This window comes from Hirundo rustica, chromosome 7, assembly GCF_015227805.2.
Source record: "Hirundo rustica isolate bHirRus1 chromosome 7, bHirRus1.pri.v3, whole genome shotgun sequence".
In the NCBI taxonomy this organism is placed as follows: Eukaryota; Metazoa; Chordata; class Aves; order Passeriformes; family Hirundinidae; genus Hirundo; species Hirundo rustica.
In genome coordinates, this window is record NC_053456.1 from 23567633 (window position 1) to 23711811 (window position 144179).

The window sequence follows — 144179 nt, forward strand, 5'->3', positions numbered from 1 at the left end:
ACTCTGACTGGGTTTTAGCACGTTACTAAGAACTGCATCACTGGTTGTCTCTGAGGATCTAACCTGGCTTTTTAGAGACATATTTCTTGACAGCCTGTCAAGAAAGGCTGAAGATGCACATTGAAGAAAGAATACCTTTAGCATCTCATTTTTTTTAGACATGATGAATTCTAATCTGGGCTGAGTCTCAAAAAGATCTGAACAAAAGGATGAATAGGAAGTAGCAAAAGAGGATTTACAATGATGGTTTTATAAAATGAAATCTTAAAGGCAGAATATGCAAAAGGAAATTTTTATGCATCAGTTATAAAATCTGCTAGTCTAGTCAATACTTTAAAATATAAGAAATTAATTTGCTATATTTATACAATTGTTAGATTTTCAAAATGCTCTCAACAGCTTCTTGGGAGACAATGAGCATTGTAGCAGCCAAGCAAACACACACACAAGGTTCACTGAAGTTCATTGACTGAAGAAAATATTTCCTGGTTGATGTTCACAAAACTCCAGGTCTCTGCTTGATCTTTCCAGCAAAGGATTCAGGCTGAAAAGGGGAAATTGGTATGCTTTTGGCATTCTTTTTTTCTACTTGGCATTGAGCAGGTCAGTGGGTCCAGAGGAGAGAGGTGCTGAGCGGTGTGGGGAGCATGTTCACCCTCCCTTCAAGCTTTTGCTCTCCAAAGCCCCACTGTCAATTAGGTTTGATGAAATCAGCAGCTTTGCCCTAGAAATGGGCTGGTTTGGGTGTCTACACAGAGGCAAGGGGAGCTTAAAATAGACCTTGCCCTTGGCATGGCAAGGCCAGGGAGGTTTTCCAAGGCTCTGTACCAGCCAAGTGCTGCGGCACTTGCTGAGTCTGCTCAATGTCTGCAGCTCCCTAGTGGGAAGCTCTGTGGAAAACCTTGTTGTTCCTTTTATTTTAAAGTAACCACAGAAGAAAGCCATGTGGTGGGGGAGTGATGTCAAATGCTAAAGGCAGATGAACAAACCCAGTCTGGTCTATGCTTGACACCACGTCACTTTGAGAGGTTTTTTTTAATTTCAAAAATGAATGATGTAAAACACTGCTTTAATAAGGCTCCTTTGTTTGTCAGAAATAAAACATAAAGCATTCAGAGACACAAGTGGGGAAATTATGAAGGAAGAGGAGTTAAAGTGTACTTAATGCAGTTTTCCTTATAGAAGCCATTCTTGTGAGAGATGGCCCGGTCTCCCTGCCCTCCTAAAAGGAAAGAAATAGTCCTGCAGGTGGACAGTAAACAAAACTTCAACTAGATCGATTGTTTCAGGAGACACACCCCATGCTGAAGTAGCTAACAGCACTGGCTGAATAACCTCAAAGCCGGTTTTTCCTGTGAGGAAAGACCTTTTCCTCTATGCTGCTGCTGGAGAGTATCCTCTGGAGCTAACTGTGCCTGGCAATTAGGAAGCTGACTTTAACATCACAGCATCTAATGTTATATCTAACTTTGCCCTTGCGTCAACTGGTAACATCGAGGACATTACCTATTGGCTAACAAATAACAAAAATGTGGAATGGTTGCAGAAATAATAATACTCATACAATGGCACAAAGACCTATAGGTTCTAAGAAAATTAAGAATACCAGATGTTACTGTTCTTTCCAGTTGCCATGCAACCACAGCCACCCTGCTATGCTTCACCTTCCTAATCTCCTTAACAGCTAACTCTAAAACAAGTACAATTAATTCCCCAATGAACAAGACAGGACATGACCCAGTCCTGTTGTTACAGGAGTACTTTGATTGTTTGTATATAAACACTAAACAGATACAGCACCAGCACACAGCGTGGCACAGAGCTGGTATTTCGTACGACAAACACAAGTCATTGTTGCAAGCTATGAACTTTCCTGTAGCACAGGTTTTTACAACTGCTCCTAACAGATATTCCTTACACTGCTTAGGAAACAGCCTTTGCCAGTTCTCTGGTGATCCAGGCAGCCTCTTAGCCTAGAAACCCAGATAGAAATGAGTGTGCTGCACTCCAGCTGAGCAGCACGTAGAGGCATTAGGGCACATGGAGCCCACTTATGCCCTCTGACAACAGCTTTATGAATAATGATCATATTTTCTCTTTTAAGAGCAATATCTCAGGTGATCTGCTGTGTTGTGGTTTTTAAACAAATAGCTTCTGTACCATATGTATAAAAACATGATTGTTATAGCTGTGCTTAATCAGAACACTTCCATTATCAATAAAATGGATGGTGAACAGTCACTTCTGCTTCCAACAAATATTTATGTGTGTTTATAGATTTAGAGAAAATAATAACTACTCAAAAATCCCTTTGATTCTGATGTGGTTCTCATTTGCACCAGGCATAGACCCATGATACTAATATTTCTACATAGCTTCCTGACACAGTGCAGAGCTGGTGAGCAGCCACAGAAATTATTCAATTAGCACTGAATATGAAGATATCCCAGGGTTTCTGATTCAGCATTTAAGATTGTATTGTAATGACTGCAGACTGTACAAGTGACATGCCAGTTTTGTGCAATGCCTTATTTCACAATACAGAGGGGAAAATACATGAAAGGGGAAAAAAGCTGTTCCATTAAATTTTGTGTGAATTCAAGCTTGGGGGAAAGCATGTATTTGCATATAAACTGTGTAGGAATAATAATGATATTTCCTATTTCCAAAATGATAGCTTTCTGATATTTTTAAAGGTGTTCTTAAGTGATAAATACTCTAGTTAAGCACATGATAGATATGCTCTCAAGCATTTAAGAGTGGTGAAAATTCTCTGTGCATCGTCTGTAGAAAATACTGTATTGGAAAGAGCAACATATTTGGCTGTGCAATAGGGTAGTGTAAAATCCTTTCTTTTTCACACCTCCTGTGAATGTCCCATTCCCTCTCAAAACTTCTCACGATGGATTGCTATTCCTGCTTTCAGCCCACTGCCAGAAGTTACCACATTCTCACAACAATCAGATTTCCCAGGCTGAGCTGTCCACTTTTGATATAGCAACCTTGACAATCCTGCAAAAAACAGGAAAGAATTAAACAGCTGTGTGTGCCAGGGCCTCATCTTCAGAATAACAAAATTATATGCTGGTTAAAGCACCAAGAGAACATCCATGCCTGGAACTCTTCTTCCAAAGATTTCCTCCAAAGGCTTCTGATGCACGGTTGGACATGCAGCACTGTAGCCTGCTGTGTCAGCTGACGAAGAGAAGAGCAGAACTGATTGATTACTCCCAAAAAATATCAGTAAGTGGATGGTTACTTGTCAGTTTGGGGCTTTTAAGATGGAGGCTGATAGGAAGCAAGTTAGCATGGGCAGGGATGTTAGAATTTAGTTGGTCTGACAGGGAGCAGCATCTGAACTATGTTGTGTGTAAGTCAAATAGATCTCACCCTTGGCTTCATGGCACAAGTATGTACTTGTTCAAATCATGCTTTCATGAGTTCATCAGGTTTTAGGGTTTGCCAGTTTTCATGCACTGTTATTCAAAGCAAGGTTCACAGAAAAAAATCACATGCTGTCTGCATAAAAACTCTGCATAGCTGTGTTCTAGAGCCAACTCACACTTCAAAGTCAGAAATAATCATGTTAGGCTATAACTAACTTTTCAAAGCGGCAAGCACTGGTGCCATGATTTCCTATTATTGTTTCTCGAGAACATGGAAATGAACAAAGGAATTCTTCAGTGTCATACAAACTAATACACAAATCAGTTTAAAACAATATTTTAACATTCTGATTGTACACTTAGATTATTAATTGTTAGTCCAGTCCTCCTTATATTTTCCCATCTCCTCATTATCTTGTTATTGCAGTAGATGATAAGGGAGAAAGACAGACAAACCTGAATGGTATTGTAGCCAGAGGGGCATTTAAAATATTGTTCTGCACCTGGGAAACAGGTTTAATTACTGGTGCTGTCAAAATGTTTTAAACAGATTTCCTGATGGATCACATTTTCTTACTGAGAACTATCATGGTCCCAAATACAATCCACTTTATGGTGGGGCTTGAAATGCAGGTATCGTAAATTAGAGCAATGAAGCTTTTATGACTAAAGATGCTTCATCTGCTTTTAATGCCTCAAATTATAGAAACTATAACAAGCCTTCCCATTAAAATTTAAATAGGATTAAGAGTCTAAAATTCTCTATAAAGTAGGTGTCATAAGCCTGATTCTTTCTGAGTTGGTACAGAGTACTGACAAAGGTGGAAGGCAGCTCCTACTTCTTTCTTTTCGGCAGTTTGGGCTGGGTGTGGCTGCTGGGGTGTGTTAGACTGAGTGTCCTAACCCGCACACCAGAGGCAGTCTCTGATGTACCAAGGCAGTGGTCAGCCATGCCTTATCTGTCACTGGTGCTGCTCTCTCTGGAGGCACCACAGAGCCGCTGCCTGCTCCCTGCCCCTGCGCACTGCCCTGCACCTCAGGGGCGTTCAGCACCTTCAGAGTAGGCAGCACAACTCCTCTTTACCTGTTCCAAAAGAGGATTCACCACAAAAATACCTGCACGTGAATTCAGAGATGATTCTGATTACTCTAGTGTATTTGATTTATGTAAGCATCTTATCCTATTCATGTTACTCCTGGTAATAACTTCTGAGAGCAGGTTTCATATTAAGCAGTGTTTGTCGAAAGTAGATTTAAAATCTGTAATTATAACATCTGCTTCCACAACATATTTATATTCTGCTCATCCATTCAAGATACAGAAACATGATCTTATTTGACCAAGAACCATTAGGTAAGGAAGCTCTGCTTTCATATCTGCATATATACTCAGAATTTAAAGGAAAAAAAAGTAAAATAAGTGAAATAATTTCACGTAGGTGGTACATGAAAGAGAAACCTTAATTCATCTTATACATTATTCATGGTGAATTACTCACTTGACTCATATCGAGACAAAGCAGGTGCTTTTTTGTACTATAAAATCTACTCAGACTTAAAACCTGCACTAATATGAAGTAATGTGTGATTAGAGTTGGAGATGTATTTTTAAATAATTTTTGTGAAATCCAACTTTTACTAAGGGCATTTACTAAGTATGTACTCTGTTCCCTGGTAAGAGCAGTCACATGGAAAGCATGCAAGTGAAATGCAGAATTCAAGAACAACTAAATGTCACATAACTTGGTAGACCAAAGTTCTTTCATTCTTTTGAGGGATGAAACAAACAAGAAAAGTCCAAAACACTCTAAGGGCATAACCCAAGATTTTTGATTTCTGTTGTGAGAACACAACCTTTACTGTGTGTACCACAGCAGACTTTCAAAACTGTTTGCATTTTTGGTAACACTTAGTAGTTCAGACTCATAAGATCCTTTTGCTAAATTATGGAAAGTCAAAGCCCTGATCCTTCCAGCCTTTAATCACATTAACAATGGAACAGTGAGCATTCCCACTGATTTATTACCAGATTAATAGTTCAGGTGAGTGAAAATACATACATACCTGCATGTCAGCAGCCTTAGAAAAACAGGATGGAAACTTTTAGTCAAACAAGGCCAGCATTCCAACACTGGAACACTACTGTCAATCAATGCTCTACTGAAAAAAAGTTTCAGTATTCAAAACAATTCAAAACAATCCTTTTCTTAGTATAAATCTCTTCCACAGCTCCACTGCTATAATAGTTCGGAATATTTTCCCCTTATTTCTGTTCTATATTAATTCATGTTTGTACCATTTTGGCCTGTTTCAACATGTTAGGATCAGGACTGAACTTGAAGATGCTCTAGGTTCAATTAATACATCATTTTCATAGCTGAGACGCAGTTACACATCTCACACTTGACTTAACACCCCTGTATCAGCGAAAACTCATCTCCAATAACTAAACCCTTTGCTGATCAAACATAATTCTGCTAAATGAGAGAAACTGAAGCATTCAGCAGCTCCAGAAACCTGTTCACATGGAACAGCACAGACTGGAGAGCTATAATAACAGCTTGCCACCACAGACACCAACTCGTTCCCACAATGATCTCGTATTTTAGGGCTATTATTAACACTAGGAAAACTGGATAGCTGGTGAAACCATCTAGGTGATGGGATGGGATGGGACATAACAACCTTTCTCTAGTGATGACAGCAGCAAAGCCTTCCAAATTTACAGGATCATTGCCATATTTCATCTTTCCCAGGAACTTCTGGCCCACCAACTTCTGGCCCACCAACTCAACAGTCAGAAACCAATGTCATACTTTACCATCCCTCTCTCCAGTGAACAGGATTTCAATGTAATATTGCTGGGCAGGTTATGGGCTCCTCTTGGTCCAGTTTACTAGGTCACCCATAGCTAGCCCTGGCAGCTAACAACAGATTATACCACACTATGCACAGTGTTACCCATGGTCTGCCTTCAGACTTTTATACTAATAGAGTCCGTGTTTCCTGAGGAAATATAAACTAAAATCCGGAATTTTATGAATGAAGGGAAAAAGAGAAGAAAGTGTAGTTTACCATTTAAAATCAAAATTTTACTTGCAATAAACTTATAAGAATGGGGGTTAAAATGCGATGCCAGAGTTGTTCAGAATCACTCAATGATATTCAAAATATTTTTTTTTCCCTGAATGTTAAGATACTTTGTTTTAATCAGAGCCTTTTCCATTGCTTCTGTTAACAAGTGGGATTAAGGCCAGTATGAACTTTAGCTATGTACAGTCACACTTCATTGCAATAGTAAGATTGCCACTAAGAAGACTGATATATTGATGCAAAAGAAACCTGATATGCAAAGTTGTGCCTAGACCTCTTCAACAGGATGTCAGATATTTCATTCAGTTCCATGTATTTTATTTAGAGTGATACAAATTTTGTTCTGAAGATACCTTTCTACTTCAACTTATGAATAACGACAAGATCTAAAATTATCTTTTTTATTATTCATTAATATGTTTGAATTCCATTCAGAGAATTTAGAACACTGGTTATTTTCAAGGAAATTGTATAAATCAGTAAGATAATAATCATTAAGTTGTGATGCTATTGTATTAATTGATTACATCATCCAATACTAGTAGAGACATAGCTCAGAATCAGAAACTCATCAAGGAGTTTTTATTTTGAATCCTAACCAGATGACCTTCTGTCTTTAAACAGTATTTTTTGCTTAAAAGTATGCTTTTTAGAAATGGTATTCCTTAGAATTGGCAATTAGAAGTTTTAATTATAATGCAGAGTCTTAGCATAATTTGTCTCACCTCACCTTCTTTCTGTCAAGAAATCTGCATCTTTTTTCCCTTTCAGATATATTTCTATGAATTACTATTAATTGAAAGTACAAAGTCTTTTGTGCTTTACCTTTATCTTTCAACTTTTAATCCAAAGAACTTGGATTAAAATGCACTTGCAAAGGATTTTTCCTTCAATAGACACATATTAGAGACAGGTTTAAGCTGCTAAGTTTGCATCTGTACCTTCATTTTCTTTATAGACACTAGGAAAACAACCAAAAATCTGCATGATTTTGGGAAACAAACAACTCAATGATAATTACGAAGACAATTTAAATCATTTTAAAAAAAAAATAAATCTTCTATTGAAAGATTATTAAAAGTTTCCACGCTTGAAGATCTAAAATGCAGCTCTGATATCCATAGCCAGCTGATCATCTCCTAATCCAAACAAGGCAAAGCAGAGAGAAGGAAGCTCTGTGCTTCTGCTCCTTTCCTGCAGCTAAGCAGCCACTCTGCTCCTTCTAAAAGTAATCAAAAGGGATTTGGACATTGCTAGCAGACAGACATAGAACTGTCATCACAATATTAAAACACAGAAAATAAATGTAGAACAATCTGAGAAAGTCTAGCCTTGAAAAATCAGCTTTTATCATTCAGTTAATTAATTCTGGAGAAAATTGTTGATCAAATCCCATTTTTAACCTTTCTGTCAGTCGGTGAATCGGCCTGTTTTTCTCAAGTGGCTGTTGGCTGATGGCAATGTCTTATGCCATACATCTTCAAAGATTTCTATTTTTTAAAAGAATTACAGTGGAAAGGACAGAAGGTCTTTTGAAATTACAGTACAATCATATATTTAAGTTTACTTGTAAGATGTTTCAAGTTGTGTGTGCCCCACAGTGTTCCTCTCATGAAAACTTTTTTTGATTTATCACCGAAGCAACAATTTGAATGTCCTTTTCAGAAAGGACAGCTTTTTGTAGAACAAATTGTTTCATAAATACCAAGAAAAGTCATTATTTTTGTGTTCTTAACCCAAAACTTCTATATTTTGGGGAGGAAGGAGGGGAAGGGGAGAGGGTAGGAGAATACTGATCACCTAGTACTTATTACTGAGAAGAATTACTTTTGCCACTGTGAGAGTGACAATAGCAAAACAACTCTTGCAACTACTTTCTAAAATGATTCAGAATTACACTGCAGCACTGCACACTGCATAGCTGTTTCTACACTGAACATCAGCTTGGACATGCTCACATTTTTTGGAGTGAAAACAAGTATGCATTTTTCTCTAGAGGACTGCGTTGTGGGAACATTCGCATAACAACTGTGACGTAGAATTTCATATATTTTGGGGAATTTCATATACTTTGGGTGCTTGCTGGAAACTGACCTTGTACCCTAGGTTTGAAATTTATTATGTATTAATTGCAGCTTTCTGCTTACACACAGCATACCAGGCTATCTAGTACTTACATTTTTGCTAAGAAAAATCTTCTGGGAATGCGAAACACTGACTTTGGCAGTTCCTCTACCAGGAGACAGAGATGCAAAAAAACATCCAAGTCAATCTGCATTTAAGCTGTGTCAGATGTTGCATCGTAAGTGTCCGTGATGCTTATTCAATTACCATTTTGTGTGAGGGAAGAGTAGAACAGTGCTAAAATATTGCTCAACATTCAAAGTTGGCAACTTTTTACAGATTAAAGGGTACCTTTGAAAAACCTTTCTACAAATTTTTATAGAGTACAGACAAATAAAAGCAATGTACAGGCAACTTAAATAATGTGTGGATTATTTATTCTATTATTGAATAAATAGTATTTATTTCTATTATTGCTAAATGAGGACATTTTCTGCATGTTTCTATGAAAACCCCTCATTGAGAACAAACATTTTACAAAAGGCTTACCTATTGACAGTTACTTTTGCAGAACGCAAACTTAGTGAACTCCCATCTTTTCAAAGAAAATTTCAGTCCTGGATGCAGAAATTGTATTAGAAGTTAAGATCCATCTCCTGCAAGCCAGATGCAGGATGTCTGCAAATATCCCCTGAGCCACTGTTCACCTTGGATCCTGCTAAAGAGGAAGAGAAGCTTTAGTTCAAGTTTTATAAATATTGCTCAGGGTACTTCTCTTTTCTGTAATCCTTCTCTGTAATTTCCTCCTGTGTGAAGTTCCAAGAATCAATTTTTTCCCACACAAGGGTCAGGGTGGACACAGAGCAGAGCAGAAATGATGGCTGACCCTGGTAACAAGATGTGGCCCATACTCATGGGTTGAACTCTGGCTGAGGACTAAAAGGACACCCAGCCTTTGAGATGCTGGACCCTACCATTACCTCAGTGTCCCGATGCCTCAGAGCAACTCACTGCTACAAACTGCTCTGGCTGTGACTGCTCAAAAATAGAAACTTAGACCACCACATACAAATTCCAGAATAGATATTTTTATAACCACACTTGGTACAGAAGCCAGATTTCTTGTATTTTAGTGACTGCTAAATATGACTCTCTCTATGGTCCCTGCTGTCAAACAGCAGGACCAGCAGGACCAGAACAGCAGAATGGTTAATATATCATTAAAAAACCCAAATATCCATCTCCATCATATTTGCTGCATTGCTGCTACCTACCCTAACCCTTCCAGTTAAGATAAAGAAGTTGGTTGCAAAATAAACCTATTTTTTAAATTGCCATAAGTTTGTTCTAATAAAAGATTAAAACTTTTTTTTGTAAACACAATACAGCATCCAAAAGGATATTTTTCCGAGTGACAGCTGAAAATCCATTATCTGTAACATGTGCAGTAGAAATTTCACATCCATGCTCATCACAGCATTAAGGGCCTGAGAAAAATCTATCCAGTTCAGTGACCTATTATCCATGCTATCTGATTGGATGCAGCCAGTGCTTTTTCATTTGGATAAAACTCAGCTTTAAACATTTTTAAGATTTTTTTACCCTTTTAAGGGAAACACAAAAGATATGCTGTACTACAGTTGTATATCATGCTAAAATGGTATGGTGTGAATAATTTCATATGTATTGCAAAATTTAAAAAAAAAAAAAATCAAAAAAAATCTGCTCCCTATACATCAAGGGAATCAATACTTAAGAATGGTGAAAAAACGGAACCTGCAAAGTACTTTTGACACCTGAAATGAAAACATTAAGGTGCACAGTTTTGAAACACAGCAGCACTTGTAGATACAGAAAGGAACACTGTGGAATTTCAGAAGTCCCCACACATGTTTTCAACCCACATTTCTGTCTCTGTGAATGTCATGATGGACACGTATGTCTGCACCTTTAAGTTTTGGTCCCTCCCTTCCTTTGTTTGTAACACAATAGCTCTGCACAGAAACAGCCCATATAGGAAACAGAGTAATTTCTCACACCCTCTTATTTCAGGGTTTCTGCTGCCTTTTTCCCTCGAGTCATTGGTGTGCCCGGATCTGAGCAGGCTCAGCTGGGGGCTGCTCCAAAGGAGCAGAGGGCCAGCCCTGCAAAGCACTCTCGCTTTGGCAGCATTATTTGCTCAGTTGTGTACAGCAGCAGCTTGTCCTCTGACATGCAGCAACTCTGCGGGTTTTGTTGACCGTGCCTACAGGGAAAAAATCCCAAATAGTGATGGTTTTGACTGAAGTCATGTGGGAAGGAGCCCGGTTATTCCTGTTCTCTCACCTACTGGCAATGTGCACCTTAGAAAGATGCTGTCCTTGTACAATGGACAGGGTCTTTGTAGTAGTTATCAGGCAGAATACAATTTTGGCAGTGTCCTCTATTGATTACACATGAACTGCAATGGTATCAATGAAGCTGCCTTCACTACTGACTGCTTCCCATTGCATAAGATACATCCATTCACAGTTAAAAGCTGTTTCTTCATCTGTCCTCAGAAACCAGAATATGGAGGCACCCACTAAAATCAAACTGGAATGACATCTAAAAATTTTCTACAGCCATAGGCTGTTAATGGCTGCAGTGCTCACAAGAAGTCTAGTTTTATATTTAATGTTTTATGGCAATATATACCAATAAGATCTGCACCACTCCACTTCGATTTTCAGCTTTTAAGCCACACTTTTCAAACAATAAAACCTATGACTACATTTTTCAGTGGGTGGGAGGGGACTCGAAAAGAGATTAATAGGAGAAAAAAGACAAACAGGTTGCAAAAGGGATTTAAAGGGATGAGAATCTCAACAAGGATACAGAACCATAGAAGTGCCCTTAAAATTTCCATTTAACATGTTAATAAAGGATATTAAGTATGGAAGTGTCCTGAGGGAACAAGACAGATGCAAATATTAAGAACAAAGTAGTAGCTAACCTTCAGGTTTTGGATTAACATGTGCTATAATTCAACAAAGTCCATGAATGCCCATCAACTACAAATTCTACTTCCCTTCCCTTCTCCAGGTCCCCACAGCAAAGAACAATTTAATGCTCAGGCTAAGAGGCTTAAGTATTGGCTTTTACACAGTTTTACTGCTTTTCTGTCACCAGGGCTACAGCTATATGACTATTGCTACTACTGGTAAAGAAATAAAAATTCAGCTTTTGCTGAGTGCTTTGAAGTATTTAGGTAGACAATGCAATTAAACATAAAAATAATAATCGGTTTCTCCCAGGGGGTGTAACAGAAAAATCTAACAAAATTCAACGTCAACATTTAATAAACAGATTATATAATATTTGGTGGATATGACAGAAGAATGGAATGGTAAAGCAGAAAGCCAGAAGTGACTACTATTAGATATCTTTGTTCAGTTAAAAAGCAATTTCTGATTGGAATGTAAGCAATACTGGAATAGAATTATTTTTATTTTCCCCAAAGAGAAGGAAAAAAAAAAAAAAAAGTAAGTCCAGGTAAGAAAACTGCAAAATTAATTTTCTTTACTGATGGTATTTAATGCTTTTTGTAACTAAATTTCAAAGCGCTGGAGAGTTCACAACCACTATCATATTCATTTTATAGACATGGAAATTGAGATACATGATCAGAACAAGTAGGTTACAGGAAAATATGTATCCAAGAAATTGCCAATACTGAAGAACAGATTGTGGAACCAGCAGGCAAAGGGATATAAAGAAGAGAGGGAGTGCACATGTAAGCCATACTAAGCACCCATACGGTTGCTATTTGTCTGTTATCCTCCACACATAATGAACTCTCTTAAAGCAAAAAGGTACCCATACAAATCTCTATCTCTTTCTTATTGCACATAATTGTTTTCCTTCATTCGATGAAACAGACTTAAATAACTGCTGCATTGTCAAATTACATTTCTCTGTCCTATTTTATCAAACACATCAGCTAAATGCGTGTCAGGCGACAATTTTGCCTGATTGGATTTAATGGGACTGTCAGACACATAGGCCATTTCACCAGTGCCCCCATAAGTATGGACCACTATTCCAACTTCCCAAACAGCTGACAAGTGCACAAAAGGTGTGTTTTCAGATAAGCAAACTTGCTATCATCACTTCTGCTTTTTGTTTATTATGCAAACCCGATGGCATTCAGTATTTCCGTACAGTTGATAATTGCTAATTATGGAAGGAAAAGTTATCTGATTGTCAACCATGGAATCAAATGAATTGAAAATATTCCATCAAGCATTTAATGGAAGTGTAGGAAAAATATGAACTAAAAATAAAAATCAATGTGTTCTTTTTATTGAAAGATCATTGGCAGAAGTAAATCACACAAAATTCAGATCCTTATTGCTTAATTATCTCACATTTCATTAATCACAGCTACCAATTGTCTTGTGCAATGTGAATTGCTTTTCCTAATGAAAAAAAAAAAATCATAGGCTGGAAATCAGTTTCACTAAGATGCAGTGTTAGAATGCAAATATTAATTTCTGAATTAATTCATGACAGAGGGCTTGGCCAACCTGAGCTAATCACACCCCTGGGGTCCTCTAATCCTCTAAAGCTGATTATCTCATGATTGTCACACCCACTGGGAGTTGCCTTTGTCATTAGCAAATTCAAACCGTAGTTTGAAAAAAAAAAAAAAAACAACTTGTTTTGATGCTAAGGTTGGGTAGTGAATAGCAGCTCCAGCTCTAATCCTTTGGCTGGCTGACAGGAGGAAATGTACTCTAGTATGTGTCATTGCTCCCTCAGAATTACTAGGACTGGGGAAGAACAAACAGCTACCAAGTCAGGACGCAATATTATATATTGATAAGACAGGTTTATCCCTCCAAACTTAAAGCAGGTACCAGTAATAAATACATGTGATTATTTTCTTTCTTCCCATTCATTATTTTCTGTGTTTGTTTGAAGGCAAATTAGCACCAAGACATGAAGATATTTGTGCAACAAAAAAATTGTGAATATGGTTGTACAACACGTTTCATGACGTCCGAGACAAAACCTGTATTCTTTCAAGACTCTACAAGCTGCAGGTGGAGCAAGCAAATTCATAGGATGCATGTGAAACAACTGGAAGCAAACAGGTGACATCTGTCTCCAGCAGGTACTTCTTAATTCTATTTACTAGATTACATCAGTAGAGAACTAAAGTCATTTACACATACACAGTCAGCTCCATGGTGAAGGAGTTTCTCCATGTGAGATAATTTCAGTTGTGTTCTGTGAAACTCATGTTGTATAAACACTATAAAATTTGAATCTGTGTCAAGCTGCAAAATTGTGCAGGGAAGCTGGCACTGAGGGTATGATTTCAATTATTCATCACAGTTGGTCAATTTGCATTGTTTTTGTGCCCGCATTTCCAAGCTGCTGGAATTTGCTTGATACATTAGCTGTCTAACCACTGTATATAAGTGCAGGATAGTGGCTTTCACTCCCTAATCCAAACACTACTTGTGTCTCATTTGAACTGTTTACATTTCTCATAATGACTCTGTATTTGTGAGATTCTTTTTTCTCACTGTTTGTTTTAAATAAGAAGCCAACAATTGTAGGTAGGCACAGGTGTGCCTTCACTTGCAGGTATGGGATATGGTAGAATGTAAAATCTGTTAACTTTTGCAGCTGGTGTATGAGAACACTGCTGGTATTTTTTGAATTTCTTAGAAATGCTAGTTGACATATTTATTTTGATTATATACATACATTTAAAGTTTCACTCAGCTATAGTGTCCAAACTATATTGCAATATGCAGTAAATCTCTTGAAGTTTGCATTAGGAGATTTAACACTCCTTCTGCATGAAAGCTTGGAAGTTGCAATAAAATGTGCATTTTGTGAAAACATGTAACACGATGTGGAATGTGCATAGCATGGCTCATGACGTTCCAACGATATCAAGAAGCACAAGATCTGCTGTAAAAGTTTGTGTATGGTTTGCAATTAATTTTGCATGCAACCTGAAACTTAGGCTACTAAATTTGTCTTCTTTCTTGAATGAGCTGAAGAAATTTTATCAGGCAAGTTAAAATCTATTCCACTTCAGACCCTGATGATCTGCTCTCTGTCTATTGGTACTGCATGCGTGCTGTATTCAAGTGAACATTTGTACTTCCCTCAGGTGTGCTGTAGGGCCTGTATTCAATGTTCCACATTAGATGTGCATGCCGAGAAATCCAAGATGCACAAAGAGACATTTGCACTGAGTTCCCCATGAAGGCACCACTTACGTCTCCTGCAAGATACTCACATGTATGTTCTTTGACGTTTTCATTGTAAACAGGACATCAAATTTTACCAAAACAAAGGTAGCACTGCAGTAAAATTGTGCTAAGTACACAAAGACACAGACGCACGCACAGACAATAAGGTCTTGCTTGAAGATATCACAGAATTTTACCAAAACTCTGCCTACAGGGGTTGCAAGATTTTTCCTCAGATATTCCTGATTCTGCATGAAATTGGAAATGTTGTTTCACATAAATTATTTTAGGCATATTTTTGTTATAAGCTTTTATTGGGCTTGACAATCATAATGAAAGTTTTATAAATTGAGTTATTCTGGAAAATTTTACTGTTATGATTTCAAAACCAGTGCTGCTAATCTCCCCAAGTCTTTACATACATGCTATTTTCATTCAGCTCCCTCTTGCAAACACACATGGAATCCTTTAAACTTTAAGTAAATTACTCATGTTAAAATTGAAAAGCAAGAACTGAAAATTCAAGGCTTTATGCGCATAGACCAAATAAAAACCAGCCACCACTGACTGCAGAAAACTTATTTCTTTAAATTGTTTTACAGTGACAGAAAATCTTCTACACTGGAAATGATGGAGAAATAATAAATACTAAATTCTCTGAATTAAAAGTCGTATCTCTCAAGCAAGTTATCCATCTGTTCAAAATGATGACTTTAAGAGGCTGCTTTGCCATGGATTTTATAGGGTAAGCTAAAAAAAACCTAAAAAAATTCTCATGTAAGAAAGGATCATGTAAGAAACAGGTATCAGAGTGTATGTGTAATCAGAATTTAAAATAACATATATTTTTCCTTACATAGCACCTTGATGGATTTTTTAGAAGTTACATATCTGAAGCCAATTATTCTTTATTGTATTTTAATACACAGTGAAATTCTCACAGGAAATGAGGACATCTAAATTAGTGTCATATGACAGTGAAAACAATTGAGCTGTAAGAACTGAATTTACAATTGTATTAGTGAACCCAAGTCTTTCCCTGTATTTGCCAGTGATTTAATCCTTCAGCTTTTATTGTAAAAACCATTACTTTTCTGATTGCTCTAGAATCTAAATCTTCAAAGTATTTTGATCATTAAAACTTGTAAATCTGATAGAAATTTTCTGATGCAAGCTTATTCTAGAGAGTGTAGAATGTGTGTGTGCAAGCACACGTGCTTGTGTGTGAACATATTTTCCTCAATGGGTCACCAGCAAAAATGAACTGCCTGTCTTTTGAAGTGTGACTGAGCTTTTTACAATGTGACTATGCAGCAGAAAAGAGAAATGGGATTAAAAAACCCCCTTTCACTTCTTTTGAAAGCTGTGTATAAACCAATAGTTTTAGCATGGAGGGAGGACAGAATTTTGATAGGACGGGTTTGGGCAAAACACTTTTTTACAGATTTTTTTCTTTGAAAACTTTTCTCAACATCATTGCAGCACTCTGCGTCACCTGTTTTGTATCCAAGATGATTGATGTGAAATATCTCTAACAGTTCATGGCTGAGCATGAAGAGATGGATATGATGTTCAGCCGTGATGTCACATTTCCTCCCAACATACCTCATGAAGAGAAGTCTGTAGCAGACTGCATGAGTCAAATGGAAATCAGGCAGTAAAAAGATCTTTCAAACCTGTGAATACACTAGTTTTATTTACTTACATTTATTGTGGCAAAACAGAGGCCTTGCCATAAATCAGGCTCACTCTGTGTAAGAAACACATTTTCTTGGCTCCAAAGGAGCGGGAGAGCTTGATAGTTTATATTGCCTATTCCATAGACAGTTACGTGGACCCCATTGGCTTCTATAGTATTTTGAAAATGCATTCACAATAATATTCTATTTCCATGCTAGTAATGTCAGTGGGAGTCCTGGTAGTATGCTATTTAGGCACACTGAGAAAATAATAGGATTTACAATAGCTGGCAATTTGTTTTCTACTGCCACAATGTCTGCTTTTGTTACACTTTTTGTAGCTCCTAGAAATTTCTTTCTGGCTATTCTGTTCATCTTTTCCACAGAAACATTTCTTCAGTTTGAATCGCTTCAGTATGAACTGGAGTGGTTTTGCTGCCATGAGTTTTTATTACTAGAACTAATACAAATAGTGCAAATGTTTTTTCCAGAAATAGTCATTCACATTTTTAATGTCTGTGGGGCTGACGGATGGTCTTGCCTGCAGTACTAGCATGATGCTTCAGAAGGCAGAGAATATTGCCAAATACTGGTAGCATGCTTATTGGTTGTCCTTTTGTCCTTAATCACTTCCAATTACTGTAGGGAGCCGAGCCTCCATGTCTTCCTTTACCCATTGCCAGGCCATTTTGAGGATTTTTTTTTTTTTTTTAATGTGATAAAATAAGAAGGGGGTGAAGGAAGAAATAATATTTGTTTGCCACATTTTAAATAGAGAACTGTAGTCCTAAACTACTTTTTGAAAGTCCAGTCCAATCCCATGGCAAACTGACCGTTCTGGTCACCTGCCACACAAGGATAACAGTAATTAACTTTTTAATTGCTAACCATTTTCTTCAGGTTAATCAGTCAGAGCTGTCTTTCTGCATAAATGCCCAATAGAACTCAATGCAACACTAGGATCCTCAGACCCGGCTAGTCTCAAACCCAGACCTGCCCAACTCCATCTACTGACCAAAAGGTGCTTGCAGCCAGTGCCTGAATCCTAAAGGTGTGTTTCATTCTGTGGCCTCATCACCTGCCTCAGCAGCCAGGGATGAGTCCAGAAGAACCTGCACAACTGAGTGTAAGGCTAGACTGAGGGCCAGCCTAGTCAGATGGCCTTTGGGAGGCTCCTATCTGAGCCAGCACCATGGGACACAGCCTTTGATCTCAAGGCTGGGCTCCAGACAGGGCCAGTCTCACAAGTGCCCACTGCGCACTAAGGAAAATAATTTAAATATTCTGTCTTTCCATACTCAAGAGGATAGAAAGACATTTAGTAAAAGATGATTATTAGAAGTTAATTTGCTGTATTTTTTTCTGCCAAATTACCAATTAATGTAGCTGGAAAGAAATATTTTACACATGTATAATCAAGCCCTGAAAGGAGCTAGAGCTTCAATTGAAGCCTCTAACTATTAATGTATTAAATTATCATGATGTATCTTCAGCTGATTATATCAAGCACTCTTCTAGAATTTGAGGAAGTAGTAATAAATTAAATTATAAATTACTATTGATTATTTTTAACTTATTATCCTCTAGATTTTGATATGAATATTGCCAACTGATGCTGAGATATGGTGAACATAGGCAATGGTTTCAAACAGATACCTCTCCATAATAATTGTGTATCAGGGTTGCATTTTTCTCTATGCTCCATTGCTGGGTCATGATGATTTATGACAATCCTTTTTAAGTATGAATGTATACATATGTACACGATAGCAAGTTCCCTTCAGATGGAGGAAGAGAGTGAACTACAATGTTTACATTTAACTTTGTTCATCCGAAACTGCCACCAACAGTAGGTTTTATTCAATGCAGAAATTTACTAGAATAGCTAATAGGTTCTATGATACCTAAAAAGTAACATTTGTATTACTACAGTAATTCTAAGAAATATATAATTTCTTATTAATTTTTGGCATAATAAATACAATAATTTTACAGTATACAAGGGTGTTTTATTGGTCATTATAAAAGTCCCTTTCAGATAGCTCCCTGAAGTTTTGTCTCCCAATTACAGAAATATTCCTGAATGCATTTTTAAAATAGTCACAGGTCAAACTATCTAAAAAGACCATTTGAAAACTGACTTTTGAAAGTGGCAAGCAACATGATTCTGTTTTCCTTAGCAAATTCAGCCTGGAAATGTCATCACAAATCTAGGTTTCACAGCCTGGAGAAAAATACCTTTGCATCCTACTTGTTCTAGGCTGTCCATATAAACATCTTTTAGTCGGGAGAGAGAAGCAGATGCAGAAGATTATTCTCTCTTGAGAACATCCATACAAAACTGAGATGAAATAATAAAGAAAAATACACTTTGCATACATATGTCCAGATGAATATTTGTATCTTCTTAAATTTTAGTAAATATTGAGAAACTGCAAATGCAAAGACTAGACAAAATGGTTGAAACAAATGCACTGCAATGTTTGTTGCTTAAGTCAATAATAAAGGCCTGGGTTTTAGCTAAGAATTTCACAGAGAAAAAGTTATGAAGTAATATTAAAATTTCCCAAAAGTAAGGCAAAAATAGCACTGAATATAATTAGTAACCTTAGGATTTTAAAAAATAAATGTCTGAAATCTTACTTAATTTCATGAAGAAAGCAGCATAATTTAAAAAAAAAATCATTAAAAAAAATGAAAATACCCAAGGCAGCAAAATACAACTCTGAAAAACTTTATTGGAATTACTATAATTATCCAGGAATGCTTAATTTGTAGAACACTCTTAAGGAAAATCTAAAGAGTAAGCATCAAAAATCACCAGAAATCCTTCCTTAGTCCACCTGTCAGCCCTTGGTTCCAAAAATACATCATCTTAATGATTTTAATCATCATCATTCAACCTTAATCACCACCTATAATGATTATTTTGAATTTTAACTTGGAAGCCATGAAAATGAAATCAATTATTCTACATACCAGGGCTGGGGTTTTTTTTGGAATGTGTGATTATCACCTTCAGAAGCCATGTGAAAATGTTCTGGCCAGAAAGAGAAAAAGTAAAGCTAAATGACAATTTCTAAAAAAAAAAAAAAAAAGGCTTGAGAAAAGTAGAGGAGTGATTCTACTAAAAAATTAAAAATATGGCAATATTTAACAAGTCTAATGAGTCAGAAGAATATTCCTGAAAAGGTGTTCTATTCTACAGATGAGATTTAAATATCTTCTGGTTAATGCATAAAATCTTGCAAGGCAAAATTAAAGAAATTTATCTTATTCAATACTTATTAACTTTTAAAATAATAAGTAGATTCAATGACTATCATCAACACTACAATTTGATGCTCTGTTTTCAGTACAGAAAGAGAAAAAATTATTTCCCTGTACCAAGGAGCTTTATGAATTTGGGTAAATCAGTGAGTCATGACATCAACAGTTCTTGTCATTTTTCCTACTTTTTCTTGTTTGTTATACTCTCTTACACCTTTCACTAAGTATGAAACAGTGACAGAAATTAAAATCTTGAAAAAGTAGCCTGGCTCACAAAATATTGTAATCTAATGTCCACATCAATAAAAATCAAGACTGCAATAGTTCCTACTAATAAAAACCTTGAGATTTATGGAGTTAACTCTTTCTAAGGGCTTGGGACAAACTGTTTTTCTGGTCCCAGTGGCCTTATTTCCTTCCTGAAGGAAACTACCTGAAAGCAGTGGTAGGCATTCAAAAGGTTTTTGCAAAGAGCATGAAAAATGTATTAACTGCTCATGCAGTGTGACATCTTACCTGCTGTTATTCATTATTGTGTTCAGGAACAGGAAGTGCTGCAATTACAACCCCCAGCCCCCCAAAGACCCTTCACCCAAAGTTAGTGGAATATTGTTGTGTTGGATGGTTTGTTTCTGTTCAGTCCCAGGGGCTTGTATAGCCACTAGCACACTGGGAGGGATAAGAATCAAGAAGAGGAGAAGATCCCTGCAGTTCACGTTCTAACAAGGGGATGACAGCCAGGCATCATTTAAAGCAACAAAACTGTTCAAGAGACACTTCTGTGCACAGCAGAAGAGCTGGGTATCTGCATGTAGTTGGTGCATGCAAATAAGAACTGAAGATAGAACCAGGGTTTTTCATTATCTATGAAACTTAGATAACCATTTCCTTTAAACAATTAGATAAAATCAGGATGCTCCATCCTGGCTTGAAGCATCCAAAACAATGGAGCTAATGTCTTCAGATTCTTTAACTTGTTTCCAGCAGACATTAAAAAAGTATTGCACAAATTTTTACATAGTTTTAAAGGCATATTTAGGTAGTTTTCTATTAGTAAGACATTATTACAACATTGCTATAGCAACCTAAAAGTTATGTCAGAAGAAATTTTCTAAGCCTTTCTACCCAGGTCTTTCTAACTTTCAAAGCTTTTTGAAAATGTTCTAAAATTCTCACCAGTTTAGTTTAAATATTTCAGGTCTGTAGTTAATAGCAAACACTTTAGAAAAGTTTTTTTGAGAGGACTGTCATGCTTGACAAATCAGTGAGTATGAATATCACACCTTGTATTAAGAGGTTTGTTTAGAAGATGAGGCAGTACTCAATGAAAAGTGTGTAAAGGCAGATGTTGAAATGATAAATAAGGCTGTAAGTTTATACAAAAAAGTCAGTAAACTAAAACTTGTTGTATCCTTACCACCTGCAATACTGTCCTAAGCAGAGAGGTTAACATACTACAGAGGGCACTATTAAATGCCACAAGTAGGCAGCATACACAGCAATACAAAACACTATGTGCAAGCACAGGGTTATTTTGGAAAACAATTTCTCCACTAGCGTGTACAAACCCTTTTGCTGACACCGGGCCTGATTTACTGTGGCAGAAGCGCAGCAGAGATGAGAAGAAAGCCCATAAGCCTGTCAGTGGGAAGTTTTCCCTTCAACAAGTAGTTTTCATTCAAAAGTAACAACAGTTTTCACCCACAGACCTGGATGCAGGGCCAAGAGATTAGCTCTGCGGCACTCCTCGGCTACCAGGCTTTGTCTGAAGCCAGATCTGTATGGAGAGTTCTTCTCCTCCATGAAAGGACCCATAGGCAATGTGGAATAATCTGGAAAACCCATTATTTTTGTTATGCCCAAGTGTTGCCTTGAAGACAAATTCGACATTTTCACAGCTAACATTTTCCTTTGTAGCTAAAAGAGAAAAATCTAATTTTCTCATGGATGTCAAATACTTTAATTTTTTCAGTCTTTGAGCTAATGTTGAATTACGTTCTTCTGGCCACAAGGAGACAATCATGACTGAAATCACAGGAGTATATCTTCCTACTCCAGAGCAGAGTTAACCTATTTCTGATGGATGTTTTTCTCTAGCACCTTCTCAGAAATCCTCCATGACTCTCACAGGACAACCTGCTTTATTGTTGCACTGCACTTAGGAAGGTGTGGTAATCCTAGGGCTAGGAAGTTTTTCCTGAGGTCAAGCATAAATCTCTCTTCTTGCAATTATGCTGAATTTATCTCTTGAAGGTAAACTACTGTGTTCAGCAGGAGATGATGTGTGGAGGACGATGTGGTGACTTGTAAAGCAACATCAACGCTCCTCAATGCGCTACTCTTACAAAACAGGTGGTTTATATTTTCACTAGATATCATTTAGTTGAAAAGACATATTCATCTGAAGGGAATAGTCCAGATTTTAAAGAAATATAATCTACTACCACTGATTTTTTTTTTTTTCAGATATACACAGTATGTCATATACAATATTGTATGCAATGCAATACAAATATATGATCTCATAGATAGTTTTTTAGGGAATGTTTTCTGCATGCATAAAATGAAAATTAAATCCCAAAGGAAAACATGTAAGTTTTTATTTCCATGTTTAAAAACTTTTTGCCATATGTGCTGAACAGCCTACAGAAAAAGTCCCTTATAAATAGCAGATACATACTAATAGATCATAAAGACTGGAGTGTTTTCAAACATCTGAAAATTTTGTAGGGCATAAGTTCCTTGATTCTTTCAGAATACACCTAAAAAAGATACTCCTTTCATAGTTGACAAAAAATGATGATTTCCTATTTTAGGTAAATTAAGAATTTTACATTTCCTAGGGTTAAAGGTTTCTAAACACAGCTGTTTCTTGCATAATCAGAGAAGAAATACATATGGAAGAGACACCAACTAACATATTATGTTTCTTGCTGCTAAGTGAGTTGTTTATCAAAACATCTGACTTCTTCAGGAAAAGATGACCACATTTAATTGGTTAAATGTTTTCTGCACAGCTTGTACTTGCTGGATTTTATATCTCTGGATATTGATTAAACACGGCGAACAATGAATGAGAAATGTAGAGAAGAACCATACAGGCTAGCACTGCTCATCTGTGGACTGGAAAAGACTTCAAACTTAGGGGATAGAAGGGGACTCAAGCTTAAGAAAGCTTTTACACCAGAAACATTGAGTTCAATTTGCACATCAGTCCTCAAAGAGAACAGTAACATAGGTTTGGCTGGGATAGAGAGGATGTGATCAAAGACACCAATGTGTGATGAATGTAGACTGTAGCAATGACAATCTCATTTTTAATAAGGATACTGAAGCTGCTGTTGTTGAAGGTCTAAATTCAGTCATTGTCTCAGCAGCCCAAAGGGATGATAGCAGCATGGAACACTGTGAATATAGTTAAGAAAAATAAAGGAGCCATTACATCCCAGAATCAGAGCTACATTTCTGCATTGAGGCAATTTGGCCGTTTAGTGACACCAAAAGCTGACAAAGCAGGAGAGGCAACTGACACACACTGACACAGAGAACCACTGGCAGTACAACTGCTCCTGGCAGGGGATGTACATCCCGATCCAGACCTGCTGCAGTGTAATTGAGACTCCATGGAAATCAAACATTTAAACTGGGCAAATTGGGTCTGAATTAAATCTTTCAGGCTTTATACCAATTTTAAACAAGCCTCCTCAATTTTTTTCCCCAGCATAACAATATTTGGTCTAAGTGCTACCAACAGCATGGAAAGATTACAGTAACAACTTTGGGATTCTTTGTGGTTCTTCTGCGCTGAATTCATAGAATCGTACAATATTTGGGGTTGGAAGGGACCTTAAAGATCATCTAGGTCCAAGTCCACCTGGGGGGTCCACTCAGGGCAGCTCAGGACCCCCTCCAACCTGGCTTTGAACCCTTTCAGGAATGGGGCATCCACAGCTTCTTTGGAAAGCTGTTCTAGTGCCTCACCACCCTCCTAGTGAAAAATGTCTTCCTCATATCTAACCTAAATGTACCCTCTATCAGTCTGAAGCCATTATCCGATATCCTGTCCCTTTATGCTTCTGTACAAAGCTTCACCCCAGCTTTCTTGTAGGCTCCTTTAGGCACTGGAAGGTGCTCTAGGGTCTCCTTGGAGCCTTCTCCTCTCCAGGGTGCAGAACCCCAACTCACTCAGCTTGTCTTTAAAGGACAGGAGCTCCAGCCCCCAGATCATCAACTGATAATTAAACTGGTATACCATTATATTTTTTTTCTGGCTGAAATGAAAAGTCCTAGAGATTCAGCCTTCACAGTGATCTACAAGGAGCTCCATAAAAAAGGAATATGTTGGGGGGGATAATTTTCCACATGGAGTATTTCATACAGCTTTTTACCTAGAGAAAGAATCTTCGAGGGAAAAGCAAACTAATGACTGAATATATTGATTGACAAGGGCAGGCTTGTAAAAACAAACTGGTTTTAATTGAAAAGATTTTTATTAACCATTTAGTAAATACTGACTCAAAATACAATACACAGTTGTCCCCCTCTTAGCATCTAGTCATGCCTTTTTCCCTGCAAAACTGTCCATGGAATTCTGTGGTGTTCAAGAATTTTAGCAAAGTCAGAGGCCAGAGAGCAATTAAAATTATAACTAGTCACTTTCTGTGAAGCAGGTTATATAGAAATATGCTTGCTGTCAAAAGTGTTAATTTATCACTTACATGACACCTAGGGAACACAAGTATGCTGAAGCATGAAAACACTGCACTGGAGTTAAAGCATTTTTTTTTTCCGCCTTTTCTTCACTCCTTCAACTAAGATATATGATGTTGCTACGGAAAACCTATTCATATTTGGAACGAGATCAGGTCTGAATCACGTTTAACATATTCTATCTGAGGAAAACAAATAACTAAATAAGAAAAGCCATTTATTTACCAAACCCCTGCAGCCATGGTATAACTTAACCCAGTGCAAAATGTTATGAAATATGAATTGCGACATTCCACACAGGTGTAAATGACTAATTACACGCTGAACACAGAGTGTACAACAGACTGCACAAGATGCAAAAGATATTTCCATTTTTACTCAGATTGATATTTAACTGTCGCTAAATCCACCTAAGTAAAATTTCCATTTTTTCCATATCCTTGGGTTTAGTTTAGTGTGTGTATGTGTATGAAAATATCTCACATGTACTCACTGCTCCTATATACATCAAAAAAAATAGGGTGACTTACACAGGTGCATCAAGAGCCCTCCAGGGAAATTTGTGAAAAATCATCTTTACAAACCCCAGATTTTCATTTTTAACATATTTTCTGGTGTTGTCCAGTACATATTCCTGGCCAAGAGTGATTCTTTGCTATTTTTGTAGGACCTGAGCTCATTCACAGCAAGATTAGTCCATTCTACTGTAGACCCCAGTCTCTTCTCATCATTACACACTGCACAGCTGCTTTACTGTAATTCATGTCTTTTCAAGTGATTTAGTTATTTTTTGCTTTGATTTCAACTGGTATATTAGTTTCGCTCATTATTTCTTACAACATTTCACACTTGTAAATTCTATATTCCTGGGAAACACCTGCATTAAGAATTTCATAGTACCAAGTTAAGACTGAAATACTCCAAGAACGTATTAAGGAATCTTCATCTTATTACTGTTAAAAGGCAGTGCAACTGAAAGCATGTGTTTTCTTTAATCCTCCTATAACATTTGTAACATATAGAAATGTTTAAAAACTATGGGAACCATTTTTTTAACTATAACCATTGCTTATTATTCCAATACAATATAATGATCAAAAAACCCCAAAGATGATACCTTATCCAAAATATTTATTATCTAAACAATACAATAGATTATGAAACAAGTGCCAGCAATTCTGTAAATATCTGAGTCCATGATATTAGAGTTTCTGATTTGGATACTCAGTAATATTAGTGAGATATTGTAAGTTCACTTTTTATTGGACACCAAAGAACACACACAGCAGAAAACTAATTTCAAGGCTGCACCTGTGGAAAACCCCAAATCAAACCTTGCTTATGGAGAGTCCTCAGAGGAGAGAAACACAGACTAAGAATATAATCTCTGTAATACATTCAGTCCCTCAATTCTCTGTAGGGATTTTCTACTGTCTAGCAAAAATAAGATCAAACTGCATTCTTTTTTTTTCAGATGAATACAAAATAAATTTGGTTTTTTTTTCTGTGTGGCCATCTTCTTTGATAAAACCTAAAAACACTTTAAATCCTTTACTCCTCTTCCAAGTTTTGCCAAAGGTGAAAGATGCATTTGTACAGTATAATCACAGACATTCTGTTTCCTCAAGAAACCAGGCCTAAAACCAGATGACAGAAAAACTAACAAGGAGCAGTTGGGTTATTACGGCAAGCAGTGACAAGGCTGGACAAGCAGGCACTTAAATGAAGAGAGCTGGAATGAAAGGTCAAATGAGGCAGTGAGGTGGGTGGCCAACCTGACACATGAGAATTTAAGAACATGAAAGCAATCAAACACAAAGAAAAAGATGAAAAAAATATCAGAGAAGAGAAAAAGAAATAAATACATAACAGATGAGAATATGGAGATTAAAAACTAGCTTTTTGGAGCGTAAAGAATGACACCTCTTAAGAACTAGACCCTCTGGAGGATATAATCTCAAATTATTTGCTAGAATATTCATTCATCTTCACGCAAATTATCGGAAGAAAAAGAGGAGGGCATCTCAGAGGAGATGTTATCCACTCAGTCCTTCCACTTCTCTGAGGAAACAGCATCTGCTCAGCATTTCCAAGGCAAGAAAGTGAAAACTAGCTTTATATAACAGCTGCAGATGTAGACTGCCAGGAAGTCAAAGTAGTTCATTGCTTCTTCAAGAGTCTAAAAATTCACAGCTCCTGTGATCCACTGGAAACTTGTTGGGGGCTGTAACAAACAGTTTGAAGAACTGTCCTGTGGAGAATATCAACTGCGGGAGCACAGAGGAATGATGCAAGCAATGGAACCTACAAAAGGAAAAAAAAAAATCTATATATTTCAGGTGACATAAGAGATGGCAGTGATCAGAGGCTCTGGATGTCATTGATATCCTCCAAGATGGAGCAGAGAGGGCAAAAAGAAAGAATGTTGCATAGTGAAACTGCAAGAATGAGAAGCTGTTCAGAACAGATATTTGAACAATGCTGGAAAATAATCATCAGTTAAAGAAGGCTCATGCTCCAGGATTGCCTGGGAAAGAGGTCATGGTGAGAGACGTTATGGAGCTCTGCTACAGCTAAGGAGTAACTAATAATCAGTAAATGTATGCAGTCGCTGACACTATAACTGGTTTGGAAATGTTATAAAAATGGGAACAATCATAAAGATTACAACTAACCCGATCTGAAGATGAAAAGGTCTTTGGTTTTATTTAGTAATTTATTGTGAGTTTAATGCTAATTTAAAACCTAAAAATGCAGCTGAATGATTTTAATCCTTTCCTGACATTAGTTTAATGAGGGCCAGAACATCTCATCTGCTCTTGTACTCTCCTAGCTATTAAGAGCATTGTGGTGGGTAGTGCTGAACACAATGTAAAAGCAATCCTCTCCATAACTGCCCATGCCCACCACACTCTTCACAACCACATCACTGGTGCAAGTCCCATCCTGCAAAACTGTGGAGAGGCAGACGTCAAGAGAGGAGCACAAGGGCTGCAGCTCTATTTGCATCACCTACACCTACAGAGCTGAGATCTCTCCATTTCTCTATTGCACCCTTTCCAGAAAAAATGCCACAAGTTGACCTTCCAATAACAGCAACTATTGAACAGTTGTCCCTTTTGGTGGCAAGAAAAGTACATGATATGGAGGGAAGAGGTAAGGTTAGCATCTCAGTTTCAGCTCCTGCAAAGAAATGAACTCTTTCCTTCAAAAGAAAATATATTTTTTTTTTCCAGAGAACAATCCCACAGGGAGCCTGAGTGGTCAAGTCTGAGGCTCAATTATGCTTCATGGAAATGGGGAGGGAGGGTATTAGTAGTGATCCCCTGCCTTAAATTAGATATGTTTCACAACAACTCTTTCTTCTCCTAATTTTTAAAACTGATTATTTTCCAACAAACTCTGAATTGACAGTACCTGTTTTTAAAATTACTTTGGCTAGATTACATAGCCATGCTGAATACAGCCCAGAAGACACAGGTTATTCTGTACTTCCCACTGGTGGTCTCAATACGCCTTAACAATATGCACCGATTAATGGTTCCAAGGACCTTGAAATGTAAATAGGGACAATTCTCATTTTATAGATGAGGGAACTCAGATACAGAGCAGTTCTGTGACTCTGGGGTCAGAGTGTAGCAATGCTATCTGTCTCATCTGTCAATCTCTGCTGCCCTTTCCCACAGTATATGATCTTCTCTCACAAATTAATAACCAATATTACAACAGGCCACAATCCTAAATTCACTATTTCCTTTCCCCTGATAGGGTTCACCTGACTTATTTCCTCTTCTCACTCTCCATTCTGACCTGTTCTGCTCTCTTCTTTTCTTCTTAAGCTGAGTACATTGTGGGGTTAGCAGAGCTAAAATAACACGTTATACTTTACCCTGAAGGCTTTGAATGTTGTGATCATTCCTCTCTGTTTCTGCAAGGGGTTCAGAAGTCTTCTATGTACTCCACTGCCATGAGACTTACCCCTGAGTTTAGGAGAAACACTGTTCATAATGTAAAGTAGATGGCAGGACAGAACATTGTCTGAAAATAAGCTGTTCCAGGCAGTGATTAGAAAACAAAGCTTTTAAATTGAATAATGTTATTCTGAAACTGACCCAAATTCTGTGAAGGACCAGCCTACAGAGGGAAGCAAACCTCTTAGATTCCAGGCAGCAGGGTAACTATTAGTGAACAGGTACACCCGAAGACAGAATAGAAATCTTCCCTTTCTAATATCTGGCAGAAAAGAGCTATTTATTTTTTAGGTGGAAGTTCTGTTGTAAGAGGAAATGTTTCTAACTTGAGCACAGTTCCAAACAAAAATGCAAGTTTTCTTCTTCAGCTATGACCCTGGCAATCCCTCAGCTCCTCTGCAGGTGCTGAAGCATTCTGTAGCAAAGGTAGACAGGCACCACCCCGAACCAGAAGTAGGCATTTTGTAGATTTCGAGGGATTGCCTTTTCCCAGAAATCTGTCAATTTCTTTGAAAGATATTACATCCTGTGACTGCTGCATGGTTACTGCCCACCAAAGAAGGTTGATCCATTCTGGTAAATATGCTCAGGTCTCCCTGCAGTCCTTCCACATTCACTGCAAGTTCTCCCACATGTTTCTCACTTTTTGTTTTTTTTTTTTACAGGGAGCAGAACCAGAGATGGTAGCTTGCCAGCCCTGAGCCTCAGGTACAAAAGCACTTCCTATTCTGCTAGATATTGCTTGTATCAACCATGCTTTTTGATAGCTCAGAATGACCCCATCAATAGCATAGTAACTGCTAAGAAATAATGCACAGGAAAGAAGTTGCACTGCACTTTTAAAACTCTTTTTCCATTTAAATGTTGGGTAGAACTCTGTGAAAGATAAATTTGTGAATGTAAAGACTGACTTGACTGCTTCCTTGGTACAAGAAACCAATGAAAAATAATATATAATTAAAAAGAGCTTTGTTTGTTTCAGGATTTTTTCATTGAAAGAGATATCAAACAAGTGTTTCAGCCAGGGCTATATTAGCAGCATAATACCTCAATGTGAAGACTGAGAAAGATAAGTAAATAGAAAAATATCTATTTTTTCTGGAGACTTAAAATGCACATTGCAAAATTATTAAATGGAGATGCTGATACTTCTGATTAACTGAACCACTTTGGTTCTATTATTTCCTTTATCCTTGATTTAATGCTGAGACAGTAAAGCACCACACCAATACATCAAATAACAATATACTGGATATTAGGAGATATCACATTGATGGGAGTTACTGGCTTTTCTCAAAATGACCTGGCCATCTGTTTATATGTTGACATTTAAACACTAAACTTTAACCTGTGTTCCAGTTCAACACTAAATTAGATTAATTCGATTGACCAAGATGTTTGCTCTTAAAATTTCTACCAGCAGGATTAATACAGTCTACTAGGAAGAACATAACTATTTAAAATCATGATCAGCCTGACAGCAAAGGCCAGAAGTTCATTCTCACACATAGCTGAAAGAGAGCTGAAAGAGAGACAAAAATAAGCAGACCTCAGGAATAATGATCTCCATTTAGCTAATTAATTAAAACAACGTAAGGTAACTTAGGAATAAGAATACCCCTGAGAGATTTTTTGGTGGCTTTCAAGATCATGGATACAGTACAAAGTAAAGTCATCTTTTGATGTTAGATGAGTGGAAGCAGCTTCACTGGCATATTATTTTCTGCTGTTTTGAAGTTAGCACCATTTACTTATTTGTTCTGTCACAGCACAGTTCTCTCTATTTTTATTTAACCCAAAAGCACTCATAAAACAACAGTATATTAATATTCACATTAAATAATTAAATAATAGTAAAAACATAATAAATGCTAGTAAATGATAACTGTAAGAAATTCCAGTATGAAAAGGCAATATTTGTTAGTCTGATCCAAGCAGAGCTGGTATGAATTAAGCTTGCATTTTCTACACTTTCTAACCAGTTCAGCAAATAACACAGGAGCATCACTTCACCTCAACTCCAGTTGGAGACATTAAAACACTTTAAACTTAGGCTTTAACTGACACTTTCATTGTGCTAATTATATTTTAAACTTCCACCTCAAGTTCCTGCCCCACTGTGCCATCTTCATGAATAGCATATTCTGTCATACACAAGTGCAGTCATGTAAGTCTCCTACCTGAAGGGATGGAGTAGGCTAATATACATATTTATTAAACATTGTATGCAAAAGCACAAACCGCAGTGTCACACTGCATTGGGAAGGAGGGCTCCAGTAGCAGTTGGGATTGCTGCACTGGAAAACACACAACAGTCAGTCTGCTGACATATATGTGAACAGAAGTAGGGAAATTACACATAGAAAAAAAAAAAAAAAATCAAGAAATACCTTCATTCAGCAGTGCAGCTGTGCTCCACAGGACACAGAGAACATCCTTGGTCTCTCATTCTCTGCTGGGAGTGCAGGACAAACAGCACAGTGGCTGGCCAGGAAGAACACTCCTCCATCAGCTGCTACCCAGCCAGCCGAGCAGTAGTGAAGGACTCCAGAGAGTGCCTGGTTCAGGTCTCACTCAGAAAGAGGATGCTGCTCCAAACTGTAAAACAGAAATTCTCATTACAAAAAGGAACAAAACTCAAAGACTTTGTTGTTGAAACCATGGGACAAGACAAAAATCCGACTAGTCTCACACCTCCTAATCATAACTTCTTTCCTGTGCAAAGATTTCTGGTGATACTAAATGAGCTACTTGAAGAGAGTCACATCTTGACATCACACAGACAGGGTGATAAAAATGACTGTAACTTTAAAGCAGCTCAATTCTAAGTTTGCACCACTTCACTACTCAAATACTTCAGAGAAATATTTCAACATACTGAATGACAAACAAGGCCTTCACTTGCCCTAAGGATCCAATCCTTTCTTGCTCTTGAGTTTTGCCAGTGTATTTCAGGGCCTGATTTTCCATCTTAGATGGCTTTAGCTGCAGTTATTTGAGACCTCACCACTCAGGCTCTCTGCTTGTATGCGACTGCTCCAGCACAGGAGATAGCAGATCAAATATGTTGGGAGCTCTTTAGCTGAGGATGCCCTCCCCTCTCAGCCCTCACCACCACCGTGGGTGGAGATTCCTTCTCCCTCTGCAACTGGAAATACTGGAGACAAGTCCCAGTTTGGGAACACGTCCCACTGCTCAGGGCACTACAGAAACTGCTGGGAGTTGCAACACCTTCTGCTACTGTAGAGACTGCCCAGCAAGCTGAGTCAGGGCTCTGGAGGACCAGCCCTGCCTGGTTACTTGCAGGAGTGATTTATCACGATAGGACCCTGACTTGACTTCCCTGCCCCTTTGTGGGAGATCAGGGTTTCCTGTACATGAAGGGGGTGCACAAATGCAGCCAGTTTTTTTGTTCCTAGTCAAAAAGCAAGATGCCACAAAGCAGCTCCACAGGAGTCCTTGGTAATCCTGATCTTCATAAGCTAAAAAAGGTATTGCTTTTCTTTATTGCAATACAGCATCAGTCAAGCCGGTCTTTACACAGTGCAGACACAACAATGGGAAATATGTACAGGCCTTACCCTATAATTAGGGTGCTTTCAGAAGTGTCCCTGGCTTTCCAGGCAGGAAAATGTAAAGCACTGTGACTCATCATTAGAAGGTGTGATGGCTCTTAGGAAATTTGTAAGATTTTCTTTAAATGCTGATGGGTTCCTTCTTCAATGGGATGTCAGAATTTGAAGAGCCTGATGGGGACTGAAGTGTCAAAATGTTGATAAACCAGATAAAGCTATTCGAACCAATTGTCACCAGCCCTAAAGGCTATGAAGGAAATCTTTTACTCACCTAACCCCAGGGAAATAAAGAGGTTAGTCAGACTGAGGCAGTAAGGAGCTGTCCAGGATCCTTTTTCTTAATAATATATTCAGGATGGGATGTACTTTTTAATTAGTACTTCTCTATAAAAACATCCATCAGCTTATGAATAATGTCTGCCTCATGTGTACGTTTCTTTCTGACCTCAGCCTGGTCAGGTGAATTTGACTTTATAATTATCTTACCTTCCCCTGGCTGGCACGAATGAGGATATCAGCTCGATTACTACCAGCCTATTCACTTTCTGCTTTCACTCAAACTGTGGTCTTTTGGAGCCAGGGCTTTTATGGAGCCAAAGGTTTCCAACCTAAGCAGTCTGTAGATAGCACTAAGACATATGCTTGTGTGTAGACTTACACGTAATTCAATCTGAGATAGTTTAGGGGTGGAATGTCTCTATTTGTAATGGGGAAATATAATTTTTACTAGGCATTCAACATTATGCAGTATTACAGCTTTCATAGCAGATTATCACACACAGCAAAAATGACAACACTATTTTACACACCCATGAGCAGAGAAGGGGCAGATTTCACGCTGAAAGTTTTCCAGAAATGCTGGTCTGCCAGGGTTGTATCTGTAGAGCCATGCTCTCCCTAACTTATGATTTACACACTATACTGCTGAATATACACGACAAAATCATTTTATGGAATTTATGAAGTCATGTATAGACCTATTTTTCTTACACTTTGGTACAGGCAGAAGTCTGTCAGTATTTACATTTTACTCTACTGTAGTGAAATATTCAAGACACTGCACTAAAAATTAAATGTATTAAAGCAACTGTAACTACACATATCTATACATCAAGAATAAATTTACAATTAAAATTTCAAAGGAAAAAACCCTCTCACTTACAAATGAAATAATGCTTAATTATTGAGGGAAATATCCTTACAAAAGTTGAATTACTTTTGTCTAGTAGCCAAGAACAATTCCACCTGAATTTTCCATAATTTGTCTTGTTTTTCCTAAAGCTTTCCAAGTAAAATGAAAACTGTAGCGATTAAAAGCTGGTCAATACAAGCCACTTTCAACAAAAACTAAAGTATGGAATTTTTTTTAAAGCACTGATACTCATTTGACACGCACAGCACTGAATTCATACAAATGACTATGGAAACTCCAATGGGGCCACTGTGTTTTTTCCTCAATAATCCACACACAAGGAAAGAATTTACACAACAGAACACAAGAACTCCATGGGAACACTGTAATACAAACATATCCACATGACTTTGTGCTTCCAAATCATGCATTTATCTGTTGCGTTTTTAAGCACTTAATGCTAATCTGCCCATTCAAAACCAGTAGCCAACTGACCATTTAGTCTTCTAGTGTGTAAAATACAACAGTTAAATACAATGTATACCGAATATCATTACTGTCTACTTCTTAGGATTATGATGAAGATTAATTAATATCTGTAGCTCTTTAGTGCATGCTAAGTATTTTTCTATGGCTTTAGATACAGCAGAATTCAATGTTATAAAGAATCCTAGCTAAGCAGCTAACTCCTGCGTTAAAAAACAAGTTGGCAAAATTCTCCTCCTGATTCTATTCAAGCACGTAAGGATTCAGAGAAGGAGAGATACTCTGAAAAGTCCTGTAAGAATCCCAAGTTCCAATGAATCCCATGACAAGCTGCATAACAGCAGTCTCAAGATTATTGCTGAGCTACACCAGCCTCCAAAAAGTCATTCTTCAAACAACAGTTGAAGCACAGCAGTGTTCTGGCTCTTGCCTTCTCCTCTTCCGCCCAGCTCCCTTCCAATCCTTCCATCACCATATTACCATGCCAAAGTTTGTAAGGTGGCAACACAAAACCAACAGATGGGTTAAACACCAGCTGACAAAGGGACCAGGAGGTGGTTTCCTAATGGCTGGTTCCTGTCCACTGCCATACTGACTTTATTTCTCAAAAAACTTACCTCCGCTGCTCTTGTAAATTCTTGAGAACACAAATGAAACATATTAGAGCCATTGCTCTTTTAGGGGCTTATCTTCCCTTCATAAACCCCAAAGAATCCACAGCATCACAATGTAAGAATAATACCATTTATGGTGAAAGCACAAGAGGATGAGCTGCAGCTACTGCAGGCTCCCTGTACTCCCTTCTGTAAGTCACTACCTCCCTTCTTTGGCCCAAGATTTTTGCCTAATCTGCTTTCCTAGAACTCTGTTAAAATTGTTAATACCTTGGGAAAAGACACGCTGAATATTTGAACAAGAGCTACCTCACGAGGAGCACTAGTTTCTCCTGTGACACTAACTACTAATAAAACACAATCTAAATTTTACCCCATCCACTTTAAAAAAAAAAAAAAAAAAAAAAAAAAAAAATAAAATAAAATAAAATAAAATAAAATAGTTCATTTTTTGGTTCTGCAGCTTGTGCCCATCTATTTGTACATTGTAGTAGGGTGCTGTAGTAGGGCTCCAGCAGGGGCTTTAACACAACCTGGAATGGGAATACTCTTAGGACAGAGAGATGCATTGCCAGGTGGAGATGAATTTACTGTCAGGAAACAATGACTTTGTGATAAAGAAGATGAAGTATACAACCGTAAACACTGAGTAGTATTTTCAGCTGAGCTGCTCTTAATCATGAAAAATGTATGCTGGCCTTATTTTACCATCTGTACATCCCTAAAATGATTTGGGCCAGGAGATCAAAGTGCTTATCACCTAGTCTTGGTCCATCGTTTGCTGTCGAAGAAATTCATGTCAGAGACAGGAGACTCAACTGTGAATTCCTAAACCTAGAGAAATATTTTCAGATGTCCAAGGCAACTGTTCAACTTCTGTGTGCTAACAGAAACTTCGGACCTGTGTTCTGACAGAACTGGGAGGGAGACAGACCCAAAAAGACACAGAGCTTCTGAAAAAAACATCTGCCAATCTACCACCTTTGCAAACAGGGCTTCTAAAAACGCCCAAAGAACACAAAAGCAACAAAACACCACCAACAAAGGTAACTGATTGGTAAAAAAAAGTAGGCCTCACCCCGAGTGCCCAGTACTTAGAAAGGCTCTGCCATGCCAGCTGCCCTTCCATAATTTGAGCACACAATAAACTGACAGAGAAAACACATTCATGATGGTACATCAGTTAAAATTACACTAAAGTCAAATTACGAGGGATATAAAAAGTCACAGAGATAATTATATGTAGATTTGTAACAATGGCTATTAAAATTGCCATTTCTTCCTCTCCTTCAAACTGTACCTTTCAGCACAGCCTTCTTTCTGTGGATGACAACATAACAAACATACCCAAGGAACATACGACCTCATAAGAAAAAAGTGTCATCCTTTGAGACCTGATGTCAAATGAATGAATATTCAACCAAATAAATCTGTTATGTCCACACATTGCTGTAGTAAATTCATTTTAATAGAGTAAAAAAATGCAGGTAAAAAATTTAAAATCTAGAATAGTTTTTCTACTAGTCTCCATTAAATGGGCTTTCTTAATTTTCACTTTGGATCCTGAAAGCCACAAAAGCTACACATGTAATAGGGGATATGGTGTGGAACTCTTGGCCAATCTACTTACTTTTATTCTGTAGATGTATATTCTTCTACTGCTTATTCGGGATGACTGCAAATTTTCACCTGAAATAATTTTAAAGACTTTATCGTGACTTTCAAAGGTCCAGCAAGTTTCATCTTGAGCATCATCAACAGAATGGGAGGAGGGGAGGGGAAAAGGCTCTCAGTGCTGACTGATAGATTTTTGATATTGCTGCGCTTCCCTTTTACTAATTATGCCCAGATTGCTCATCCTGCCAGATACTGTTTATGCTAGGAATTTTCTACAGCATACCTCAGGGGCAAATTGCCTGTAGTGGTGAGCTGGGAATTCTCTACAGCCTACTTTAACAAACAAACCTACAGTATTCCTCCACATCATATCATTCGACTTTCCTGCCAAATCTTCAGCATACTTTTCAACTGAGCTAACTTCAGCTAACCCCAGAGAAGGGTATTCCTCGACGCACCGACTGCTCATTCCCTCTAGAGCACCCTATATGCTCTCCGACCCCTTGATCTCACGGAAGCTAAGAAAACACAGTAGTTTTAAGTCATTAGGCTGTTGGTAATGAAAGCTATCTAGGCAAAAGCCCTTGTGCTGGACAGCAACTGTTAAGTCTTGAGATTTCATGTAAATTTCACAAACAGTTATAGTAATCGTTAATTTCTTCTCGGCAGAAGGCAGTTATCCACCACCTCAGTCTTGTCTACTTTTCACAGATAGACAAGATCTTTTGTAAAGAAACTGGATTTTAATGCCAGTGTGATCAGGCTCTAAGATTGGAGTATTTAAGTTCTCTAAACTGGTGGATTGCTTTGGGCAGACAGCGTGAGAAGCTCTTTCAGTGCACACCACCACCGTGCATTTGGGACGGGCCAGAAAATAAACTACATCTCCATACCATTCCACCTTTCTGTGACACCACAGCTGCTATCAATTATCGCCCTTCCTCTTTAAAACATTTGTGATTGGGTGCGCTGGCTGCTCGCAGAACAACTAACTCCGGTTTTGACGCTGAATCCTCCTATCCAGAGTGGTGAGGCTGCGGGGTGGCCGGTGTTTCTCCAGCTCCCATGTGTGACAAAGTGCCCAAGGGCAGGCATTTGTTGCGAGAAACCACCGAGGGTCCCGTACCTGTGTCCCTGCCCTCACACGAGGCACGGGCCGAGGCGTGCGAGGCGCGAGGCTGACGGGGCCGAGGGCCGTGCAGACCCCGCGGCCCCCCGGGCACGGCCATTGCCGGGCACCGGCGCGGCGAGTCCCGCGGCGGGCTGGAGGCCGGAGCCCCTCGGGAGCCGGGCTCGGCCGAGGGCCGCGGGCGCCGCCCGGCCGGCTGGAGCGCCCGTCGAGGGGCGATTCCCGCCCCCCCGCCATCCCCGGGCCGCCGCTTTGTCCTTGCCCGGCCCGGAGCACGCGCGCCCCCGGCCGCGGCGGGTGCGCGCCTGCGCGCGCCCCGGCGGCCGCCGGGCGGGAGCGAGCGCCCCCTCTTCCCCTCCCCCGCCCGCCGGGGGCTCCGCCGGCGGCCGCGGGCGGGCGGGGGAAGCCCGGGCGCGGCGGGGGGAGGCCGGGGGCGGCCGAGCCCCCTCCCCGCCTCCGCTCCGCGGCGCGCGCCCCGCCGCCCCCCCGCCCCGGCCCCCCGGCCCGCCGCGGGAGCCCGCGCCGCAGAGCGGGGCCCGCCAGCGCCACCCGCCGGCCGCGGGGCCGCACCGCGCCTCCCCCCGTCCCCCCCTGCTCCGGCTCTCAATGTTCCACACTGCCCGGCCACAGAGCCGCCGCCGCCGCCGTAGAGCCCCCCGGCCGCCTCCGTCCCCTCCTCGGGCGCCGCGGGCCCGGCCCGGCCCCCCGCCATCCCGCCCCTCCGACCCAGCAGCGGGACAGGACGCCGGCGAAGGTAAGGGAGCGGCGGGCGAGGCGGCCGCCGCGGCGGCTGGGCGAGCGCGGTGGGGGGAGGCGGGGAGGAGGCGGGGGGGCTGGTAGAGGAGCTTTGTTCTTGTTTTCGGCGCTCGCTGCCTGGCGGCGGCCGGGGGCGCGGAGCCGGCCCGAGTTCACGCCTCACTTGGTGCACACGCACGGTGCGGAGCGGGGCCGGGCGAGCCGCCGCCGCCCGCCGAGCCGAGCCCGAGCCGAGGCGGGCTGGCGCTCCCCACAAAGCGCGGCCGGGCGGCCGCCCGGATCCAGCCCTGCCGCAGCTCCCGCCGCTCCTCCTCGGGCCCCCCCGGCCGCCGGGGCAGCCCCCTCCTTCTCCCCCCCCCACCCCCCCGCCTTTCCCGATCGGCGGAAAAATGTCGGTCTGCCTGGCGGAGCTGCGCGGGGAGCGGCGGCGGGGAGAGCTGTGCAGAAGGTGCAGTTTGAATTATGCTTCTTCCCCCTCCGGCGGCTCTGTGGTGGCCAAATGCAGTTCTCGCTGCTGGCCATGTAAATAACCGGGGCTGCTGCTACCCCAGTGGCTTTAAATGCATCGCGGGGCTTTTCCCCTTCCTAAAAAAAGCCCTACCGCCAACAAAAATCCAAACCTCCTTCCCCCCTACCCACCCCCCGTGCCAGCCCTTTAAATGCTCAGAGCAAGTGTACATTTCCATCTGAAACCAACCCGAGTGTTACTGGCAGTGTATTTTCTCGGAGAGAGGGGAAGAGGGGGGGATCTGGCGTTTGGACCCAATAAAATGCTCTGCTCCAGTGTAAATATTTACAGGTTATTAGTGACTTTTTAAAAAACATTTTCAGCGAGGTCTGTTATTTACAGTGTGTCATAAGTTATTAATGTTCATTGCCTAAGTACCCTGCTAAATCTGTCTCATGCCTTAGAACAAAGTCGACAATTGGCATATTGTTTAAAGTATGAAAAAAATGCGAGTGGGTTTAAAAATTGGAAATATCTGTATTTTCAGAAGTGTAAATATTGCTTTGTAGCTGTCAAACTCCAGTCCTTGGGTATGAGACAAAGAAATACATTTTGATTAATTTCTCACTGAAACCGACTTGTCACCTATTCAAAGTTTTCTGGAACTTGGGGAATGCTAAGAGAGTCCTGCCTGTTGAAGGAACTCTGCTTCTTTTCTTCCCCCAGAAAAGTTCCATGTGATGTCCAGTGATAGGCAGAGGTCAGTGGAACTTGGGGAACGACAAGAGAGAATCCTTCCTTGTGTATTAATTCTGCCTCTTTTCCTTCCCCAAAAAGTTCCCCACGATGTCCAGTGATAGGCAGAGGTCAGACGATGAAAGTCCAAGTACCAGCAGCGGTAGTTCAGATGCCGATCAGAGGGATCCGCCTGCACCTGAACCTGAAGAGCAAGAAGAACGAAAACCCTCTGCCACCCAGCAGAAGAAGAACACCAAACTATCCAGCAAAACTACTGCTAAGCTATCTACTAGTGCAAAAAGGTAAAGGGGAGAGTGAAACATCCTGCAGTCTTTTTGCACGGTGTTTGGAGTCCCAGTACTGGCACTGCACTTGTCGAGGCAAAGGGATTCTTCTTGTGAAGCTATGTGGAAGGGAGTGAACTATCAACTTGGGCAGTACAGGACCCTGCTAAGCAGTGTTTTAATTAATCCAAGTCTTGTTGGGATAACAATTACGCAGATTTGTCCTACGTCTTTAGAAGAGTTGTAGAGAGCTTGGTGCCTTACCAGGCTGACTGGGAGGGGGGCACCTAGGTACGTTTTGTATTTGCAAAAATGTGTGAGAGAGGTTTGGCACTTTTTTCTGAGTTAGGTTTTCATGCCTGATTGGTGTAGGGTGGAGTCCTCCTGGAGTATTTTATTATGGTCTGTAGACTGATGACAGGTCTGTAGACTGATGAATGCTGTCTAATTAAAGAAGTCATAAAACCCCAGTGGCTTCTCTGGGCCTTATGAGAGCTTTGCATGATGATGCACGGGAGAGCCTTACGCACCTTGAAGGAATGGGTTCATTCTGCCGTTCTCTTGGGAGAAACTTAGGTGAGTTTTCTCTCTTAGGATCTGTGGATTTGAACTGTGACAATCTACAGGTAGCCTCTACCCTTAAGTATGAGAATATTCAGAATATTTTTTTGGTTACATTGGTTTCATTTTCATTTGCATATAAGCTTATTGACAATCTGGCTCTCAAGATGTATACTCTGGTAATTTTCTCAAAGATCAGCTGTGTGAAATACTCAGACTTTAAATTCTTTAATTCCGGTTGTCTTTGGAGATGAAACATAACTTTCCAGTCTTTTCCCAGGAGCTTCTTTTTTTCTGCCAACATTTACAAGTATCCTGTAACAAGAAAAGTTGTAAAATAGCTGTAGTAGCTTCAAATTTTGCTTATTCAGCATCAGTGTTGTAGTATTGACTTTCATAAACACTTTAGCAATTTTGTATTGGACTTAAACTTAGTAAACTCCTTTTGAAATATGTTAAAATTGTTGCAGAGAATGGCTGTGTGGCTTTCACGACTTTCGAGTGTGTTAAAGAAACCCTTTGAAACAGGACTGGCTAAAGAGAATAAAGTTTTGCTACTACTGTGTTGCACTTGTAATTTGTTGTAACTTGTCTTTATTTGACAAGCCTGAGATACAGGTTTTTGACACTGAGTTTTCCCGTCTTGTCTTTATTTTGCTTAATTATTGCACGTCTAATTCCGTGCATCTCAGATAGTTCAGTAGTCTGGCTGAACTTACAGCTGTTAATGCAAGGACATCCAGAGCAGTTTTCTGTTAGCTCATCTTTTAACTCCTGCTATTTGTATGAAATTCACAATATTGCTCATATGGGTCCTTTTGTGAAGAGAAGTCTTTCTTGGTATTTTTAGGAGGAGTTTAGCGTGTATTTTGAAATTGCACCTCTTATGTACCTGAATAAACTTAAATTGACATGAAGTTTTTAGTACTCATTTTTCAGATCTTAACTCCTTGTAAATATTTGTAATAGACTAAAGTTATGCACGGATCATTTCAAGTTATTGTATCACTTTTTATCACATAAATATAGCTACTGCGTAAGGTTGCAGGAGGAAAGGCAGCAGAAGGTATGGAGAGAAGCAAAGTTGATCCAGAGAGATTATTCCAGTAACAGAGACAGCCTGGCAGATCTGCAAATCCATTTTTTAAACACACTGCAAAGTAGTAGGTAAAATATTGTGAAAAGAGTGTGTCTGCTGCCAGCACGGTTCACTTGAGCCTCAGCCACAGGTCCTGTAGCTCTGGTTTAAAGTCATTGTCAAATCTGCCTGTGCAGGCTCCCCCCCCGCCTCATTTGCATATTAGCTTGAAAAGAAAATCTCCCTGGTAAAAAGTGCTCGGATGTGAAAAAGAGTCACTTTTCTGAATAGTTGTGGGAAATTTCTACCCAACTCAGCTGTAAGTGTTCTATTTACGTACAGCGTTTAGCAGGAAAAAAGCTGCAAAGTTTCTCAGCTGTGGGATTTGGGTTATGCCTCTGAGAACAAAGAGGAAGCAGCCATGTTAGCATTACTGAAGGCAAAGCCAATCTTGCATTTAACTGCATGGTGGTAGAGGGCAGTGTAATTCCCTGATTTATTCTATAGACTATCTCAAATGCTTTGTGTCTGTTCTCATTTCACCAACAGAATCCAGAAGGAGCTAGCTGAAATAACCCTTGATCCTCCTCCTAACTGCAGGTATGTAATGGCTTCTTAAATTGTGGTCGGTGGTAGGAAATTAATGTGCTCAGGTTAACAAAAGGCAAACTTAGTGTTTACGACGGGTGACTGTTAGACAGAAATTGCATACAGCAGATTGAACAAACATACAAAACGCTTGGAACTGAAGTTTGATATTTTGTCTGCATGTTGGAGTTGTAGTCATTAGTGATTGATGTACACAGTAAAATCTGTTCAGTTTGTTGTTCATAGCCGGTCACTGCCTTCTCAAAACATTAATTATATGAATGTCAAAATATGCTGAAGTTTTCAACTTAATGTTTGCATGTAGTTTGAACTGGGTTTTTGAGTGCTGAGTTTCTCGAGTGATCTTTTCATTCTGAAGTAAAGAACTGTATGTGATTTTTATATGCTTTCTCTTAGTATGTTGTTTAACAGATAAACTGAAGTATTGCCTCTAAATTTATGTGTCTGTTGGTCAAAGTTGTAGTCTCTTGATAAAGAATATCTTTAAGGAAGTTCCCAACTTGTGAGGCACTTCTGTTAGGTTTTAGAAAATGAAATTTTTTGCATGGAAGACTGAGTGATTTAAAGTGATGGTTTGGAACTGAAGCTCTTGCACTTGATCTGTAGGAAAGTTTGATAGTAGCATAGCTGATTTCTTTAAAGCTTTTGCATGTTTTACTTATTCTCATTAGCTGTGAGCATCCAGTGTTTAGATTTGCAGTAAAGCTAGCCTTAAATAATGTTACTTTCATTTGAGGCATCTCAGTAAGATTTCTGACTGGAAGGTATCTTAATAACTCATGTAAGCGTGAGCCATGTACATGATTAAAAAAAAACTGCTGGAAATGCTTTTGCATTCTGTGTTGGAATTGTTTGGATTTTGAATAGTTGGAAAGGTTTGGTGGGTGTTTTGTGAATTTGATAAAATATGAGCAGTTGTTCAGTCTCACTAATCCATGAGCACAGGGGCTAAACCAGAGCAGTGTTTTATTGAATTTGTGGTGAAGGCATCTTGTCCTGAGGACTCTGCTGTGGATTGCCTGTGGCAGTCTGATGTATTTGCATGCAGGGTCAGTGGCTCTGTTTGTTCAGGATTTGGTGTTTTGTTTTTGTTTTGTTTGGTTGTTTTGTTTGGGTTTTGTTGTTGTTGTTGTTGTTTTGTGGGGGGATGGGTTTGTTTTTAAATAACTGCTTTAGATAACTTCAAATAAATTCCTGGGATCTAGTCCTGCACTTTATATTTGGACCGTCAAAGGAGCATGGTAGAAGAGAAAGCATTTAAATGAAATAGAACCCTGACGCTTTGCTTACAGTTGCCAGAAGGGTAATTGTAGCAGTTTCGGGTACGGCAAGTTACAGCTTTTTGAAGGAGAAGCTTCCCCCTTCACTCTCTGCAGCACTACCTGGTACTTGGCTCCCTGGGAAAGCACACTCCTCTGATATTAGCACAAGAGTATTGCACAGCATTTTGCTTGTGAGCTGGTACAGCCAGATGCCCAGGAATGCTGTTGAGAATGATGAAAACCCCCCAATGTGTCTAAAATTATTCAAGTTTCTTTCCTACAGAGAGTACGAAAACATGTTACTTTTTGCCAATGAGGAAGTCAATGCTTCTGTTCTCATAGGTATTTTTAAGAGGAATTCAGTGGATTTACACAGTAACGACTTTATGAGTGCATTTTTACCTTTTGCAAAATAATAATAAAAAAAATCTACAAGAGAAACAAGCTTCTGTAACAGGAGATCTGGGTTCTCATGATAAACAGTTTGAATAGAGTTTCTGTACCCAAAGTGTTTACTGTTTCATCGAAACTGACTTGTTAGAAGGAGCCTTTCTGGTACCAAGAGGTAAATACAGCTGTGTGTTATGTGCAGAAACAGTTGACACTTTTCTTATAGGGTGTACTAGCACAAATTAGGCTGCAGACACAGCAGGCTGATGACACCTCTGCACTGCTCATCAAGCAGCAGAATGCTACTTATTGTGTTCCTTGTGAAAGAAAAAGAATTTGTAAAAAAAAAAAACCCATAACATTTAAAGCCTGTATAATTTGGGCATATTTTCATGTGCTTGAAAAATAAAAACCTCATGTCTAAGTTCTCCCAAAACCAGTTTTTCATGCACAGTTGTTTCTGTTCCAGTTCTAGAGCACACCCTTATCATTTGCAGTCCACATGTTGCAAGCTTCACAAGAATATAACTGACAACTAATGCTCTTGGATGCTGATAGTCCTTCTGGTTATTCAGTTACATAAGTAATGAAAAATTAGCAAGTTTTAAAATACAGTAATGACACATATAAAACCTTAAATGCTGCTTTAACAGGATACAGTACAAATGATGAAGATTATGTTGCACCTCTCATATCATGTTAAACACTAATATCTGCTGCCACTTCTCACCTGCCAATGCAACTGCCCAGAGTCACCCCATGGGAGTGACCCGAGGCTGATTTAGCTACTTTAAAATGACACCAACTGGCTGCACTGTGATTCTCATGCAAAAGAGGTGTAGATTACCCCAGCAGTTATTTTTCTGCAGTCACATCTATTGCTATATAACATCTGCTTTATAAAAATGCCAGCGCCCCAAGAAAACCTCACTCCTGTATATGCTGAGCAGGTCTTAATGTGTTAATACACATTAACTTCTGGTTTAGGCACTGGGATAGCAGAATGACAGGCACAGTAAAACTGACTAAACAGTAGTTTTTTGCTTGCCTGTCTCAACAGTAAAGATTGATTTCTGATTCTGTTAATTGGACAATGAACTGTTGAAAAAATTATATTGTCATGTATCATGCTGTCATGTTTGTGAGCAGTGAATATGAGCTGCATCTCAGGGGTACCAAATATAAAACTTCTTATATTCATGCTGATAGCTTTACTCTTTAACATGTAGTAGTACTGAATTCCTGTGATTTTGGTGTGATTTTCAAGAAAGATAAGGCATCAAAAGCAATAAAATTAGATTCGGTTTTCAGCCACTACAGATGTTGGAGAAAAATTAAGTGCTGCTTTCTGCTCACGTTTTCTTCCATCCAGCAGAAAAGCCTGAAACAATCCAATTACTGTCCAATGTACACCATAGCACTAGGACACATAGGTAAACTGAGGACAGGTATCTGATTCCATTTTTTCTTTCTTTTGCTGGCTTAACTCAAAGCTGTGCTATTTGATGCAGCGTGCTGTATTTAATTTCTTTTGTGCTTTTAATAGCATAAAGCAAAGCTAAAAAGATCTTGGCCCTATTGCTCCTAGGCAGCTCAGTTTCAAACCGTGGCCAAGCACTTGTACATACTTCAAGGTGTGGAAGTGTGCCAAACCCCACTGTTACAGGCTCTCAGGTAAATACTGCGAAGCTTTTGCACGCAGTGCATGGTAAACCTGGGCTGCAGAGATGCTCTTAAATAGGTTTGGCATATCTGGAATAACTATTTTCAGCTCATAGCATAAAACTGTTTAGATCAGAGGTCACTGTTGTGTAGTTAAGGTTATGTCTGAGGCTGCTGTTGTGACCTGCCCAACTTGGAGGCTGCAGCTCAGGTGGAGCAGGGTACTGCTGTCTCCAGCCTCATTGTATTTCCTGGATTTTAGGGCTGGCACAAGTGGGGCTGTTCCCAGAGGGGCTGTGATTTATAGCAGCTTCCTTTAGCTGTTCCTGGCTGCCCTGCTGATCTACAATAACAAAAATGTATACTTCCAGTTTCCTTTGCTCACTCTTCCTCACTTCCATTCCTAAATCAAATATTGTTCTTCCTTGTGGAAAAGTTTTTGAAGTTCAATTTAATAACATTCATGTCAGCTTAGTTTATAGTTTACAGCCCATTTTGCAACAAACCCTGTTTACACTAAACTTTACAGGAAATAAATGCAAACACAAAATTCAGTGTATCCGCTCAGAGCTTAATTCATGTGGTTTAAAAAGTGGTGAGTTGAAATAGTGTATCTTTCCCAGGCAAGGGAGAAAATGTTAGTTTTTTATATCCTGTACTGTAAGTTTGCTTTAATCTCTTTTCTTTTTTAAATTGAAAATCAGGTATTTGAAAGAAAGTGGTTAAAAAGGAAAGTGGAAAGTACAGGCAAAACACTTGGAGTCCTGGTCAGAGAAACAACTTGCTTTCTTTGTAGCTGCTGGGAAATGGGACTTATTGCTGAGGGAAACCCCAAAGGCTCCCTGCTCTGTCTCATGCTCTAGCCAGTGAGTGCCTGACCTTATAGGTCTGTTGGAAAGATTTTCCTTAATAGGGATAACAATATTGATTCCTATTTATTTTCAGGCATTGTATGCTAATATATACTAATGTGATTTCTTGAGCAGTACTACAAAAGGTCGCAGTTGATGATTTTGCTGTTTGTAGCTTCTCTGAGACTTGTGAACAGGTTGATTTGAAATTATGTATTTTAAAATAACACTCCAAAGTATGTGGACTATGAACAAATGGAAGCAAGACATGTAAGAAGTTCCTTTTAATACAGGATTCTTCTGCTTCCTAAGAACTGCATTTGTCCCTTTCATTAGTGCCACATCTTGGGCCAATTCCACCCCGCAGAGTGTTGCCAGCACCAGGGTCTGGAGTTTGACGCAAAGAGGAATGCCTGCAGAACCCTGGCAGGCGAACGCTATTACTGCTTCAGTTGTGGACCCGTGAATCCAGATGTTTGTAACTGTTGGGCTGTGCTTGTTATTCCATCAGTGTGGGAGCACTACAGTGTGTGTTTAAAGCAATATTGTGAAGGTATTCCTCAGACCAGCAATTTAAGCTCTCTCAGCTGAGCGGTCTGAAACAATGAGGAGCAATGAACAATTGTGCTGGTGCTGCAGGCTCGTCCACGTGCAGAGGCAGCGCTGGATTTGAGCTAAAGCAGCCTTGCGTTTGTGAGGAAGGTGCTGCAGCTAAGCTTGTAGAAGCATTCCTTTTGTAATAGACTATGAACACAAAGAAAAGTTCCAATAGGAATTTATTACATTACAGCAGGCAAAGCAAAGGCAAATACAGCGCTGGACGGCAGGGGAGTCTTGCTCCACCAACTGCCGTGAATTGGTAGATTTTTCAGTCTTGCTTTTATCTTGCTTCTTTCCTCCGATGATGTATGTGTGACGTGTTGCTGGGAGGGTCTCTTTCTGTCCCTCGGTGGTCGCAGAGATGAAGGCTGTATTGTAAGCTGGAATTCCTGAAACTTAAAGCTGATTAAGCAAGTAGAGAAGGAATGAGCAAGGGTCTATTTGCCTATCAGCTTAGATAGTGACATAGTAACTTCTTGTTATCTTGAGTTATTTGATCTTCAGTGAACAAAAAATAGTTAATGTTTATCACAATTCCCCCATTTCTCTTGTTCTTACTTATTTTTGTTCACTGTATCTTTGCAGTTCTTGTCTAGCTAACTCTAAAGTTTTTAAATTTTCTTCTTCAGGTATTTGATCATACTTAGTCTTAAGAAGCATAAGATGTGCCGCTTCCAGCTAGCTTTTCACTATAGTAATCAGTTTATTAAATATACATGGTCTAAAGTCTGCTTGCAAATATTTATCATGCCCTCCCCTGGATGTCCAGTCAGAGGCGATTGTTTTACAGCCCTAATATTTACAAAAATATTCTCCAGGATAATTACAATATCCTTTACTGTGATTTGAGCTTGGGCACATGTAAAATCCCGTTAGGTTTAGTACTTTTCTACAATGATTTATGTTGGTCAGATCACACAATCCTACTCTGAAACTGGGTGCTTCTACAGTAGTTACAGTTTGCAAAATCTTATTGTCATCCCATCGCTATAGTGACCATTTAAAGGGTTGGTGTGGTAGATTGTTTAAGGCATTAATCCCTCTTAAGTATAACATCAGCAAAAGAAAAGTAATCGGCTGGGTCACGTGGTGAGCATCATTGGGGGCATAGGAATGGGAGTATATTTGAGGATTGTTCCATTTCATAGACCGCAACCTGTCTCTCTGCCCAGGGTCCTTGCTCTAATTCTTATTCCTGAGGCAATTCCTCAAATATTGTTTTGTTGTCCCACCCCTGGGGTTTCTTTCCTCCACAGCTTTTTACCCCTCTGCCTTTCCCGTCGACTCGGTTGCTTCGAGCCACGGGGGGTACCATCTTCTCGGCAGCAGGGATATTCTTCAGGAGGTCCCCGGGGGCGACTCTGTTGCCTCTTGACATAGGAATCCCAGTTCCGATACTTAACTGGGGGTGTATCACACCGGATTCCCTTTAGGCGTGTGCGGCAGGTGCAGTCAACAATTTCAGCTATGAACGGGATGGGTTCATTAGGGTGATAACAATAATATTTTGGTTCAATCCCTAATGCAAAAATCCTCTACAACTCTTCTGATTCTTCTACTAATCCCTCATATTTAACTTTATATTCTAGAATCCAATCAGTTATGTTCTGCTGCAATACCCAACAGGGGCTGCAAATTCCTCTAGGAGGGGTTCCTCGCCTACAATGACTCCACCACCTGTCCCCGCAGATTTTACAAATATAACAAACAAAGGGATAACAATTGCACTCTGGGTCTCTATACTTTATCTTAACATCAGAGTTACAAATTAATCTTTCCTCCGTGTAGTGTGGTTCTGGTGCATATTCTACACGGTGTCTATTCATTGATGATCTCTCCTCTGGATCCGTAACTTCAGGTCTCCAGGATTGCTTGTCACTTGCAACTCAGGAGTCGGTTTGCTCACTGGCCCTTTAATTCTGCTAGCATGGGTCCCTTTCTTTTCTGCTGTTCTGACTGCAGTATCTGTAGTAAGCAATACAAGGTAAGGGCCCTCCCATTGTGGGGCCAAGGTTGCTTCTTTCTAGGACTTTATCATTACTCAATCTCCTGGTTGCACCTGGTGCAGTTTCAAATGTAGTGGGGGTCTCTGAGCTAACCTTCTCTTATTCTATAGGTTTTCCCTATATTTCATTAGGCTGGTAATGTATACATTCATATTTTGATCCCTCAACTTTGGATGATCTTGCGGTTCTTCTATATTGTAGGGCATTCCATACAACATTTCAAATGGAGATATTCCCATATCCGATCTAGGTTGTGTCCAGATATTAGCAATGCTAATGGTAGGCATTTTACTCATGACAGTTTGGTCTCAATCACAAGTTTGGTCAATTGTTTTTTAATTTCTCCATTCATTCTTTTTACTCTTCTTGAACTTTGGGGGTGCCAGGGGGTGTGATAATCCTATTGTATTCCCATTATTGCTATGGTTTCCTAATTATTTTGGATGTAAAGTGGGGGCCTCTGTCCGAGTCAATGGTTTCCGTGACCCCATATCTGGGAATAATCTGCTCTAATAGGGTCTTGATCACTGTTTATGCCGTTGCCCTTGCCGTAGGGAATGTTTCTATATAATGGGTTAGGTGATCCACTATTACTAATAGATATTTATACTTCCCAGTCTTTGGTAACTCAGTAAAGTCTAGTTGGATGTTAGCAAGTGGCCGGTATGCTGTAGGTTGTCCCCCCTATTAAGGTTTTTCTTAAATTGGCTTTATTTACTTTTAGGCAGGTAACGCACCCCCTCACTACCTGCTTTGCCAAGTTATCTGCCCCAATACACATATGTTTGGTGGCGAATTGATCTACTAATGCTTGTGCCCCCCAATGTGTTTTGCTATGTATTCTCCTCATAATATCCATAGCTATGGATTTAGGCAGTACAGTTCTATTATCTTCTGGAAGTTGCCATTCTCTTTTTGGGTCTTCTCTCAACCCCATTCCTTTCATCTTTTCTTCTTCCTGCATAGTAAAACTATATATCTTTTGCAAATTCCCTCTGCTAATCTTATGCTCTTTTCTTTTAGCCTTCGGATCTTTCTGGGGGTAGATTGTGACATCTGCAAAGCAGCCCTTCTTGCTTCCTGATCTGCTGCATTATTTCCCCTGCTTTTAAAATCTAATCCCTTTTGATGCCCTTTCAGGTGAATAACAGCAATTTTCCTAGGTCCCCTCAAGGCCTTCAGCAGTTTCCTGATTAGATCCTGGTGAACCAGGTTTTTTTCTCTGGGAGTTTATCAACCCCCGTTCTTCCCATATTTTCCCAAAAGTGTGTATAATCCCATAGGCATATTTTGAGTCAGTATAGATGGTACCTGATTTATCCTTCAACAACTGCAATGCCCGCAGTACAGCATAAAGTTCACAGGCCTGCGCCGACCAAGATCCACTTAGAGGGCCTGATTCGATAACTGCAAGTCCTTCTCCCCCAACTATTGCATAGCCAGAGACCCTTTTTCCATTAATTACTCGCGATGAGCCATCTACAAACAACCTACCCCCCTCTGGGGAGATGGGGTACTGTTTAACCCTTATCGGTGTCTCTGGATCTTTAATGATTACCGAGAAGGGGGGTATATTCAACCTTCCTACACTATCAGGAGTGTACCATACTTCTGAGTTAATTTTTTTCCTCATCCTCTACCCTCAAGGGACAGAGTTTTATTTTGATTTCCTCATTTACTACTTCTATATTAATACCCATTTCTATAATTAAGTCTCTCTCTAACAAATTATAATCTGCTTCTGGTACTAGTAGAAGGTTCCCTATTCTCATTTTGGACCTCAATTCCACCAGTACATTCTTAATAACAGGGACTTTAAAGGGCTCCCCCTTCGCCCCTACCACTTGAGCAGTTTCCTTTGATATTTTACATCCTTCTGGTAGTACCTGGACTGTCGATCGCTCAAACTAAAAACTCGAATTCCTGCTGCTGAGGACCTATTTTTAATTTTATCAAGGGCTCCTGATGTTTCCGTGTCCCCAGCAAATGAAGCCCCTGACTCTTTCAGTCCTCTTTGAAGACTCTCTCATCCCTCAGCCGCTTCCTGCAGATTCTCCGAAAGTGTCCTTCATTCCCACAGTAGAAACATACGCCTCTATCCTTTTCTCTACTCGGAGAACCCCTCCCCCATTTCTCTGGGCCACTTGACTTGTTTTGGGAGGGGCATCAATTCTCTTAGTCTCCCTTACTGCTGCCACCATCATTCTTACTTGTCTCTTGTGACTCTCTTCATCTCTTCTCACACATACCTTCTGTGCTTCTTTCAATAGCTCATCTAGGTCTCTATTTTGCCAATTATCTAATTTTTCTAACTTCTTTCTGATATCTTCCCACGATTTAGCCACAAATTGTGTTTTTAGTAGTGCTTGCTCTAATGGTGTCTCAGGATCTAAGCCCGAGTACATTTGCAGGTTTTTTTTTTTTCTCAAGCGTTCTAGCCAATCCGTAGGTGTCTCCTCCTTTTTCTGTCTCTCATTAAATGCTTTGTTGATGTTCTGCCCCCTAGGCACCGCTTCCCGGATCCCCTGTACTATTATCTTTCTTAGATCCTGCATATTGATTCTGTGATCCTGCTGCTGATGATTCCAATTGGGATCCTGCAAAGGCCACTTGGTGTCTGCTAAAGGTCCTTGTGCATGTTGTGAATCTCGTATCTGCATCCTCGCTCGTCTAATCATATTTCTTTCCTCGGCCGTGAAGAGAATATTTAATATGGCTTGCAACTCGCCCCAAGTATAAATACTGGGTCCCAAAAATTGGTCCAGTCTCTCGGCCACCCCCAAAGGATCTTCTAGGAGGCTCCCCATCTCCCTCTTAAATTCCCGAACATCCCCAGAACTCAAAGGTACTGAAACAAACCCTATCACTGGGTGAGGTCCCTGGCCCCCCCCCACAGGCATTTCTCTTAGGGGATATAGGTTATGCTGTCTAGCCCGACCTCGGGTTATGGGTCCCTGCACTTCCTCGGGGGGCTCGGGATTACTCCCTGCTTCATGAGGCTCCATTGGAGGTGCATCCGGAATCTGGGGGTTCTGAGGGGGTATGTAAGGAGGTGGGATTAGTAAGGCTTCTTCCTCTTTACTCCTATCTTTCTTTTGTCCTCCCTCTTTGAGGGGAAACAGGAGCACTTCACCCCCAGGTCTTGTAACTCATACATTAGCATATTCACTTTCTTCTTGTCTAAAAGGAATTTTAGTGTTTACTCACAAGTTGAGTTTTTGCCTCACCCAATCTTCTGATGATCCAAAAATAGGCTAAAAAATATTCCAGGAAATCTCCTTTCCACCCCATACTACCACACAATAATGGATCATTTTAGCTTTATCTTTACCCCCTGTGTTAGGGTAATGTTTCCAATTGTCTAATATGAACCCCAGTGGGCTATCTGTTTTATGGGACTAGAGGGCCTGCTCTTCCCCTGTCCCATCTTCTGGAGTGCCCTCACACAAGCGTGGTGCGGAAATCACTCGCTTCCCCTTGTTCGTGGCTCACGCCCTCTCGGGCAATGAGAACCGCACTACTGAGGGTCCACAATCACTTGGAAAATCCGAGCTGCCGGTTCTCCTCTCACACACACACACACTCGCAGCACTCCAGGATACCCGACCCAGACCGAACGGAATCTTCCACACAGATACTCACGCGTCTTGCGTCTTCGTCCGGACCTTTGTGCACAAAGTTTATAGGGTCTGCCGGCCTCCTTTGCCTAATGCTTTGAATTTAGGTTTGTCGGTCCAACCGAGACAGGAATTGGGTCTACCAGGGCCACCGACTGATCGGCGGGGCGCCCCCCAGGCAGAACCAAAAGTCCTATCTTGCAGGTGGATCCGAGTCACGGCACCAAATTGTAATAGACTATGAACACAAAGAAAAGTTCCAATAGGAATTTATTACATTACAGCAGGCAAAGCAAAGGCAAATACAGCGCTGGACGGCAGGGGAGTCTTGCTCCACCAACTGCCGTGAATTGGTAGATTTTTCAGTCTTGCTTTTATCTTGCTTCTTTCCTCCGATGATGTATGTGTGACGTGTTGCTGGGAGGGTCTCTTTCTGTCCCTCGGTGGTCGCAGAGATGAAGGCTGTATTGTAAGCTGGAATTCCTGAAACTTAAAGCTGATTAAGCAAGTAGAGAAGGAATGAGCAAGGGTCTATTTGCCTATCAGCTTAGATAGTGACATAGTAACTTCTTGTTATCTTGAGTTATTTGATCTTCAGTGAACAAAAAATAGTTAATGTTTATCACACTTTTGTTAACGTACTCTGTCTGCAGTAAGGTTATAGGCAAATGTTTACTCTGCAAACAGTTGTGCCTGTTGAAGATGTTACTGCATAGCTGTAGTTTGCTCCAGTTCTGCCACGGAGGTGACTACTCCAGTCAGAAAGTGAAGCAGATTCATGTGATTGCTCTGTAATGATCCCCAGGGAGGGAAAAAAAAAAAAAAAAAATCCAAGTTTGCTTAAATGGTTTAAATAGGTGATTCAAATGAACTCTGCTGGGTTTTTCCTCTCTCCTCTCAGAGCAGGCATTGTTCACACAAAGCTTTTTGCCACACACACCAGGATATGAATAAGCCAATCCATTCCTTTGTCTCTCAAATGTAGTAAGTTTCCATCTCCCTTTTGTCAAAACCAGACATTCTGTTGCTTTTATGAAATCAGGAGGAGAAAGAATATATTGCATGCAGTCAAACAGGAGGCCTTTATACTGTAGCACAAGTGCGTGCCCATCTTCATGTGTACATTTTTTTCTTCCACTCAAACTGTTGACTTTTCAGATTGGTTAAGTCCCCCAATTTTGTTTATTCTGTTAATTTCTTGTTGGGCAAATGTATTCATAGTACTAAATACTGAATCCCACTCAGAAAAAAAAAAATTGTCAGTTTTTCTGGTTTCCACCTCTGCAGTGAAAACCCAGTTGTGAACACTAAATGGCTCCCTATAGAAGAGCAGTTGATTAAGTTGTGTAAGAGATAGTTATGTTGAGATTATGTCCACAAATGCTTGTGGTGAAGCTGAACGAGGAAAATTTTTAAAAATCATCCAAACTCTACTTGTTAATGTATCTTGTGATGCATTATGCTTTTTATTCTCTCCCTGCCCAGCACTTGGTCACCACTGAGGGCAATAAATGCTTTCTACATGAAAAGAAAGCTGAAGTTTGCAGAATGGTTTTGAGAATACACCCACATGATTATTTCTAACACTTCCTTCCCTATACAGAAGTTTACAGTTAAAAAAATGCAATGAAGAGAGGGTTCATGGCTCCTCTAAAAGCATGTTTGAAGTTACTCTCAAATGACTATTGAAATTCTACTTGTTAGTATTGCCCATCTCTGATTTATCTAGAATTATTTCTCCAAAGCATTTTCTTCCCTTCTCCTTCCTTTTTTCTAACCAGAAGGTTATAGACCAGGTCAGAGTGGGAAGGAGCAGTGTAGTTTAACACAGAAGTCTGGTATTTTTGTATTTCTGTCCAATTGTAGTAACAACCCTTATGTTAGAAGAGTGGCTTTTACCTTATTTGCTGGTAGCGAGTGAAACTGCTTAAGGAAGAGGGATGATGCAAATCTAGAAAGGCATTTCAGTAAAACATTTAAGTATTAACTAGAGCCAGAGTGCACTGTTATTTAATATACTTTCATTTAAAAAAGGCAATAGTGTAAGATTGTGTAACTCCTGAACATTTTGAATTATGAGAATACTTAAATTACTTTCTTTTCAGTTGAGACTAGATATCAGATCCACTAACTCAAAATGCCTCCAGTTTTGGGGTTTTTTTTTCCCCCTCTGCTAGTGTTGGCCTCCTGCAAGCTATAAACCAAGGTTTTTCATAAACCCCCACACAGCAAATTTCTCATGCAAGTATTCTCAGTGGCATAATTAAGAGGGGGTTATGCAACACAAATCAACATATCTACTCATGGGAGTAAATTTTCATGCCTGAGGATTTGCAGGTTTGACACTTGTGTGAGCAGTGTCCGCAGCACTGTCCTACCTGCTCTGAAATCTGTGCGTTAGCCCAGACATTATATAGATATTTCACTAGTTTTCAATAGAACTACTGTCAAAATGAAAAGAAAAATAAAACTAATGGTTGTCTACCTCCTTTAAAGTTGCAGAAATATTATAAACACTTTTCATTCAGTTATTGGTGTTAAAGAACTGATGCTCATTATGTCTTGTGTTTTATCTGGAAACAATAGGAAAGCCTGACCAATTTTTTAAACAATTCTTTAGGTATTGTTGTGAAAAATTTGTGAAAAATGCCAAGTAATGGGTCTTAGCGATAAGGACAAGTCTGCTTTTTGGATTTGTGTAACTGTACAATGGCCCTTCAGGCTCTGTGATAAAACTAAAATATGCTATGTATATGTATTTTTTTTCTTTTTACTCTCAAACTGTGCATTGCTCACCACTGCCAGCCTGTCATACTTAGTTTGTGATCAACAGTATGTGTGGCAAGGTCCTAGCACTGAATGCTTCCCCCTCAGACTGACTTGTCTCTGTTATCGGTTTTTTTACTATTACAGACTTGCAACACCCACTTCAAATTCAATGTAATAAAATGCAAATACAAGAGAATCAGCTAAATGGCATCAAACCCTTTATGTAAGATTTCTGTATTCCTATAAAACCGATGTGTGGAAGTTTCCGGGAGCTGGTGTAACTTGGGTTTGCGTAGATGTGGAACATTTTGAGACAGGTAATACACAGATCAGGAAAAATACCATGAGCATATTTTCTGAGTTCAGGGCTGGGTAGGCAGGAGCAGGGGTATGCAGCTGCTGTCTCGGGCAGGGGCATGTGGACCACTAAAGCTGTCCAGGAACTGTGCTGTTCCTTTACGTTGATGCCTTACTTTGAGCCAGTAACTGCTGGTGATAAATGAGTCCTACCCTGCTTGCATTAATTTGGATTAATTTTCCCTGTGCAGAGAGTGCACTATACTGTTACCTAGTTCAGAACTGTGGCTGGAGCAGTTGTTAAATTTATAGCACTTACTGTAAAACAGACTGGCTAGACCTTTTAGGAACTCACATACAAGTTGCTGACAATGATTAAACTACCATTGTAAGCATGGCTTTCAGAAACAGAGGAGGGGTAAGATTTTTTTTTTTTTTTTTCATGAAATACCAAAGTGACCTGTAGTTAGCAGTGAGTCACTTTCAGGTTGGAAGAATCTGTAGAGGATCACCTGACAGTCCCTAGTAATTGACGTTTTCCTTATTGACGAGGATACTGGCCTAGAGCATATAAATACTGCATTTGGGGTTAACAGTGAGGACAAAAGTGTTGTAGGCACATTGGAGGACAGGACTAGAAGGCTAACTGATGGGGGCAAATGTAGGAAGCGACCTTAAAAATATTGTGTAATTTAATAATGAGAACTGCAAAGTACAGCGCTTTAGTGGGCATAATCAGCTGCACAAATCCGTGGGGAAAAACGTCTGGATGAGGAGCAGTTCTTTGCAATAGGTGTAGCCACTTTGAGGATCATGTGCTTTGAAGGAAGGAGGAAAGAAAGGAAAAGATCTTTGGACATAGAAGGAAGTTGCAGCACAGGAAATAAGGAAATTGTTGCTAGTCCAGTTGGTAGTTGTGAAAAGCAACTTCATTTGCTGTAATGAAGACCTAATATTGATGTTGGAATACCTGGACATAAAGACAACATGCAACAGGTGATGGGTCTGCATTGCCAGAGGTTTTTAAGAAATAATGGACTGACAGGAGCAGTTTAGATACAGTTGATTCTACTTCAAGGACGAAATTGACTAAGTGACCTCCTAGAGCCCAGTTTGATCAGACTAGCATTTATACTGGATTTAAATTATAAGGCTAAAGGAATACTTGTGGAGAAATGATTTTCGCTTCGTTTAAAAGCTGTATTTTAGTCAATGTTTTGTAGTATAATCACACTGGAAAATATACAGGTGCTATGATTCCAAGCAGCAGCAATTATTCAAAAAGTCACTGGAAGTGCACAGATTTTATCCCTCTGTCAATCAAAAATAGCAAATTTCTTGTGATTTTTCCACTGATTTATTACTGTACTTTGTCCCCCACACCCCCCCCCCCCCCCGATTTTGGCTTTGTTTTAATTTTTCACCTAGTCCTACTTTAATTGCAGAAAGTTGTTGCCTTCTGCTAACTAGAAATAAACTAGGCATGTGTCCTCAGTTCTCCAGAAGTCTGTTACCTTTGTGAGAAACAAATCGCACAGTGGATCTTGATTTTTGATACTTCATACTCTCTGTGCTTGGGTTCTCTGTGTTTGTTCCACAGGCACATAAGTGTCTCTAACACTGAGCTAAACAAAAGCAAGGAGCATTTTGCCCTTACACGGAGGCAGTTTGCAGTAGCTGTGCAAGCACTAATGCATCTTGCCTAGCACCCCGAATGGATTCAGGCGCATCAGAAAGCAGTTGTGAAGTACTGTCTGTGACCATGGATCCTGTCTCGAAGCACCCTCTGGAATCAGAGCTCAGACGATTGTAGTGAAAATAAGCAGCCTGGCAGGTTTCCAGCTGATGAGTTAATGCTGCTATAAACTTGAGTAGTTCCTCTCTGAGGCATGCAGAAGGGTGCAGGCTCTGGGAAGGTAGCCAGCAAAGTCAAAGAACAGACGGCAAAGCTAAAGGCCAGCCTCAGGGATTCACAACGAGTTGTCTTGGAGGTGAGTTCCTCCCTTGCCAGAAGCCCTTCATGTAGCTTCGGTGGCAGGGCTGGACATCAGTAAGCAAATTAGGGTTCTCATTCAGTGCAAAGGCAGCCTGCCTTCTGGGAGCTTGTTTAACACAGCTTGAGCAAAGGTAGCCGTGCCCAGCACTCAGGCCGCTCTGTGACTGGCTTAGCGGTACGGGTGCTGCAGAAAGCCCAGGGTTCTCAATCAGCGCTGGCTCAGTTCATTGAGCTTGAAGCTGCGGTGAGGAGATTTAGGTTTGAACTCAGGTTACCACTTCACTCTGAAGCCTAGACATGGAAGTCACCAAAATGTGACAGTGAATCAGTAGAGCAGCAGCTCTACTGGTCAGATTTCATTGGACAAATGGAAACATGGGTGCTCTCCTTTCTTTAAAGGAAGGCTAGCAGCAAGAAAGCTATTTTTGTTTGCAATTTCTGTGAAGTGTTTATGCTGTAAATACTTTGAGCAGAGTGGGTTTTGAGGGCTTGGGAAAGTGTTTCAGTAGTTAACTGTGCAATAGGAAAGATGTTCAGCTGATGGTGGTTCTTGCTGTGAGGGCTGCTGTTGCAGCAGACAGTGGGCAGATTCCTCCCCAAATACACCTTTTCTGATAAAGGACCTGTCTACTGTGTCCCAATGCCTGGGGTTTGGTAGCACTTTAGTGGTGTTTGTCCTTCCCCCTGGTGTCCCAAGATCCCAGACTTCCTGCAGGCTGGGGGATCTGAGGGACAGGTGAAGTGGTGCAGGAATGTTTAATTGACACAGCGCTCTGTGTTGTCATTGTGCATCAATGCCTGTCCTATCTTGTTCATAGAATACCTAGGGCATATCTGTATCTACTTCATTAATATCAATGGCAAGAGCTGTGGTTGGACATTACAGAATTAGCAATATCTCCCTCTTGAGACACCCTGAGGGCCCAGAGAATCAATACCCTTATGCAAATATCTGGCTTTCTGTTCAGAGCTTTGGACTTAGAAGGAAAATAATGAGTTTTGGGTTGATTTCTATAAAGCTAATGCAAAGAGAGGTCTTAAGAAAAATCAGCTTTCGCTGAACACTCTAAAGCTGTATTCAGATGGGAGCAAATCTAAGTGATCAAAGTTACACAGCACAGCCCACTGCACGTTAAGCATCGCTCAAGTGATAAACATTCTTATGCAAAAGGTAGAAATACTATAGAACCTATAATTCTACAAGCATGATTAAACATTAATCTGAGAGGGTGCTCTTCACACGATGGAATATTTGAAGCACAGTCAGTGGCTGAAAAAGCGTTCTTGTCTGGAGTAGAGATTTTGTACGATACCCATACAAGTTTTATAGAGCCAGGTACAGCTCCACGTTTCCCTTCTTCCACAGAGTCTTGGATTGCTGGGGTAGTGTGAAGAATTGCAGTAGCAACCTGGCTGATGTGTATTTTGAGTTTGGTTTGCTTCTTCCTTTTTTTTTTTCTTTTTTTATAAGCCAGAATTCCAGGTGGTGTACTTAGTTATACCAGAGCAAACACACCACAACTTGTTTTTTTAAAGAAAGAAACAAGTTTCTGAAGTGAAAGGGACATAATCAAAACAAAGCAGTGATTTGTTTGATAATACAGAGTAACAAACCTTAAATAGATCCATATGTGGAGAAGTTGGTTACTTTCAAGGTTCTCTGAAAACAAATGCAGTGAAAGCATTTTACTTTCAAGTGTTTTGTTTGGTTTATTTTTCATGGTAATACTGCAGACTAGTGTTATTTAAAGTCTTTGTTTTCTGTTAAACTTGCTTGAGTTTTTTTTGTTTTAGGAATAGAAGAAGCAAAGTAATTTCTTATCAGTTAGAAGGCAAGCTAACCGTAGCAGCTGTTGATGCTACAACAGCTATTGTAGGCTCAGCACCATGTGATTCTCCCAGATATAAAGGGCATTCTGGCAAAATTCCTGTACAATGACCAGTGTGCCTTATTAGAAATTTGAGCAGGTGGGGTCAGGGATGGAGGAAATGGAGAGCGATCTGTGAGCTGTACTACTCTGATAAATGACTTTTCATCCTTCTGGATGCTCTTTATGCTGTTTGCATTGCCTCTGAATTTCTCTGCAGGCCCTGCTTGATATTTTTGCTGTAGATACCTACTGCCTACTTTTTGTTCAGGCAGGACTGTAACAGTGATTTTGATAACTCTGCTTTTTTTTTTTTCCTGACAAATGCAAGTTGATGTGCTTAATTTTTCTTTACTCCCAGATTTTGACCTTGGGAAAATAAATATAATCTCTTATCTGGATTGTCAAACTCAGCTGTGCTTGCACTCTTTGTTTTCAAACACGCGAGTAAGGAGACAGGAATGACAGTGAACACACCTCTCCCCACACCTGAGATAAGCTGGATACCTCCCTGCTAAAATCATCCATCCAGGCCGGGCAGCTTTCCAGTAAAGATGACACGTGCCCACCAGTGTGATAGCAGCTGGTTTCAGGAGGTGGGAAGATGAGGGGTGTGTGAAAAAAAATGCACCAATAGAAATATCACTTTGGTTTTCTGCTTCTTGAAAGTGTGTGAAGAACAGGTAATTATGAGCGACTGTATTACTAAAGGTCTTAGTCCAAATCCATTTAGCCTAGAAGAGTTCCATGTTTGTTAACTTTGGAAAAGCTGATGGTTTTTGAAGCCTGAATTAAAAAAAATTAAAAAAAAAAAAAAAAAAGGCAACACTAAATTGTGTAGTGAGCAGTCCATGCAGTGCACTGAATGTTATTTCTGGAAGTAATTCCGTTGATCTTTTTCTGAAGTTGGTCGCTGATCACAGACCGAGGGGTCAGTCCTGGCTCACTTTGCAGTCGATCCATAAGCAATGCTTGACGAGTGTCTGAGAGATGCTGTGCTACATCTGCTTGTGCTTTCAGTATGCAACTCTCTGTTCCCTTCAAAGTCATCTGGCAGGGTGCAAAGCACCGTGAGTCATCCTGGCACTGCTGGAGTGTGTAACTACAGTCTCTTAGCTAGGTGCAAGCCAGAGCCTGGCTTTTATCCAGTTTGGATGCGGAGCAGGACACAGAAACACCCATTGCGCTGTTCTGTCTTAGGTGGGTGGATAAACTGCAGTATGAAATCGCACCAGCTGCATGTGTTCCTACGAGGCTGGAAGCTCTGTTAGGAGTGAACATGTTCCTGGGACACCCCAGCTCTGCTCCAGAGCCAGCCGTGCAGCACTAAGCCAGGGCACCTCTTTCTCCTGGTGAGGAGCAGTGCTGTGCCCAGTGTGCTGGTGGTGCAGCCATGCTCTGCTTATAGCGTGGCTCCAGCGCCTGTGCTAATGGGCATTGCGCCTCTCACTCTGCCAGTAGCTTCTCTGAGGTTTTTTCTAGCCTCTGAAGTTTTAATGGTGGAGTCTGGATCACCTCTAAAATAGAAATTTGGACAAAAAGGTTTTCCTGAGGGAAGTTTGAAAGACAGAAGCTTTACTATAAAACCTTTCTATTCTCATTTTTGGAATCTGCAGTAAGCTGTTCCTGATATTATTAATTCTTCTGGCAGGTAGAGTTAATTTATGTATTAGTCTTCATGCTGCTGTATGGATTATAGATTTAATTATGGTCCAGGTGCTCAGAGCTTTGCCGTTCTTCTATATGTTAAATATAAAGAAAAAATAAGTTGAGTAATTTTTTGGCTTACTGAATAAACGTAAACACTTGGAAACTGCCAGTGTATAAATAAATAGAGGATTTACTTTGCAGAGAATGTTATTATATACTCCAGGGTATTCTGCTTTGTGGGGAGGATTAGTGCTTTGCATTATACTGGGACACACCTTTTCATAGCTACTACTCTATGCAGCAGAAGCTTAAAAAGTTTTCGTAGAATTCCTTGTATTTCCAAATTTTCTTTTGCAATTACAGCTCATTACTGGGGGCCAAAGGTTGGTTTGAGTTAACAAGAAAGGCTCTCTGATTGCCTAGTAGGTGTGAATAACCTACTTGTAATATTCCTCTCCTTCTACTTGTAGTATTCTTCTCCTTCTGAGTTATTCAGTCTTTTCTGCCTGACACAGTTTTATTCACAGTTCTTGAACATTCTCGTACTGCAAAGCTCCTTAAGCATGTTTGTTTCTTGTCCTAAACCAGTTTTCCATTTTGCTTGCTCCTAACATATATGAAAATTTAATTTTTGATTGCAATTTAGTTCCATGAAACTCTTTCCATAACTGTTTGTTCACAATCAGGCTGGATACAAGACCTATGAAAAAACCCTTTTTTTACTGAGACTTCATGGGATGTTTGGGCAAGAGGAAAGTACATGAGGTATGTTAAATAACTGGCACTTAATTCTCTTCATTCCTCTTTTGTTTCTACATTTTTAATTGCTGCCTTTCTGCTTTGTGGCCCTGGGTCAGAGAAAGCCCGCCTTTCTCACCTTTTCCACCCGTGTGTGTTTAAATGCTTTTCCGAAGGGAGTGTGAATTGGCCTTGTTTCAGCTGCCACTAAACATCACTCGACAGAGCCTGGGGGATAGTGTGCCTGTGTGACTGCTGCAGAACTGGGGATGAAAAAATACTTAAGACTATACTTCTTAAATATGTTTCACTCTTAGAAGATGCCATTTATGCATGCAGTAGTATGAAATTTTCAGATGAGGGTCAACTAATTTATTCTTGCAGTTGTCGCCTTATGCTTCTTCTAATTTCTGGGTCAGAAAAATGCGTGTCATGATTTCATTTTTCTTTTGGGTGCCCCAGGTACCCTCAAGAGTCTGTTCTCCCTGAGACACAAATAACATATTTGATGCATCTCCTGAGGAAGCAGCCAAAAGTGCATGTTCTGACCTCATCTTTAAGCCTTTCCATTTCCTTTACTCACACTTAATGAAGTAACTATCACGGCCATTAAAGATAATATTGTAAAAGTAGATTATGTAATTATTGTAGTTGTACTGGTTTTAGTATAAAGTCAAGTATTGATTCAGATTCTTTATTTTGGCCCAGTATGGCAATGCCAGTTTGCTGTGATTGTTGGATTTGGAAATCCATGTTGCTTGTTTGAGTTGGCTAGGGAGTTTGTTCTGAGGAAATCAAATGGTTTAGAGCACTTTGATACTTTTGTTTGAGAAAAGAAATTAATTTGCATTGAAAAGACCCTGTTTTAATGTCTCAAAAGTTTTTTCTTTGTTTCTTTGATGCTTAATACAGGGGATCATTTACAAAAGTTTGCCAGTATCCCTCACGTCAGTTGTGGTCCACTGGTATTGATGCTATGGAGAGGTGTGCAGTTGTCTTTTAGATATCACTGGTGTGAATGGATCTGCAAGTGGGGTCTGATACTTTTTGTAAGCTCTCTTGATGCGCTGCGCCGTTTGATCGGGGAAGCTGCACATGCAATTTCTTTATTTGAATACGCCTCTAACGTGGTTAAGTTTAGACTAAGATCTGGAAGTAAACTCTTCCTAGGGATTTTCCTATAACAGAGCCTAAATTTAGCCTTTTTTTATATGAGCATAATTTTAGATAATGAAGTACCTACACTTTGTGGGAGGTTAGTGAATGAATGCCCATTAGTGAATGGGGCTGACAGTGTATAGGCTTTCAAGTCCTTTACTCAAGAAGGAAATGCAATTGATGTCAGCATGTTCATTTGATGGAGTACATTTATAGGAGGCTTTATATAGCTGTTGGGTGTTAACTTAAAACTGTGTCTTCATTTGCTACATTTGTTTGTTTGTTGTGTCCTTAAGTTATTTAATAAAACATGCAGTGAAACACTAGAAAAGCTTCTGGACTTTGTCTTCCAAACAGCTATTGTTGTCAGCATTAAAGTTCTTTATGTCTTAAACAAATCAGTCCTTTTTCCTTATAGCAAAAGTATGATTTTGAAGAGTTATTTACTCTTCATGTGTTACTGTGTATTTTTCTTTTAAAACTGAATTATATTGATTGGGCCTTTTCTGGATGTTGGAAGTCAAATCAAGTCACTGTGACTTCTGGTGATAGAAATTCTACTGTATAAAATCCTTATTAGTATAAAAAACATTCAGAGAAACATTTCAAGTGAGTGCCCACACTCTTCAGATTCCCTTTGACTCTGAAGGCCACTGTGGGTTTGGCTGCTGTATTTCTGTGTCTGTGGTGAGTAAGTGCATCCAGTGGTGCCGTGCATGAGACAAGGTTGGCTTGGCACCGCTGAATTGTCATCAGTCCGGTCTTGCTATTACTCATAAGCTGTGGTTCGCTGTAAACACTCTATAGATGCTCCCTGTTTAGTGCTCAGGAACTCTTTCCTTCAAAATTGTGTGCCTTTTTAATGTGTCATGGCTCAATTATCACATTCATTTTGGCTGCCAAAATAGCCATATATATTGTCTAGCAAGTGACAGCCAGGGCCTTTATCTCTTTCTGGCTGTTTGCCAGCTGTTTAATTGCAGCCCTGTGTTTGCTGTGTGTCACATCTTATGGTGTTCTATTATACCCAGCTAAAACAATATTTTGAAAATGTTTCAAATGTAAACTAATTGTGAGATTTTACGTCCTGTTATTTACATGATCTGCTAGGAATGTAATGTAGGTCGTTTTTCCCCCTACAAATACAAACATTTGTGCCTCCGATCATCTTACGAATTTCCAGGGTAGAGAGAAGACAAGATGGGGATGCAGAAATGCTATCTCGTCCCCTTGAGAGATGTAATTAAAGCTGAACACTTGTCATGCAATTTTTCATTTCTAGTTTCCGAGAGGTTTTTAAAGCCGAATATTCTCTTTGTTCTGCCTTTAGAAAAGAGCAAGCATACAGAAACTGAGCTGAGATCTCAAAAGGGATAGCAATGCCTGTGAGCCGTATTTCTGCTCAAACGGATACTTTGGGAGAAGATGATGTTGGGGTTTGCACGAATGGTGTCTGAGAGAGGCAGAGGATGCTGCAGGTGCTGTACACAGCATGTTTGGTTTGGCAGCCACCCGTTTTCCATTGGGAAAGACCTAAGGCAGGGCTGGCTCTGCGTCCCGCCACCCCACTCTACCTGTGGGATGGAGCCACTCTGTGAAACCGGGATCTTGGAGGGCTAAGCACTCCACAGCACTTAGGTGTGCTGGGAATCCTTGGGCTAAGGAAGAGTTCAGTTTACCTGACTCTCTGTACAGATAGTAATATCTTGCTTATTTTTTCTCTGAAGAGCTTTTATCTTGGGAGTTTAGGCTCCTGGAAGGATTCCTATGTGGTGGAAACTGCTTTAGCCTTAAGAGCTATGAAGGTACATTAGATGACAATCTTGGCTATGTAGATTTTTTTGGCAGAAACTTTGGTTTTCCACTACTTTAAGAGGAAATCAGGATTTGTTCTATTGCTTGTTTAATAGGGAAGAACTGTTTAACAAGAAAGACATGATAAAAGTCTTAGGAAACAGCTTTACAGTTCAGAGGAAAAAAGAACAGAAGAGCACTTAAGAAAGATCCTATTTTTGTGCAAAACACTAAATTTATAATTAAGTAGTAAGGATTAGCTCTGAAAAAAGGAGAAAGAACAAGTTAACCTATAGACAGGATTAGACCTACAGGATTTTTTTCTTCTTAATTGGAGGGGAAAGGATCCCATCTAGCTAAAGCCATCTAGCATAATGGAAGGGGTTTGATGTTAAAATGGGCTTTTTCTAAAGGAAATAAAATCATTAAGAGTGCTCTTAAACTTACTGAAAAATCCAATACTGTGGGAAGATAATATACTCAAGCATGTATGATTTTTCTGGTTAATCTACTAGAAAAGTTGTTGTAAATAACCCCCTGTTAACATATATTTTTGAGAAGCTGACCTGTTAAAGGAGGGTTAAAAAGAGAGTATTCAAAGGTGTTTAGGAGAGAGTTGTACATATCTGTACAGCTGGAGTGAGAGTGGTTGTGGCAGTTTTGCTGCGCTGTCACTGTGTGTCTCTTCAGGAAATGCATCAAAACAGTCACTACTGTCATTTTTTTGTAGCAAGATCTGCATAATTCCAGTAGTTTACAACGTGACCAGTCTCTCCTGTGTCAAAAAAAGACCACTTTGCTTGAGTTTCTGCTTGACAAACTCCTCATTGTTCCATTAAGCTTTTATGTGAGTGCTGCATTTAGTATGTTTTGCATGTGAGTTTCTTACGTATCCCAAATCACATTACTTTCTGATGAGTCTGAAGACATCATCAGCTCAGTTTTGTAGTATAGAGATAAAGTGGGTGCTGAAAGGCAGCCTGCAGAAACCCTTCCTCTCCTCACACTGCCTGGTTCGACAAGGCAGCTGTGCATGTGTGCCATTGACACGCAGGTGTAGATGTTTACTTGATTTGTTAAGAAGTTGTTATTTCTGAAGAGAAGTTCTAACACTCAGTGAATAGATACCCTCTCATTGAAAAAGTTTAAGTGTTAGATGTGGTCACAGCAAACTAATGATGGCTTTGGGGAAGTGAAGTTTCTTTACTATTTGAGGTCTTCAGATCTCCTGGGAGTTAGATCCGAGGAAGTTAAATCCCAGCAAGGCTTGTACAAAGCCCAGCTGGCAAAGCAATGATGCCAATTACTCGTTGTGGCTGAACATTCACTGTCTACTCGATGGAGAGTGTGCAGGAGGACATGATCAGGACAGGTCACAAGAATGTACAGCCCATACACCATTATAGGCTGATCAAGCCTAATGAAATATTAATCAAATGCGGGAAACTGGTGGGAAGCAGGGTGAGAGCAAATACCCATGCTGCATTGGCTGTGGAACTATTGAAAGGCGCAGTGTGGTGCAGCCAGAGCGTGGAACTGTCACAGGGTGATGGCTCAGACTGAGTGTGGACCAGCTGCAGTACTGGTGCTTCAGGGTTTTGCTTGGCTTTTCACATCCCTAAGCTTGCTGTGCTTCCTAGTCCAAGTCCTGTTTCACATGCTGCATTCGTTCTCCGTTTCTGACTTTTTGCATCTTCTCCTATCTTTGCGGCTGTGATTTCAATAACTGGGACTAAACACCGGCCTTTCTTCAGTGGAATACTTATTGTATAATCATAGCTACTTTCTTTGGAGATTTAAAAAAAAAAAAAAAGATGCATCCTTGGCAGGAACATGCAGCATGTTCAGGGTTAAAGCAGACCAGAAAAAGGGACACTTCCCTTTCTTGTCAAATTAGCTTTGGTTTCTAAGATCCATCACGCTGGAATGCAGCCCTGAAAAGCCAATTTTCTTTTAAGGAGGAAGCAGAGCCAATTGACTTAAACTTTTAGTTGCATCTGCTGGCAATTTCTACCAGAAGCTAATTAAAGCTCACAGCTATCACCAGCACATGACTGACTGGTTCCACCTCAAAAAATGAAAGTTTAAACCTACACATGGATTTCTCTTGCTTTGAAATTGTAACACTGTGGTAACATTTTTTATGTGGGTATTTTACACACACAAAACAGAAATCTTCAAAAATTAGGTAAAATATTTTATGATACAAATAATATCTCTAGGTCTTTCCAAATCTGGAGGTCACTTATTGGGCTTTGCACTGTATCCTGATATCATATCAACACTACATGGTGTGTGCATCTTTAAATTGTGATGTGATTAACCCAGCTTTCTGTGTTGTCAGTTCTGTAAATTACTTCAGGATAAGTAAAATAGCTCAGACCTTTTTGCTACGGTAATGCTGCAGTGCTTGAAAATGCTCATGGGTACTGAAATATTTTCACCTCTTGATACTGTGTTTCCACAAAAACGAATTTTGCAAGAGTGAACCTTTTGTAGAGTGATTCTTCTCTACAAAGAATGGAGCATGACTTTTTTCAGCTAGCATCACTAGATGGCGTTGCCTAGTAGTCTAACAGCTGATTGATTAAATTAGCGTAAATCTGTAGAGTAATTAAAACATTTAAGTGTTACAGTGTGTATGTCTTAGGTATTTTTTTCCTTTTCAGTCATGCTTCTAATTGTTCAAGAGAGGGTGTTGTGCTGAAGTGTTACTTCTGCCTGTTGCAGCTCTTAAGCAAGTAGTGAGTGTGCTGTAGTTTCTGCTGTGGTTCTGCTCTTCCTTGGCTCACTTGAGCACTCCTTGAAGTCGTGTGCTGAGGGACCGAGGCTCAGCCAGAGCTTGTGCTGCTGTTTCAGGCACGGTTCTCTCTGCATATAGTTAGCCTCTTTTAATGGTATGCTGAAATATTAGCAGAAGGACTGCTTGGAGGTTGCCAGAGCAGACAGGCAACAAAAACACTGCCAGTTACTTTATTGAAAGCTCCTGGTTTGGCATGTTTTTCTAAAGTATGATGTCCACTGTTATTACAGACAACATGAAATAAAACAAAAGTGTTATTTGGGGTTTTTATTCTGTTGTTGATTTTGTGGTTTGTACGCCGTGCCGCATTTTTTTTCCTCCTGGCTGGTTTCCTCTGTTTTGTCAGTGGTCAGTCATGCTCTGGCAGCAGCACTAACGTGACACTGCTGTGCCTGCGTGTGGGGCATGCCCACGCCTGCTCACTGCTCTCTGGTGCGCTTTTCCCAGGCAAGGCTGGAGGAAACCTGCCTTTCCTATGAGCAGTGGATTTAGCTGGAAGACATCGGGTAGGTGGGTTTATTCAGGGAGGATGGTAAGGAGAAATGATGAACTAAGCAGCTTTTGTTCAGTGCTTTCAGTTCAGCTCCAGCATCTGCCTCTTTTAAACTGTAACTGAGAATTTGGCATAACCTACTCCCTTTTCTTAGTTCACTAACACTTTAATTTAAAAGATCTCCTGCTTGACATTATAGTTAAATTCTTTTTTAACCCATTGCAGATGTCTTTATCAGCCAACTAAAAATTAAAGAATTATTGTTGACAGGAATTGGTATAACTCATCTGTTCATTTCTTAATTTAAATAATATTTCTAGATAATGTCAGTCAATTTGCTTATAATTATACATTTAGATATAGACAGTGAGCACACCTCTGGTTGTTTTAATACTTGTATTTACAAAATAGTATTTTTAAAGACTTTATGGTAGAATCTTTGTTGTAGGATAATGTTGAGGGTTTACAAACTGCAGCACAATGCTTAATAGCTCCTCACGTGTGCCAGGGAAGCGCTGTAAGAATACCAGGACAGGAAAACCCTTTAATCTTCCTTTACATTTCCATATGTTTATAAATCAGAATAATGGGAGTAGCTGTAAAGTGATCAAGTCGCTTATGGGCTAATCTTTCATCACATTATACCAGGTAATTGACAAGAGAGCACTGGTGGGAAAGGTATACATTTCTTTGAACACCCCAGCCGGTAAAGTACTGAAGCACATGCTTGCCTCCCATTGAAGTCACTGGGTTTTAGGCACATGCAGAAACACTTTCCTGAGCTGGGTCCAAAGGAGAGGAGTCAGCAAACACAGAAAGAGGAGGGGAAACCAGCGTGGTGACTGCAAGAGGGAAATAGCTATTGTGTTCATTATTTTACAGGGAAAAGCTCTACCTGTAGCTGTGCAATGCACTGCTAAAATTTGTACCAGACCTCAAAACCTCATCTTCACATACATCTGCTCCCCCAGTGCCTCCACGTGGGGTGTAGCCCGGTGTCAGGTCAGCGCATTTGGAAAGCACAGGCTTTGGTGCCCGAAGCAGGGTGAAGATAGAGAGCAGGGGAGCTGTGGCCTGCCTGCTGTCCCCTCGCTTTGCCAGCTTTCTTGTTTCAGTTTCAGAAAGACGCTGTTCAGGGGCATAATATTTCTGCCACATCTCCATTCCAGTGTGCTGTCTGCAAGCAGGGAAAGGCAGAAATATGGAGCCAGTAGTTTTGAGGAATTGCTCAGAACATTGCTGTTTGGAAGGACTCTGTTTCATAAGCATAAAATCAAAGTACACATTCAGTGCCAGTCTTTTCAACTAAATTTTACATGAGGGCTGAATGCTCATTTAATCCTGTTTATTTGGGGGCATTCAGCACATAATACTAAATGTGCTTGATTTTTTTTATTTGCAGGTCACCTTTTAATGGAGCTGTAAAAGTAAGTGTAAACTGCACCTTCTTTTGTCATCAGTAAGTGCTGAAGGGTGTAATGCTCAGGGCAGGAGTGGCTCTGGGCTCACAAGTGGGAGAAGGATGGGCAAACCCTAGCACTACCCAGTAAGTAAGAGGGTTGAAAGGCATCATGGGCTCTTGTTCATTTGCACTGTCTGTTTGTACAGGCTTCCTCAACACTATAGTACAGTCCTTTGGGATGCTTCTCAGAGGCCCTGTTGTGCTAAACCTAACAAAGACATGTCCAGAAGGACAGTTTCATCACTGAAAAGTTTATCTGCAGTAGCTAATGGTTCTCCTGCTTGGTTGACAAAGAGCTGTAGATAGCTTGTCTTGGTGTCCTCCAGGTCAGACATCATCAGGAAACAGAGCTCAGGCAGCTGCTCTGCACAGGGAGGTAGCACATACCCTGTTTGGAGTGTCTTACAGAGGAACTTTGTCCTTGATTCAAGGAATCAATTAAGTACATTTTCCACACAATGCAGGCAATTCCTGTGGTCCCTATCTGTAGTGAGGAGAGTATGATCTGGATGCACTTTGCACATATGCCAGAAATGCAGGTGTAGGCCAGATGAGGCAGTCATAGATCTCAAACCCCTTTTTTCCGCTCCCTGATTTGCAGGTGTTGAATTCATTAGCAGTGCACATAAATGGGAAATGTGAACCACCCCCAAAGGGGGTGCAAATTCACAGTATGCTGTGAATGCTTTGGGCTGTAATCTGGATGGGTGGTGGAATAAAACGTCAGATCAGGAGTCAGTGTCTTTCTGAGCTGCCCTCTTCTGTCACAGGAGCAGGTTATAACCCTGCTGCTGCAGATCCTCCTCATTCACTCGCTTCCTTGGCAGCTCCTGTGTTTGAATAGGCAATGTCTGCATATCTGTGGTGATGGGAGGAGATGAGAATTATGATGCCTCACCCCAGAAGATTATCGGTCCCTTGCAGGCACCAGGCAGGAATGGGCAGTGTCTGGAGGTGGCTGCCCAGCTGCCACTGTTCTGTGTGTCCGTCTGCCAGGCTTGGGTGTGAGTGCTGTTCCTCTAGCAGTCGTGTGATTGCCGAAATTTGGATTAAGTTCTCATTTCTTGAAGAAACTGCGTATGTTTATTTTAAATCACAACTTTTTGGGAGAAAATCCAACTGTTTAACTATTGGCATTTCCAGGAAGGTGGGAAAAATGCCAAATGGAAGTAAATGTTTTTACTGGTTGTGAGAAGCAGACTTGGGGATCTGTGTTATACGTGGATGCCATCACTGCAGAAGCTGTCTTCCTCTGCACAGGGCTGAGCTTCCCGGTATAAAGTCAGCATTGTATCATATAAATCAGATCTGATGTTTTACCCTAGTGCCAGACATGGTAATTTCTCTGCTTTGAATCAGTTGCAATAATAAAAACACACTTTGGCTTGTTGCCAGCACCTGAAACACACCTTTATGATTGTCGGTGATTTCATCTCAATTGTTTTTTCAGATCCAAGCAGTTTGGATGACTTTTATTGGGTCTGTTCTGTGACCATGGAAGAAAGTCACGTTAAGTGCCAGAAGCTGGGAGCTGGGAAAGGCCTCAGCCCTTGTGCAGGCAGGGCTGTGTTGAGGGTCACTGTGGTGTCCACGAGCTCTTACATGAAGTCATGTGCATATTTGAAAATACAGACCAGACTTGCAGGCAGTGGGCATCTGCCAGGGGGTCTGTCTTGTTTTCCTGCTCTCCCTCTGAGCTGGGGGCTGTGGCTGCCAGGAGCAGCAGCAGGGCTGAGGCAGTGCTGCAGTGAGCTCCCCTTGCTGTGCTGCTGGGAGGAAGGTGAGGGGTGTGAGGCGCAGGTGAGCTGCCAGGCCTGACAGAGACTGCCAAAAGGCAGATCTCCACAGAGGCATCAACACTGTAAGGGAGCACCACTGGCCTAACTTCATCTTGAAGGCTGCCCTTCAGTACAGAATTGTCACTGGATCCTGCAAGGAGCTGTGTGACTACAGCAAAGTCTAACACAGCAAAGGCAAGGTGGCCAGTGCTCCTGGGAGGAACCCCCTCCACACCCTGTGCTTGTGTGGAGAAGACAACAGGAGCATCCTGGAGCAGGAAGACTGGCAGAGTGTTTCTCAGAAGGAGCTCTTCCCTTGCCTTGTATCTTCCAGTGCCCCAGGAAAACATCATACTCAAGTAAATTTTTTTATTATTATTAAAAAAAAAAAAAAAAAAAAAAAGGCATTACTTCAAACAGAAGGTTCAACTGGAGCTTGTCAGGAGGAAACACTCAAGTCATGCAGATACAGAGAGGTTGGTGTAGGACATTTCGTGTGTAGAACGGTGTAATGACACTTGCATGAGATGCTCTGCCTGTCTCCCAGCTTGGACCCACTGTGTTGTAGCTTTTTTTTTTGTTGACACTGTGAATCAGCTCAGGAGCAGGAGGCTGAAGCAGCAAGACAACTGCTATCCACTCCTTTGAGACAGGGAAGTATCAGCATGCCACCAGACCTGCTTATATTACATGGGCAAAACACGCTCAGTTCCTTTCTTCTGTGTTTTTCATCTGAAAGTTAGAGCACAGGTTGAAAGAAGTGGGACTTTGAAGGGCAGGGCCCTCAGCCTAATTATGCATTAGGTCCCTTACAGTAAACAAATAAGTCTCAGGCTGTCTCCTAAGTGGTCTAATTCCTATTGTACAACCCCACAGAGGAGTAGTGGTGATCAGTTCCTGCTTTCCCTCAATGTTCATGGAGCTCACTCTCAAGCACTTTCTCTGCCTGGAAGCCTGCTCTGTGGCCAGGGAGATAGTCATCCTTGTTAGATGTGAGACAAGGCAGGGGAAGATCATTGTTTCCAGGGAAAGTACTTTTGGCAGTGAGTGTGAGAGCCAGGAACAAGCTTGGGCGCCTGCCAGTCCATTTTGAACCTGCGATTTGGCAAATATGAGGCAGTAGGAGGGAGAGCACCCAACAAAAGTGTGGAGAAGCACACCTAAAAGATCAGTTTGTTCAGCTGTGTCTCTGTGTCCACGGTCCATAGCTGTGGCCCAAGCACTTTCAGAGGCTGACCATGCTGCAAGGAGCAGCAGTCTGCTGCAGAGGGGAAGAGCACATTGGCAGTCTTCTCCCTGTTTGGCCCTTGGCAAGATGTGTGCCCTCAGGAGTGAGTTTGGAGAAATGCTTCCCTAACAGAAGGCTTGACAGCAATTTAAGTGGCTGATCAGTATGAAAGAAACCTGCTTTTGCTTCCAGCACTGTGTGGTGAAAGGCAGCCCACCTCTCCAACAGTCTCATCCTCTTCATGTTCTTTCTGGCAGCTTCCACCATAGTGCCTCTGCCTTGAAACACATCTTGTGATCCTGCTTTAGACCAGAGAGCGGTGAAAGACTGGTGTGGGTGGCATGGCTCTGCTCTGCAGTTTCAGCTCTTTCCTGACCCAGCTTGCTTTTCTGCATCATCCCAGGGTTTCTGGAATCTCTTACAACCCCTGGCTTTTAGCTGGAGGCTTCAGGATTATTTTGGTTTTTTTATAACTTTTCAAACTGTCCAAAGGTCCTGCTGGAATTCTTGGTTGGCTTCCAGGTCTGGCATAAAGATGAGCTGGAATACCCGTATTCTCCACTCTCTTCTTTTTGTTGCTGGACAGGCAAATTGTTGCTTTCCTAAGCTCATGCTTCCCTGCAGAGACCCTGGAGATGCAGGAAAAGGGCTGAGCAAGAACTTCTGTGTAGGCAGAACGGGGGACAGAAGTGTCCACCCAGCTGCTAACAGTGACAAATGTTGTGGGAGAAGCACTGTCTGTATTTGTTTGCTTTAGGAGGACAAGGAGACATTTACAGAGAGAGGAAGGAAAGGACAGTTTAAGTATATTTAATATTCATTTGAGCTTAAAAACTCATAAATGTTTATAATCAAGTAGATAATTCAAATGTACTGAAGCTACCTTCAAGAAGGAAATATTGCAAGCTAAGGGCTTTGTGATTGCTTTGTTGATGGAGGATGGACTTTGGTGAGGTTATTACAGTATTGACTTGAAGAGGATGGATTTGCTAACAGGACGGGTGATCTTGTCTGGCCTCAGCCAGGGGAAAAAAAATGAGGGAAGATAAGAAACTAGTGCCAGCTTGTGGCATTGGCTGAGTAATCTCAAACAGCCATAAGTATGTTGTAGCTTTAAAGTTATAGAAATATATGGTAAGGAAAAGGAAGATTTCATTCAGTAGACAGGATAGTGGCAGTCAAGAGAATTAGTTTGCATTTTTATTAGGCATTCTCATTAAGGGAATGGGAGAGCAGGATTTATTCGCTTCCTGTCTCATAAGGCTTATTGGGGATGCTTCAGTACTGAGATCCTTAAGCATCTCAAACTAATGAAAAGATCATTTCAGGGCTCTTGAACTGCTTTGTAGCTTGTGATAACAGAAAAGATGTGTTTATTTTGGGAAAGATTGTTTAACTGGTAAAGAAATGCTTTTAAGCACTGGCAGAGCAATATGCCAGCAGTTGTCACATGCATATGTAACACCGTAGCTGAATATGGATCTAATCTGTTTACCAAGAAAGTAAATAATAAGATTGTGGGGTTTGCCCTTGCTCAGAACAAAAGTGAATTAACCTGAGGAGATTTTGTTTCTTATGCCAAGAGATTGTATATTATATCAAGAGACTTTGTATCTTATTTGGAGAGATTGTAGATGTTCTGACAGACTTTTCTGTAAAACAAATATTAAATCTGAAGAAATTATGAATAGTTTTTTTATCTAAAACACTGGCGGTCTGATTAATTTTCAGTTTTATGGCCTTTTTTATATTGTTTATTAATTCATTCGTTATACACTATTAATGTTAGTAATTTAGTTGTTAAATGTTAATTATTGTTAATTCATTAGCTATTCATTAAAGTATACTTTACGCCTTACATAAATGCACGAATTGCCATATTTTAATGAATTTTGCATTAAGTAAATTACTTTTTACTAGCATTTCCTAGGGTCTAATGTGTAATACAGTGTATTGGTTTAAAGCAACTTCACTGACATCAGTGAAATTAGTTAAGCCTTACACAAGACTGAGAACAGAATTTGGTCAAAGAGGCTGAATACACTTGTTCATTTTAATATGCTCTGCATAGCCTATGCCAGCAAAATATTTCCATACCAGCTAAATATGCCAACCATTATATACCCTGCATGCATCCTGTGAAATGCTACAGATTAAAATAGCTCTGCTGAAATCTTTTCAACCTCCTCCATTAAACTTGGGAGGAGCAACTACCCAGAAAGCCTTTAAATAGGGAAATGTCCTCGGTTTTGGATCTTCATTGGCCTTTATTGCCCCCCCCCCTCTCTCCTGCCCTGTTGCATGTTTCTTGGATTTGCCACTAAAAGCCTTTAACAGCTCAAGAGCTAAACCTGCTCATCACACTGACACAGGCAGTGAGTAGTCCAGCTTCAGGCTGGGAAATCAGCTCCTCTAGCTAGATCTCCCCAGTTCCCTGAGGCTAGTCGAGGTCTCTGGTAAATCTTCAGGAAAGGGGACAATAGGATCTCCTCCTGTAGTGTGTTCTGCATGGAATCTTTCTAAAATTTTTCCAGCTGACATAAACTCCTCCCCCGCTAGGAGCAGAAGGTAATGCTGTGTGTTTTGCTGATCTCATTTATCATTGTAAGGCTTTATTTAGTTGACCTCTTGCTGCTGGCATTTGTTGCATTTCCCAGATAATAAAAATGAGCCTGTCTGACTTTCCGTAACCACTGGGTCCTCTCCGCCCCCCTCTTCTCCACAAGTTCCCATGGATCCTCTGCTGACAGCTCCTCAGCACTCATGTGAATTCTCCCTGCAAGTCTGGACCTGAGCACACAGCTTGTTTCATTTTTGGAAATGCCTTTGTATGCTGCTCTTCTAAGTGAGAATCAAGATTGCATCCAGCTGCTCCAGACTATTTAAAATTTTGTGAAAGCATGTTTGTCCTGGAACAGCCCCGCTGAAAGGAACAGAGGAGTGGGACATGCCAAGTGTCTCCTTGGCAGCTCTGAACAAATCCTGCCTGATAACATGTTTCTGTTTGTTGTTCAACAGTGGAGTAAGTTTATTGAATTCTCAATGCTCATAATTAGGCTTCAAAAGTTAACATTGTGTCAGCATATAGAAAAGATGTTGAATGATGCCTTGGAGTCAAATTTCAGACTTGGTGTCACTAGTTCCTGTGTGCATGGTACATCTGCCAGGGCAATGGCATCTGTAACCTCTTCTTCAGCAGATGCTCCCATCTAAGACCAGTATAGCTCTAGTATAGGGCATCTTGTCCATCCTTTTGGTGCAGGACATAGAGGCAGACCCTCGGGTGCTGAGGGAATGGTACTGACCCCTTTCCAGCCAGACGTTTCTTTCTTTGAAATCCTGTGTGAGTAGCTTCATTTGATGAACAGCTCCTTGGGATGCAGTCAACTGATAGAGCCCAGTTTACTTCATCAAATACCAAATTAGACTCTACCTCAGCAGAGTTCATTTTTGTGTTTCTGTGATTAATAAAACCAACCACATAGAGTTTGAGGGTTTAGTTTTGGGCATTGAGTCTTTCTGGTTTCTTGTTGTTACAACACCCATGGGACCTTGTTAAAGTTTGGAGGTGACATTTGACCTGGAAAACACCTATCAGTTACAGAGGAGGGCACAGCCCAGAGGCCAATAAACACCCTACAGATAGCTTTAACTTCTCAGCATTACCTGTTTTATGCCAGGCAGGGAAATGGATTAATGCAGCACTCAGCTGGCTCGTTTCCAGACCTCATTCATGGAGTCATCATGAACAAGGCTTGCTCCCACCTCCCTCAGCACCGGTGTGTCATATATTCCCAGAGCTGAGGTGAGGTTTGGGAAAGGCAACTTTTAGTATTTTTTTCTGTATTATTTGTGTGCACCACACCATGGTGGAGTTTTCCTGCTGCTCTTTCCTCCTTTGGTTGCTTCTTTAAGCTGCTGAAGCCTGATCGTTCTTGAGCGATCGAGTCATTCAGTAGCTGTGCAGAAATCCCTGAGAGTGTTTCTGTAGGCTTTAACTGTGTTGTGTGTGCTTTTGCCAGTGTGTCTTCTGTGGTTGTGTCTGTGCTGTGAGACTGGGATATCCAGCCTCAGGTGGGTGAAGAACTTTCTTTGTCCTTCAGGGAGAGCTGGTGTAGTTCAGATGTGCTGCTGCTGGGATCATTTTTTTGTCTTCTTCAGTAATGCGGCTATGTTTTGAATCTAAGTCTTCAGCTAAAGTAAAAGTAAAGTATTTGAGAAAACTAAATCAAAATAAATTAAATGATTCTGTTATGTGTTAAAAAAAAAAAAAAAGACTGTTTACAGTTTTATTTATTGAGATAGAGGGTGGATAAGATAATACCTTTACAGATGAAAAGCATTCTCACAGATGGGGGGGTCTGCAGAATAAATTATTCAATCCTTTGTCTTTTTTTGTGAATATTTGAGTATTACCATGATTCATATCAAGCTCTAAATTAGAAGTTGCAGAAAAGTAACATCAGTGTAATGTAGCTGAAAGAAAGCAGGAGTCAGGGAAGCAGCCTTGTGGATGGCAAGCACGCGAGGTGTCACGGTCAGGGGACTGGGAACAAGCAAGGAAACTCTCGACATATTTGGCTGAGAACTGAATGTGAAGAAATCGGAGGATTTTTTTATGTCTTACCATTTTTAGGCTTTCTTACAAAAAATGAGGATTTGGAGTAGTAAGCTCAGAAAGAACGCAGCTGCTGCTGCTGCTGCTTGGATAACTTTACAAATACCCAAGTGTAAAACAGTTGCAAATCTGTATGTGCATATATATTTTTAGGGTAAACAGACTAATTGCAGTATTTCTAAAACAGTACATCCAACTGTCCTGTACTGTACAGTTCCTTTATATTTGTGATTTTCTGATTGAGAATGCTAGTCTTGCCTGTTTCTATGTGCATTTAATACAACCTGTAATATTTTATTTCTTGTATATTTACCTCATTCTTCTGTTATGACACTGGCATTAGTTTGATGTCTTTCCTAGCAAAAAGGCCCTGCTGTTTTCCAAGGCTTTTTCTTCCTTATCAAAGTCAATGGTTGTATAACATGTAATTCCTTTTAGCAGTGGAACTGTCATCCTCATAATTCTCTCAAGGGATGTTAGTGGTGAGCTCAGCTTGGCATATGAGCCATAGCTGTTCTCTGGTATTTTGACTGGCAGGAAGCTGGGTATAGACAGTTTGCTGTATAGGTTATAGGCACAAAGTACTTGTCTTACTAATAGTTGGTGTCTCTGAAGTTGTGAAAAATTATCTAAGACAGTGCGTACAGTCAGGTAGTTAAAGGGAATGTCAGGAACTTATAGGAGAGTTTAGAATTAAAGTTGTCATGTGTAACTTTGAATTTAGCATTACCTAGGTTATGAATATTTAATCATCTCCTCTAATATTTTCTTGTAATTTTCCTTTTCCTTTTTTATTCCTTACTATTGAAATATTTCTAGATTAAAAAGATTTTAAAGGAGAAATAAATGTTGACAGAAGGAATATAAGCACTGTTAACAGATCAAAGTATTTCAGGTACCTGCAGCAGATTTGCATTGATACAGTTTCGAGATTAAGATGCAAACAGCTAGAGGCAATGTATCATCCTCTTTAGATGTAATTTATAATAAAAACATGATTATTTTCATATTATGCAACAAACATAAACCAGCTAAGTATTTTGCCAGTGTGGGAGAGGAAGGGTTGAAAGCGGAAAAATGGCAAGGAGGATGGTAGATTCCGTCAAGTGACCTTGCAGCTGGGAATGCCAAGGTCTGGAGAATAACAGTGTGGGAAACCATACATTATGCCTACTGCTGTTTATCCTTTGTCTGTTCGAGAAGTAGAATTTTTGGGTAGAGATAACACAGGCGTTTACAGAAGCTTGGAGGCCCACTCCCAGACATGCTTGAGCTCCCTGTCTTGGGAGAGAGATCAAAACAGAGCTCATAAAAAGCAGAGCAGAAAATCACAGCATGGTGTTAACCCACAGGTGCGTGGCCCTTTGATAAATGAGTGCAGAGAGCAGCCCTGATGCCCTGCCTGGGACCGGGCTGAGCCTGATGGTGCCTACGCCCTCATTTTGGGTGTCTGCAGCCCACTGTGGTTTTGGGATCCTCTAGCCAGTGAGGTAATGAAATAAATTTACTCTTTGCATTTCAGCTGTGGTTTTTTTGGTTGTCCTCAACCAGCTGTGTGTGTTGATTCACACAACCACATAAAAAGAGGGTCATTTGACTAGAAATTCAGGAAGAAAAAACCTTCTGGTTCTCAGTAGTTGCTGTTTAGTTGTATGGCATCCTCAGAAGGAAAGCTTTGTAAATGAAACTCCTCCAGTTTGAGTATGACTCTAAGGTGAGTAATTCAAGCAAGATGGAATCAGTGATGGTTAATGACACTTTGGTATTGCTGTGTCTGATATGTATTTTCAACAGATAGAAAGTGCATAACTATGTAATTTATGATTGTTTCTTCCTTGCACCTGAGGGATTGTCTAGGAAAAAGAAATTTTGTCTTCATGGGATGAGGATTGCCTTCATTGTAAGAAGAGTAACAGTTTGAAGGATTACTAAGGGCATACTGAAGGAAGGGGCAGAAGGTCTCTTTAGGAAGAGATGGGAGGCATTCAGCTGAGCCAAATGGAGGAAGAGAGGCAGAGCAAACGTGTGCTCACTCTGGGAGAACCGCAGTCATTCTCTGCTGGCTCAGTTTTTAGTGGAGACATGATTTTTTTCTTTCATTCCTGAAGGGAGGTTGAGAAGGCTGTGAATGGAGTGGGAAGGTGTAAAAGAGCTTGAAATTTTGAACTATAAGGAGGCTAGAAACATACAGTCTGCAGAAGTGGTACATTAGTTTTGTGGACCAAACTTGTCAAAATTAGTCAAGCAACAAGTCTGGAGGGAAGTCAGTGTTTAAAAGCTGGGATTTATTTTTCTGTTGGCTGCTTTCTGATGCCAGATAGACAGCTATGTTTAGATTATTTGTGCTTGGCATATCAAATGTACCATGTTGTTTGGATACAACCCTTAGCCATTCCTGCTTCACCTTGTTCCTTGACTGTATGTTCTGCTGCTTGGAGCTGTGCCCAGAGACCATTCAGAAGCTAAAATCCAGCCTGTGCCTGTTTGTTAGGCAGCACTTTATTGGAAGTGCCAGCAAAATTGCCTCCTGGCTTTTATTTGGGTTTGAGGGTGGAGCCTGGCCTTCAGAGCATTAGAAATTTTTAAGGCTGGGATATTTGCAGAGTGAGTCCTTGCTGCTCCATTCCTGCTGCCTGGAGAGGGTCTCCAAGGGGCATCCCAGTGGCACCCTCTCTCCAGAGTCTGGCAGGTTCACCCTTTTCAGTGCTCCACAAAGTTCTTGCCACATCACACTGCAGGTCTGGTCAGGATTTGTAGCCCCAATATAATTGAGCCGAGTGGATTAGTTTATGACTGTGTAGGCAGTTGATTTTTAAGTGACTAATGTAATTCTTGTTCGTAGGAAGGCTTGGCATAACCACTTAGTTGATCCGAGAAGCACAGAAATGCCAGTCTGCAGAGTATATATAAAGCTTTCAAAACAGAAAGAAGAATGCAAAGAAGCATCATCAAAAATGTATCACCATGATGTGTTCTACTTTATATTGCTAATCACTGTCTTTATACCTTGAGTGGTTTAATGCTTTGTATAAGGCATGGATTGCTGCACCTTCCATGGCTCAGATGAATCAGTGGTTAATGAGGTCATGCCAGGTGCCGGAGGTCTCTCCAGGGCAGATCTTGAAAGGGAGGTGCAAGCTCTGAAGTGTTTGAGAGGCATGTGAAAGTGTTATAGATTAACTGCTTCAGAGCATGCTAGGTGATCTGTCTTTTCAAAAAGCCACACTTGTAAAATTGTTGTTATAATGACAGAAATTTGTTAACATTTTGAAAAAGAGGACTCATAAAAGCATTTAAGGCATTCAGAATAGCATGGGGAGCCAAGTGCCCTGGAGGAAAATGGTGTAAATCTTTTCTTTGTCTTTAAATACACAAAAACTTAGGATGGGCTCCTGAGAGCTGCCAAGATTGACAAGGGAAGCTTATGGAAAAAGTCAGAAATGACTGATAGATCAGTTCAGCATTAACTGTCAGCAGGAGAATAGTTCTGCGTTTTGCAGCACTTCTCTTCATAGAATATATTCTGAACAGTTTTTTTACTTTGATTGAAATAAACCAGTGTTGCTGCCTTTGCATTACATTTTTGACTCCCATGTGGAAGCCCGCACAGGCCTCGAGTTCATCGCAGCCATGCAGTTCAGGAGCAGCGCTGCCTTGGATGAATGGGGCTTCTTGCTTCCTTCTTTCCAAAGGCACAGAGGATGTAACATGTAGCAGAAGGGGACAGTCATTTCCATGTTTTGCTGCTTGGGACCTGTGGCCATTCCAGCAACAGAGGGGTCGTGTCATTCTGTGCCTGCTGAAAGGGCCGCTTCTTGTCACCACAGTCTTCCTGGATAGTCATCCACATGTGAACACAGCTACTAATTCTATGTTTGCCACTTCCTTTTAGCCACAGAGGTTTTGTAGGGAAAACTAGTGTTTGCTTGAAAAAGCAGCTCAGCTTAAGATTGTGATTTAGGTGTCACTTGGTATGGGACGTTCCTTCCATACTGTCAGTTCTTATAAACTAGATGTTTCTGAATGCTTTTGAATATCATCTCCTCAGAACCATGTTTTAGGTACTTAAGTTAGTATTTTGGAGAAGGGAGGTAAGATGATGCTTGTAACAGATGACCTTCAACCCTCAAGGAGTATGGAGTATTGTAGGCTTATTACCTAAAATGCATGCATCTAAATACATTTAAAACTGAGTGCTGATAGAAGTTACTTATTTTTATAGCATGTAATCGACAACATCCACAGGGTAGAATTTGTACCAAATAAAAGTGAAGGTATTGCTTCCAGTTTTAGTCATGACAGTCTTTCCAGAGAAGGTGGCATTCACCAGTCTTGGTGCTTTGCCCAAGGTGAAAATTTTTTTTTGTCCAAAGAGGTTTAAATAAAGCAATGCTGATGTTAAATACGACATTCCTAATGTACAGCTACCAAAAATCTGTATGTCACTTGTTCCTCTTGGCTCTGGGCATAAGATACATAGGTAGTTCAGGGTCCCCTTCCATAGCACAGTCAGAGCACAGTCAGACATTGCTTTGCAATCAGCTGTACATACAGAGGTGCTACCAGCTGTTTTCTGTGGTGTTTCAAACACCTCCCAGCTCTACCAGCTGGAGGATTCATGTGAATGGGGACTATACTGGGGGTCTAGATTCCCTCTTCGTACGAAATCCGTCTAGTTACTTGGTAAGTATCCCTGTGAAATAGGTTGTATCCAACTGACAGTCTCCTGTGTTAGCAGTACTGCAGGAACAGAAATACTCAACCAATTCTTCATCTTTTTCACTATATCCCTCAAGAGGAGATGTATTCAGATCATTTCCATCCGTGTAATTTGTAGACTTGAATGCTCAATACTCTGCAGAGTGCATCTCTGCATTGCCACTAGCATTTATTTGGGGTAAAATGTTGTGGACAAAGCTGTTGCACCTAAGTAAATGCCTGACTTGGTTCACTTCTCTTTTCATCCCCCTATAAGATTTTATTTTATATTATCCTCAATAAGTGCAGCACTTGAGTGGCCATATGCTTGGCAAAACACATAGATAATTTACAACTGTTGTTTGTATTCATTTTTTTGTAGTTCTGAACTTATTTTAACAACACAGCCTAAAGGACTTCTTCCAGAATTAATATGTTTTCACATAAATCTGGAACTGACCGTACATCTGCTCAGATCTCCAGAAAAGTACATTAGTTCATTAGTTTCATGTTGAAGTGTTAACATTTTAGGTTGTTTTATTAGGAGAGAACAAAGAACTCCTGCCTAGTTGAAAATTTGTTACACAAAGTAAGGATGAAGAGGTTACAAAAGAGCTAATGCTAAGCATTGGCAACTGGATAAAGTTGTGCAGATTGGAAAGATTTCCAAGACATCTGGTAATTAGCTTCCAGTTCTTAAAGAGTCCTGCCCTGTGAAAGCTGCTGCTGCTTGTGGTGAAGGGAGAACAGGAGTGAGATGAAGCATAACTCTGCAAAGCTGGATCTTTGTATCACAAATTATCAGTGGACTATTGAATACTCTGAGTACCACTTCGGAAAACTAACTCCTTCCAAAAAAAAGGTGAAGTATTTCTCCCATTGCAGAATTGTCTTCTGTACTGGCATTTGCTTGATGCGATGGGGAGAGGGAACAAGCTATCAAAGAGCTCCTTATGGCTTTTTCTGCCTGAGCCGGTGTGCCAGTGCTGTGCTCCCCAGGGCTGTGCCACAGCTGGAGTAGCTGGAGCGTGACTGGCCGGTTACCTCCCCTGCCCAGCCCAAATGCCAGAGAGCCTTGGCACTGCTATCAGAGCTGGCTCCTGGCAACCTGCTCCAGGGAAGTAAGGTAGCATGCTCAGGTGCAAGGGACTCACAGCCAGGCCAGAGCTTGGTCCTTTTGTTGTTACCATCATTATTGTTGTTATTATTACCACTACTGTTGTTATTTTCTGGCACTGGTTTTTCTGTTGTTTCATTAAGGAAGATTTAAGCAAGAAAGAAAACTTGCCATTCATATGAGTTTGTTTTGTAAGTTGTCCCTTGGAAGCACTTATCTACACCTGGTAATAGGATAAGGGGTGTTTGTGGGGTTTCTGAAGTTCAGATGTATAAACCTTCAAGCACTGAATGGAAATTGCTGAGACCTGGTGCTTTGGTTACTTGTCAGAGGCTTAGGAGACTACTTCTGTACCCTGTTCTGCCCCTTACCTGTGCAGTCACTTTTATCAAGTCATTGCCCTGTCATGTTTATTATTCTTTGTGTAAAACAGAATATTGATCCTGTCTTAGGTATCTGCAGTAAAAATGGTTAAGAGCAAAATTATATATTTACTACTTCTTTTTTTTTTTAACAAATATTTTACCATCTAAACATCAGCAGTCAGTCCCAGCACATTTACTCCTAGTAAAAATGTTTATCTGTTCAGCTCTGAGTCTATTAAGTGCAATGAGCACAAGACAGCCTGTCTTAAATTAATTTTTATAGCAGTCTGCTACTTAAAAATTAGGCATTTGCAGCAGAGAAGAAGCTTTATTGAGATTTGTTATCAGAAAGAAAATTATTTTCCTAGATTGCAAATGTGAACAAATGTGTGGTTAATGGTGTTCACTAAATTATACTGGCTGAAAATATGAAGGAAGTAGAGTTATGTATGAATATATATTAGGACATATTGAAGAGATTATACTTAATTTGTATATAACCTGATGAATTTTGCTGCGGTATACATTAAGCTTATTCTCTCCACTGATAAATTGTGCTTATAGCCTCAAATAAAAACCACACACAGTGTGAGCATTTTCTTCTTAAGATCACAGCCGTTCTGTGTCTGTGTTGTAGCGGTATCTAATTCCTGAATGTGGTGAAAGGAAGAAAGTATTTAAAAGTAATAATGGAATTACATTTAGGAGAAAGCCTATGCTAGAAGTTAGAAGACTGGACCAAGAACTGACTTAGATGCTGAAAATACAGACTGCTTTTGAATGAAAATATTCAGTGCTCGCTACAGGTTAACATTCAGGAAGTTAGTATGAAACAACTCTAAGTATAGAACTGATATGCATGTCTTAGAGGTCGTTAAATCCCCAAGCAGGTGCTTCCTATTCAGAATGTTAATGTGTGGTAATGGAGGCAGGGTTATCTGGGTGATTCGTTTTGTCTTTACTTCTGTGTGGGCAAACTGGAACTTCTTTGCTGAAGTTGAAAGCTGATTTTTTGGAGGAGGGAGAAAAGCTTCTAGCTCTGTTGTTGTGAGCTGGTAGAGAAGCCCAATCCTGGAGGTGGAGGAGGAGGTTGCACTGTGGGAGCACCAGGCATGTTGGGTGTTCATCTTCTTGACAGGTGGATACACGCGCATTTCAGTGAAGGTGACTTCTCAGCAATTCTCTCTTTTTTGGTCCTTCATGAAGTGAATAAATCGTGTTCTATAAATTGCACTTTATCCTTTTATGATATTAGAATCAAATTTTTCCACAACATTAACGCCGTTCACAAGTTTAATCACAGAGTCTGCCTTTAGGCTTCAATTGTCAGATGGTGGTGATTCTCTAATTCACCAATGTGCTTTCTGTCTTGAAAAACACTGTTCATAAGTGTTCCTTTCAATTTTGGATGAAGGTACCTTCCTTAGAAAACAAAACATAATCTGCAGAGCCGTAGAAGATTTTTTTAATACATTGGTCACATTTTTAATACATTTGGAATTGCCTAATGTTTTAAGTATTTTGTGTAGGTTGATAGCTGGGGATTTCATTTGAACAACTTAGTTAACTTGCAGGCTTAGTCTGTTGAAAATTGCCCACTTATTGTTCTTAGGCATGAGTATTTATAGGTTTACTACATTTTTAATGCCAGTTGTATTTTTAGTTTTAATTAGATCTTTTAGTTTTAACTGCTCTTTCTTCCTCCATCTGAAGGGTGTGCGTAAGGGATGTTGGCAACAATAGGTTTTTCTCTTTGTTGTCATTAAAAGTGTCATTGAAAATATTGGTAGGAAATCCTAAACTGGATTTCTCGGTGTCACTTAGCTTTGTGACGTTGTGCTGGCTTGAAGGCAAAACCAGCGAGAGACTCCAAGTCAGAAAAAACAATTTAATAGGAGAGGAAAAAAAAAGTAAAATAAAATAAAATAAAACACATGCAATGGTACAAAAGATCACTGACAGAGTCAGAATACAACCTGAAACCGTGGTGGTGGCAGTCCAGATGAAGTGGTCTTGTTGAAGCAGTGTTCTTGCAGAAAGGTCTGGTAGCTCTTGTCCTCTGGGAATCCAGTGGGTAAGGCTGCCTGTGCTGTCCCAAGGCCCCGATTATATCCAGGTGGGAATGCTTGGCTCCTCCCCCTGGGCGGAGCATCTCACAATGGACTGATATCATTTTATCAGTTTTGCAATGGGTCCTTGATTGCCTATTAAACAGAGATAGCTCCTGGGGAGAGTTATCTATGAGTCATGCAGGACAGTATTGATGGGCCATTAACAGAAGATAGTCTGGAGGGAGGGGGCACGGGAAACAGTGGTGCACAACAACATTTCATGTAGATGGTGATAGAATACATACTTTGGGCGCATTTTACATTGTAACCTAGGACATAATCCACCCCTTATTCTATGACCATCTACATTATACCTAAATTAATACATTCTTACAGCTAGATAGATAAATATACACATATACAGAATGAAACCCTACACTCAGTTCTCACTTAAAATTAGGTCTCCCTGTGGTATACAACGGGTTTCCCCATCTTTCTGCATTACCCACCAAGTGGAACCAGGTCCTTGAGCAAAAACAATCCCACGGATGGGTCTGCCTTTGCTTGATGTGGGATTAATCCAAACAGTTTTTCCTAAGATGCCTTTCATGTGTACCACAGGGACTTTATCTCCATCTACTGTGTGCAAGGGTTCAGACTGGGCAGGACCAGCTCGATTGATTGACCCTCGAGTGTTGACTATCCAGGTAGCCTTTGCTAAGTTCAGTTCCCAATTTTTGAAAGTCCCCCCACCGAGCGCCTTCAGGGTAGTCTTAAGTAACCTATTGCACCGTTCAACTTTCCCGGCAGCTGGTGCATGATAAGGGATGTGATATATCCATTCAATGCCATGTTCTCTAGCCCAGGTGTTTATAAGGCCGTTCTTGAAATGGGTCCCATTGTCTGACTCGATTCTCTCAGGAGTGCCATGTCTCTACAAGACCTGCTTTTCAAGGCCTAAGATAGTATTCCGAGCAGTAGCATGAGGTACAGGGTAGGTCTCTAACCATCCAGTGGTGGCTTCCACCATAGTTAGCACATAACGCTTGCCTTGGCGGGTTTGGGGGAGGGTGATGTAGTCAATCTGCCAGGCCTCCCCATACCTGTACTTCAACCATCGTCCACCGTACCACAGAGGCTTTACCCGCTTGGCCTGTTTGATTGCAGCGCAGGTCTCACAGTTGTGGATGACCTGTGAGATGTTGTCCATAGTAAGGTCCACCCCTCGGTCACGGGCCCATCGGTATGTTGCATCTCTCCCCTGATGACCAGACGCATCATGGGCCCAATGGGCTAAGAATACTTCTCCCTTGTGTTGCCAGTCTAGATCCACCTGTGATACTTTCACCTTGGCGGCTTTGTCCACCTGCTCGTTGTTGTGATGCTCTTCATTAGCCTGACTCTTGGACACATGTGCGTCCACGTGTCGAACCTTAACGGTCAACTTCTCTACTCGGGCGGCGATGTCTTGCCAAATCTCAGCAGCCCAGATGGGTTTCCCTCTGCGCTGCCAATTGGCCTTTTTCCAGCGGTTCAGCCATCCCCACAGAGCATTAGCTACTATCCACGAGTCGGTGTAGAGATAGAGTCTTGGCCACTTCTCTCGTTCGGCAATATCTAAAGCTAGCTGGATGGCTTTAAGTTCTGCAATTTGACTTGATCCACCTTGTCCTTCAGTAGCTTGTGCAACTCGTCGTGTGGGGCTCCATACTGCAGCCTTCCATTTCCGGTTAGCGCCTACAATTCGACAGGAACCGTCAGTGAAAAGGGCATATCGTCTTTCAGTCTCCGGTAGCTCGTTATACGGTGGGGCTTCCTCGGCACGTGTCACTTGTTCTTCCTCTTCTTCAAAAGATAATCCAAAAGTCTCACCTTCAGGCCAGTTAGTTATAATTTCTAGAATCCCAGGGCGATTCGGGTTTCCAATACGGGCGCGCTGTGTGATGAGGGCAATCCATTTGCTCCATGTGGTGTCAGTGGCATGATGCGTGGAAGGAACCTTTCCCTTGAACATCCATCCCAGCACTGGTAGTCGAGGTGCCAAAAGCAGCTGCGTTTCAGTGCCAATTACTTCTGAGGCAGCTTGAAGTCTTTCATAGGCGGCTAAGATTTCCTTCTCTGTGGGAGTGTAGTTGGCTTCAGATCCTCTGTAGCTTCGGCTCCAGAATCCCAGTGGTCGGCCCCGAGTCTCCCCAGGCACCTTCTGCCAAAGACTCCAAGACAGGCTATTGTTCCCGGCTGCTGAGTAGAGCACGTTCTTTACCTCTGGTCCCGTCCTCACTGGGCCAAGGGCTACCGCATGAGCGATCTCCTGCTTGATCTGGGCAAAGGCTTGCTGCTGTTCAGGGCCCCAGTGGAAATCGTTCTTCTTGCGGGTGACCAGGTAGAGAGGGCTCACAATCTGGCTGTACTCAGGAATGTGCATCCTCCAGAAACCTATGGCGCCTAGGAAAGCTTGTGTCTCCTTCTTGCTGGTCGGTGGGGACATGGCGATGATCTTATTGATGACCTCAGTGGGAATCTGCCGCCGTCCATCTTGCCACTTTACTCCCAGGAACTGGATTTCTTGGGCCGGTCCCTTCACTTTACTTCGCTTAATGGCAAAACCAGCTTTCAGCAGAATCTGGATGATCTTTTCTCCTTTCTCAAAGACTTCCCCTGCTGTGTTCCCCCATACAATGATGTCATCAATGTACTGTAAATGTTCAGGAGCCTCACCTTTTTCTAGTGCAGTCTGGATCAGTCCATGGCAGATGGTGGGGCTGTGTTTCCACCCCTGGGGCAGTCGGTTCCAGGTGTACTGTACGCCCTTCCAGGTGAAGGCAAACTGGGCCCTGCACTCTGCTGCCAAAGGAATGGAGAAGAAGGCATTGGCAATATCAATGGTCGCATACCACTTTGCTGCCTTGGACTCTAGCTCGTACTGAAGCTCCAACATGTCTGGCACAGCAGCACTTAGTGGTGGGGTGACTTCATTCAGAGCACGGTAATCCACAGTCAGTCTCCATTCTCCACTGGACTTACGCACTGGCCATATAGGGCTGTTGAAAGGTGAACGAGCCTTGCTGACCACCCCTTGGCTCTCCAGTTTCCGAATCATCTCATGGATAGGAGTCACAGAGTCTCTGTCGGTGCGGTATTGCCGTCGGTGTACTGTTGTTGTGGCGATTGGTACCTGTTGTTCTTCAACTCTTAGTAGTCCCACAGCACAGGAGTCATCTGAGAGACCAGGCAAGGTACTCAGTTGTCTGATGTCTTCTGTCTCTACAGCAGCTATCCCAAAAGCCCAGCGATATCCTTTTGGATCTTTGAAGTATCCATTTCTGAGGTAGTCTATGCCAAGGATGCATGGGGCCTCTGGGCCAGTCACGATGGGGTGTTTTTGCCATCCATTCCCGGTTAAACTCACTTCGGCCTCCAATACAGTCAGCTGCTGGGACCCTCCTGTCACTCCAGAAATAGAAATGGATTCTGTTCCTACATACCTTGATGGCATCAGGGTACATTGGGCACCAGTGTCAACCAAAGCCGTATATTTTTGTGGGTCAGATGTGCCAGGCCATCGGATCCACACAGTCCAATAGATCCGATTGTCCCTTTCCTCTACCTGGCTAGAGGCAGGGCCCCCCTATTCCTGGTCATGGTACACGTTGCTTTCTTCCTGTAAATATGTTCCTGAGGTCCCTTCAAGTGGATCAGTCATATCATTCTTCTTATACTGTCTGGGGTTCTGTGCCTTTGAGACTGGAGCAGTGTTGGCTCTAGATGAGCTCTTCGTGGTAGGTGTCTCTCTCTTCAGTTCACGTACCCGGGCTGCTAAGGAGGAGGTGGGTTTTCCATCCCAATTCCTCATGTCTTCTCCATGCTCCCGAAGAAAAGACCAGAGGTTACCCCGTGGAGTGTATCCTCTCTCCCTGGCTGGTGGGTACCTGCTCCTAATGGCAGAGACTCTTGTTGGTTCTGGCGAGATGTGGTAAATTTCTTCCTTAAGTTCCTTTTTTAGTTTCTGATGGCCCTCTTCAATCAAGCTCCGGACTTGCTCAGCCAGCCTTGTTTTCACGGATGAGACATGGGTACGAAATGGGGCGGTGACAGTATCCTCGTAAATTCTTAGTTTATTGACTAAGACGCCCACCTTGTCCTCACCTTCCCTCCATTGCAGCGTTGCCAGGTAACGGGAGTACATCTCTGGTCCAAGCCGTGCAAATCTCAACCACATCTGCGATGTGCACTGGACATCATCTGGGCTTTTAGGAAATCTCTCGTCTTCTGAGAAAATGATCTCCAGCACAGCCAATTCCCTCAGGCATCGGGTACCTTGTTCCATTGTGCTCCATTTTCCTTGGTGCACCTGGAGGTCTTCTTTACAAAGGTATCTGTCCCTCACACTTGTTAGCAGTCGCCGCCAGAGGCTGAGAGTTTGTTGGGTTCTCCCGATCCCCTGGTCAATGACCACATCCCGAGACAGCGATCTCAGTTGCCTGGCCTCACTTCCATCCAGAATGGTGTCATTGGCTGCAGCGTCCCAGATGCGGAGCAGCCAGGTTAGGATGGACTCGTTTGTCTGGCGGGTGAATTCCCTCCGCAGGTCACGCAGTTCACCCAGGGATAGAGAGCGGGTGATGATCTCTGGCTCTGTCTCTTCTGCTGGGTGCGAAGGTCCTGCCGCATCCTCATCAGTCATTATGCGGACTGATTTGCTCTTTGATTTCTTCTTCTGAACAGGGGCAACTGCCACTGGTTTAGGTTGTTCTGCTTCGGTGACAGTTTGTGTGGAGATGCTGATGGCACTTTTGGTTTCTTTCTCCTCTGTGACAGCTTGTGTAGACACTGACACTGTTGCTTTGTTTTTGGTTCCTTTCTCCTCTGTGATGGTCTGAGTAGATGCAGAAACTGTTGCTTTGTTTTTGGTTCTTTTCTCTTCTGTGATGGTCTGAGTAGATGCAGAAACTGTTGCCTTGTTTTTGGTTCTTTTCTCTTTTGTGACAGTCTGCATAGATGCGGTTCCTGTTTCCTCTACGACAGTTTGTGTAGACACGGATGCCGTTGTTTTGCATTTGTTTCTTTTTCCCTCCTCCTCAAGGAGACGCTGCACCACTCCATGTAGTGTTTGATTTCTAAACATGGTGCAGGCCGTGCAGAGAAGGCAAAGCAGAACTAACAACAATATTATGCTGTCCTTGGCACCTAGAGAGAACTCAATACTTTTGAAAACTGCTGTGCCATACCTAAAAGACTGGAAAAAATCATTCTTTACCCCTCCCCACAGGGGCTGGGTGCGATTATTGAGAGCCCAGATGTAGCATTCTGGACCAGGACAAGAACACAAAATAGAATATATATTCCGAATGATGCTCATTGCCTCAGAGGTTATCATACAATAAACATAATAGACCAATACAGCAATTCTGGTACCATACCCTGGTCTACACATGAGCATTAAGACCGGCAAATACTGCCCCATGTGTGGGAAAATGTAGAGAGCTAGGTATAAGATATATGAAAGCATGTTGAGCATCATAGCGGACAGCTGTTTCTTTTTTCCTCACTACAAAATTGTAATTCTGACTTTTCTCAGTACCTCCTGCCCCACGTTGGGCGCCAAAATATATGTGCTGGCTTGAAGGCAAAACCAGCGAGAGACTCCAAGTCAGAAAAAACAATTTAATAGGAGAGGAAAAAAAAAGTAAAATAAAATAAAATAAAACACATGCAATGGTACAAAAGATCACTGACAGAGTCAGAATACAACCTGAAACCGTGGTGGTGGCAGTCCAGATGAAGTGGTCTTGTTGAAGCAGTGTTCTTGCAGAAAGGTCTGGTAGCTCTTGTCCTCTGGGAATCCAGTGGGTAAGGCTGCCTGTGCTGTCCCAAGGCCCCGATTATATCCAGGTGGGAATGCTTGGCTCCTCCCCCTGGGCGGAGCATCTCACAATGGACTGATATCATTTTATCAGTTTTGCAATGGGTCCTTGATTGCCTATTAAACAGAGATAGCTCCTGGGGAGAGTTATCTATGAGTCATGCAGGACAGTATTGATGGGCCATTAACAGAAGATAGTCTGGAGGGAGGGGGCACGGGAAACAGTGGTGCACAACAACATTTCATGTAGATGGTGATAGAATACATACTTTGGGCGCATTTTACATTGTAACCTAGGACAGACGTGAAGATTGTGCAGTGAAGGGTGGAGGTGGATGATGTCTGAAACATGTGGATGCCCCAGAACAACTGAACGACTTACAGATAGTGTAATCTTAGTCCAGTGGGTAAGGTGATGCTCTGGGATTTGGGAGATTTACATTGCAGTCATACTCCACAGCACATCTTTTCTGGATCTCTTTGTGGACGGACACCTTAAACTAAGGCTGCACAACTTCTCAGGGACCCTGTGATTCTTTCAGTGTGAATTGCTAGAATCAGTACAGAGGCTAAACATACTGAAGAACAAATATGCATGTGTCCCAAATGAGTTTTGTTTGTGTTAGGGAGTTGAGAAGGATACTCTGTCATAGAAGAAAAGTAAAATTTTCCATGTTTGCTAAACTCAGGTTTATCAGTAATTTTGAGTGGAAGGAAAATGGGAACTGTGTACCCGCTAGATAAATTTCTTCAACAAAGTGATTTGGCCTTAGTACAAATTGAGCTTTATATCAATAGCTAGAAAAAAGTGTTGTGACACCAGTGCTACAGGTCTTTCAGCACTGATGAAAGTGAGCTGGTCATTTGTTTTATGCCAAATTAAAAATTTGTTATTATGACCACATGGCAGAGTCACAGGAAATGTCTCCCTTTACTGACTGTCCTGTTCTGTGTTCTATTAGGTAGTATGGATAATTTCTCCAATGCAGGCATAGGAGAGGGACTTCAGTGCATATTTCAAGTCAGTTCCTGCTGAACATTTGGTTTATTAAAAATTTCTTCATGCCTGTGAGTCCAGGAGATTTCTGTGTTCGAAACTCATGTTTGGGGAACGTTTTTGTGTATTGCCTGGATACAACTCCCCCGTCAAGAGCATAGACATAGACAATCTGATGTGTTTTGTTACGTGGCTTAAATTTATGTTGTAATTTAGCCGTGTTCTGGTATTTTCAAAAGAAAAATTACCAGAATTCTGTTTCTATAATTGACTAGGGTTGTGCTGGAAGATGGAAAGGACCTGAGCGGACTTCTAACAGCAGCAAGAAAGGTCCTAGGAACTAGCAGGAGTACAAGGAGGAAAGTAATCTAAAGCTATTGTAGCAATGAACTGATTTAGTGGGGCTTTAGGCAGTGGAAAAACTGTCAGCTTTCCAAAATGCATTGCTTGGGTTTTCTATGTATTACAGCTTTGATGGAATTAGCAAATGATTTGTTACTTAGCTTCCTTTGGTAACAACAGTGTATATTCTTCTACTAATGGCACGTTTAGCACTGGAAGTTCTACTGGTCTAAAACACATCTTTCCCTTTGGGGTGATTAATAGCAGATCTGCACTGGCTTCCATCCCCTGATGGTACAATGTGACCTGAACCAAGCGCAGCTACGTCGTCACGTTTCTAAGCCAGAGCAAGCGACTAAAGTTCATGCCCTACTCTGGCTGCAGGAGGAAAAATGACACCTGATTAAGCATAAAGCTAATAATCCATTAATGGTTTTTGAGCGTGTATGGTTTGGCTAAGTTAGTTTAGACTGGATCAACACTTCGCTTGGAGTAGCCACGCTGTTTTTGAGAAGCTCTCAAGTTGCTCTTATTGACTTATGTCCTTGGGCACAAGTCCTGCCCTGCTTTACAACCAGCTGAATTATCAGGGGATCCATGAGGTAAAATAGGTCGTTTTTTGGTTTGTTGGTTTTTTGTTGGTTTGGGTTTTTTTAATGTTAATGTCTAGATTTCAGTCTTAAGGACATGATAGACTTTAGGGAATTGTCAGAGAGAAAGATTTCTTCACTGAACTAGGTACTTGTATCAATTCCACAGAGCCTCTGTGGATCTGCTAGAAGCAGTAAATAACCTTTTCCAGCAAACAAATGTAGCAGGTAGTCAGTGGCACCTAAAATAAAAACAGTTGTAGCTATATAAAGAACACAATAGACTGAAACTTTTTCTTTGTAAAAAGTTACACACAGCATGTAAACCTTAATAACAGTGAGTACTTTATCAAAATGTGTTTTCTGCACAGTTTTGATGCAGTGCTATAGACAGCCCTCATGTGTCCAACCTTAGGAAAATGCTGTAATCCTAAAATTAGGGCTATGATTACAACTCTTGCCAGTGAAATCAGAATACTTTCTGTGTCTATAGGATGTAGTGCGCAGATTCTCTAAGTAGAGGTGCCTAGGCACTGGTAGCGATAATATGAATGCTGAGAATAAGCACTTGGAGAGCCTTGGAAACAAGGCATTGAAAAATGAAGAAAATGGAAATTGTTATCCATGCTTGTCGCAGGTCACAGTACTGAAAGGCACCCACAAACATCTGCCTTTAAATTAATGTTCATTTTCTTTCTTGCACTCTATAACCAAAACCACAAGAGTGCCTCCACACTTGGAAAAGAGAATTAACAAAAAAAAAAAAAAAAAGATAATGGACAAATTTTCTTCAAAATGTTGAAACTATCAAAGCAAGAAAATATTTTGAGCATTTTCTATTCCCATTCTTAACATTAAAACATAACTACTGGTAAGTGATTTATACTCTTTCCAGGCCTCACTAAGCAACTCAGACAGCTTGCACCAGATAGAAATCTTTTGGTTGCTTGTGAGATTATTTTTTGTCCTTTAATTACCAGCAGCATGACAGTGTGTATCTGTAGCTAGATAAAAAGGTATTGTGCTACAAAACAGGGTTGTCTAGCTCTGTTTTCACTCACTTTCTCACTGCATGGAGTGAGGAGGATTTTCTCAAGTGCTGAGCTTAGTAACTTGAGTTAGGAGCCAAGTTCCCCATGCTGTTGGTGAAAAGTAGGTGTCACCAGAGGGAGGTGGAAAACGGTGTTAGGGAGTATTTAGTTGTTCCATGGTCTGCAGTCACTCTTCTCTCTACCCTGATTGTCTGGATAATTTGAGGGGCAAACATCAGCATCCACACCAGATATCTTGCATGGTAAGTGTGAATCTGCACCTCCTTGACAAATTGAAGTTACCTGAGCTTGGGGCATTTTTCTTTGGCTGGAAATGAGTTCATGAAGCTCAGAAGCTGAGAGGGCAGACTCCCTAGAGATGGCGTCTGTGTATCTGCCTGAATTGTATATGCTGATGGGATCTGCCGCAGCCCCTTTAGTATCTCGTGGTGTCACACTGAACAAGATCATGCAACAGCTTTAGCTGAGATAGTGATGTCCAAAACACAGCCTTTTGTGCTGGTAACATCCCGAGTGCCTTTCTTCCAGTAGGATTTGTGAAAGTCAATTTCCAAGCTGTGTTGAAGATTTTGCAGAACTTCACTATATTGTAGCATTGTGAAGTTGATTTTTCAAGCACAAGGGTGGAACATGCTTGAGGGCATTTTTCTTTCTTTACTTAGTACCTTCAGTTGAAATAAGAAAAATCAAAAGAGATATCTTATTCCTCTCTTAAAGCACTGTCTTCACTTACACTGTTGTAAAAATTACATAGTGACAGAGTTGTGGCTGAGCAGTCTGTGAAGAACTTCTAAGAGTTTCACTTTTGCTGAATCTCATTTTGAAATGAGATGTAGCTAAGGATGGAGGGAGGTCTTCCCTTACGTAATTCTCACCCTAGGTGCCCCATTTGGTTTGTTAACTGCTGCCTTTGTAATGATCAGTGGAGATAATTTCCAGCCTTTACAGTTCTATGATTCTGCCTGCTCGGGTATCACCCCTGACAGCGGAGCCTTTGAGAGAAGAACATGAGAAAATATTCCACCACTTAAACCTGTGCCATGTAGGCACCTGTGGTGGTATTCTTGAGGTGTAGACCAGTACCTTTAGTTTTATGATACCAATGACATTTCTTATAAGACTTCTAGAATCTGACAGACTTCACTGTTGGAAGCTTCCTAAAAACAAGCAGTTTTTAGGAACCCCCAGCTGTATGCTATTGCAGATCTATATTCTATATCATAATAAAGCATAACACAGGGTTAACATCAAATCTAGCCAAATCACATTTTTCTGCATCGTTTTTCTTCTCAATTAGCACAGTCCCAGCATTATGAAGTTGCATTCTGTTGCCAAATTTGGAGCCCTGTGTTTTAGAGGAGTGCTGTTGACAACAGTGTATTTAGCAAGCACAGAAAGCAAAATGCTACCAGCATCACGTAGATTGGAAATTTCTTGTCCTAGTTTCTTGTCCTGCATTTAGTTCCATATGGGCAGCTTCAATGTATTTTGATTGAATGAATTGTAACAAAAGCTGAACTTGGGTTTCTGTAACCACTGCATCAGAAGCCTAACGGACTTCTTGCTGGTGCGAATGCTGCTGCATCCACATGAATGCTCTTAACATTGTGCTGGAAAAGCTGTTCTTCATCTTTGGGAAGCTTGAGACCCAGGGTTCAGCAGAGTTAGGCTTGAAAGACCTGGTGTGAACCTATGGGCCCCTCAAGTTTAACCTCATGTCTTTTCAAATTCACCATCTGAAGTCACACTTGTAGATTAAATCTGTTCAGTGGACTAGCTTGGCTACGGCATGGTTATAAATCCTTTGTCTTGCCTGAATCAGGTATATATGCCTCAGTGAAGTGGCGTAATGAATATTTGTGTAGGAAACAGATGCAGCCAGTTAACTCTAATTTATTTTTAAAAAGCAATCCATCTATAATGTATGAAGTAAAACCCCCTAATTTTGCAAATAATATTTTGTCATTTCAATTAAATTGCTTTGTTATTTTGCCTGACATTTTTTTTTTTTTTTAGCCCATATTGTAAAAAAATAATCAAGTGGATATTTTATTGAGAATGAAGTATTGGTACCTTTACTGAATTTGTGATGTTCTGAAGCTAATTTAGGACGACAGCAGTCTGTTAGCAATGGGCTGCACTCGTATGCTCTGTAGCCAAAACACTGAAGTTGTCATCAGACCTGTTGCTCCATCAAGATTTTGTGTTTTAAAGGACTGGATAGAGGAGGATTTTTTGTCTGTATATAGTCCATGTGGGAAGTTGTAAGGAGCTGAATCTGTCAGTGATGAATAGAGAAGGGGAAGAAAATCATGGAAATTCCCCATTGTAGTGCTGCTCCTGGGGTGTTCTGTCCAGTGTGGCAGACAAAGGAAGAGTCCTAGGCTGTCACTCGTCACAGTTCTCAGGGGTTTAGGTGAGATGTTTGCAGCCCATGCTTGCAGTAGGAAAGAACCTTGAACACCAGGAGAGCTCCTTGGGAATGAAGAGCTCAAGAACAGCCCCTAGAAGGCCTCCTGTGTCAGCCTCTTTAGTGCCCAGCAGGAGGACACATTTCTACTGGCTGTATCAATATAAAATGCTAATAGAAATATTCAGTAGAAAATATTTGCAATAGAAAATTATAGACAGAGTAAAACTTCCTTACTCCCAGCTCTCATCCTGTGTTTTCTGCTGTTCTCTGGGAATGGAGAAGCAGTTCCCTTTCCCTGGTCTTTCTGCAGCCCTGAGTGATGCTCTGCAGACATGGGAGCTGAAGGCAGTGCCTCCAGCGGGGCTCCAGCGCCTCTGGCAGCTCGGACACGAGTGAGGTGTGGCCTGAGGCAGGCTGGGCTGCACCTTCTGCTCTGCCTGCAGGCAGCCGAGTGGGTGGAACCCCACTGCCCTGTCCTTGTGGAAATCACTGCTGGGAATGAGTCTGCTGTCTTCTGCTGAGTCAGAGAGAAAGTAGGTTTGTTTGCTTCCAGAAAGGGTTACCTTGGCATTTATACAGAAGACAAAAGTGGAGTAAGGCTGGCTGAGGATGATTCCTAGTGGAAATACGCAGGTTGCCAAAGCCAGGTGAGATGTCTTTGACTCTGGTCTGTAGTCTTGTGTCTCCTCAAACCAATAATGTAGCAATTGCGGGGATTTTTAGGCTGCTAGTGAAGCAGGGGTATCTTAAACCACTGGTAGTGAGACACTGCTTCAGCTATTAAATAGAAATTTAGCAAATCTCAATCAGAGATAATGATTTAACGTTTTAAAATTTTCTCCTTTCTCTAAGTGCAGTTATTGTTGCAGCTTTATGTTTCTGCTGACATTGCAGCAATCTTTGCTCAGCAGTTAGGATGAGTTTCACACACAGCATTTTCTTCTGTTACAAGGTTAGAGCCTTGCAACCCTTCTCGTGTTATAGCCCGATCCTTTTCTGTATTGCTGATGGTAGCATGGAGGAGAAGAGCAGATAATAGCAGGCAGAGGGCCATGGCACTGGGCTTGTGGCTACCAGCTCATGGATGCCTGTGCTCTGGCTTGGTAAGTGATTACCAGACAGTCTGCACCCAGACTGGTGCTGCACTTCATTGTGACATTCATTGGCTGAAACATGTCACTGATTTGATACATCCATTTCATTAATTTGATTGAATTGCATCCAGCTCTTGGAGGTACCTGACAGAAAGGTACCAGACATGCAGGGCAGGAGCGCTAGCCTCAGCATTAAACTATAAAACAGTCATTAGGACATCTAATGCTGAAATTGATTTGCTCCACAGAAATTTGGTTTTCAAGCACAATACTAATTAGCTGTAAGCTTGATGAATGTCAAGAATTAATTGAAACATTTCAGTGGCCTGTGTGGGTTTTAAATGTCGTCATTATTGCCCCAACATTTTCAGTTTTTACAATAATTGCTTTTTAGGGAGCGTGAATAAAATTATCTTCTGCACTGACTCCAGGTACAAATGCTCATTCCATTACCAAAAATGGACCTGTTTACTTGTTTACTTCTAGATGTCCTTTTTTTTTTTTTTTTTTTTTCCCTTAAAATGTATCTAGTATTTTTCTTTCATTTTTTTGCATGCATTGCAAATAGAAAGTAAAATTTTAGACCCAAATGTTATTTTTAACAGCACTTGTAGGTTTGGGGTTTTTTCCTAGCTGTGCTCTGGAGGCCAGCATTCTCTTGTTACCTACTTTCATTTTGGCAACAGGAAAATAGCTACAGCTATTTTCATAATATTTTTTTTTGGCTTTTTAATTAAATAGGATGTCATCCAAAATCCATTATTATTTTGTCCTGTTTATGAAAGAACTGCAACTTTTGGTACATGACATGTCCACAAGGTAAAAAACATCTTGGAAAATTATGAATTGAAAGAGAATTCAGCATTTTTTTTCTCAAAATCAGCATTTTTTTCTCAAATACAATCTTATTGTAAAAATGGCTAAATGTTTCGTGTGGGGATTGCAGATCCATAGTGCAGACAGCTCCTATTCCTTGTCTCTGATGAGTGTCTCTGTGTTTGACTGCATAGTACGGATGAATGTCCAACGTGCTGTGTTACAGACTGCAAACAGATGTGTGACAAATACATGGGGTGACATGACATAGGAAGAGGCTTCGCATTTGTAGTTTCCTCTGTGTGTCGAGCAGTTCCAGAAACCACAGATTCCCAGGCTGCAGTGTGGAGCCATGCCCTGTTGCTAGCTCTCTTCATGTGCAATCATGTGTGACCATCCTCGGGGCCTGTTCCTGGGCACCACAGCGGGACAAGGATGGGCTGCTTCAGCAGGTCTGGGAAATGGAGGTGGTGCCTGGGAAACTGCCCAGGTGGGGAGAACAGAAAGGATCTTTTCCAGTACTGCGTTACTGACTTACCTGCATAGCTGTGATCAATCCACTGCATCTGCATGAGCTCAGTGCTGGTGTTCTCCATGGCAGGTAGTTCAGTAAGCTTGGATCTCAGCAGGATGGGCTCAGGACCATTTGTGGAAGGTTAGGTTAATTTTTATCCAGACTTGCTTAAAGATTTTTTTTCTTTGGGGGGGGCAGGGGGGGGATGGCAGAAGGGTTTATTGTTTGGTTAGGGTATTTTGTGAGGAGGCTAGGCAGTTACTGTGTCATAATAGCATTAGTGACAGCTCAGAAGTTGAGAAATTGAGAAAATGCTGGTTCATTATCCATTTTTTCAAACCTTTAGTAATTAATTATGCAGTAACCCTTCCCTTAGTGAGAAATGCATTCAGTATTGTATTTCTCAAAATAAAGTTTTTTTGGCTCGTTGTCTCACTGCCGGTCGCCCAGAGGCATAACACAAATATATCCTGAAGAAACAGTTATTTGGAATGACTGCTGCAAGATGCAAGAAGCTCAGTTCCATGTTACTTGATCCTCTCTCCCTTCCCTAGTGTTGCTGCCCAAGGGTGTACCATTTCACTCTAGCCTATGAAACAACTAGCATTAAATGTGTATCAGTATACTTGAAAGCCACATTTTTTATAAAGGCCTGATCTGTTAAATGCTCAGAGAAGATGAATATGGTCAAGATGTAAAACTCCTTTTGTGTATGAATATGATGGCATTGAAAATGTGGTGGAGAAAGGGTGATGAAAGGGTGATCTAGAACCTCAGAGCAACGACATACTCAAGAAAATAGATCTGGGGATACGTTTTGGACAGTGAAAATCCAGTAGTTCATGGTCATTCTGTTCCGTTGCTGTTTCTCCAAAGGGACAACAGAGTACAGCTTTCGTTCCAGTTTAACACAGCGAGCCCACTGAAATTAGCTGGAATTGGGCAGGTGTTAAAAATAGACAAGTGGTTTTTTTATTAAATAAAATTAGTGCTGAAGGAAATCCATAAAATGCCTCTCTCAAAGGTACATCTGACTCTTTCTTTCCCTCTCCCCTTTTTTCTTTACACAGTGCCGGTCCTAAAGGAGATAACATTTATGAATGGAGATCTACTATACTTGGACCTCCAGGTTCTGTATATGAAGGAGGTGTTTTCTTCTTGGATATCACATTTTCATCTGACTATCCATTCAAGCCACCAAAGGTAAGGGTAAGGTTTTTATTGTGCTTATCATTTTTTCATGTGAGAAGAATGCACAGCTTTCTGATTATCAAATTTGTTTACGGTCTCTTGAAAGCTACAAGGTCCAAAATCTTGGCTTGCAGTCTCAGAAAAATCCCATCTAATTTACTTCTTGATTACCATGGCCAGTACTTGTTTCCAAACTTCACCAAGGGATAAATGAGATGATAGTTCTGATCAAGAGATAAATTTTAGTTCTAGTAGAAGACAACACAAGACTTTCTCATGTTTCCTTCTTCTCATTCTCACTACTAAAATTTATGTATAATAGTCTTTTCTGTTATGAGCCAGATTCTATATTAAATATTATCATGTAATTTTTAACAAAATAAAAAAAAGCTAAAATAAGTTCACATAGAAAACTGGACTGTTATATTGTGACTTAAAACTGGGTAAATTCATGTGATGAATTTCCATTATTTAATGTCTATTTACTACTGCTAAAATCAGCAATTGTTTGATAAAGTTTTTCGAGCAAAAGCTCTTTTTATTAAATTAAACTAAACTTAAATTAAAATGTCAATTCGTTGCTCAGAAATAGTATGGACACTTAATAAATTGTAATTTGCTAATGGACATGAAAGAATTTAAAGGTCATTCCCTTTTCCCTTCTCTTATTGCCAAATTACAACTGTTAAACAAGTCACCAGAAAAAAACACTGCAAAACTCTCACAAATGAATACATTCTATCACACAACATTCTCTGACTTATGACTTTGGGGGCTATGACTTTGTTTCTATAAATCTAATACCTTCATTTAATATGTCCTGAGTTAAGAATGTTATACTGAAGTGATGCACAGTTTTAGACAAATTCCTCATTCAAATCTTGTAGATTTTTTTAGAGCATGATAGTTATTGAATTTCCAAGATACATTGTGGATTTCACTTTCCCTGCATCAGTATGAAAAAGTTCTCTATTTTCTTGTGCTTAGTGCAGTTAAAGCAGTCACATATTTCTCACTTCTTATTTGTGCAGAATGTTCACATGCTTTATCAATATTAGTCTGAAATAATTCAAAAACAAGGCTGTAGTTAGTCTAATAGCATTGTTTTGCCTGTATATTATATTCTGCCTAATGAAGGGTAAGGACAAAGATTCATTGTTAATTTAACAAGACTAATTTTCACGGTCTGTATTTAGGCTTTTGAAAGAAAGAAAAGGATCAACTAATAGTGCACATGCAGTCAAATTCTGTGAATTTCTTCACCTTCAGTAAAGTTACACTGGTGATTAGAATGTTCCTGGAACATTCTCATGTGGTATATTCACTAAATAGCTACCATACTGTGAAGTAGCTCCAGATTTTTGTGGGTACCATACAGAGTGCCTGTGTGAAAGCAGTTTATGCCCCTAATCTCATCCTGGTAGGTTTCTTGAATGCAGCCCTGGCTACAGAAAATAGTCACTCTTCTGTTAAACAATTGTGGTTTGGAAGCCAAGCAGAGAGGAGCTGCCTCTGCAGAAGCGCTGCAGACCTGGGCGTCCCACAGGCTGCTCAGAGCCAAGGGGCATCATCCCCGGGCAGCACTGAATGACTCTCTCTGCTCTTGTGCTGTGATTCCAGGTTACTTTCCGCACCAGAATTTATCACTGCAACATCAACAGTCAGGGAGTCATCTGTCTGGATATCCTGAAAGACAACTGGAGCCCTGCTTTGACTATTTCAAAGGTTCTGCTGTCTATTTGTTCTCTTCTGACAGACTGCAACCCAGGTAAGAAGATGGCAGTTCACTGAGAGACTCTCAGTTGTTTGACTTAGTTGCCATGGAATGTAATTTGTATATTTGATTGCATGCAGATTAAATAAAATCTAATATTTTTGACATTTGCGATGAAGCACTCCAGATTGGATGAGGTCCCACTTTTAATGGTGTTTTTCACTCCTGTGACATGACAGAAAGCAAATAGCACTAAGTCCTTTTCTTTTCCAAGATATGATGGAGTAGATAAGCTGATGTCATTGAAGGTGTGTATTTAAGGAGCTCCAGCAGATGAGTGTTTAATCCAGGAAAGGAGCAACATTTTCTTGAGTTATAAATCGTGCATGTTGGAAGGGGCTGCAGAAAGTCTCTTAAGACAGCAGTTGAAAGGTTTAATCTTGCAAATGTGGGGAGGTGGTGTTCAGAGAGAACTCTCTCTTTTTCAAAGAGACTTCCTTGATCCTGTGGGGAGGGGAGGAGCTCCACGGAAGGAATACAGATTCTCACTCTGTGACCAGCGTCATTAGGCAATGGATGCTAATTGCCTGCGGTCAGGGCAGGAACTGAGCAATGGTGCTGCCGTTCATTTACAGAAAGTGGTCACAGTTAAGGAGAAATGGATCAGCCTCTTAGGTACAAAGGCTTGGTGACTCCTGAAGCAGCTCCCTGGGTGTGTTCTGCAGCCCTAAAGCTCCAACACACACTAGTCTTGCGCACCTCCCTGGCAGGAGGGTGCCAGGCAGCACTCCAGTTTGTCTCCTGCCCCCCAAAGAGGTGAGAGCAGAGCACCTGCCTCAGGCCAGATTCATTCATGTGCAGATAACCACTATAGATTTTCCTATTTCCTTTTCCTCTTTGTTGTGCTTTGTTCATGTGTGCTTTCTTGGAAATGTCTTATATAAGAGCTCCACTGTATTTCTGGTCTAAACTATATTTTGGAACGGATGCTGGGTTTTAAAATGTGTTCTTGCTTGGGGATTTTTGTTACTTGTGGGACGGATTCTGATGCATTTTCTCCTGCCTTTTGCAGCTGACCCTCTGGTTGGAAGCATAGCCACTCAATACCTGACCAACAGAGCAGAACATGACAGGATAGCCAGACAGTGGACCAAGAGATATGCAACATAAATGACAAACTACTTGTGCAGTGTGAAGGTGCAGAAGGCAGCTTTGCAGTGTGCAACAAATCTTTATAGCCTTTACAATACGGACTTCTGTGTATATGTTATACTGATTCTACTCTGCTTTTATCCTTTTGAAGACTGGGATACTGCCCCCCAAAAAGGTAAATGCTATCAAGAGTAGAAGTTTGTAGCTGTAGATTAGTTATGTTTAAAATGCCTACTTGCAAGTCTTGCTTCTTTGGGATATCAAAATGTATTTTGTGATGTACTAAGGATACTGTTCCTGAAGTCAACCAAATATTATAGTGCATTTTAGCCTAATTCATTATCTGTATGAGGTTATTAAAGGTAGCTGTAGATTACTAGGAATTATGTCATTTGTATTAAACCCAGATCTATTTCCAATATGTGGTACATGCTGTTGTGAAAACTGTTTTAACTTTTACCTTTGTCAGTTTGTAATGAAAGGATTTCCTTTTTCCCTTTGTAGCTCAGAGAGCACCCAGTGTATCATCTCAAACACAATAAACATGTTCCCCAAGGAGTAGTTTCTTTGTTTTCCTGTTTTAAATTAATATTTTAATAAATTTAATTATAGTAACAAGGCAAGGCCAATGTATCACAGATCCCTGTGGATAATTTTTAAATTAATATACATGAGCAAAGGCTTGCTATTAAATGTTTAATGCACACCTGTGGATTGTTTAAGTTTTCCCTGCTTTGTTTTTAACAGAACAAGTAAAATTTCTAAAATTTTCTGAAATGGAATACTTTTCAGCTTTTTCTCAAGTTGAAATGATCACATTTCATATGCTTACTCCAGAAGTTAACATAGCTGGTTGCTTCAGGGCCAGTCCTGCTGTCAGAACAGGCTGCCTCTATCTTGCTACAAAGGGTTTTTTGCAAGAGGAAGGCCAAGTTAGAGATAGTCTGGTGCTTTTGTTTCTGAGTAAAGCAAGTTGGACTTGCTGACCTAGAGAACTGAGTTATCCATTGAAAAAGGTCTTCCAAAGCATGATTGAACACTGTATCATCTACCAAAAAAAAAGAGAGGAGTACGATAAATTTAATCAGATTTATATGACACAAAAACAGTTGTGGGGAAAATAACCTTTCTTAGTAAAAATGAAATCTATAAAAGTGTTTTAGACTACCTTTTCCCCCTTCACATTCTGCCTTGGAAATTTTGTAACATCTGTAAGTACAAAAATACAGCTTTATAAGTACATACAGTTTAAAAGGTAGAGTCGCTAATAGTTTTATAATTTAAGCTTTTATAGTTTGCCAGTCACAATATTGATTATAAAAAAATACACTTGATTCCTTTAAATGATTTTTTAAATTACACTTAATTTTAAATTTTGCATTCTCCCTTACTACCTGGTATTTTCAGAGATAACGTAGTACTTCCTTCAGTAAGATGCTCTGCTCATTTAATATATGAAAATGGAATGTTAAGTTTAAATATTTAAGCAATATAAAAAATACTAAAAATTTAGATCTAAAGTTAACCATTACTATACAGGTCCCTGGTTTTTGTATCACATAACCTTTGACCGTGAGTTGTCCACCCTACTTTAAATATTTCTACAGATTCCTGAAGGTGGCTTGAAGAACTGTGTATCCCAAATATCTCAACCTAGAAGCCAGTCTCACTTGGTAGCTACAAGATGGCTTTAGAGTTCAGGTTAAAAAGTGCAAAAGGGAATGAGAAACAGGATCTGGCAGGTGAATATGCCTAAGTCAGGTAACAGACTAATGCCAGGAGATGAAGTGCTGGAAATCACTGCTGAAGGTGACCAGAATTTCTTGTCATGTCATTGGATGTGTGAGAAATAGCACAGATTGGCAAAGAAACAAGGGGCTATCACATCCGGGCTGCACGTCTGAAGTCTGCTCCCTGCTGACCCCGAGTGCGCTCGTGCGGTGCTCGTACACCACTCCAGTGCCCTTCCAGTGGAGAGCAAACTGGGGAGTTCACGCACTAACTGTGTTGCCTACAGAATTTACAGATATTTATATCATGGAATAATATGGTATAAAAATACAGGTTTTAATTCTAATTTTAATGTATTTTGGGTTTGTATTGTACCTACAACTTCAGATACCTAGGTGTACAAATGGGATGCCTTGTTAGTGTTGCCCCATCTTGCCTTCCTTGCAATTGGATCCTTTACACTGAATTCCCATCTTCTTTTTTTTTTTTTTTTTTTTTTTTTTTTTGTTGGTTTGTTATGATTCTGTTCTTTTTTAATGTAGATTTTTTTTTTGTGTGTAAATTTTATATTTACTGAAGTAAAGGTTGTTTTGTGTAAACATTTAAACTTTAAAAGAAAAAGAAAAGAAGCTAATTTTGTTTCTCAAGTTCTCTCTGCTAAACCATGCAGTAGAAAGAAATTTGTATTGTTAAATAAATCAATTAGTTGTTAAATGAGAATGTGTGTCTGTTTTCATGGGGAGGGAAGAAACCCCTGCTGGAAACATATCCAAAGCACTGGTTGTGAAGAGCATCTGGTGTTTCAAACTATTTCCTTCCTGGCTGTGCTGGGGTGAATACTGTATGCTCCCAAAGAATGACACTCATCTTCTTTTACTGTTTTAAAAAGATAGAACAGAAAATTATCACCAATCAGTGGGCTCTGTATTTGGGAGAAAAGTGAACTGAAATTACATTTTTGTGTAAAGTTGAAGGTCCTGCACATGCCCTCTTCTTTGCCATTTTGTATAGTCTTTTCTTTTTCTGTTGCCTTTGGGATTTGAATGGGGAATGTGTGCAGCTGGCTGGGAAGCTGCCCAAACTGGGCTCCTGATGACCTGGCATAAAGAGATCTGGTGTGGAAACCAGCAGTCCCAGCCTGTGACACTGCTGAGGAATAGAAGGGGAAAACACCTCCAGCTAAGCTGGTGGCTACATTCAGAGCAAGTGAGAAGGGATGGGTAAATGTAAGTGTTTTAAAAATAAAGATACTGCATACAGTGGAGAAGTTAATAAATATCAGCCTGATTGTTTCTGCACTAACATGTCCTTGGTGTCTCAGTGAAGTGTAGTGTGCCTTATGTAGAGACAGTCTTGCTGATCAGTGTTGAGTAGTGATTGTTCCGAGTCTACAGCCAGGAAGGGAAGGCAGTTATAGAAAGCAAGACTGCAGGGCAGTCCAAGCCATGGGCCAGACTGGCACAGCCTCATAAGGAAAGCAACTGAACCAGGTCTGGATCATGCTCTGCTCCCTCCCTACCTCTTGAGGGGAAAAGGAAACTCTTCCAGGCTTTGTGGTACACCAGTTCCTGCTCTGTACCGACTTATTTTTGGCCATGGGTATTACAGAAAGTGAGACTAAGCTTCTTCCTTTCTTCACCTTCATGTGTGAGACCTAGATCTGTGGCCTCTCAGAGGTATTCTCACCTGCCTGTACCATGACAGAAGAGCTGCAGGGCTCTGGCTGAGTGGCTCTGCAGTGGCTGGATGCAGTTCTGAGCCCTGGGGCAGCCCTGGCTGCATGGCTGCCCTAGGGCCCTGCCTGGGTCCCCACAGTGCTGGAGGGAAGAAAGCTGCAGACCACAGCATCTTGTACATAGAGCTCATGGTCTTCTGCCCCTGGGGTTTTGTCTGTGTGGGCAGAAGCAGCAAAGAAAGGACTCCTGACTGCAGGTGGAAGAGGGAATTCCACCTTGCCTGCATTTTCTTCAGCAAAAATCATCCATGGATATTTATGTGAAAGAAGGAAGGCTTGTGCAGGAATTCTGGACTAAAGCAGTTGCAAAGAACAGTGACAGTAGCGTGACTAAAGTGTGATTTGACTCAGCCATAAACCAGTGTTGTATTTTGGCGGCCTGTGCTATAGTTAGGGAAACTGTTGAGAACTTGGCACTGCATTATGTACAGCATCCCTTCAACTTCTGCTTGGTGGCACCAATTACATTTATGCTGCACAGGAACTTCCAAGTCTGAACCCCCATTCCCTTTCCTTCACTAAGCACTCCTGACTGAAGGTGGCTGCAGAGGTTCCAGGACCACAGGAGGATTATGTAATAGAGCACTGGTTCCAAAGGGAGAAGCAGGACAGCAGCATGGCTGCCTGTGCTGCTTCTGACCTTGCTGATGTCAGTAGAGAGCTGGACACATTCAAATGTTGAGCATGTTCAGCTTAGATGAGAGAGCAGATCACGTACTTGGAAAATAGTGGCTGGAACATTTGCAGTACACTGGGGCTTTTGCTTTTTAATCCTTAAAAAGGGAAGCCTGCTTCAGCTTGTCTCTCCCCATCCCTCTGCTTGCGTGTCTCCGGAGGGCAGCTATGACTTCCTCTGTTGCTGGGTAGAATAGATGGCACCCAACATCCTAGCAGCAATTTGGGGATCCTTAAAAATAAAAACTGCCAGGAATAGATAGAAGAGGCACAGTATGAAAAATATATATATCTTCTCCCTTCATGGGGACCATAGGCTCTGCATCTAGATGGATCTAAGAAGTGGTGGGACCGCATGTATGAATATAAATGCGCAGAGTCGTCTCATTGCTGTTGCTATCACTCTTCCACAGCTAAGGTGTGGATGGCCCTATCTATTTATATAATGTTTCCAAGTATTGAGAAGGATTTTGTAACTCTGTGGTCCAAGTTAAATACCCCGTTTAACCATCCTGAATTACTACCATAACATCCTTTGACAGTTCATGCTATAGGTATGCATTGGCTGTGTGAAAAAAGCACTTTGTTAAGTAATTATTTCATGCGACCTGGTACGTGAGCACTTCATTTTATGTCTTCCAGTTCTATCCTGTGAAAAATAATAAATAATTGCATCTGTTCTCCTGGATCCTGTTGGTGATTTTACGTGTCATCATTATTATCAGGTCCTAGTAACCTCTTTTTTCCCAGGCTGGAAAGTCCTCATTTATTTAATCTCTGCTTATATGGAATATGCTCTGATTATCCTGGTCACCTTTGTCTGTACATTTTGTAATTCTGCTCTAGCTCATTTAAAGGAATGAGAGCTCCACGCCATATGCAAAATATGAACTCAAAGTTCATCCAGAACAATGTTTTCTGGTTTGATCTGTTTGCCTGCTAGTTCAGAATGCTTTGCTTCTTTGACCTTTATCACTTAGCTAATGCTTTCATTAAACTGCTCAGAGGAGCTGGGATCTCTTTTCTGAGCAATAGCTAATTTAACCTTTTATGTAGGTCTAACAAATGGCTTTCCCAATATCTACTGCTTTATATTTATCAGCACCAAATTAAAATGTGATCTTATCTCCCACTTCTCAGAAACATGAAATCGTTCATGACTCTTGGCAGTAAATTTTAGTTTAGTCTTCCTTGAATATTGACTCTGTGTGTGTGCTGCGTGCACCAGGGGTGGGAGGTAACGGCAAAAGTAATAGCAAAGTGCAGTGGACAGGTCTGACTGCCAAGAAGTGATGGGTCCCCGAGGACAAATTTTCATCTGGCTTCTGAATGGCACAAATGAAAGCAGCTGCCAACGTTTTCATCAGTCTGGGCTTTGTCTCCCTCTACAGAACAAATGTCAGGTCATTATTTAAAGGGGAGCTCAGCGTGGGTAAATTTCCAGAGTGCTGAATGAGCTGTCATCCTGGAGATTAGTTTTCTGGGATATCATACAGGTAGACAGGGTGAATTGCAAATCTTGTGGGAGACCATTCCTCTGAACACAGCCACTGGATGTACGTCTGAAGGACACGGTTGGGTTGGAAATCTGCAGCCTAACACGCGTTCACCATGCTAGGCAGAAATAGTGGAGCTGCAAACGTAAAAGTGATAAATGGGAGGGGAATGAACCTGCTGTTGAAGTACAGCAGAGTGTGATGGCATTTCTTACGCTCAGGAAGGCAGCTTTGTGCAAGTGCAGAAATCTAGGGTTGTGTTTATCCATTCCAGCATTTCAAATGCATGTACTTTTGTGAAAATTTTCACCAAGCTGAGACTCTTGACTACATGCTCAATAAAGGTTACCGGTACTTACAGTTCCTAATTTACAGGCAGTGGACTTAAAGTGACAGATAATTTTAAAAGTGTAGTCAGTTTCCGAGGAGAAATATTAATACACCCTATGCTATTTTGTCCCTGCCTGGGTTTCCCTGTTAACTGGGAAGCAAATGTGGTGCCATTTCACTGGAAGGATCAGTTATTAAAGAAAAGTGACGTTTTTATTTTGTTCACTGTTAAGTGATACTGTTTTCAAATTGCTTTTTTTTTTTTTTTTTTTTCAATCAGTATGGATTTGATGAAGGACTAAATATATTAAAGTATCAATTAAGCTTCATTCATTGATTCAATGGGTATTTTACTGCAAAATGACCTGAATTACCTTTCTTACATGAAAAACATTAATGACTGGACCCAGCCATAAAGAAAAACTAAAGTTAGGGCAAAACAAGCCAAATGCTGGCCTTGTTTAGTACAGCTAATTTCTTACCTTTCCACGTGGGGGGGAAAAAAAAAGAAAAAAAAAGAAAAAAAAAAAAAAAAAAAAAAAAAAAAAACCACCACCACCACAACCACAAAACAGTAAATACCGAGCCAGAGAGAAAGTCAAATAAACCCCGTGAGAAGTTTTCCTTCGAGTCGCCTTTCCCAGACGCAGCTGTAGGGGCGAGGCAGATGCCGCGAGGTGGCGCTGCCGCACCGGCTACGGCCGCCTCAGCCGGGCCGAGCGGGGCCGAGCCGGGCCGAGCGGGGCCGAGCGGGGCCGAGCCGGGCCGAGCGGGGCCGAGCGGGGCCGAGCCGGGCCGAGCGGGGCCGAGCGGGGCCGAGCGGGGCCGAGCGGGGCCGAGCCGGGCCGAGCCGGGCCGAGCCGGGCCAGCAGCCTCCAGCCGCGGGTGACGGAGCCCTCGGGTGCGCTCCCGGGACGTCGGCCCAAGCCCCGCAGTCCCCGCGTATGCGGGAGCTGCGCGCCCGGCTCCTACACCGGCACCCGGGTGCGGGAGGGCGAGAGCCCGCGGCCCGGGGCTTCCCCTGCCCGTGGGGATGGATGCCTGCGGGAGCGATTGCTGCCTGCTCTGCTCGGCAGCCACCGCGTTGTACCGGCAATTCGCTTTAAGACGTAGTCTTACCCAAAAATTGTTAAAAATGAGAAGCCGTAACATATTAAATGAAGTCGCTGCTCCTAGCCCCATACTCCGTCTCTCTCAAGTTCATTAAGCTGCCTAAACTCCGCAAAGTTAAATAGCACTTACGTAAGTCCAACAGCCCTAAGGGAACACGAGGCGTTGGTGCGCTGGCCGGTGCCTGTCAACTTGCTCATTCTCTCGGAGTGTCTCTTCCTTCTCAGACAGACGGACCACATATTTAGAATAGCGGTGCTGCTGCACTTAGATGCCACTGCTTCCAAAGAGCAGGCTGTTAAAGAAAATAAACGCGCAAGTTAGGGAGAGATATTTTCAACTATCTTTCAAAGTTAAATCTTCACAGATGGATAGATTTAGTCCAGATGGAATAAAATATCATGTTCAGTTTCTATTTTGTTTAGGAAATTAAATATTAGTCTGCTGTCATCAGTTAGTTATTTTCGCTCTTTTTATAGACCACATTCCTTCATATGTCCCACTCCAAAAGCAGGCCTTGCTGTCCGCTGGTTTTTCTCTCAGCATCAAAGGACTCTGATGGCGCTGCTTCCTTTCCTCCTTTGCACAGTCTGTTCTTCTGCTCGGGCTCCGAGTTCATCCAAACCTGTGGCATTTGGAGGGGACAACTGCCTTGTAGGCCAGCAAGGCTTTTCCAAGATTTTGACATGTGTTTGGCCACTGGAAGAGCAACCTCGGCTAAACATTGCAAATCAGGTAAAGCTCACAGAGGTGACTTGTGTCTCTCTCAGCCTTTCAGCTCCGGTGATACACTTGCCTACTCAGCCATAGTGCGCTAATGCTGTTCCTGTTTATCCCTCCGGCAGCAGTTCCCCGGTGTAACAAATGGACTTTTGCTGGTCTGGCACTCTCTGTTTAAAAATGACGAATGGTTAAGTATTTTAAATTTACCAAATTGCTAATGATTTTCAAAGGCTTTAATTGAGTGATTATAGCAACCATTGATTTTTCAGGCTTCAACCTACGCTATAATTCAGACACTCTGCAAAGGAAGTCATGCACAATCGGATTTAGCCATCATTCACAGTGAGGCCTGTGCAATTACCATTGCAAACGTCGGGTATTTTGTTTGCCTTATTAACTTACATTAGGATCCTGTAGTGAAGCTGTGAAATAGCAGTTGTCTTAAGACGTCTCCTATGGTAGGGTTTTTATTAAAGACATTTACATAGCCATAAACTGCAAAGGAGGATGTTTCATGCAAATTGAGGAGATTTATGCTTGAATGTGTTCTACTGTCTGCAAATGCGCTGGAAATCCTACAGAAGTACTGCTACATCCGCAGAATACTTTGGGAGGAACCAGTACTGCCTGGCTGGCTGTGGGCTTTTCAAGCATTTAACAATTTTGACAGTCAGCAGCAGTGCTTGGAAAGCTGGTTAAAGATGACCAGGTTTTTTGCAATCAGGCCAGGATTCAGGTTGGAAGTCGGGCACGGAGCTCATGGGAGGTCTGATGGCACTGTGCCCCCACCCTAGGTACTGCATGACCTATCCCCATCCATCACAGTGATGCTCCCTAGGGACGGCTGCTACTACATGAGGAACCTTCTTGCCCGCTCCCTTGGGGTGTTGGACCTTGTACCTGCTGTTAAGTCTGGCTGGACTTTGGGAACCTTCAACTTTCTAGTTAGAGGGGGAGCTACAAAAAGAGGATGAACATTTCACAACCCAGCTCAATTTTTTTGTATAATGGCAGGCATTCAGAGCTAAGGAACATTTGCCATGCAGTAATATAGAAACACTCACTGAACGAGAATCAAGTGAGGTTATCTGAGAGCAGTTTGAAAGTGTAATGACACTTTCCTTGGTATTCTAGCCCCAGCTCTTCAGAGGGAGTGCATGAGGTCCTTGCAGTGTCCTGGGACTCAAACATTTGTGAAACATAAAGTTCTGGAGACAGGAAATTTTAAAATTCCACAAGGTTACTACCTGCTCTGAACTGCCAGAACGGACTTTTACTGTGAAGATCTGACTGTCTCTTGGAATCTATGACTAAAGATTTTTTCATTGCTGACAGCTCAGGGAGCTGAATTAGGTCTTTTCAGGTCTTGTCCCCATCTTATTTTCACCCTTAAGTTTACAGTAGTTCCTGCCTTTGTTTTCATGTAATTGACTCTGATGTAACCAGACATTTTTAGTGATGCGTTGGGAAAGAGGTTTTGGGAGCTGCTTCTGCTGGTTTAAGACCAACTAATTTACTGTAGCATGTGCCAAGCAGGCTGCAAGCACCAGATGAGTACACCTTCCTCGTGGCATTTGTACTATGCACCGGCACAAAAGATTTTTCTCCCAAGACCATCCTTCCAAGCCTCACTAATGCTTTCTTTACCACCCACTTAAAGCATTTTGAAAAAAGAGTTAATTTCCTTCAATTTGTTATTATGAAATACTAATGTGAGGGTAGGGGTTCAGTCTTGAATTAATATAAGGTTAACACCCACGGCGGCTGAGTGATGGGGAAGCAGAAGTGGCTTTGGCTGATGCTGGCATGCAGAAAGTCCCTGGAGTCCATCACACTGGCAAGAATTATTGCCTGAAGGGCAATTACATTGGCAAGCATCAGCTGGAGTGCCGTGCACCCTACTTTCTCACCTCATCATGCCAATTCATGCCGCCAGCTTTGTTCTGACACCCATCCTCTATCACAGGAGCAGGTGGCAAGGAGCCAGCTCTGCTCAGCAGGGTGGTCTCTGCTCCTCAGAGAGCCGGTAACTGAGGGCCAGCCCAGCCTCCACTCTGTCTACAAAAATCCAACACAATGCAAAGGGCAGAAATAAAGCCCCTCTGAATAAATCCCAAAACCTTGGACTAGTCTAAAGAACTTTTCTGGCAAACAAGAGGAGCAAGACAGTGCTAGCAAAGAAAATAAAACACATTCTGGAGCTAGACCTGATTGGTGGTAAATGAACAGATGGACAGCTCTACTCATCCTTCTCCTAGGGAAAGGGGTGGTCATTCGACTGTGAGACAAAAGACATGGAGAGGGAGGTGCAGATTTCCCCATCCTGGCTTCCATCCTGCCACCTTCTGACCCAGCTGTGATCCCACTGGGCTGTTATTGCTCTCATCTCATTAGGGTCAGGGATGGGGTTGGGAGGCAGACAAATCCTGGCCCCGAGCTGGAGAACTGTAGGATGGAGGCCACCACGGGAGAGGCCATGCTGCCCAACGACTGGTCTCTGCATGAGCTTGTCCTCTGGTCCCTGGCCAGGTGTCTCAGGCTCAGCCTGAGCCCCAGACAAGGACTAGGGATAGGGATAAAGCTGATTCTGGAACTGTTGGGTTATTACACCTTTTCTTTAATAAATAAGAAATTATGAGAAGCCTGGAAGTCTGAGATTGAGTAGCCACAGAAAGTACCTGTAAATGAAAAACAGAAGCACCACAGCTCTACTTGTTGCAGACAAAATGCTATTTTTGCAGAGCTACCTTGTAATAGTGCCTCAAATATTCTTTCATTTTGCTCCAGAAACCAAGACATATTTAGAAAAATAAAATAAATAAAAATCAATAGTCATCATCCCTAAACATTTACCTGCCACTTACGGGCATTTTGCTTGCCCTATACATATTTTTAAATGCCTTCAGCATTAAGAAATGAATGCTTTTTTTCTAGAGTAACTCCACCTTTGCTGAAAATATGGAGGAAGAAAAAAGTGGTAAGAAGAGAAAAAATAAGTATCTGATTTTACATCAATGTGCAGTGAATAGCCCAGATGTCTTCCATGAAAAATTTGAACATCACCATCTAAATTTTTCTCTTGGCCCTACACCAGCTGCACCAAACCCAACAGATACTGCACTGGTGCAGATGTGGGGGATTTAAGCCTACACTAAATGAAGACGCAATCATTCAACACGTGTCAGGCATCACATTGGTGAATCACGACAAGAAGCCCTGCCAGTTCCACTCTGCCCCGTACATTCAGCGGCTAATATCATGCTTTGAGGACTAAGGACTGCACCCACTGAGAGCCCTCTAGCAGCTGACAAATCAACGACAGGCCAACCCAACTCATTGAACCAACAAACAAGGAACATAGGGAAAAAAATATATAGTTCTGTGCAGCTGCCTTACATCAGCTCAGCGTGGGGTCAGATACGTGCTAGAGCTCATGCACAGGCATGAGTGAGGCTGCATAGCTGTGAGCAGGGCCAGAGATGCAGAGACAAGGGAGGATGGGAAGATGTCTTCCTTTCTCAGCAAAATGAGCTGCCCTCTTCCTGCAGAGCGCTTAGCTGCTTGCTTAAATAGAAATCTGTCCTAAACTGAGGCCCTTCAAGATGGGGACCCTGTCTTCAGACTTGAAGGTGCTCCACTCCTGTCAAACAACTGTGGTTCTGCCTCTCCTTTTACATTGCTTTCTAGTGATATCCTGTTGCATTCAATTACAAGTAACCTTGGAAATCTGGCACATGTAGATCTTTCTGATTAGTTATCAGGAATGTCATATTATATATTACATTATCTCCATTCCTTTAATAGATAAGTCCATTATCTCCTGTCAGTGTGTGGTCAATTTTCCTCTCTACTGAATGCTTCCATTCCATGATGGGGAGGCACATGCTAAAGCAGGCATTTCTAAGGCCTTATTTATTAGCTGTCTGTGGTGCTTTAGCTCTCTCATTTAGACTACATGATGTATAAATGGACTCTAGGTGCATAGTGAAATAAGTTGCCTTTCTTTTCAAATACATATCCTGTTTTATTTCATTATTTCTATATTCATAATGTTTATTTGTTTTTATTCAGACAGAATGATGTCAGCAGTGCTTACTGCTAGATACAGAAATGTGCATTTTTATTTCCAGTCTTTGGTAGACTTTTATAAAAACTCAGCTGCATTTTTTTTTTTTTCCCCTCTGAGCTGTGAGTTACATATTTTTTCACAGCATCAAATATTGCCTTTTTCTATACCTTTAGCCTAGAAATAACTAGCAGCATGGTCTCCTTACCTATTTTAACTCTGTTTATGCCACCATTATTTAAAAGTAGGTTTGAATGTGTACCTGCAGGACTAGTAGAAGCATGATTTCTCACTCTTGATCACTGGGAATTGGAACTTATATTCAGCGTCCATTCCCCTCTCTCATCACTTCTAGGTATTGGGTAGTGAGTTCCAGTGGCCAGCAGCCAGTCATACACACTGCAGCTACCATTGGTTCACATTTCACTCTTTTTCTTTCCTGTTTGCCAGGAGACCACAGCGCCCAGCCCCCAGTACGCAGTGTCAGCTGCTGTAGTGACATACACAGAGGTGCTCGGCACCAGGGTATGAGGGAGGAGGTTTCCTCTGAATGCATAATTGTACATTAGTTAAGCTTCTCACAAAAAAGTTAATGCTCAGGACCTGTGTTTTGAGTTTGGGAATGATAGTGCTGTAGGAGCTGAGGAGGTGGGAAGGGAAGCGTGCAGAAATTAGCACCCATTAAGGACTGTGCAAATAGAAGTCAGTGCAGTTTCAGATTCTGGGAAGACTTGAAGATTAAGACATTAGGATAAGAAACATCAAATAATAAAGTAGCACCTGGGCCCTTGCTTAGAATTTGAGTACAGTCTTTCCTAATGTTCACATTAATATGTATTTTTTTTTTCCTCCGTTCTGAATAATCTATATCCAAATTATCAAATTTTATGTGAGGTTCTGCTCCAGCCTATTTTTTCAGATGAATTCACACCAGCTAATCTGGGGAATGTTCTGGTCAGTTTGGGCTCTTGAACTCAAACCTCCATGCTCCTGAGCATGTCATCTACTCCAGAGTCAATTCAGTGCTAATTAGCACAAATCACAGGGACATAACCTTTGGAAAACACTGCTGATGCACAAAGCATTTCAACACAGTATCCAGCACTGAGATGTGATTTGTTGAGAATACTGTTATAAATATTCTTTTGCACAAGAGAAGCATGGCTAAGAAGAAAGCCTTTTCTAATCCTATTTTATGCCACATACCAGATTAAATGTATCAATTGCTATCATACAGGATCCAGATGTAAACATACTGTCAGCTTTAACGGTATTCTAATTTTATAAAAAATATAAACCCTATGGCTGAAATATTTTTTCTAGTTTCTCTTTCCCGTGTTGGATTAACACATCAACAGCTGTGAAAGAAGGTTTCTAACCATGCTACAGGATCTTATTATTAAAATACTGTCCATACATAATGTCCAACAAAAAAATGTTAAGCCTTGAACTCTCTGCCTCTGCTGCGTGCACATGAACAAATACCAGGCTTAACATTTCAGAATTTCCTTTGAACACAAAACAGAGTTAGGAATTGACATTTCAAAAGCCATGGAATAGAAAAAAAATCACAAACTTTGCAAATACCAAAGGGAATTTTATTGGGCAGTGGGCTGAGAGATCAGTATTTTTCATTTTGGTGTTGCCATTTGCATGTGTGCCTTCCATGGCACCATCATCAGCATCCAAGCAGCCATAACAAAGTGGCTTCACCTGATCAAAAGCACAGAGGAGATTTTCAGTCATTTCCATGAAAGATAATATTGGTGATCATCATGTGTTCTTGCAAAAATTTGGTTACATCAGACCTATATGTCTTCAGTGAAGAAAAAGGAACTTTTCTTCAGAGAGATAAAGCAGGAATGGTTAGAGACAAAAGGTTTTGCAAATTTTGTGAACAATGCAAAATAAGACCATAAACCCCATAGCTCCAGGATTTTTTTTTTTTTCAGTAAATACATATGTATGCTTTGTAGGGCGTTCCCCTTCACCACTGTTTTGTTCTCATCCACACCTATGTGAAACTAGAATCACTTCCCCCAAGCTGTTCTGCTTTAGACATTTTCATTTTTCTGTGCATGAATTTCTGATTTCCTCTCTTTATGTTTAGCCTTTATCTATTTCTTTAATCCCATTTATGGAGTCCTCCTTTCAGTCCTCCTTCAAATGCACTGGACATTTAAACACCCTACTGTTTCACTGGGGAAAAGAAATGTCCTTCTCTTATTCTATTGCACCTGTAATGTTGAATTTACAGCTACACTTTGGAGTAGGATATTTTTCATGGTTCCTTTTAGCCAAAAGGGAAAATATCATTTAAACCAGGAAGAAGTGGCAGGCCTTGGTCTGCTGAGCATTTGAGGAAACATTAAACTTGCTGAAGAAAAAAGACCCTTCTCATTTCTACCAAACCAAACATTCAAGAGTTTTCTTCCCTTATAGGCTTTTCATGTCCATCCCACATCTTCACTCATCAGATGAGGGCTTGTGCTGCAGTCACAGTCTCTGTTCTGTTCCCTACTTGGCAGAGCAGAGACCAGCAAACAGCTTCAGGACGTCTGAGCTCCTCTGTGCATGATTTTCCCTGGGGAAATCCACTAGCACACCTCATGCTTCCACTAAGCATTTACCAAATTGCTGTTGCCTACAAGGCAGTTAATAGCAGACTCTTACCCACTTGGTGCTCTTTTGTAGGATCCCCTTTTCATGGTGCACCTCCCATTTTCAATATAAGCTATTTCAGCTTTTGGGTACAGCTCCTTGGGAAGGGTGCATTTTTTATTTGTTTTTAAACCATATGTATGAATAAAATCTGTGACAATTGCATTCTGGGCCCTGGAGCAAACAAATCCTCTAATTATAAGAAAATCTTCTAGCTCATGATTGTCTGAATAAATGTTACTCCAAAGGAGTGAAAAGGCTCTCACATCCTTCAGATTCAGGATTTCAGTATCTCCAACTAAACCATTGATGGCAAATCACAAAGTATCCTGTTCTCACTAGAAGAGCCCTCAGTGACCTACTTCCCTGACTTCTCTCGCTCCATGATGGCAGCCCTGTGGCTGTCATGACTGTTTGTACCGGATTGAAAGTTCTGTCTTAGAGGAAAAAGGATGCAGCATGCAAAGAAAAACTATTGACAGCAACATCAGTGAAAACGAGGCTGTTTTTTACTCTGTGCATATGCATATATGTCACGATTCCTCTTCATTTTAATAAGCAGAGATATTTCTTGCCTACTAAATATTTGGGGCTGGGTCACAGTGGCAATTATAACAGACATTAGTGTGCCACCAAGAGACTCCATGTACCGGCATAGCTAGTATGCAAACACAGACTTTGGAAAAAATGAACATCTTAAAGCCAGAAGTCACTGACTTTGAATTAGCTGTTTGGACTAAGTTGAAAACTAAGCACGGAAACACCCCTCCTGAAGATCTCTCCAGATTTGCTTCTGTACAGCACAATCCAGAAGGCTGTGTAGCCCTCCAAGCCCTGTTCCCTCGCTGTCCCTATTTACAGTTCATCCTGCAAAGGGAAAATTGTAACTCCACTTAGTCATGTGTAGGGTCTCCTTCTGACTCCCCGCCCTCACACAGCTTCCCTCGGCCTTTTCAAAGCCAGAAAGAGGAAGAAGCCCGCTCTCATCTCACCCTGGCAGTGCCCCAGTGCGACACAGGCAGCCCCCAGCCCTGTCATGGCTGCAGCACCCTGGGGAGCAGCGCTGCCCTCGCACCTCAGGCGCCGGGCAGCGCACGAAGCGCCCGGGCCACGGGCAGGAGGGAAGTGCCAGAGCCGGGCTGGGTTGGCTTTGGACACCCGCAAAGCGCTCGGCCCTCTGGAGGCTGCCAGCGCCCAAAGTGGCACAGGGCTGCTCTGCTGCTGCCTTTGTCCCGGCAGCAAACCCTGGCTTTGGGTGCTGATGCGGCTGCTTGAGCAGTTTCATCTTAGAAACCAGGGAATCAAAATTAATCCTGCAGCTTCATGGTTTGATATTGCTTGCCTGCATTTGCATATTTTCCTATGTACACCTCCCTATAAGCAGACAGAGTGTGACTTTCTTTTAAAATTTTTTTGTTGTAGATAATAATTTTTAGTAGAAAATAATTTGAATAGACTCATAGATACTCAGAACAGCTGGAGCTGGAAGGGGTCTCCGGAGCTGGTCCAGTCCCACCACTGGCTGGATTTGGGTCAACCAGAGCAAGCTGATTTCCCACCCAGCCAAGCTTCGAGTATTTCCAGAGATGAGGATGCCTCAACTTCTCTGGGTAACCTGTTCCCATGCTTGACCATCCTCACTAGATGAAGATTTTCTCTTGTGCTTAAAGGGAATTTCATATTCAAGTTCAAGTATAAATAGCGTTTCTGAAACATGTTGCTTTCAGTTGTCACAGAGTGTCAGGTGGAAACGGACGCACACCCTGAAAAGCACAGCTGTGATTCACTGAGTGATACTGAGTGAAATATAAAAGCTTTGCTACTGAGAGCTTTTCAGATTAAATGTGGTACTTTCATTCGACAGTTCTTTGTGTACATAGGTCAAGTGGAGGATATTTTCTTTACTCTGTCTTCTGTCTTTTATACAATTCCTGATGCTCCCAGCAGCTCAAAATGATCTTTAGGTTAGATACTGTTCCTGCTTGTTATCAGGCCATTACCTTGTCATTCTGTCACAGTGGCAGCTGAATATCTTCAACGTGCCTGGTACAGTGCTACAAATATGAAGATATTTTAAAACATTCCACAAGTTCACCACTTACATGACATTCTGTTTCTTTTTCCACTAAAGATTTTATAATCATTTGAGAAAAAACATGCTTTATTTCCCAAACTGGCAGAAGTTACCTGGTCTACCATAGAAGACAAGTACAGGTCTCAGCTAGTTCAAAGGTCCTTAATTTTCCTTTTAGATCCATCTTACACCATTTTATCTCTTTCCTGATCTTCACCAACAACCCTGCAGAGGGGTCAGACCCTCTAATTCTGCCAGAGAGGTTGTGTCATGGCTGTCTCCAGCCACAGCTGTCCTAATGCACGGAGTCAAGAGCATCTGATTACTTTGTTTCACTAGCCAGGATAATAAAGCTTTCCTGAGCAGCAGTGTTTACAGCAAGTGAGCTATGCGAAATCTCTCCCCTCAACTGCTATTACACAGCTTGCAACCTTTCGTTCAGGAAATTAAGTTTGCATCTTTTCAAATTATCTCTTTGTAATTGGAAAACTTTGGTTTTGACAGAGACAATGTGGCAGCCTCCCTGCGAGCCTCGCTACAAGCCAGTGCTGTGTGCCATCTGGAGAACTGATGCCGAAGTCAAGCAAAAACATCCTGTCATATTTTATCTGGAACTTAGGAACAGAACAACTAATAACATCTTAAGCTTCATTTGTCTGGCTCTCTCATGCTCTTGGCAGAGGTCATAACCAATGGTGGCTTTGCTGATTTGCTGCATCAAAACTAATTAGGTTACAGTGCTCACTGACAGAGCCTCTCATAATGGCATAAAAGCCTTGGGCTTTAACTTTACTCATTATGTCAAGGAAAAGTTTCACACTCATAAAACTTGCACCTGTATAATTTTCTCAGTCATCATTTTAACATCCATTAACAGCGCTTATTCAGCTTGACAGAGTTATTGACTCCTATATTTCACTTTTCCTTTCCCTCCTTAAAAATGCTGCTGGTGAGAAGTGGAGCTCATGGCATGAAGGTGCGTGCCTGATGTTGCAGATGCAGAATTCCAAGCACAGCCTCTTTGTTTTTTTGCATTCTTTACAGCAGCAAGAATGCCCCAGTCTGACTAGATGTGCTTGGTATGTACTGAGACTGACTCCTGCTTCCTCTGAAGAAAGTCTGGTAAGATGACCTTTTTGCCAAGCTTATAGGAAATCTATTCTTTTACCAGACACTTTCAGTTTGTCTTATTGGATGAGTCAGTTCCAATAATCTGAGTTAAATTAAGATAACCGTTGCACAAGGTTAAAATTAGGGCATTGCTCAGGGTAAAAGTCAGGGCACATCTTAACGGCTCTTCATTCAAGAGAGAAACCAGCAGGAAAGAAGATTTCTGTCTGCACTGAGGGAAAAGAGAGAAGTAAGGTTTAACAGTTTCCTTCTTAAATGTCGTAAAACATGTCAGCAGGGGGCTGCGGCAGTAAGAATTGTGCTTTCTCACAGCAGGAAAGTGGCACTTCACTAGACTGGCTACATTGATTATCAAGATGAGGCCATCTTAAAGAGCAAGCACAGCACTCAAATGTATTATAACGTGTGGAAGAATCATTATTAAAAAAGACAGAACTGTGTACTTGCTCTAAGATTTTCCACCTGCTACTGCTTGCAGGGGCTATGGTAGTGGGAAGATGCAACTCTCTTTTTTACTTGTCTGATGAAAATATCAGCTGAATACTAGGGAGAGCTGACGATTTTGCACAGCCTGGATTTTGCTGGACATTAATGCCACATCTTCTGTATTTGAGAAAGATATTAGAAGTGCATAAGAATGAGGGTTAAATTTGTTTATATATTTCTGTGTTCAAAATTATTACCGTGCTGTTGCTTAATATTCTTACACATCCTAAATATTTATTTACTTACTTATTTACTTATTTACTTATTTACTTATTTACTTATTTACTTATTTACTTATTTACTTATTTGCTTATTTGCTTATTTACTTATTCCTTATGCCTTTTTTTTTTTTTTCTTAAATATGGGAAGACCATAAAACTCTTGAACTTCTAGTACTCTTAATTTCCTTTTAATTGAGAAAAATGATCTGAAATACTTTAAATTAATAATTGCAGTTTAGAACATTTTAGATAGCACTGCAGCTTTAGACTTGCCTGATTTGTCCTAATAGCGAATGCTCTGAGTCTATAAAATCTCCATACTCTTTCTGCCCTCTTTAATGTAGTTCATACATTACTAAAAAAAAAAAAAAAAAAAAAAAAAAAAAAAAAAAAGTATGGAAGTTTTTTGAGCAACACACATTCCAGTGTCATAAAATGGAATGTATGCTGTTCACCTCCAGGGGCATTTCCAGTTGGGAGCTGTGTCTTTCCGATCATGGATGTACATCAATAGTTGTGACCAACCGTGTGAATGAGTGTTATATGATAATGAACAGATGCAAGGAAATCAGACCTGGAATACTGTGTACATATTAGGATACCTGGTTAACTGAAGAGACAGGATATTTATCAGGGAAAAATCACTGCATGTTTAATGACATGGATGGATTGCTTTCAGATGGGAGACTAACCTAGGCAAAATGTGCAGGTTGACAGTGCAGCATTTAAGGAGATTGTAGCCATCTGAGTGAAGAGATATTTGAGGATACTTAGATTCCCAACACCCTATACACATAAACACACTCATTGTTTTACCACCTTTATCTCATATGCCTTGTGATAACAAAGTTAATTGTATGCATAAATATGTGCAGGACTACAGCTTCATAATGGAGAGAAAGTAGTTAGCATGACATGCACAGCTCCAATTAAGAAGTAGAAATTAAAGGAACAAAAATTGAGCCTGAAAATCAAGAGAGCTCTTGTCATGGAAATGCCAGGTTGTGAACTGTTTTCCTTGGTTGATGAGTAAAGTTTCATTGTTTGGATTTTAAAACCAAAACAAAGCAACCAAATTCTTGATAAAAACAGAACAGCAACCAACACACCCTAAATGGGTTAGGCATTCACCGACTGTAACCTCTACATCCACGTGTGTGTCTCCAGACTGATATTTTGCACAAGCAGAACAAAAGCAATACCCTATTATTTGCACTTGGTAGGATCTACAGGTACGGATCAATCAATCCTTTGGGAATACACAGTGTTATGTGGCCACAGGGCAGTACAGCAGCTAGCACTTCTGATCTGGGAACTTAGCATGAACTGGTAATCCTCACTGTCTCTAGTGTGAAGTATTTTATTTACCATTATTTGATTTAGGAAACTTAAAATTCCAAGACTGCTCTCTTGGGACAGAAAATATGAGCTGAGAGACTGCACTGTGGACTAATAAATATGGCCTTATTTGCATACATATAGTGATATCACTGAGGACTTGGGGAAAGGAAAAAACCCCAGTGGTTGATTTATATTTATTTTGCAGATTTTTTAAAATGGAGTTTTAAACCAGAATTATATAACCAAAATATATACAACTTAGATTTCAAAAATATGCTTTCAGAAGAAAGGCATACGTAATTTCCTATTTTTTCTTAAACCGCTCAGCTGAAATACGAGCTTTAAAAGTGCTTACCTCAGGAAAAAGGGTGTTGTCTAAATTTTCTCACCACATTAGAGGGGTTTGTTTTGACAACACATAGCAGAGACTACTGCCCATTACTCAAGCCTGCTTCCAGTGCAGGAGTGCTGTGAGGACCATGTGTTACAGCTGCTTTGTCCTATGAGGTAACTTAAAGAGGGACATAATCCAGCCATAAATTCACAACATGAATTCCCTGCTGTAGAGGAGCGCTGCTGGATATAAATGTGCCACAGTCAATCTGTGCAGAGGCATAAAAACACGTCGGAAAAGAGGGAGCAGGACTGAGGTGCAGTGAGACCATGCTGTGCCTGTTCTCCGCTGCTGTGTGGGCAGCAGAGGGTTTTCCCTCTGCCTGTGTGCCTGGGATGACACCACAGCACATCCCACCCAGAGCTGCCCTCTGCTCTCCAGTGGGGACAGAAATGACCCTTTGAGAGAATGGCCCTCTGAAGGACTAAAGGTCTGGAAACTGAGAGGCTCTTACTCCAACTTTCTTTTCCCTTAAGTTCTCGTGTTACACAGGAACAACTCTTCCCATCATTAATGTAGTACATGCTAATGATGTGTGCCAAAATTTGCCTCTTTCAGTAATGGCTCTGTATCTCCCAGGTCCTGCAAATTTGTAGAAAAGCTGAGTTCTTCAGATCGTTGTCCATGGTGGCAGGATTCAGTTCTAACATACATCTTCAAATTAAAAAAACCCCAAACTTTAAGAAGCTGACAGTGGTTACAATTTGGACACCATAAGTCAAATCCAGAGAATAGATGCTATCAGTGAAAGAACAGCACAGGGCAATAAAAATGGAACTTAGAAATGGAGAGGTGACTTAGACCTCAGCTTTTGGAGATGGAGATCATCAGGTTATCTGCATGACAGCTGCAGTCCCCTTCTGTTTTTTATTTTGCTAAGTTGCTTTTCTGCAGTTGGAGATGGGTGATGAGGAGGCATTGCCAGTATCCAGCCTTTCTGCCAAAAGTGGAACTGTCACCAGCATTGTGCAAACTTGATTTGGCCTCTGAGCATGCTAAACCATGTTTGTTCTACATTGATAACATTCAGTTTATTTAACTGCCTTCAAAAGTCTGTGTAGATTGCAGTTTGTTGAGGGATATCTCTGTGTGTGAGTGTGACAGGAAATCAGTCAACAATCCAGGGTTCAGTGCTGGAGAGAGAGGCCCTGTGGTTCCCCCAGAATTCGTGACATGCTCAGACAGCTTATATTAATATTGGAGTTTCTATCTTCTTATAGGACTTAGTTCTGAAGGCAGTGAGTTTTCTAAGCCCACTTAGGCACCATTATAAACTGAAGAACCTTATAACCTAGAGAACAATCTACTAACAATCTCCTTAAATGAAACACATTTTGTTTGCAAATGTGTTACTTCTATAGTCTGTTAACGTGGTTTAGCATCCTGTAGGCTGTGTTCAGTATTTCCCCATGCCCAGCAAGAACAAGTTTTTTTCAGCTAGTTTGTTTAAGAGATATGTTCTGTAAAACAAAGGACTTTGCTTCTACATCCTGGTAAGGGGACGCAGTTCAGATTGCTAACAGTGCCAGAAATGTAGAGATATATCTGCTGCATATCTTCTAAAGAGATCTGAAATAAGCATCAACTAAGCCAGCCCAACTCTCTTGCTTGAAGGGAATGTGATGTCTCCATCTGTTTTTATGTTCCAAACAGAGAGTGCTGAAGCCCGTAACACTTATTTGACTAAGATTCTGTGCCTGCAATAGGACACCCAGTCGTTTTGTGAAGAGAGGTTTTATTTAGCTCCTGGCATTTCCAATAAAGACCCAATTGTTTCAAAACCTCCATCTTTGGAGGAGATTTTTTTCTTTACTTCTGTAGATCAGCTGCCAGCAAGCTCCTAGGCCTGTGAAGAGGCAGAGTTCAGTCAGCCTGTTCACAACATGGAAAGTCATTGGCAAGGCAGCAAGGATTCTGTTGAGAGAGCACAGCACCCACTCTGCCCATCGAATCAACCGTCGCTCTTATCAGGGGCAAGCATTGGTTCCTATATTTTGCAGTGCAATGTGCATTTTCAAAGGCCTTCTGAGAAACTGGAGGGCTTTTTCTCTTTGCCTCTGCCTTCTGATTTAAAAAGTAACTTGCACCCTTTTTGAACCTTTGGTTGCTTTTAGCTGCTCTCCATCTCTGTAAATAGTTGACAAGGTCTAGAAATAAAGGCCATTGTGAATGTTGTTGCTGTTCTTTTGGCCTGCATGAGAGGAGGCAGGAAACAGAGGCTGATCTGAAGTCTTCACGGTTCCTCCTTTAATTTTTTGTTGCACTGAAGAAGGTTCGGAAGATTAAACAAATAAATATGTCTTAAGGAAACACATAGGTAAATCCATGCTAGATCCACTGAAATGCCCTTTATGTTGATAAATGACGTTGCAGTTTGCTGCTTAAAGCTTTATCTGCAATTGCTTTCATTGCCCTGTGTGTCCCTCTAACACAAGAACTGACAAAAATGTGATAGAAAGCCACATATTTTGCCTTCAAAAGGCAAGTGTAAATGTTGTCATAGCAACACAGAAAAGCAGAATGCTACTTTTTAAAAGTGGCTGTGGGAAAATGAGGAACAGAGAAATGGAGGGAGAGTTAAGGGTTTACAGAAGAAGAGACAGTTCTAGGATGACTAAATGCACAGAAATTTGCTATGTGACACCTGAAGCTACCTGCAGGAAAATTAGCCTGAAACACAAGTAACTGCAGTGAACTAGGTAACATATCTAATAAAAAGTCAGAATCTTTTCATCTCCTGTGCCTTATATGACAGAAAATCTGATTAACCAGTGGTCAGAGAGAACTTGGTCTTACCCAGGTCTATTACCGGAAAAAGGAACTGCTAACTTACAAGATCTTTCATTTTTATAAGCAGCTTGGGATGTCCCACAGCACTGTCAAGATTTGAAAGCTTCCACTGAAACTGCTAGACATTAAATACTATGAATAAATCCAGGAGAGCAGATGCTAGCATATCTATCTCACACTAGACTCTTTGGTTGAGAAGCTTTTTCTTCTGCTTGTGTCTTCTCTGGTGATGTAAAAGATGTCCTATTATGGTGTCCCAAGGATAGGTTTTTAGCAGTTTTATCAGTGAACTGAATAAAAATGGCTTCTTTTTTTTCCAATTATATCAAAAAGAAAAATTGAGAAGGAGCCATTAAAGAAACATACTTGTAACTGTGTTAAAAAAAAAAAATCCACAATTTTGTTCTCATCCCACGAGAAAAGGCTGTGTTTATTTCCAAACCACGGTTGAAGGTATTTTACTTTAAATATTTTGTGTACATCTGTTTGTGTAGGTGGTGAATCTGGGTGCTGCAGACTTGAGAAGCTGCTGTCAACAAACCCAAGGAGGGAAGAAAGAACCCAGGGCCCTTTGGTGATTGGAAGATTCAGCCACTTAAATGCTGAGCCCAAAGCTGAAGCCTGAGCAGAGTCTGCTTCACACAACTATGTGAATGCCATTGAAAACCTTTTTCGTTTCAGCTTTTTGTTTAAAAATACCAGCCATCTGAGGACAATTCATTTCCAGAACTTTATATAACATATAAAGTACTGTGGGGGGATATTTTTACTGTATTTGCCGTTTGCTCTAGTATCATAGAGAGAGGAAAATATCTTAGCTTGATTTTTTCCATTCCTGTAGCCTGTACTATAGATGCAGATAATGCCATTCAAGAGGGAACAGAAGGTTGCATTTTCATTTGGAGTTGACAAGTGGCACATTATTTCCAGATATATGAAAGTGAAAAGCTGTATAGAAATAGAAAAATTTCTGGCTGCCATATTTACAAAACTAAAATGTTATTGCTAAACGCCTTAAAAACAAAGTGAAAGAAATCTCTCTGTAAAGAAATCTTTCAAGCAGCTTTTGCATCTGCCTGTATTTCCATCTTTCTGGTGGATTTCTGCAGATTTGAATGACCCACAAGAATCTCTCTAGTTCTTCCTTTTCTTGTCCTCTACAAGAGCTCGTTTCCCCCTAAGTAACAGACCACCATAAATGTAGGGAAAGGAAGTTGCGAGCAGTCACAGTACTGCAGGTATTTTGGCAAGAACAATTCATCATTTCCTCCCTCACTCTGCAGCTATTAGCTTATGCTGCTGATGGTTTAAAATCACAAAATCAAGATCAAAACAAAATTAACACACTGAAAGTCAAGCACAAAACGTCATAGCACAGTCTCCTCAGTCCCTTCCATAAACATGCTGATGGTTGTAGCACTACACCCTGGGTAAGAAGTCAGGAGCTCTGTTCACCTAGCAGGAAAGAACTGTCACCTGGTTCCCTACGAAGTTAAGGATTTACTGTCCCATCCTATTTTCTCTATATAAACAAATCAATTTTTCATCAGCAGTAAAATAGCTTGAGGGAACAAATTTTTACTTAATTATTTTCTAGTGTGGAGAGATGCCAATTTGCAAACCTGTCCTGTATTCTAATCACAAAACAGGCATTAGAATGACATCCTCTTGCTGTGATTCTAACCACAGAACCCTTCAGAGTGCCTTATTTGCCATGTTCAGCGGTACTGGATGCAAACAAGCTGTGGTTTTCTGGGGAACAGGCAGACAGTGACAGGACAGGAGCTGCAGCTCTAAGCCAGTGTTTAGAGCAGAACACAGCCCTGGAAAGCCTTTTTCATGTAAGTCAGCCTATCCCAACAGTGTGGCTGGTTTCCCAAGTCAATCATAAACGATTTCCTGTACACATAAATAAGCTGTAACCAGTGTTCCCTTTCTCACCAGGACGTTCCCCATCCTCAACTGTAGTTGTAGTTATTTCCAGTGAGAAACCTTGCTCACACTTCAAATGCTTTCCAGCCCCTTTGGGTAAGTGCAGATCTGGAGAATCTGGGCCACAGTGTCTGCTCAGGAAAGTCAGTCATGGTGCCTCACCACCTCACGGGGAGGCTTTCTGACTACTTTCATAGGTAGAAAGCACAAAAAGTAAACCAAGGAAAAGTAAAAAAAACCAAAACAATACTCTGCTGCTACCTCAACTCTAGCCTCAGATTGTGCCACTTGACTTCCATTTAAATATTGGGCAAGGCTGTGGATACATTTTTTACTGTGAATGATTTAGTTCCCCAGACTTTACAGTATTGGACTTGCAATCATAAATTTCAATTGGGGTTTGTATCATTTTATTCCTAATTCTGAGTCTGAGTAAGAGGAAGTAGATAATTTTGAAAGGTCTTTATGACAAAGAAAGGGTTTCTTTTAAGAGCACTGGAAGTGGAATCACAGGAGCCTAAGCGTATTTTTGAGAATGCCACCTTGGTTTCACAATACACAGCTATGTGCTGAGGGCTGCCTATGGCAAGTAGATCAACACAGAAAACAAAGTGTACATGAACACATGTGTGTTTAAGGCTTTGGAAATATGGCCATGTCAAGAGAATATGTCACTTTAAGAAGTTTAAAAATGTCTCTAAAATTAATAAGAAAACAGATCTTTGAACCAAAATTGTGAGGCTAAAGCAGAGAAAGGAAAGCAAGATTGTCTTTTACAGCCCACTGTGGAGGAGGATATTCCCAGGCAATGTAAAGCAAACACATTTTAGTGCTGCTCATTGCTCTGTGGCACATGAATGTTCTGGCCACTCCAGCAGTGTGCTGTATGAACTCCCATACTCCTCATTACCACATGGTCCCACAGTCCATCTGGAGTAGCATTGCAGCACAGGGTGACACAAAACCATTGGGAGCCTGGTACGAAGCACAGAGACAGAGCACCGAAAGAACCAGAGAGCCTCTGCAGCTCGGCAGCTCCTGCAGCCCCCAGACAGCCTCACTGGGCAGAACCAGTGAGAGAAAATCCACTCCTGCCCCATCAGCTGCATGAATCTCAGTTGCTTTCTCTTGCAGAGATACCAAATATCTTTGTAAACATCATGTTCAGATCGTTACATGCAAATGTACATGTGATACCTTCATGAAATATGCAAATATGATGTGCTGGGCTATGATCTGATCTGAGTGTGTTTTTGAAAGCCTTTCCCATGCTTTGGTTCGTGTACTGAAAATTTCTGACAGTTTGTTTAAGGTAAACAGAGCCAATCTGTCAGCATGATTCATTACCAGCACATCTGATAAGTATGACTTAACTTGCAGTAGCCTTGTATGTTTTTAAAGCACTTGCCTGCTTTGCAGTTAGCAAATTATCGTGAGGCAAAGCAAACACAAAAGGAGATACCAAAAGGAATGATGGATTCGATCACATTACAGAGGAAGTGAGATGATGAAGAGATTGCTTTACCGAGCTCAGACACCTGGAAAGTAGAGTGTGCCTCAGCTGCTCAGAAGTCGTGTGATGCAGAAGGCTCATGCTGTGCACAGGCATTGAAACAAGAGGCTGTCATCACATACTGTCCCACGTTCCCTTTTATATGTATTTCCCTGATTAAGTTTCTGTTGTGACAGCTTTTGAACAGTAACACCTTTCTCTTTTCTGCCTCTGAATTTTCTCCCTCGAAAGGTGCAAACTATGGTTTTACTGTGGCCTGCTAGAGGTGCAAATAAGCACAACATAGCCAAACTCGGACAATCTTGAAGTAGTAAAATACCAGGGCTGAATCCTGGTGAAAGCGAATATGTATATATTGGTATGCTGGGGCTAAATGGTGGGAAATATACGTGTGAACTTTTTCACGTGGTGTGAAGTTCTATATTTGCACAGCTTGGGATATTGGTAAAACCAATAATGAGGGAGACAAAAGCCACGTAAGGACGGTTAAATTCTGGGAGCAAAGCAAATTTTGGAGGCAATTGCTACAAGAAAGTTTTGTTTCCTTTCTTCTCTTGGCTAGGGATAAGCAAATGCCTTGCAGGGTAAAAAGTGTTACTCTCATTACTTGCTTCTGAACTTATTTTGACTTCTCATTCTTAGTATTACAGAAATTCTGTGCCTGACTCAGGCAGCCACTCAAGTATCACTTGTGCCTGCTTTTGTACGGGACAGAAACCACTTCCTCAACCACAGCTTATCACTAGCTGTTTGTCACAAGCATGCATGAAGCTCTCATTATTGTACTGCAACTTCTTGGTGCTGAGCACAGAAAAAGAAAAACAGAACCACGTTTGCTTCTCTATTTTCTTTTCTTTCTATTCATGGAAATAGGGTAAAGAAATTTATGAGTTTGCATAGCTTTGTTTCTATACCTTCACATTATCAAAACTTAATCAATAATGGTTAGAATTTGATAAGAACACATTTTCTGATCTGCACCATGTTCCTGTTTTCACTTGCATGAAGATAGGAAAAAATCACCCTCCAGGGGAAAACTCTAGGTGTTTAACTGCAAGTGAGAGAGAGCTTTTTTTTTTTTTTTTTTGGACTGAAAGAAACACCTCTTTCATTTCCACACCAAGAACAACAAAAGTCTCTTCTGCTACAGAATTTAAAAGGTCTATTTCACCCACAACTTGAAAAAGTAGAGCTTTTTTCTAATGTGCATGCTGGCAGAGCTGAAGAGAGCCTGGCTGAGAAGGAAACTTAATCAGCCAATTTTTAAATGGTTTTCAGATCATTGAAGTATTTTACCTTGATTTTTTTTTAAGTTGGTCAACTTATTGGCATACCTGAAAGAAATGTTAAAACTGTATGAAAATAGGAAAAATTGCAGGATGTGAACCCTTCTTTGGGTTCAGTTTAACCTCATGTTTGCATTGCTTGAACGCAGATGCCTTCTTACTTTCTTTTTTTGGTTGGTCTAACAGATTATACCGGCTCTGCCTGCAAACAATCCCTGCTTCTCCTAAATTAGCAACTGTCCTGGCTGTTCCCATTACAACTTCAGGAGTTTTATTACACAGCTATAAAGTTCTTTCTGTGGCACCAGGGTGTCTTTTATTCTTACACCAAGTGGGAATCCCACAGGGCTTCGGCTGAGCTAATTGTATGCTAAGGAGATTGCTAAGCTTCCAGCGTAACCACTCCGGAGAGCCTTTGCAAGCAAAAACTGCTGCTTGAAGCTTGGCAAATTAAAGATGTGAGTGAAGGAAGAAAAGTCCACAGTGTATTTTAAGAGTTATTTCCCATTTCTAGTGTATACATGATATAGAAGATACGTTGGGCTTTCTTTCAAAAGAAGGATGTGTTTCTACCACTTAACAGTCACAAATATAACTCAGCCATAATATATTGCTCTTTACTTCCGTCATTTAGTTCAGCCGTTCACAACAGTTCTGCATATTCCAGTATGCAGTTATTTCAGCAAGATATGAGCTTTCGTTGTTAACTTGATCTTTTAGATATTTCTAAGGTTCTTTTTCTTTTACAAAATGCTGAATGGAAAAACAAAAGTCAATCTTGTTTGAATTAAATTTTAAAATCCAAAGAATATAAAGTAAATTAAATTAAAATTTAGCATTTTAACACTATATATTCAATGGTATCAATTTAGCATTATTTTAGCAGAAGTGAACTATGAAAGGATACCTCCCTCTGCAGAAACATGCATTTATACATGTGTGAGGCAGCCAAATGAGCAATTTGCAGTTGGAAGTCTCAAATATGACAAATCTTTTGAATTAACAAAGTATTAGTTCTGACTGATTGTTTTTCTTTTCCCTTGCTTAATAAAGTTCAGCTCATCACTTCATAGAGATTAGCTACAACTGAGGCAAAATCGTTGGTGGTTTTGCTCAGGATGCTTTTCTGTGAGCAGGGAAGTCCCAGCTGTTATGATTTCATAGACAAAAGTGCAAATTCTGCTGGGCCCCCTTGGAAACTGTTGTTGAATTTTTCTTTCTTGTTCACTTTAAGGCTGTCTTGAATAAGCTACTTCTGCGACCTGACACACCCTTTCAGCGCCAGCACGTTACAGAGCACCATGTGACATAATATATTTTGACACATGCAGATGAAACGTGGTGCACATGTCACAAGAAATAAACCAAAAGAGAGGCATATGACTTTTGTCCTCCTCAGTGGCCTTGTAATATCCACAGGTGGTTGAATTTTTCCTCATCTGTGCCCCGATTGAAGCTAAAGGACTAGGGTAGCTGAGGGCAGCCCTGAGCAATGGCAGAATGCAGGACATCCTGGGTGACCGCTGTGTTTTCACACCGTCCCACATGTTCCACTGGGTGTCACCCAGCCGTTTGCATAGTGTTCGACTGAAGTTCCGTCAGGTGAGCGCTTTGTGCTTGGCAGGCGTGATATATGTCCTAAAGTTAATTCGTGTTAATAGGATATAAAATGTAATACAAACCATATAAGTTTTGTATAAAGTAGCATGTTATAAGTTAAGTTTTGTTTAAACTAGCGTGTTGTGAGCTAACTCAGGGGAAGGTGGCTCAACAAAATACAGGAATTTCTCTAGCGCAAAAAGGCATGGGAGGGAAATGAGGAAAACATGATTGGAATTACCAGAAAGGGGAACGAGAAAAATGCCGCTGCCGGGAATCCTTGAAAGGGAACAAAAGGTGACGGAAAACGGAGATGATAGCCCGGAGAACCAGATGATTACCTCAGATCAATATCTAGATCGTCTCCGTCAGAAATTAACATCTCCACACCACACCTGGATCCAACCATTAACAGTATTGTCCTCCTCCGCCGATCCATTCAGACTCTCGGAACTGAGGCCTGCATGATTAATGAAGATGCCCCAGAGGAAGGACCGTCGAAATCCCGAGCCTCTCTCCGCGATCCAGTGTATAAAAAGAGACTGCTGCAAACCGAAAATGTGAACTTGGGGGATAACAGACTGGCAGAGTGTGTTATCGTTGTTCACCCGGCGGCGACCCCGGGCTCGACGCTGTCCTTTTAATTGTGGCTGTCCAAGACTGTTATTCTGTCTCTCAATAAAATTCCAAATTTTGATTTATCAATTTTGGTGAATCGTATTTATTACAGCAGGGAAGTCAGACAGGCCATGTGCAGGCTGACTTTCAGCTCCCCTCGGCAGACAGCCGTGGCAGCAGTAAGGCCAAGCGGGCGCTGCCACAGCCGGCGGTGACAGACCAGGTGCTGCTGCCCTTGCTGGATGCAGCAAACCTTTGGGCACGCCTGTGGCTCTGCTGGAGGTGTCCTGAGGGGTGCTGGGATGCAGGGGGGAGCCATGGGGCTGGCACAATTCAGTTGCTCTCCAGACAGTGCTGCCTAGAGCAATAAAGGTGTAGTCCCAGCACCGTGTGTCACTTCCCGACACGTGGCAAAAGCGGTAGAAGTGTGTTCAGGTGAAAAGACGTCTGAGCACTTTTCTTCTTTCAGGTGCCAAGTATTACTTAAAACAGAGCCAGAGGTGAGAACTGCCAGATAGATACACTGTAGTATTCTCCGCTTTTGTACAAAATGTGAGGCAGAAAATATCTTTGCTGGCAATGTAAAATAAATTATTCTGTAAAGGGTGAATTTGCTATATTTGTTTCTTATTGAACACACTGACATTTGGGGGGACGGGGGGACGGGGGGGAGGGGAGGGAAGAAGGAATCTTTTTATCTTTATTGGTGGATAGTGCAACTAACAGAACGACCAGAAGCCCAATAGTTTGCTGTCTTTTCCTGTTTCCATTTGGGTACTGAGATACAAAGTTGAATTTATCAGCAAGCGAGGCTGACCATTTTTGGTTTTATTCAGAGAGCTGCAGTGGGGAAGCAGTCCCTGCCACAATGCCTCCTCTCATCCTCTCCAGTAATCTCAGCAGCCCCTACATAAGTAGATAGCCAGCTTTTCTAACTACTTCCCTCAAATAGGTTTTGATATTATTATCAAAAATATAAATCACTCGAGCTTGTTGCCCTTTGTGCATTTGGCAAGAAAGTTCACACATATATCCATGTAAGTGTAAGCAAACACTGTGCCTGTGTGTTTGCTGTTCCTGAACAAAGGACATGGTCCTGAAGTTAATGGAGCCTCAGCCCTTTCCTCAGATTTTATCAGCTCCACCGCAGGTTTTTGAGTTGCAGGGAGGAGATGTGATGCTCCTCTCTTGAGAGCTAATAACCAAGGCTCTGGCTCACCTCTCCTGCTGGTGGTGGTGCCCAGTTCACCCACACAGGTAAACTCCTCAGTGAGACTGTTAAACAGCCACTTCTGAACTCCTCAGTGTTGGCAGGTTTTCCTACACGCGTTTGTACGTGCTTCTGAAATAAGCCCTAGCATGGTTAGGATAACCTTTAGTCTCTAGTCTGCTGCTGGTTTGAGCTAGGTAAACAGCCTTGCTCTACAGGATTAAATATTTCAAAGACATTGCATGTGAAGGAAGAAAAAATTCATAGAATCGTTAGGGTTGGAAAAGACCTCTAAGTTCATCAAGTCCAGCCATTTTCTATAAGTTTTGAAGATGACTTTCATAATAAATGCAAAACAGCCCAAATAATTCCACTGAGGAAAGAGAATTAGCTAACAGAAATCACTGTGAAAAGCAAATGCAGAATCAGTAGACACTGAAAAACTTACCCAGCCATATATAAAACTTTGGAAATTTTGGAAATACACAGGAAAAAATCAATTCCCATAGAAAGAATTTTCCCACAGGAAGTAACACCAGCCTGCAAATCACTTCTCTGCTCTCAGAGATGTTTCCCATATGGATTTGAAGATGTTTTAATTTCCATATGTCCTGAGATAATTTCTCAGCTTCTCATCCTGTAGTAATCCAAGATATCAGATACAATATAGCCAAATGTTAGATGGGATGTTTGTACATTTTTGTCTTGTGAAATTCAGGGAAACTTCTAACTAAGAATTAAAATGTATTCCTTTGCTCCCAAAGCAGTTCCATTTGATTTAGCACACCAACTTCTTTCTGGATTAAAATCTTTTCTGTGTTACTCAAGGAATCGTTTCAAGCTTCAAAAATGAAATTCTTTGAAATATGTACTTTCAAAAATGTATGAACCTCTGGAATTTCGGTAGGAAATTAATTATCTTAATTTTAGAGCATTCTTCTAGATAAGTATGTTTTGAGTGATGAAAAATTAACACCAATGCTACAAATTTCAGTCATATGGAAGATAACCTACATATGATTTTTCTAAAAAATCAATGCCTGTCAAATTTTAAATTAAGCACCCAATTCACTGTGCTTGATCTATAGACCTAATATGAATTGAAAAATTATTTTGGAGAAACCTGAAAAAATTCTAATGAAAGGAATATAAACTTGAACTGATGTGCAGGTTCAGTTCATAAAATCAAAAAGACTTTTTTTTTTTTTTTTTTTCTTAAAGGAGGTGCTGGTTGGATATCAGAATTTTTAACTGGTAACAGATCTGAGCAATTCTTGGGAGCCTGTTTCAGGAAAAGAGTTTTATATTTTGGTGGACAATGTCACACTGTCACAATGTCCACGTCTGTTGAGATAAATTATAAAAGTCTTACAAATCCAGCTCTAGAAATTTGTTCAATAGAAACCACAAAGATGGGATGGAAGTCAAACATTCTTAGGAAATGGGCCTTCCTCATAATCTGAGACCTCTAGATAGACATATGAGAGCATGAGTTATCAGAGGATAGTGGGGGAAAGTGACATTTAAACAAATGGAGATGAAAAATTGTTTTGGTCTCAGTTCCCCACTAGGCAGCTGTAGAAATCTATTGGCCAGCATATGGTGGAAAATGATGAATTTGAATTTTTAATATCCAAAATTAAAGCAAACTCAAAGAAAATAATTAACATTATACACATTCAAAGTATAGGTGGTTTTCCGTTCAGAAATCTGGAGCAAAATCTTACTTTCACCAGAGCTATTTTCAAGAATCTAAGAATCATCCTCATATTGTAAGACATTGACAGCCACACAGAAATCACCACAAAACCTAATAATTAAATGGAAATTAAAAGCAAACCGTGATAAAATTCTACACTAATCATGGAGTCACATTCTCACCAGTCTGGGCTCTTTTAAAAGGAATCAGAGCATGACTATTTCCTGGAACCTTTGCATGCTCTATATGCTCATTTGTAGTTTGAGTGTAGTCTGTCCTGTCCAGTGCCTTTTGTTCAGCTAGTCATTGAGAAAATGAGAGCAGCTACTCCAAAACCAATTTCATTTTTCAGTCACTGATCCATTTACTCCTTTATTTTCTGCTCCTGAACTTGAGATACCTTTTAACAATGTAAGTTTTTCAAGAGGGATGCTGCAAGTGTGCTGGTGCCAATACAGAAAAGTCTCAGGGCCAAAAATGGCCAAGATTTCTCCTGCATATAAATGCATCTGGTTTCTCCACAGGTTCTGAGGCACATCTGTTGGTGGCCCTGAAGCTGCCATTGTGCCTCCTGTCTGATTGAGCTACAGAGGGTTGCTGGGGCTCCTTTAACTTCCCAGTTAAAATCCTTGTTTGTGTATCCCAGATTCACTAAAACTTCAACACTTTGGAAAAGAAGATATGGTTCAATTTGCCTTCAAGAATTCTATCTTGTCCAAAGAAATTAATAAACTAAAGGCTCTAGTTGTATTCTTATCAGGATTTCAGGAGCTGGCCCACTGAAGCCACAGGCAGTACAGACACATTTTGCACCCAAAAGGGATCACATTGACAGTTAAGTTAAGCCAGGTTCATGTTCAAATTCTGTGTGATTCCCTTTGGGTCAGATAGGTGATATGTGATATACCCTGTCCAAATCGTGCTGTGCAGAACCGTGAGGGTGCCTGGGGCTCACCCATAGTATCTAGTGGTAACTCTGCAATTCCAGGGTCTCTGTCTTCAGCAAGAGTGTGATGGAGGCTAAAGGAAAGGAGCAGTTCAACTTTAGAAAAGACAGCTGGACACGACTTTTTCAAAACCTCAGGAAATGTTTGCTTGAGTTTTCTTTATTAGGCTTTGAGTTGCAACACCAGAGTTGCTGTTCAGAAAGAAGCTCAACACGTCCATTACCATTGTACACTGTGCTGATAAATATGCAGAAAAATGCTATCTGTTTAATCTGCATGAGCATTCAAATCTTCTGTAATATTTGGTAGAAATACTGGGCTGAATAATAATTTGCACTGCAGGAAAATAAAATAATTCTCACAGCAGCTGTTGCAATCTTCATAGTAAAAGCAGGAGAGTTTGTGCAGATGCCCCAGTCTTAGGAGCCATAGAGGCAGATGTATGAGAGGAAATACCAATACATGGTTTTGCATATTTTCTTCTCACTTAATCACAGCTACAGTAGCATCAGTTTTCTGTCCATCACCCTTTTCTTCCCCACTGTTTCCTGTAGTGCATCAACAGCACCCAGCTTCTCCCTTCCATTAGCTGACAATACTGCACAGAAAAATAGCAGCATTTATATACATCCACATAGTTCCCAAAACTGAATTTTGCTAATGAATCTTCATTCTCATAAATAGCACACCAGCAGTTCCCCTGTCTTCTGTACTGGTTCACATCTCAGCTATAGAAATATGTTGCATGTACTTGTGGTTTGCCAGAGCAAGGAGGACAGAAGCAGCTTGCCCTTGCTGAAAGAGAGAAGAAAAAAAATCTCCTCAAAAGTGCATAGGTGGCATTTTTTTCACAATTTTGGGCAGAGGTGTCAATATCAAGAACCTAAAAATGACGAGATGTTGGTTTGAAAATGCACATATGAATGACTATTAATTTTTTTCAACATAGGAAGTTAATAGGTGTATTATTATCTTCCTGTAAGCAGACAGGGGGCAACTAAATGATCAGTAAAAAACATCATTCCATAGTGGAGCAAGACTCAATTGAATCTTCTTTTCTTATCTACAGTAAATGATAACTGGTGAAAATTACCTATTGTTAGATATATATTGCTATCTTACACTGATACAGCTTCCCATGGTTTCCCATTTGAAAGCATCTCATAAAAATATGTACTTGAAGAGAAGTTATTTGAGGATGGTGAGCTAAGTTAACTCTAACCTCCAGGAGGGGGAGGAATTGTTAAACAAGATATGTATGTTGGAATTCAAAACAAGAGAACAGTAGGAGAGTAGGAAGTGGGGTAGGAAGAGCGGAAGAAAGATCAGGGGGAGGGAGGACAGCTGATAGAAATGATTGCCGTGCTCTCCTCTTGGTCCAAGTTCCCATTGCACACCTGTGATGACTTCTCCCACACTGTGTCTCACTCACACATTTTGTAAATAGAAAGAGCACTTAACACACTTATGGGAAAATGTTACAGAAAAATATTTCTATGTCCATTTATTCTTTTGAGGTGAATTTGCAAAGCAGATGACACAAGCTTTAACACAAATTCTTGCCACACATTAAATAGAAAAGTCAGAGTAAGTAGTGTACTAAATCACATAATATTTATCACAAGCCAGTAATTTTTATTCTGTCTCTAATGGGGGAAAAAAAAATCTTGTGAGTTTTTAGTTTCTTTGGGTTTTTTTTTTACCCTTTTAAATAACACAGGTCTGTCTTACTGCACCTGTATGAGAAAAGACAGGTCATAGGGCAGGAACATCTGCAGTGACTGTTCTCTTTCATGCAGTTTTCTTCTTTAGTCTGAGATTATTCCAGCAAAGCCCTGTCTTCTGCATAAGTGAACTTTTGCCAGAAGGATTCTTCTGCCAGCCTTAAATCTCTTCCTAATTTTTACAGACAGGAAGAATAGGTGGAGATACAGGGAAGGGCTTACTGGGAGACAAAAGTTTAGGGGACCATACTCCTGTGCCCTCCATCAGTGTTTTCTAAAGACTCAGTTTTATGGGCAGATGTGTTGCTATTTTCCATGGAGCAAGAGAACACCCATATGCAGGATGAAGCCACCATTTGCCGGGGGGGGGACACATCTCACCACCAGTCTGATACAGCAGAACACCTTACTTGGATGAATTTTTCAATGGTGTATTAACCACTTAATCATACAGGTGTACCATTCAAAGGACTGCACCATGTCTGCAAAAACGTCTTTGAGTATTTCCTCCACAGTTCAGCATCAGCTCTCTTTGTGAGGTTCATTTTCAAGAAGCCATCATTTTCTTCATTACCAAATCTTGTCCAAAGACTGAGACTGACTGTAATTACTGGTATATGATATCTTCTTGTCAAATTGTGTTTGCAGGAATATTGCCAGTGCTTGCTGTCATGGCACCCCATGAGCTGTCTTAGGGGCTACATGAAGATGTTGATGTGGACTGGAGAGCTCACTGATCATTGTAAAACTTTGTAAAAATACTCATGCCTCTAGAGCTCCTGGGGGTGAGAAGTATACTGAAAAAAGAAACACCTAGGTCACCTGCAATCACCTGAAATTGATTTGCTTATTTACTAGATTGAATTAAAGGAAATTATTTACTTACTAGATTGAATTAAATGAAAGTGAAATGCAGCACAGAATAGAGGCCTTGGAAAACTATTAACTGTGAAGTAGTCACAGAGAAAAGAATGTCATTGTCCTTGATCCCACTCCCACTCTTTGCACTTGGGAGATCCCCAGATCTCCCAGACAGGGAAACGTTAATGCAGCAGAGGTTGATGGGTTGGAAAGCACTCTTTCCATCTGTGTCTCCACTGGACAAACTTGCTCAATACCACTATTTCCTCATAAGAATGCCTAAACTTCTATTTCCTGTGTTGAAATTAGATCTCAAATAAAATTGCTCATAAGTATTTCTTAGAATTTTTGTTTTCTATGTTATTGTACTGCTTAGTACTAAATCTATGGGAGAGAGAGCACAGGCCACACCCGAACTGTTACACCATTCCATGAAAGGACTTCCAGAAATCAGGGCTTCCTATAGAAAGATTAAGAAGTGAGCCAGTTTTTCAACTATTTGGATCCATACATTTTGTCTGTGGTGTGTTGGCTAGTCAATGATTTAAGAGTCAGAAAATTAATTATCTTTGGAAGATGGTCTATTAAAAAAGCATTTTAGTTAATAAAAAAATGAGATGGCGTTTTTTCTTGTATTCTTTTAAAATATTATTTAAATAAGAATACTGTAGTTAGGTAAATTAATGTAATAAAATGTAGAAGAATAAAATGCCTTAAAGGCCCATAGCCAAAATCTAAAAACATAGACTGTATCTATTTTTATTTCAGAAATTACTAACATCTCAGTTCATGTCTTTACCAGCTGTAGTTGTGCAGCTGAATGGGAAAAAATCCCAGATGTTCACAATATGAGAACTTCCTCTCATAGTTCATGAACTCACAAATGTGTATGGTAGGAAAACTGCCTGTTTCTATCACAAATGAGAAACATAACCATCAAATGCAGCTTGAGATCCAGGCCAGAATTTTTTACAGCAGAACAGATCTAGGGGCACTTCCCAGGACACAGGAAAATCCCAAGATACAGGATAGTATATTTTCATTAACATTGAAGTTGGTATGATTTTCATTTACAAAAATGCATGTGTAAATGCCAGTTTCTCATAAACACATCATTAAAATGTCTGTGAAAGGGTTTCTAAAAACAGTTGGATTATACAATTATCATCTTTGTTATTGCGGTTCAGGAGCAAATAAGAGAGTTGCAGTTAAAGTAACTGCCCTTCCAAATGTTTACATACACTGCCTTTTGGATACTGTGGTCACCTGTAATAGTGACCTGAGAATTCACAAAAGTGGACTGCCGACAATATCTAAATAAAATCAGTTCAGATGCTTATTCCTCCTACACAGGTTGATTACTCTTCTAATTTGAAAGTAAAACAACCCCAAAATACTGAGTATCTCTGTTCACATGTACCTGCACAGAAATTTTTCCAACAATAACTTTTTGCTGATTCCACCACAGCGATATCAGGGACTTTCCTGGATGGGAGCTGTGGCTCTCCTGCCCCAGCTGCCCTTGGCAAGACACTTTATTCTGTTTCTTCCAGCACCACCAAAATAAGGCTCTCTCATCACAGGGATGCCACAGGTGCACCATTGCTTCTGACAGGGTGGAGATTTTCTCAGAACCCTGCACCCTCTTCACAGCAGGCCAATCTCTGTTCTCCTCTGTTCTGGAGCCAGACTCTCCAGACAAGCCTGTGCTAGGTTTTTCATGTCACAGATACTAGACCCTAAATAAAATATCCTACGCTAGAGTTTCCCCTTTCCTCTTTAAGTGGGTGTGGGCCTGCTTTCCTGTTTCCTTTAGCACATTTACCTCTCTTAGAATTCTGGGTCACTTCTTTCTGCGGTTCCCTTGGTTCCCCTGTTACTACAGAGCAATCAAATATTTTCCCCAAATATGAAACTTATGATGCTTTACTTAAATGTTTCTCCACACTATGAGGGTCTGATTATATTTCCAACTTCCAACTTTATAACTTTCCTGCTGTGAAGACTTTACTGCAGGCTACAATCACATGACAGTAATATGATTGTATGTCCAGCAAATCCTTGACTGAAGACCAAAGAATGTAGAGATGGCTAAGCTCCCTACATGGACCTGAAAGTTGATTCAAGTTCTTTCCATACTTCTGCGAGCTTCATTTTTTGGGAAAGTTCTCACACTGCAATAAGTCAGCTATACTACTATAGACTGGATACATTTCCATCCCTCCAAATGAGTTGGATTAAAAATGGACTTCACCACAGTATGACTGATACGGTATCACCTGGTATGACTGATTTGCATTAGTAGAAACCTAGAATAAACTTAAAAATAAATGAACAAAACAAGAAAGCAATTTTCAACCCAAACTAACATCTGCTGTGGTCCTATCTTATTAAAGGAAAATGAGCAAGCCAGGTTTTAAACATGATTTGTGCATGCACAAAGCTCTGTCTTTATATATGTTTTGGTTTGGAACTACAGAAGTTCTGGTCCATTATTGCCTATCTGACCTGACTTATTGTCTATTGCGTACTTAATATTTTTCTCCAAAGTTTTTCTAATCAGGTAATTGCTAGTTTATCATGCAGAAAATGTAGCTGTAATTACATCATTATTGTCCACAGTGGGATGTAAAAGAGCTTTACAAAATTAATAAGCAGCATTTCAACCAAAGTATCTTTGGAAGTTCCTTTATTTACAGAGAAAAATACCCAGAAATTTTAATGTTTATTTGCTCTCAGGCAGCCTAAAGAAAATTTAAGTGGGTGTCAGTTTAAAAGAACCCCAGGAGACAGGACATTGGTTTCCCTACACAGATGTCCCTTAATTCCTGCAGTTTTTCTGTGGGAACTGGAGAAACAGGGTCTTGTTCTCCACCCACATTATATTAGTAATTTTCAGAATAAGAAATTTTGCAATACAAAGAAACAAATACCAAAAACAAATTGAAATTCCAACAAAAGCCTGGGGAAGCACACAATTAAACCTTCTAAGTTAGGAGGCATGGACTTGTGTTCACTTATAAAATCGTTTCCTGTCTAATCTCAAAATGAATGCCCCTTCATCTCCTTTTTCAACTGAACTCCAAAAGCTGAAACTTTAAAGCAGAGGAGAAAAACCTTCAGAAATTTCTGGTTCGAGGGAGTAATACTTGACTTCGTAAACAGCTATTTGGGTTTACCTTATTTGTACATTGCACACAGAGTAAAAACCCTTACAGCGACTGATTTAGTTTTATGCATTAAAAAGCAGGTGATACTGCTTGAGTTCAGGTAAACAAACCTTCTCTTCAAAAGGTTTCCTTATTTTAACAGCTTAGGACTTTATTATATTGTCATTCAATATAATGAGGGGTTTTTTATGAGGTTTTCCTCTTTATTTTAAAAGACACTTTTAACATCAGTTCTTTACTATTTGTGGCCACAACTGAAATTTTCAGAGGAATATGTGAGTAAATGGTCATATTGTGAGCTGAGGTACACTAATCTACATGCACATGAGTATTTACTATTTCACATCTGAGAAAAACAAAATAAAGGGAGAATTATTTATTCAAAGAAAAAGAAAATACAGCTGTTTTTACTGTGTGAATTAAAAATTTCTTCTAAAAGAAGCAATTTAAAAATAATATTTATGGAGAATGAAAACATACTAGAAGCAGTAAAAAAGCTAGCAGGGTGGAAAATGTTAAAAGGGGCAGAAACAAGAATAATCTCTTTTGTCAGATTACACAAAGTGGGCAGGAAAACTTAGTAAAAAATATTCAGGAAAGGCAGAGCTTGACAAATCATTCTGTTCGGTATTAGGAAACAGGCAGATACAGCCCTTCTCTAACTAAGAGCAATCTTACACACAAATGCTTTGAAACATCAAGCTATGTCTAAATAACCTCTGGGAAAGATGTTTTTCCAAGCAGGTGATTAGCTACCCACATCTGTGATGTGGCTGGTGCGCAGGAGCTGCTCCTCCTGGCTCAGGAGGACTCAGAAATGCAGCCTGAAAGCCTGGGGTACCTCTGAGGCCCAGTGGCCATTGAAGGAGGTCCTTTTCTGCCTCTGCTCCTGTCTCTCAGCTCTGCACAGCCCCCAACATCCTTCTACAATCCAGTTCCAACAGTACAGCAGGAAACTGTCTGGTTTGTATTTTTGCGTTTTTTCCTTTTGCTGGATTTCTGAGCTTTGTCATCTCATGAATGTTCAGAAGGATATCATAGCTGGGATGGCCAGAGGAAATCCTATGACCCTCCCTCTCCTCATTCTCCTGCAGCTTCATCCTTGCTGAGAAATACCCCAAGGCTATGCTGGGCTACACAAGAAGCACTGCTGCAGAGCTCAGACTGCAGCGTGTGGGCTGTGTGTATCTCACCCAGCTTGCAGATACCAATTTTCACAAATTGCTCAGCCAGCAGCCCTAGAGGAATAAACTGAACAGTGAATCAAGATGAAGTTCCACAGAAAAGGATCCTAGACACAATATTCATACTGATCTGAAGCTGGACAGAGACTGTGCCCTTCAGACCCTGTTGTCACTGGAAAGGAGTCAGACTGTAGTCAGTAAGAGAGGGGATTTAGTGAATGAAACAGTTTTCAGACATCTATTGACCTTCCTGCTCTTTTTCAGCTCATATTTAACCAGGGCTTATTGTTTAAATGCACTCAAACAGACATTTACAGATGCTGGTTAAACTCACTAGTGTAGCAAACATACAAGTCAATCACGCTATCTCCCACTGAAGCATGTTCAGTCCTTCCTTTTCTCTCCCACCTTCTCTGATCAAATCATCAGCCTTTGCAGCCTCTTCTCAACATTTAAACAGGGAATCTTTCCAGTTAGGGACCTACTAATTCCTCAGCAGTTTTAAGAACAAAATGTAGTTCAGAGCGGGAATGAGCATTACAGTATCCATGGGCAGAGACTCAAAGGAAAAACGAATCCTCAGCCTTTGGAAGTTTTCCATATCGTCCCATTACGTCAAGAGCCTGATTCCAGTGCCCAAAAAACTTTAAAATGTGTTTGGTAAAAGTAACTACATAGATGTAACAAGATTTGCTGAAACATTTGACATACTGTTCCCATTGACAGCTATTTGTTTAGACTTGTCTAATAAAATGTCATTAATCTCATCTAACATGAAATTTTTTGATACAGTGCAGTGTTAACTTTTCACTTGGGACTAAAGCAGGAGGTTTTTATGCAGTCCTTTCAGGGAATTGCAGCCATCCTGCCCTGTACTGAATATTCACATCAATGAACTGGAAATATCACGGTGAATAAAATTTGCAGACAACAATGTGCAAAGATAGGCTGGGAAAGTTGAAGCGAAGTGTATTCAGATAGAGTTAAATGCAAAATATGTCTAGGAACTATGAATGCAAACTCCAGC

At 40.9% G+C, this 144179-nt stretch overlaps 1 protein-coding gene and 1 long non-coding RNA gene across 5 annotated transcripts; one reads left to right on the forward strand and one right to left on the reverse strand.

Annotated features, from left to right (window-relative positions):
* Positions 1 to 26611: 26611 nt before the first annotated feature.
* LOC131378582 (uncharacterized) lies at positions 26612 to 35957 on the reverse strand. Its single transcript, XR_009208022.1, has 3 exons — positions 35847 to 35957; positions 30800 to 31007; positions 26612 to 26742 (listed from the first exon to the last, which is right to left on the reverse strand). It is a non-coding gene; the product is annotated as an uncharacterized LOC131378582 (long non-coding RNA).
* Positions 35958 to 37582: 1625 nt separating this feature from the next.
* On the forward strand, positions 37583 to 103937 carry UBE2E3 (ubiquitin conjugating enzyme E2 E3). Of its 4 annotated transcripts, none has more exons than XM_040069863.2 (6): positions 37583 to 37716; positions 39004 to 39206; positions 41377 to 41427; positions 99459 to 99591; positions 101200 to 101347; positions 102366 to 103937. In XM_040069863.2, exons 2-6 carry the CDS (start codon positions 39013 to 39015, stop codon positions 102461 to 102463), a joined length of 624 nt encoding a protein of 207 aa, XP_039925797.1. In that variant the 5' UTR covers positions 37583 to 37716; positions 39004 to 39012; the 3' UTR covers positions 102464 to 103937. The 4 variants fall into 4 exon arrangements, with proteins under 4 accessions (XP_039925797.1, XP_039925801.1, XP_039925800.1 ...); XM_040069867.2 differs by lacking the exon at positions 37583 to 37716 and adding an exon at positions 61091 to 61169 and having other exon boundaries at positions 39121 to 39206; XM_040069866.2 differs by lacking the exons at positions 37583 to 37716; positions 39004 to 39206; positions 41377 to 41427 and adding an exon at positions 78043 to 78190.
* The last annotated feature ends 40242 nt before the right edge of the window (positions 103938 to 144179 follow it).

Bases quoted from the DNA above. Each gene is read 5' to 3' on its own strand.
- UBE2E3 (XM_040069863.2), top strand. From the start codon at position 39,013: ATGTCCAGTGATAGGCAGAGGTCAGACGATGAAAGTCCAAGTACCAGC. The intron at 41,428-99,458 runs GTATGTAATGGC...TTCTTTACACAG, and splicing joins GATCCTCCTCCTAACTGCAG to TGCCGGTCCTAAAGGAGATA. The intron at 101,348-102,365 runs GTAAGAAGATGG...TGCCTTTTGCAG, and splicing joins TCTGACAGACTGCAACCCAG to CTGACCCTCTGGTTGGAAGC.